This window comes from Liolophura sinensis, chromosome 9 (assembly GCF_032854445.1).
Source record: "Liolophura sinensis isolate JHLJ2023 chromosome 9, CUHK_Ljap_v2, whole genome shotgun sequence".
NCBI lineage: Eukaryota > Metazoa > Mollusca > Polyplacophora > Chitonida > Chitonidae > Liolophura > Liolophura sinensis.
Window position 1 is genome coordinate 8,561,909 of NC_088303.1, and position 144,179 is coordinate 8,706,087.

The 144,179-nt window shown below is 39.7% G+C and overlaps 8 protein-coding genes across 11 annotated transcripts in view; 4 read left to right on the top strand and 4 right to left on the bottom strand.

Annotated features, from left to right (window-relative positions):
- The window catches only part of LOC135475088 (uncharacterized), a 1,706-nt gene extending 1,379 nt beyond the window's left edge, over positions 1-327 (bottom strand). Inside the window, exon 1 of the mRNA XM_064754828.1 lies at positions 276-327. Coding sequence (XP_064610898.1) covers positions 276-327 — 52 coding nt within the window. The remainder of the gene's footprint in view (positions 1-275) is intronic.
- Positions 328-16,477: 16,150 nt separating this feature from the next.
- Positions 16,478-29,366, top strand: LOC135475093 (galactoside alpha-(1,2)-fucosyltransferase 2-like). Its single transcript, XM_064754834.1, has 3 exons — positions 16,478-16,589; positions 17,589-17,639; positions 28,312-29,366. The coding sequence occupies exons 1-3, from the start codon at positions 16,478-16,480 to the stop codon at positions 29,262-29,264; spliced, it is 1,116 nt and encodes a 371-aa protein (XP_064610904.1). The 3' UTR covers positions 29,265-29,366.
- Positions 29,367-30,711: 1,345 nt separating this feature from the next.
- On the top strand, positions 30,712-40,340 carry LOC135475231 (sulfotransferase 1C2A-like). Of its 3 annotated transcripts, none has more exons than XM_064755045.1 (6): positions 30,712-30,916; positions 33,973-34,151; positions 34,444-34,764; positions 35,957-36,060; positions 37,835-38,012; positions 38,873-40,340. In XM_064755045.1, coding segments are annotated over exons 1-6 (897 nt in total). In that variant the 5' UTR covers positions 30,712-30,914; the 3' UTR covers positions 38,986-40,340. The 3 variants fall into 3 exon arrangements, with proteins under 3 accessions (XP_064611115.1, XP_064611116.1, XP_064611114.1); XM_064755046.1 differs by having other exon boundaries at positions 30,714-30,912; positions 38,873-40,339; XM_064755044.1 differs by lacking the exon at positions 30,712-30,916 and adding an exon at positions 31,742-32,197.
- Positions 40,341-41,610: 1,270 nt separating this feature from the next.
- On the bottom strand, positions 41,611-42,837 carry LOC135475230 (galactoside alpha-(1,2)-fucosyltransferase 2-like). Its single transcript, XM_064755043.1, has one exon. The coding sequence runs from the start codon at positions 42,725-42,727 to the stop codon at positions 41,762-41,764; it is 966 nt and encodes a 321-aa protein (XP_064611113.1). The 5' UTR covers positions 42,728-42,837; the 3' UTR covers positions 41,611-41,761.
- An 11,405-nt stretch (positions 42,838-54,242) lies between these two features.
- LOC135475233 (sulfotransferase 1C4-like) lies at positions 54,243-59,787 on the top strand. 2 transcript variants are annotated; one of them, XM_064755047.1, is made up of 6 exons: positions 54,243-54,300; positions 56,557-56,731; positions 57,572-57,892; positions 58,319-58,422; positions 58,618-58,795; positions 59,445-59,787. In XM_064755047.1, the coding sequence occupies exons 2-6, from the start codon at positions 56,566-56,568 to the stop codon at positions 59,555-59,557; spliced, it is 882 nt and encodes a 293-aa protein (XP_064611117.1). In that variant the 5' UTR covers positions 54,243-54,300; positions 56,557-56,565; the 3' UTR covers positions 59,558-59,787. The 2 variants fall into 2 exon arrangements, with proteins under 2 accessions (XP_064611117.1, XP_064611118.1); XM_064755048.1 differs by lacking the exon at positions 54,243-54,300 and having other exon boundaries at positions 56,498-56,731.
- A 972-nt stretch (positions 59,788-60,759) lies between these two features.
- Positions 60,760-79,444, bottom strand: LOC135475094 (uncharacterized). The gene is made up of 19 exons (XM_064754835.1): positions 79,198-79,444; positions 77,970-78,118; positions 77,339-77,446; positions 76,339-76,495; positions 75,004-75,055; positions 74,430-74,613; positions 73,591-73,652; positions 73,254-73,387; positions 72,694-72,831; positions 72,216-72,387; positions 71,870-71,980; positions 70,823-71,038; positions 70,239-70,464; positions 69,043-69,239; positions 67,729-67,819; positions 66,638-66,766; positions 63,870-63,959; positions 62,765-62,944; positions 60,760-61,010 (listed from the first exon to the last, which is right to left on the bottom strand). Exons 1-19 carry the CDS (start codon positions 79,395-79,397, stop codon positions 60,904-60,906), a joined length of 2,703 nt encoding a protein of 900 aa, XP_064610905.1. The 5' UTR covers positions 79,398-79,444; the 3' UTR covers positions 60,760-60,903.
- A 5,415-nt stretch (positions 79,445-84,859) lies between these two features.
- Positions 84,860-119,921, top strand: LOC135474787 (breast cancer anti-estrogen resistance protein 1-like). The gene is made up of 3 exons (XM_064754384.1): positions 84,860-85,279; positions 109,176-109,463; positions 115,799-119,921. The coding sequence occupies exons 1-3, from the start codon at positions 85,265-85,267 to the stop codon at positions 118,100-118,102; spliced, it is 2,607 nt and encodes an 868-aa protein (XP_064610454.1). The 5' UTR covers positions 84,860-85,264; the 3' UTR covers positions 118,103-119,921.
- An 18,428-nt stretch (positions 119,922-138,349) lies between these two features.
- The window catches only part of LOC135475528 (craniofacial development protein 1-like), a 6,953-nt gene continuing 1,123 nt past the window's right edge, over positions 138,350-144,179 (bottom strand). Inside the window, exons 2-8 of the mRNA XM_064755453.1 lie at positions 142,777-142,915; positions 142,097-142,349; positions 141,549-141,664; positions 140,642-140,785; positions 140,074-140,146; positions 139,316-139,401; positions 138,350-138,768 (exon numbers count right to left, since the gene is read on the bottom strand). Coding sequence (XP_064611523.1) covers positions 138,678-138,768; positions 139,316-139,401; positions 140,074-140,146; positions 140,642-140,785; positions 141,549-141,664; positions 142,097-142,349; positions 142,777-142,915 — 902 coding nt within the window. The 3' untranslated portion in view covers positions 138,350-138,677. The remainder of the gene's footprint in view (positions 138,769-139,315; positions 139,402-140,073; positions 140,147-140,641; positions 140,786-141,548; positions 141,665-142,096; positions 142,350-142,776; positions 142,916-144,179) is intronic.

Sequence of the window (144,179 nt, forward strand, 5' to 3'; positions counted from 1 at the left end):
CAGCCAACATTATGATGGGAGGAAACCGGGCAGAGCTAAGGGGAAACCCAAAACCATCCACATGTTGCTGTCAGACTGCCGTCATTTCAGTGGAACGTCCTTGACTACGGCTTGAAAAATCAATCAGATAAATTAATAAACTTGCAGAGTAAAATGTGTTGCTTTCTGTCAGGGACAATACTATCAAATCCCACAGTGCACTGAGCGCATTTTGCAGTATGGCCTTTACACACACTCGTATTTTGCGTGATGATGTAAACACGGATGAAACTTACCCACTGACGAAATGCAAACTGTGAGCAAAAGCATCCATCCTTTCATGTTCATGTCGAATTGACCTCTGTAAATATAAATATTTCAAAACATTAAATCAGATAATCCAGTTAAGAACCTATCTTGTCTAAAACTGCATAATCTATTGCTCACCTCTGCCTTAGTGATGACGATTTACTGGCCAACTGGCAAGAGAGCAGGGGTCAATACGACTTGGTTCCGAATCGCCAGTGCTCGGAAAAAGATACCCCATCTTTTCAACCTCATAAAGCGAAATGGCTAAGCTTGGAGAGAACCGGAATGGCCAAACATTTCATAAAAGCTATGCATTTAAAAAATAAACACAAAATGTTGTACAGCCTAGTCATATTTTTACTTTGAAGCTTAGGAATCTGTAAAAACGATGCAAACATCAGTAGAAAGACCTTTAAAAACCGTATGTGAAATTAATACCTTTATAAATTTTTGTTGGACTTTTTACCAACAAGTTCAGTGGAGTTAAATCTTTTGATTGTATCGTGGGCTTTATGGACCACACTGATGAAGTATCTCGTCAGTGACTTTACATGCAGTTACTGTTTCGGGCACTAAATAGGTATTTAATGTCAGATTTTCCATTTCAGGCACAGACACACAATACACGAGTTCTATTCACGAGTTTATTTAGAACTGAACATGTGTACAAAACTTGTGTGACGTCACTGTCGACATATATTATCAACATCGTCCATTAGGCTCACCATACAACCGAGACTGCTTTCAACTGAATGAAAGAAAGCTAAGATAGTAAAGGTACAGATTAAAACGGTCTTTACGTACGGTGTCTGTCCCTTAAAACATAAAATTTAAACACAAATGTAGTGTAATATTAGTAGCTTTTTGACAACAGACTTTCTGGAAAGGTTAAAGCACCGATATCTACTATCAACACTTCTGGTAATATTGTTAATTATCTGCTAGTTCATGTCCATATTGACACTAAAAATTAGTACAGCATAATGTTTGCTTAGATGGGGGAAAATGGCATTTGGCTTAAAAGTAATACTGTACAATGTATTATAAGACTGGTCATTTATTTGATTGATTTGATTGATGTTTTACGCCGTGCTCAAGAATATTTCACTTACAGCATTAGTACATAGGGGCCTATATTGTGTAGCTAAATCTAATGCTTTCCCTAAATGGTTGTTATTAACACGGGGAAGCATACCTCAGCCTGCTTTGAACACTTTTCTTTAGAATTGTTTCTGTGTATTTGAAACCTCAGATGACGTTTAACTGGAGATCTTTGAAAATTTAGTGAGAGGGAGATAGGTCTCGCTTACCTTAAGGGGAACTATTCTTGGCTTTCCCGTCCTCCTTCTTCCAAAATATAACTGATTCACTTTAGTGAAATGCTGTTTTGTCATTAAATTAATCAGAAAAATAAATTTGTCACTGAAGAACACAAAATCTCTCATCTGTAAATTTTCTGAAAAATACGCACAAATGGGCTAACTGTTTTGTTTTTATTTTTTATTGTTTGACCACAAATCTCTTCATAGTATTTTTTTGTTTTGGCAGGTTTATACATGTGATACATCATATCACGTACCACGTTACACCGTTACATATGTCAGCAGAATCAACCAGGCGTGAAGGCCCTTTTATACAACTTATAGACATGTGCGAAGATTCAGGCTGCTATAATCGAGGGCAACTGCACGGAGTAATGAAACTTGCGAGGGAACTAATTAATGCGAAAAGGGGGCGATCGTGTTTTTCCTGCAGCATTTCCTTGTCGATGGCACCGGTTGATGAGTTACCATGACAACATTGAACAGATTTGATGGATTGATTACTGTGAAGATCACACCTCGATATGAACTCAAAACTCCTGATCTGAAAACCAACACAAAACCAACTGGGGTCTCTTTCACAAAACTTTATATTTGATATATACTTACGTAAAAGACGTTGTCTAGGTTATAGCACCATAAGAAGGCGTCATTTACGCAAAAATATACTAAAAATTGATTTAAGAAGTTTCGTGAAAGCGGTCCCTGAGATATAGTTTATGCACTAAAAAAACTGCTTCCGTTGCTTACACGTGGTCACGTTGTCACGTGGTATTTATCTTTATATGTAAACTGTGCAGAACAAAGATAATCGAGCTATTGCAAATCCTGCTCCAAGGATTATGTGACCTGACCTAGTGTTTTACCTTATATAACTCTCACAGGTTGCCTCTTACATTTTTCCAGCTATAACACTGATACACAATGTATAAATGCACAACTAAAAGCTAAGTCATTGACCATTATGTCTTTCGTGTACAAGCGCACATGTCATAGGTTTGGTATCTTTCGTTGGGCTTCAGTATATCTAGCCTGCATGGTATATATTGTCTTCTATCATTGTTGGATGTAGTTAGTAAATAAAATGCCCATCAGATTAAAGTAGAGTGATAGACGCAAGTAACAGAATATGCTATATCAAAAAGTATATGGAAAAGTTATCAGCCATTTTTACTTGTATATACTCACGGTGTCACCTCTCTGTTACAGCTGACGAGGAAATTCAAGAGTCGACTGACAGATTTCGTCAGTACATGTGAGACACATGTGAGCGACGGGAGAGGCTATTCAGCTAATATATGGACAGATACATAAAAAATCCTTTAAAAATGCCACGATGCGTAACGCCCTTACTATGTATACTCATGGGGCTTTTACATTACAACTCTCACTATCACGACAATTTTAATACCAGGGAATTTACAGATATGTGTAAGAAGGCGTGGGCTGATGGAGAGAGTCTTGGCCGAGTGATTAAGATGCTTGTCTCCCATTCGCTAGGAAATTACGATTTACATGTTCATTCCCGGCTGTGGGCAGACAATTTCTATCTATTTCCCTCTGGCTGACTCCGTGATCACGAAGCGATCTTAGATTATTTAAAAAATCAAAATTTGAATAATGAAATTTGCTATGTTACTTCCGTTGTTTTAGCTGAAAATTGTTGTACAATACCTTACCCAGAATTTACGTTATCAAGCAATATTTTGACCATGTTAGATCAGAAATAAGAGTTTTAAACTGATTTGAAAATTTGACTCAGATTTGCTTCGTGATCCCGAAGCCTGATCTCCGTGTTTGCAGGTTCTTTAAAGCCCACGCACAAACCATCATGATAAAGGAAACCAATGGTCACAATATTATAGAACTTCATTATGACGATGTTTATTTCCCAAAATGGTGAGCAAATCATTAAATTTATGCTTTATTTATTTTTATTTTTTTGTACATAGTAATGGCTTCAACGGATATATAGGATCTTTAATTTAATTCCTTCAATTAGTTGGAGCATTCTGATTTCCATTCCGCCTCAACATTAAGCCACACAGCCAATGATTTTCCCACCCGCTTATGCATTTCAAGTAACCACGTCTTTCTGCCTTGTTTACTTCCTCTGTATCATTACAATATAAACGTGTCTTTCTCCAACTCATGTATGCAACTTTGTATGAAACGGGTTATATAAGTTGTAAAACTTGTTAACCATTCACATTGGCTAGTTGTCAGTGAAATAAGTTTAAACTAATTTTGAGGTACAGTGAATTTCCACACTAAACGGTGTACCACCCATGTTTTCCCTTTCTTTCCCCACCCACTTATGCATTTCCGGTAGCCTCCACTTCCCACCTTATATATTTCCTCTGTATCATTACAATACAAAGACCAACTCCTGTATACCGCTTTGTATGGAAAGGTCTATATAATTGGCTGTTTGTCAGTGAAATAAGTTTAAACTAAACCACCACTGAAATTTAACCTGGTCGCCGTTGTATTGGCCTTTAAGATATACTGGAGCACAACCTGAAACGCCGATCAGATATGAAACGCAGGTAAATATCGATCATGTCTCATTCATCACCTAAGATGAACAAATTTTTATACTTTATCGCCAAGTCATGGGCAACACCCCTGTCATATCGGACATGTGGGGAAGTTCTTCAGTAACTTTCCAAAGGGCGATGGTTTATGCCGGGCACTCCTGTTACCTGCACCCATGGAGCCAGCCGCTATCGCATTTGTAAAATCTCTTTTAAGAAGTAAGAATTCTCGGCAGTAAACAATAATCAAGTAATGAAATAAAGGAATGAACGATGTTATTGTAAAAGAGTTGGGGTTACATTAAAAACCGTGGGTACCATTTCCATTTTTCCCTTTGAATTGGTGTAGTTAATGTAAAATTATGGCGTAACATGATGGCGTTTTTGTAAAATTGATGTATTTAGTGCTATTTTATGTCAATCAAAAGCCGAGGGATTTATTTCTGTCATTGTTTTTCTTTACGCTGTGCCGAAGAATAGTTCATTTATTCGACGGCGACAATCATATTTATTGCGGGAAGACCGGGCAGAGTTTGTTGGAAACCCACAACCATCCGCACGTTGCTGGAGAGAAAGACAGCGTGATCTGGGCTAGAAATTACATCGAGAGGTTCCTGAGTCGACGGTTTTGATGACACCTGTCGGAAGGTCTTGGAGACTCCAGCTGTCTTTTATTTTCCTGAAAAACTTTAACAGAAAAAACGTAAGTAAAGACGTTTGTCAGGTACTACCGAGGTGCGGTGGTATCCTACTGGCTCTGTCCGGATTTCCTCACCCACAAACGTGACTAGAGTGATGACACTATATAATCTTTTTGAACACTGCTTATACATACAAAGGAAATAACATAAAATTGGTTTCATTTAAGGATTATAATAAGTTGTTCAATCCGAAAAATAAGGGGTTTTGTGGCATTGAACTCGTGAACTGTATATACTTAATAACTGAATCTATTTTGTTACATTACTTGCCTATTTTGGTATGTCAGTGTCAATTTCAGGATCCAGGATAGTACAATAAAGCATGCAGATCCATCTACGCATGTTGCTCAGCATTAAATCATAATTGCAAATGTTGGAATAAGTATTTTTTTTCATTCTTTAATAAGTGTATAGTGGATGAATGCTGTAGTGTATATACACGGCGACAGCGCTGAATAATAAATACAGTTATTGGTACACGCCAACTATTTAACAGTCATCTTTTTCCGCCCTAGTGTCCTCCGTTCTCTTTATAGTCATCTTCCTGATCAATCACCCAGGTAGCAGTTAAGGATGAGGCTGTTGATCTACGTAAGTGAATGCTAATATTTTATGGTTTTGGCTATAATAATTTGGTGTAGAATTTTGCCATCAACATTTTGTGAAGTTACAATAGTTTCGGAGATCATGGTGCAACAATCAACTGGTACAACGATCTACTTTTGGCAAAGAAATTGTGTTACTGATTAAAACCTTAGCCAAGGAGAAATCGCATTATACGGTTGTTTTCATTATAATTTATTATCAGTGCTATGTTTATTTGATCTATTTATTTGTTTGGTACTTTACACCCTATTCAATAATGTTTTAATTATATAAATGACCGCGGTATATAGCCATATGACTTTTATGGGTTCTTCAATCAACTTTTATGCTTGTAATTCGGAAATTTACAAAAAGGTTGCTGATATTTCGAAATGACCCGGTACAGTAGGGCAGGGAATCGGCCAGAGTAAGATGCGATAAGAAATTGCAAAATTCAAAACCAAAGCACAATTCTACACATTTGTCAGTGAGAATACAAAACCCTAAATGTTTCAAGGTCATAGCAGAGATGACAGTAATGAACCATCAAATCTGCTCTCCCAGAATAGCCAGGAATTTTCTTATTTTCTAAGATAACGTTGTACCAACGAGAACTATTTTCAGATCCATGTTGAAAACGGTGTGAATCAGGCAGCTGTTACTGAGGTGCAACATCATATCATTTCAACAAACACGTACTTTCGCAAAAAACCCTAGGTCAGACTTGACAACTCGGGTTCAGTTATTATGTCGCTGTCGTATACATCAGTTTTTATGTAACATAATTCTAGTGATTTGTGCACGACAGTCTCAACCACGGTTGATAGTTTTTACTTTTAATAAGGCTGTACCTGCTGTTTGATATTGAATATGTTCTTCGGCGACTTCGGAGAAGAGCACGTACTTTGAGAAAGAGTTCCCAATGAATCCCAATGATTCGTTGAAAACATACTATTGTGCGAGTTAAGATACAGGCCTACTTGTATTAAATAAGTGCTGCCATGTGTAGAATCTACGGTTGTTAATGTATGATGGGACGTAACATGCTGCAAATTATATGTGAATCTCTATAAACTTATGATGCTGGAAGTGCACAATATAGTGGAAGAACTAGGCTGAACGCTAAATTTGATATTTATTTACTTATTTATTTATATAGCGCCTTGCTCGAGATTTTTTGGGACAGCTTTGCGGCGTAATGAATTTCTTCGGTAAACAATGTAGAAACAAATGTATTAGATGGTAATCTTAGTAGGCTAGACAGTTTCGATTTTATGACTTATACAGCGCCAGTGTAGATTCCTTTCAGTGCATGTTAAGAGCTTTAAATCGCACTCATGTTTTGTAACAGGAAAAGGGAACCAAAAACAGAGCTTTCTCGGTCTTATATACACGAGGAGGTCTGGCAGTAAGAAATGGATGGTCGTGGGTTTGCCCCTGGCGCTGCCCGGTTTCCCCCCACCATAATGCTGGCTGCCACCCTATAGGTGTAACATTCTTGAGTGTTGAGTAAAACACGAATCAAATAAATAAATGGAACAAAGATGAGAAAAGAAGAGGCCTTATACAAAAATATCAACAGCTGTCTGTAACAGTTCCGTACATAGTCAGTTTCGTTTTTTGAGGTGCACAGTTTCTGCACTGCATCCTTATCATACCAGGTCCTTTGTACTTCCTTGTCGTACCTCTCTAGGGTTGATTCTCCGCTTTACTCTACCAGGTCCGTTTATTACAGTACTCCTTGTTACATAACACAGTGTAACAGAACTCACTTTACGGACAAATGCGTACTTCTCTCAGCAATGCGGTCGCTGTGAGTTCAAGTTCAGCTCATGCTGGCTTCTTCTCTGGCCGTTCGTGGGAAGGTCTATCAGCAACCTGCGGATGTTCGTGGTTTTCCTCCGAACTCTGCCCTTTTTCTTCCCACCATAATGCTGGCCGCTATGGTATAAGTGAAATGTTCTTGGGTACGGCGTAAAACACCAACCAAATAAATAAATAAATAAATAAATAAATAAATAAATAATTGCCAAAGGTCGGTGATTTACTCTTCTTTTAGTTTTGTCTTATTGAATTAGATTTATAACCGGTCCTTTATATCTCTGCATTTACAGGAAATCGGAAACAGTCCAACAATCCAAGTCGTACTGCTGACGGGGGAGGCTTTATCGCAAATGGCGCTTGCAGTGTTTGCCTTGTGGCTGCCAATCCGTCACTATGCATCCGGATGTTTTGTCGGAATTAGTATATTTGCACAGTCAATGACAACATGGATATGAAAAAACAAACAGATCACCAAAATTTGTTGGATATGTTAAAAAAAGAGCTGAGTTTATAGATCTGTAAAATGTTTATTGAACGATGTTGATAGGAGGAACTCACGTATATAATAAATCGACAGGGAAAGACAAGATTTTTATCAAAACACACTGCATAGAATGGCTTTGGTTGTTGTTATAAATTCTTGCAATTTCGAGATACAGACTTCTGTGTTTATTACCTTAAATATAAGAGTGTTCAAGTTTTTCTTAGTCCACGGCTGGCGCCGCAATGACCCAGGTACCTCTCATCAATGTGGTCGCAATGGGTTCAAGTCCAGCTATGTTCGTAAGTGAGTTTGCAGCAATCTGCGGATGGTCGTGAGTTTCCTCCCACCATAATGCTGGCTACAGTCGTATAAGTGAAATATTCTGGAGTACGGCCTAAAAGACCAAATAAATAAATAAATAAATAAATAGATAAATAAATACATGGTCCAGGGCGGTATGTTTATTTGCAAAGAGTGGCTTTTGTTAATGCAGAGGTTTGCCAAGTTTATGCATTCCGAAGGACTGTGGTTTTCTAACCGATCAACATAAGCCATTCGCATCAAGTTCAAATAATAAATTTATACATACATCGGTTTGGGCGTGTTTATGAATACATCAACATATACACACGAAGTATTTTATATTGTTTTTTCTCAGTATTTAATAACATGTAAACAATTAGGGTAAGTAGTCATTATCAATTGCGGCTTCAATTTCCACCAGTTTTTCACATTTTATGCCAATGATCCAGGACCTGTGGCAGTTGGTAATCACAGTTCACAGCACTCAGTACACAGTGTATCATATTTTATGCCAATGATCCAGGACCTGTGGCAGTTGGTAATCACAGTTCACAGCACTCAGTACCCAGTGTATCACATTTTATGCCAATGATCCAGGACCTGTGGCAGTTGGTAATCACAGTTCACAGCACTCAGTACCCAGTGTATCACATTTTATGCCAATGATCCAGGACCCGTGGCAGTTGGTAATCACAGTTCACAGCACTCAGTACACAGTGTATCAACCTTCAGCAACACGAAGAGCTTAAACTGTGATTACCAACCAGGCATGAGTATAAACGCATCTGTATAACCCAATGAATCCGAACACATTTTCTCTTTTCGTTTTAAATGAGAAACAATTACTAATAGTTTGTTATTGCTGGTCACGCATTGTTCTCATTTATGACACGATTATATTTTCTGGCTAATACGACCGAAGTATAAAATGCAGCAAATGTAAAGATTGTTGCATCCTTTTGCTGGGTCGCTTTAGCTCATGCTGACCACCTTTTTGCCAGAACTGCTAGTTTCCACTTGCGCGGCTACGGCTTTAAAGTCAGGATCTTTATGTCAGGTATACCTGACAAATTGGGCTGAGTCACGTCCAAACCTCTCATGTATGCCGAACTCCCTAAGACCAGTTGACTTGAGTCGCGTCTTAAACTCTCGTGTATGCCGAGCTCTATACAACCAGTTGAATTGAGTTTAGTTGTGTCCTAACTCTCGTGTATGCCGAGCTCTCTACGACTAGTGGAGTTGAGTTGAGTCACGTCCTAAGGCATCAGGTATGTCCAGCTCCCTAAGACTAGTTGGGTTTAGTCGTGTGCTATCCTCTCGTGTACACCGAGCTCCATACGACCAGTAGAGTCGAGTTTAGTCGTGTCTGAGGCTCTCATGTATGCCGAGCTCTTTCAGACTAGTTGAATGTAGTCGTGTCCTAAGCTCTCATGTATGCCGAGCTCCCTACGACCAGTTGGGTTGAGTCGCGTCCTAAGCTACCATGTATGCCCAGCTCCCTACGACCAGCTGAATTGAGTGGCATCCTATCCTCTCGTGTACACCGAGCTCCATACGACCAGTAGAGTTGAGTTTAGTCGTGTCTGAGGCTCTCATGTATGCCGAGCTCTTTCAGACTAGTTGAATGTAGTCGTGTCCTATGCTCTCATGTATGCCGAGCTCCCTACGACCCGTTGGGTTGAGTCGCGTCCTAAGCTACCATGTATGCCCAGCACCCTACGACCAGCTGAATTGAGTGGCATCCTATCCTCTCGTGTACACCGAGCTCCATACGACCAGTAGAGTCGAGTTTAGTCGTGTCTGAGGCTCTCATGTATGCCGAGCTCTTTCAGACTAGTTGAATGTAGTCGTGTCCTAAGCTCTCATGTATGCCGAGCTCCCTACGACCCGTTGGGTTGAGTCGCGTCCTAAGCTACCATGTATGCCCAGCTCCCTACGACCAGCTGAATTGAGTGGCATCCTATCCTCTCGTGTACACCGAGCTCCATACGACCAGTAGAGTTGAGTTTAGTCGTGTCTGAGGCTCTCATGTATGCCGAGCTCTTTCAGACTAGTTGAATGTAGTCGTGTCCTATGCTCTCATGTATGCCGAGCTCCCTACGACCCGTTGGGTTGAGTCGCGTCCTAAGCTACCATGTATGCCCAGCACCCTACGACCAGCTGAATTGAGTGGCATCCTATCCTCTCGTGTACACCGAGCTCCATACGACCAGTAGAGTCGAGTTTAGTCGTGTCTGAGGCTCTCATGTATGCCGAGCTCTTTCAGACTAGTTGAATGTAGTCGTGTCCTAAGCTCTCATGTATGCCGAGCTCCCTACGACCCGTTGGGTTGAGTCGCGTCCTAAACTACCATGTATGCCCAGCTCCCTACGACCAGCTGAATTGAGTGGCATCCTATCCTCTCGTGTATGCCCAGCACCCTACGACCAGCTAAGTTAACATGAGTCGCATACTAAGCTCTCATGTATGCCGAGCTCCCTACGACCATTTGAGTTCAGTTTAGTCGTGTCCTAAGCTCTCATGTATGCCGAGCACTCTACGACCAGTTGAGGTGAGTAACGTCCTAGGCTACCATTTATGCCCAGCTCCCTACGACCAGTTGACTTGAGTGGCGTCCTATCCTCTCGTGTATGCCGAGCTCCCTACGACCAGTTGAGGTGAGTAGCGTCCTAAGCTACCATGTATGCCCAGCTCCCTACGACCAGTTGACTTGAGTGGCGTCCTATCCTCTCGTGTATGCCGAGCTCCCTACGACCAGTTGAGGTGAGTAGCGTCCTAAGCTACCATGTATGCCCAGCTCCCTACGACCAGTTGACTTGAGTGGCGTCCTATCCTCTCGTGTATGCCCAGCTCCCTACGACCAGTTGACTTGAGTGGCGTCCTATCCTCTCGTGTATGCCCCTACGACCATTTGACTTGAGTGGCGTCTTAAGCTCTCGTGTATGCCGAGCTTCGTAACACTAGGTGAGTTTAACCGTGTCCTATCTTCTCGTGTATGCCGAGCTCCGTACGACCAGCTGAGTTGACACGGGTCGCGATCTGCCTAAGACTAGTTGAGTTTATACGTGTCCTAAGCTCTCATGTATGCCGAGCTCCCTGGGACCAGTTGAGTTGAGTCGCGTCTTAAGCTCTCATGTATGCCGAGCTTCCTAAGACTAGTTGAGTTTAGTCTTGTCCTATCCTCTCGTGTATGCCGAGCTCTTTACGACCAGTTGAGTTGAGTCGCGTCCTAAGCTCTCATGTATGCCGAGCTTCCTAAGACTAGTTGAGTTTAGTCGTGTCCTATCCTCTCGTGTATGCCGAGCTCCTTACGACCAGTTGAGTTGAGTCGCGTCCTAAGCTCTCATGTATGCCGAGCTTCCTAAGACTAGTTGAGTTTAGTCGTGTCCTATCCTCTTGTGTATGCCGAGCTCCTTACGACCAGTTGAGTTGAGTCGCGTCCTAAGCTCTTATGTATGCTGAGCTTAACAGATTTTCGTCACATGACCCTTACGAGACTGTCCTAATTTGACAAGAAAAATCGAAGACTAGTAGTGATTGTACGATTACAATGAGGTTAAAATTGGAGGAATAAATGAATAAAGGACACATTTTCTACCTGATTCCTCTGGTATGTCTCTGGAATGTGCGCGGTTGATTCGTGTTCCTGTTGCCGTACATGCAGATTGACGCCAAATGATCTCATATCAAAGGAATTGGTATGAACCCGGCTACCTATGCATGTATAATACATATAGGTGTGTTTATTGATACACTGATAGTCACATTTTATTGCAGTAATTCAAGAATAATTCTTATTTCTTTTTAAATTAGAAACGCCTGGAATATAATTAATGACGTGCAGCATAGAGAGTAAAACCAAAACAGCGACGACAGTGTGATAGCTGGCAAATCGTCACACCGGTGAAATACGACCTATTGTCAATTCATCTCAGTCAGGGTTTTTATCCTAATTACTCAGGAAATGCATGAATAGCAGCAATTTACACACCCCCTAACACCATGGCTTAAGAAGACATACCGGATGTCGTGTTACCAGTTTAATATGCATATATATTCGTGAACAAAAACGGTAAATCATCCTATTATGGCATTTACTGAGGCACCTGGTAATGAAACATCAATAAAACTAATTGTTGCTAGAGAACTGATGTTGGTTGGTTGATGTTGGTTAACCTGCCGTGCGTGTCAAACATATATGTTCCCATATATTTTAAGCAAGAGGGGATGATAGTTTAGCTGAATACATATCCCAGGAAATAGATAAGACAAGGCGTGTTATGTAAAATTGTAAAGTCAGATCTTTCTAACTCTAGCCATTCACGAACCATCCAGAATGGTTTGTGAATTAACAATTTAGCTGTTACTATAAAGAACAGTCTGAACATAAAATGGACATGTATTCCAAGCGCTTCCCTTAAATCAAAGCCACGTCTGAATTGTAAATTATTTATTTATTTGATTGGGTTTTCATTTATACCACGGCGACCAGCATTATGGTGGGAGGAAACCGTGCCTAGCCCGGGGGGGAGGGGGGAGGGAACCATCCGCAGGTTGCCGAAAGACCTCCCCACGTATTGCCGAAGGCAAAGCCAGCATCAGCTGGTACTTGAACTCACAGCGACCGTATTGGTAGGAGGCTCCTAAGTCATTGCTCCTGAGTCTTTTATAGTGTTTTTGTCAAAACTGAGATTTGCCGCAAAACTAGTTTGAACTCCATAATTTCCGTAACCACGGCCTTAATGATGTCGCAAGTAGACATTTGAGTTCGTTAGCTATATAGTCAGCTGTGGAAGCCAGCAACGTACAGTTTTAGAATGACAGGCATGAGTTAAGCAACGATAGCCCCATACATAACACCACATATGCCAATGGCCGTAGAAACTATTTTATAAACATATAATTCTCACTAAGTAATTTTATCTCGTTTGGAAGATAAATGTACGCTGACGAAATCTAAGCGTTGACCGCTAGTTTCCTTTCTCAACTGACGATTGCGCATTTATAAAACTTTACTGCATTCTATAAAAATAAAATACCAGTATATAAAATAAACCCTTGGCGTAGAGAAAAAAAGAATTGAATTAAATTAAATTTTCTTTATATCATATTTTTATTTATATTTTAAAAGCTCAGCTCTGTGTCATCAGCTCACCTGCCATGCATTACAGCGAAGTGATTCGAAAATCTCCCTTAAACATATACTGTGAGGACAAAACACTTCAAAAAGATCAAATTAACTAAATACAGTGCCAACTTGAATAACGCGCATATGCAGCGGCGGTATTAGCTGTCGTTTTGATCTGAAGCCTGAGGACAGATTGAGATATGACTTCTGGGTGCCCTGTTTATAGAAATACTGAAGAAATAAAGTATGAGACGAAGTGAACGTTACGATGAAGTTTTTTTCTTCTGCTTATAGATGGTAGATTGTATATACCTTAGAAAGTATTTTGAATGAATGGATGCTTGAGTTTTTTCGTCGTACTGAACATTTTTTCAGTCATATGACGACATATATAAAGTATTGAAAGCCTTTATTTGAGCCATAGTGTAGGTGACACTGCCATCTGTCTGTGGGTGGAGTTTTCGTCAGGGCACTTTTTCTCAAATGGTCTCACAGGTGAGAACAGCTGTAGAGCCTGATTAGCTGTCTGCTTGTGACGTCACGCGATCCACATCATGCTCTGCGTGAGTTCGGCACAAGTATTGAACTCCCTCAAACATGCCTAATATACGTCACCAGACCAGCTCATATTCGTATTATTTTTACACTCTATATGGCATGGTATGAATGTATGTAGTTACGTCCGTTATCAGTGAATTGTCATAACAGCATTTGCACTAGGGTAGCACTTTAACGTATCGGTCATGGTTTTACCTAGACTGTACAAGGCAAAACTTGAACAGCAAATTCGGTTGATTTACTTCCTACGGGAAATATCTGAGGAGCTACTAAATGAGTCCGCATGCATCAAAATCTTGAATCACTCATGCCGTCATTTCACGGAAACCAACGATTAATCGTCCTCTCCAAAATCGTTAAATATGCAGAACTTAGGTGCGAAGCCGATTGGCTTTCAAATCTTTTTATGAAATAACACAAAATGAACCTGTACACCAAATGTTATCAAAATCTGATAATACATGTGTATATGAGCACGCAGGTAATAAATGGAGACAAACGAAAATCAATGGACGCAAACTAACTCATGCATGTAATCATGTGTTAATGTCCAAACACATGAGATTTACGACTTCCTACGAGCTTTACGATTCGTCCAATCTTTTTATCGTGTTTAATCGGGGTCAAATTAGCTGGTACGACAAAGTCCGACCGATTAAAATTAGTCGGAATTATATAGATCGTCGGTGATCGCATTTGTGCGCATGCACAAAACTCACCTGCGACTACTCCGACCTTGATCGCTGGCAAAATTTTAAGATTCATAAAGGTTCGGTCAGATTCCCACGACTTATCGTACGGTACCAGCATTCTAAGATTTACGACGATTATCAGGTTGCCCCAGCTGGTCGCAAGTGTAGGTGTAATTGGACCGTCACGAGGTGTTTAGTGTGCTGTCGATCAGGAAGTGCACTTTCTGCGTGGTAGATGTTACAATTAATACAACATGATATGGTGAGTTAAAGCTAAGCAGCGTAGTCAGTGTGATAAGTGGTCTCTGTGTCCCACATAATCGGTGAAGGCCGGCTCCCGCCTCAGCTTTACAGTCCACGTTTACATCTTCGCTTTCTTTAGGCTAGGGAATGTCTCATAAATTCAAAACTTCAGGGGATTACAGCCAGCATGATCGAACAATTTCTCAGCAAAACAGCATAGCGCACAACTTTATGCTGGATGATTTACCAAGTTCTAACATGGTTTAAGTAAAGCAGAAAAAAAAATTCCATGGAGTAAATTCGAAAATATGTCTTACATAATTTCAGATTTGCAAAGGAAAAGGACCTGGCACAGTAACGCGGATAATCGGTCTTAGAGAGGCAATATAAGCAAGTGCAAATTTCAAAATCCCAGCACCATTCGGTTAATTTCTGAAAGAGAAGTACAAAATCTGACCGAAACGCCCATAAGAGTTAGCCACAGAAGGGATAGCTGTTTAGTTTATTTGAGTACAGTTTTACGCCTTACTCAAGAATGTTTCACTTACACTATGGCGGCCAGCATTATGGTGGAGGCAGCCGGGCAGAGTCCGGGGGAAACCCACGACCATCCGCAGTTTACTGAAAGACCTTCGCACGTATGACCTGAGAGGAAGGCAACATGAGTTGGACTTGAACTCACAACGACAGCATTGGTGCGAGGCTCATGCTAACCCTGCCAAAAATGCCTTCTCGATCAAAATGGTCTATTTTGGGGTCAAACGAGGCTCCGTGTTTGAGTTTACTGGATGAAAATCAACGTTAACCAGAAAAATATTTTCACTGAAACAGTTTTGTTACATTTTGGCAACTTAAAATCAGTGTTTCCTAAGTCTTTGAGGGATCCGTCATAGGAGTTAGCCAATGAAGCCACTGCTGACAACAGTTAGGAAGCGTTAGAATCTTATTGGTACTATATTTCTTTGTTTAGAAACATACTTTTGTGTGATAAAGATGTAGACCAACTTGTATTAAATAAGTGTTATCAAAAATTAGAATCGATAATAGTTAAATTATGCTAATACGCAACATGTAGTATCGGTGCATTCTTACAGCTGAATGAGTCCCATCCATTTGTCAGAGGAGTAAAACAGAACTGAAAAAAGAAGTGCGCTTCAGGAAGGTGTCAGCAGCTGTGAGTGACATGTATATCCTGTTTCGCTTCTTGAGGTGCACATTTTCTCGCACTTGGGCCGATTCCCCGTCTGACCACAACAGGTCCTTGTGAACAACGCATCACAAAGACCAAAAAAAAAAAAAAAAAAAAAAAAAAAAAAAAAACGACTCATGTCAGTGCGACTGATCCAAATCACGTTGTCACTGAGAGGCCTCTTGGCATCATTGCTTGATCTTACTAGTCCATGTAAACGAAGGCCTAATGGTTAAAACGAAGGTGTTTATTTCGTTAAATATTGCAAGCTGTTCTCAAATCTGACGAATCATTGTTGTTGTTGTGGCACTAAACTGGTGAACTATGCCTCGTTGCTTAATTTGTCTTGTTAGATTATCTGATTTTTTTTAAAAAAATGTCAATTTCATGATCTGCAGCTAAAGAAAGAGCGGACCCACTCATGTATGCCGCTCAGCATTGAATCATGATTGCGAAAGATCCACTGACTATAAATAACTACAGAACTGACTGCCTGTTTAGGAGATGAATGCCGTATTGTTTATGGCGACATGACTTAACATCTATGTACAGTTATATGGGCACGCCGGCTATTTAAGAGAGGTGATATCTGCTGCTAACCTAGATTTCACCTCCTTTTCGCGATGGCAGCCGATGACAAAATGTCGCTGGTCTCCCTCGCTCTCATTATTTGCGCATTCATCTTCCTGGCTATTCCCACCGAGGTAACAGCAGAGGATGAGGCTGTTGATCTACGTAAGTTAATACACGTGTTTTGTGATTGTGGCTACGATAATTTGGTGTAGAACTCCAAACATTTTATGAACAAATCTGGGTTAGGGAGATCACCTAACCGACAATCTAGTACAACGATTCTCATTTTCGAGATAAATTAAGTACGTCATTAATCACAAATTAATTAGAATGAAATCCCTTTCTACTTTTATATTTTTTATGTATTTAAATGTATACACATGTATACATGTATGTATATATTTATTATGCATTTATGTATATAAATTAAGTGCGTCATTAATCACAAATTAATTAGAATGATATCCCTTTCTACTTTCATATTTATTATGTACTTTCTTCGTCTTTTCGTTTGATTGTTCCTTAATGCCGTTGTCAAGAACCTTTAGAATCTAGTGATAGCCCATGGAGCGAAGACCTGTTAAATATATATATACAGTAATATTGTCAAAATGCCACAAATATGTTGTTAAACTAAAAGAAAAGGCCACATTTGGGAAATCTATGTCTCTGAAAGTAAAGCCATATAAACTCTAAAAATACTTTTTCAAAAAAAATTGTACGTATCGTAATTCTGTAAGAGAGATAAAAAGTTTAAAACCTCCTCTTCGTGGATTTCATGGTTTGTGAAAAAGACGAAACATGTGTTGTCAGAGATAACAGTGAGCTTGTCATTTATCAGGGATAAATACTTCTCTATCTGTAGTAAACACGGCAATAGGACTTCGTGTAAACGTACCACAGACTGTTTGTCCTGCAATATCTTGGTTTGGTTGTTGATCGTGGGAATAAGAGCATCCGTTCCCCAGACAACCAATATGCTTTGCTTTAGCATTCATGACACGGAGCGATGTGAATTACGAAAGGTAAAGACGTCATAAAGGCGGCTGTAAAAAGGCAAAGACGTGTGTGCAGCCATATAAGTAATCTGTGCGAAGTGATACAAACTCAGCTTTATAATTACACTATTCTATCAAATCATGTTTATGTTTATTATTACAGCGGATCGGAAAGTCTCGATTCAGATTCCAGCTGGTGACGATGACAGGATAGGTGATTCGCTAAATGGGGGATGTATTATGTGCAAAAATGGATATATCAGCCAAACATTATGCGATGAGATTTGTCCGGGCTAATTTAAGTAGCTTGTCCATCAGCATACGGACATTAAGAATCAGAAAAAGGCTAAGATTTGTGCTATTCAGCCTGAATGAAACATAATTACATTTGGAAAATGTTTCTTGGACTGTCTTGGGATATGAAACCCAAATGTGAACTGGTTGTGCTGGGCTTGGATTCTTATTAAAGGACACTGTGCACACTACGATTGCTTGATGCAATAAACCTTTGAACTTTGGACATAAAAAGTTGTGTGTTCTTAGCTGTAAATATCACCCCGTTCTTAATTGTAGTGATGCACTTGTATTTCCCAGTCCAAGGCTATGGCAGGGCATTGGCGGCACGTCCAAGGCCCGCTTGCACAAAGATCACGACGGTAGTCTTAAGTTACGATCCGTACACACTTACACTAAGCGATTGCAAGCTACGATAGTTCAGCTTTGAATCAGAAATTGCAATCGGGTCGACCCTGTTGTAAATATTTACAATCTCCCCAAATGCTGGCCTTATGTGGGCTAATTTTCGACTCGGTTTGCAGCGATATACAATTTAATTTTCTCAAAAATTTGTTACTAGATTTTTTTCCGTCTTGTTGTTGTTAGCTACTGAATCATTATGATGTAGAACTGTTTTGAAAATGAAGCCAAGAAGAGTTAGTGAGTGGTGTTTTTTCTGTGCTGACAACACAGCATTTTGAGTATGTATAGGCGCGTGACGTCTAATAAGTTGTATAATTAACATCACTGTATATTTTTTTACGTGATTCTGCTTCAGGTATGGTGCTACTATTTAAGCATCGCCTTGAACAGTTAGAATAAAACTGTAACTGAGGTAAAATGACCAAGAGGCCATATTTCACCGGTTACGTGTGAGCATTTGCCAGCTATCACACTGTCTATGATTTATTTGTACGCCGGCTCAGACGTGTGAGTCCGGCAATCCAGGTACAATTTCTATTTCCGGAACTTCATGGATATCATGTTATGAGTAACAGTTTAATATGCATTTATAGTCCTGTGCAAAACCGGTACATTCATTTTTACACAAAGCATCAATTACAACAGCTGTTTTTGTCGTGCTTGCTGAAAATATCTAAAATGCATGAAATATCTAAAAACTAAACAGCAAAGTTATTCCCAGGTGTTTTAAGAACACAAGGGTTAACAATTTAGAAGAAAATGTATCGCAGGAAACAGATGAGACAAAGCGTAGTAAGTAAAGCTTAAACGTCAGATCCCCCTAATTAGCCATGCTTGAGCCATCAAGACGGGTTTGTAAATTAACCATGCAGCTTAGCTATGCTTGAGCCATCCAGACTGGTTTGTCAATTAACCACGCGGCTCTGGTGACAAGATAGTCTGACATAAAATGGATATACATCTATGCATCTTGTCCGGGCGAGCTATTTTGGGGGGCATGTTGTGCATTAAGCATTTACCACCGCAGCACTCGCTTCACTGTGACTGTTTATATCAAAACCACCATGTAGTAATAAGTAGGCTATATACTGGTTTCACTCTGACTGTTCATATCAAAACCACCATATAGTAATAAGTAGGCTATATACTGGTTTCGCTCTGACTGTTCATATCAAAACCACCATATAGTAATAAGTAGGCTATATACTGGTTTCACTGTGACTGTTCATATCAAAACCACCGTATAGTAATTAGTAGGCTATGTACTGGTTTCGCTCAGACTGTTCATATCAAAACTTGAAAAGCTAATTTAGAGCAATTACATCCCACGCTAAATATGCAAAACTTCGCGAGGATAACTTGGATTTTTAACTTAACACAAAATGTTATCAAACCTTTAGCAATATTTCATTGCACAAAAACCAAGAATAACTCAGCATCAAGAAAATTGTTAAATATAAAAAACCCACTTTTGCCATAAATTAATTTATCATAATGTTAACTATTTTAAATGTTACATTCATCATTTAAATACAAAAGCCGTGTATGCATCTCGTTCATTATATTGTACACTGTCAAAATTCCACACAGCGACTGCTGATTTTATTAAAATAGGCCACACGTAAATTTATTTTCACCTTCCATTGAAGAACTATCACCCTTAAATATGTGCCAGCATGTTTAAGTTTTGTGGTTTACAACGAGGTTAAAGTGAATTCCGTGTACTTATTTATTACAAACTTCTTATTGTAATTGTGGATATTACAGTTTGTGCCGATAATAACTGGATCACAAAAATGCGCAAAAGCATTACTGAACAAAGTTCACTTCTATGACACTCCCAACAAAACCTGTGTTGTGATTTTAGCTTCCGTCAACAGAGAATGTTTTAGATTTGTTAAGCTTTTCGTAACACAAACCTTCAGCAACATAAACCTTCCGCAACACAAACCTTCCGTAACACAGATGAAAGGTTCGGAACCTTATATTTTTCATTAAGCTTTGCACTTTGCAATGTTTAACATTTGTTCCATGAGAAGCCACCAGAACTTCCCATGAATATTTTCCGTGACGTCATCAAGCTATTATGACATAGTATTGTGGTTTACAGCCTGTTTTACTTGCATTCCATGCTCGATAAAAATTATTACCTGAATTGTAGTTTTTAAGGATTACGACAGGCAGCCAGCATTAAGCTATAGAGCTGGCTCAGAGAAAATACCCAAAACTCGTTGCAGAACTATGTACTGCACGTGTTGGTCATGGAAGCTAGAGCAGTCGTTCTCTGTAGACAGCCAAAAAATAGAAATGAACAGCGATCACATCTGTATATAAGTTTCCCAAATCCGCATGTCTGGGTTTCCATGCCCGGACTCTTCTTCGCTACTGTCAGTCATCTAATAGCTGACACTGTCGTCCTCAGCTCTCAAGCTTCCAGTCACCTGATAGCTGACATTGTCGTTCCCAGCTCTCCAGCATACGACGGCTGCGTACATAATTATTTCCAATTTTTTACCTATTTTATGCGACATCAAATATAGCTCTGAAATTATATATACAGTTTACGAAATGTGGTCTTTTCTTCCAAGTCAACAGTGAAAATCTCATACGACAAAATAAACACAATTGATAAGAAAACTGTTCTCTGTACTGTCCAAAGCCATATATGCATGACAACAGGTATTCACCTACAATTACGGTCCCCTGTCAAATTATGTGTATCTTTTCAATTACAGCGATCCTTAAAGACCACACTAACCATAGCGCGAGAGGCTTGGGAGCAAATGGGGGCTGCAGCGCGTGCCGTTTTGCTGCCAACCCATCACTATGCCTTAGAATCTGTCTTGGCTAGAGTGAGCTATTTAGCTTGTCAGTCACAGCATGGACATCAAGGATCAGAAAGGGAATCAAATTTGTGTCGTTCAACATGGATGAAACAAAATTATGTATACAAAATGTTTTTGGCCGATCTTCAGATATGAAAGCTACCTGGAAAATGGACGTAGATATTCCGGATTCTTATTAAAGCTAATGTCTGCTCTGTGTGTTCTTGTCACAATAAACCCTTGCACTTTGGACGTTTGTCTTTAGTATGGCACCAATAAATACAACAGTGTTTTTAGCTATAGAGAATCACTTATATTTATCGATTCTCGGCTTTAATCAACATTTATCAATGTTCATTCGCCCAGCATGAATTTTGCTCAATAATCTAAGAACTAATCTATTAATTTTATCAGAAAGTCTGATGTCAGAGTGAGGCTATAACGTATGCTATAATTATACCATAATACTGGATCATATTGAACAAAATATCCTGGCGGACTAATACATTTTTTAAATTCAATTAATAGAATATGTGTGCTATACTTAACAGAACAATCTGTTGCACTAACAAAATCCATTGTAACATCACTTGTACAACAGACCTTGTGTTAAATTTAAACTATTTTTGGAGAGAACCATCGATAAGCTTTTGACCGATGAAGAAGTAATGGTTAGGCAGGTACACCTGTTGAAAGGATATTCGATTCTCAGCAACTAACCCAGTCGAATAAGCAATTCAAATCTATCTCTTAGCTATAGTAACATGCCATGAAAGGAAATGCCTACATGGTTTAAATATTTTTTTTATTTATTTGATTGGTGTTTTACGCCGTACTCAAGAATATTTTATTTATACCATAGCGGCCAGCATTATATTGGTAGGAAACCAGGCAAAGACATGAGGAAACCCACGACCATCCGCAGGTGGCTAGAAGACCTTCCCACGTATGACCGGAAAGGAAGCCAGCATGAGCTGGACAAACTAACAGCGTCCGCATTGGTGAGAGGCTCATGGCTCATTGTACCGCACTGACATGCTAATCATTCGCCACCGTGAGCCTTACTCTTCCCTTCCTAACGAATTTGCGGTAGTTCCAACCGTATATATGTTCGGCGCTAAGAATACAGTCCCCGGGTCTTGACACAAATAGCCTCCAGAGCAACGTCATCTCCAGTGGAATTTGTATGAAATTACCTGTTTTAAACACAAGAACAGTAGGCGATGAAACGCTCACTTGATTACATGATCGAAACAGAGCTTTCAAAATGACACCGTCAATTAGCATGAATACTCAATAGCTAACAAAATTCCTGTCTTTCCAAATGGACTTTTCCGACTTACGAAACTGATGTTATAGACTGCTCACTACAGACTGCCTTCGTCTCACGATTATGAACTGCAAACTCACCCTAGCGGGATGTCATAATTATACGCTCGAACCACATACTGGATTCGGTTCTTGATTCGATGGAAACGACATATATTTACTGTACAGAGCAAGCGTAAAAATTGACAATAAGCATCCTTACAGATCGCGCGGGACTCGAATGCAGGGCAGGACTCGAATACAGGGCGGGACTCGAATACAGAGCAGGACTGGAGCACAGGGCAGGACTGGAGTACAGGGCAGGACTAAAATACAGGGCAGGACTCGAATACAGGGCGGGACTCGAATACGGGAAAGGCTTTTACAGATAAACAACGCCAGATCTGGATCAAGCGCAGACTCGGTTAGCATCCGGCCGAATCCATGCATAAAGCGTTACAATGAAATGAACACAATGTATTACATACGGGGACACAGCACATTGTATTTTTAGATCAGCTTAACATACCGACGCTGGAAAACAGAAACAAAACTTTTATTTAGGGTGTCTCGAGCCCCCATGTGTCAAGAGCCGTCTCTCACGAACCGTGTGTCACGAGTCCTATGTCACGAACCATGTGTCACGAGCCATGTGTCACGAGTCGTGTGTCACTAGGCCGGTTTTGTTACACGACGTTGGTATAAACAGATCCCTGTACTATGCTCGCAATCTGATTTATTTCATAATGCTTGTACAGTAGCGGTAACACATTTCCTCTCGGAGCACGATCCTCTCACAGAGTACCGTAATTGTTGTTTAATCCCCTGCGTTCACGCATATCATGACTTCCACGTATATCATGACTTCTGCAGACGGACTCGTCAAGCCGCATTTAAGATGTCTGCTGTATGTGTATATAAAGACATGGGGATAACCTTATGCCTCTCCTTCCATAGTAACTCCGTGCCCGAGAAAACTCGATTTGCTTTCAGTTCGCACCTCTCAAACAAAGGAGATATCATAATTTCAACATAAGATATCACTTTCACGCGGTCCAATTCTGACACAATTTAACAGGGTGATAGTCACAATTTTAATTTCTAGAGCCTGGTTGAGTTGGGAGGGAACCTTGTTGAGTAGAGAGAAATCTTGATATGTGGAGAGAAAGCTTGTTTTAAAACATAGAAAATCTGCTTAAACAGAAAGAAAACCTGGTTGAACAGGGAGAAAATCTGGTTGAACAAGGAAAAAATCTGGTTGAACAGGGAGAAATCTGGTTGAACAGGGGAAAAGCTTGCATGGTTGAGTAGGGAGAAAACCTGGTTGAGTAGGAAGGAAGCCTAGATAACATCAGAAAATTTGGTTAAGTAGGGCTACAAATGTGTTTAAGTAGGGAGTAAACAAGGAAACCTGCTGAATAAGAAGGAAACCTATATAGCTGATGCAGAGAAAATCTGATTGAATAAAGAAAAAACCTAGTTGAGCGGGAAGGAAACGAACATGTGTAGGGGGAAAACCTGGTTGAGCTGGAAGAAAACCCACATGTGTAGAGGGGGCAGGGGGACCCTGGTTGAGCGGGAAGAAAATCCACATGTGTGTGTGTGGTGGTGGGGGGGGGGGGGGGGGATCTGGTTGAGCGGGAAGAAAACCCACATGTGTAGAGGGGGCAGGGGGACCCTGGTTGAGCGGGAAGAAAATCCACATGTGTGTGTGTGGTGGGGGGGGGGGGATCTGGTTGAGCGGGAAGAAAACCCACATGTGTAGAGGGGGCAGGGGGACCCTGGTTGAGCGGGAAGAAAATCCACATGTGTGTGTGGGGGGGAATCTGGTTGAGCGGGAAGAAAACCTACATATCTAGGAGAGGGACCCTGGTTGAGGGAGAAGAAAACCCACATGTGTAGGGGGGGGGGGGAAGGGGGACCCTGGTTGAGCGGGAAGAAAATCCACATGTGTGTAGGGGGAAAACCTGGTTGAGCGGGAAGAAAACCCACATGTTTAGGGGTAAAAACCTTGGTTGAGCGAGAAGAAAATCCAAATGTGTAGGTGGGGGGAATCTGGTTAAGCGGGATAAAAACCCACATGTGTTGGTGGTAAACCTGGTTGAGCGGGAAGAAAACCCACATGTGTAGGGGGAATAACCTTCGTTGAGCGGGAAGAAAACCCACATGTGTTGGAGGAAAAACCCTCGTTGAGCGGGAAGAAAACGCAAATGTGTAGGGGAAAACACCTGGTTGATCAGGAAGGAACGCATAGCCCCTCGCCAGATACCTTACAGGTAGTAGGTTATGAGTAGTTCCCCAGCCGGAGTGTGGGAGCTGTGTTCGATAGTGTGAACTCACCTTTTAAGGTCTTGTATAGCCTTCAGAGATCGTGCATTTTCATTTTATCAAGTGAGACACTTTGCATATAGCTATGCTTACTGCCTTGATCCACCAAGCAGAAATAAGCGACACAACAGCTGATGAATATTGATATAAATCCAGTATCCAATCGATTAACAGTTTCTGTAATGAAGGGCGGTAACAAAGACGAAGGAACAACAACAGCGACACGCCCTCGACGAGTGGGGACAAAACGCTAGAAAATAACTTTCATCTGCTTTGCTGTCATATTAAAACGTGATGTATAAATATTTCTTGGAGCGTTAGATCGCCTATGCAAGTTTCAGTAGGCCTAAACAGTACATTTAACTGACACGTCTGAGAGCTTGTATTTGCAAAAATTTATTACCTAAATTAAGGTAAGTATGTGATTGGTTAAGGATGCTGGGGTGTTAAGTTCCGGTAAGAACATAGCCGTCAGTCTCCTGTAAACGGAATTATGTGAAATCCTATAGCGATATACGTGCTATCTGGCTTGATTTAATGAAGGTGCGATTACAAGCACAAGTGATCTAAACTAGCCTTGGTATAAGCTGCACGGACCTGCAGTTGTATTCACAAAAGTTTTGTATTATCACCAGTTAGCCATTCATAGCTTGGGGGCTTGCCGAGCGACAGCGACACATACCCTAAAATATGACGCTCTGTAGCAACGCGACAATGCTCTCAAAAAACGTGCCCATAGTACAATATGTCGAAGACATTGAATATAGCAGTGAATGGTAATGGCCTATACTTGTCGTTTCTCTCTGGTGTGTGCTCGACACACATACTAGGATAAACGGATGTTGAACTCAGTATGGGATATGTGGAAAATGCCAAACAATTTGCATTTTGTTTGGCCTCACGCGGGGGAAATTTGTAATTGGTAGTTGTACAAATGTTGGTATCGTTTTGGAAGCAATATTATGGCTGTAGTTTCAACACATATTTTGTCCTGTCCATCATATGACTTGTCAGCTTTTATCGACACACAAAAGGCAAGCGGAACCCAGGATCAGAAATGATGTGATCGACAATCAAACTAAGAGTGAAACTGTGGTGACCAACAGAGGAACAAGATGGCAAGCGGAATGTCGTAATCAAGAGGAATCTATATGATGGCTACCAAACCATACGGTAAGAGAGATATCCAGAAAGGAAGCTGTATATATTTGTAAAGACCAGAATGATATAAACAAAACATGGATGTAGGTTATCAGATAAAATATTGTAATTGTTTCCGACTAATTTTGTTGTTAGCATGAAACGCATTCATTTTATAAATGCATTTATGATTCTTTTAATAGTAGTCTTTCAGCGAACATAAACACAAAGCAGGTGCTGTCTTATACTTTAATATGCAGTTATTGTCACAGATTTCCAAATAATTGTTCACTTGCTGTTGTTAGCTGCTGAATCATTATGATGTAGAACTCTTCTGAAAATGAAGGCCAGAAAAAAGATACTGGCTGATACACCTTTCATCCATGCGAGACACAGGAAACACCAATTTTCTTTACTATCAAATGTTTGAAGATGCGACGCAGAAAGCTAACGAATAATTCGAATTTTGGATTATAATAAGCAATGATAAATAGCTGCCATTTGTATTTAATTATTTGCCAACTACACGTATGGCACTGCCCTCGCTGTTGTGTTACCCTCTATGCTGCAGTGGGCCTCCTTGGCGGAGAAGGTTGCCGAGAGTGCCAGCACGGCGCAATGACCTAGTCTTTCATCAACACCCGACCGTGTAAGCTGAAGCCCAGCTCGTGCTGGCTTCCTCTCCGATCGTACGTGAAATACAACAGCAGCCTGCTGATAGTCGTGGGTTTCACCGGTTTCCTCCCACGAAAATGATGGCCACCGTCGCATAAGTGAAATATTCTTGAGTACGGCGTAAAACACCAGTCAAAATAAATAAATAAATCCTTGCCGGAGTCTTCTTGTAGGCTATTAAGATTGCATCATGTCGGCATGTCCTTTTTGTAAATCCAAGCGAGTGTATTTATTTTAGCACTTAAAAAACAGCACCCGCTTGCACAAAGAGATCTTAACTACAATCGATTGTAGACGCTACAATTGACTTTACAACTGATTGTAAAAATAAGTTGCGCAGCTTGAACAAAAGAAATGTAAGATGATTGTTAATTTTGGAAATTACAATTGCGAAGGTGGTCCAACTTTGACTCGTACATAAAGGTGACCTGTATATAATGGACAACGTACGGATCAATGACTTTTCCTGCCTTCATTTTTAAAAGAACTCTACATCCTAATGTTTCAGTGGCTAACAACATAGGTGGCAAAATCGTCCGAACGCTATTTATACCTAATATATATAACAAGGTACTTAATTACAATGCCTGAGACAGAAGACTCAGCTGCACATAACTGGACATAAAACACGGAAAAATGGACCAATCTCAACCAAACAACGTTCGCTCGAAAGCTGTCACATTAGGCTTTACATTGGTGTGTAAATCGGCAAATAAGGATGCCTTCACTTGGCTACACGAAGCCGGAAACCCAAAAGTTTGAAGGTCGAATCCCTTTAACCGGATTTGTCCGACTAAACAAAAAACCTACAAACATAGGGATTTTCCGGCTTGGTGTAGGCAAGTGAAAGCACGTTTGTGGGTTGATTTAAACAGCAGTATAAAGATTAATGTCTCATTTTTGAACGAACGTCGTTTGGTTGAGATTAGACTATTTTTTCCTGTTTTGTGTCCAGTTACGTAAAGTTGGGTCTTCTGTCTTAGGCACTGGAGTTATGCACATTAAGTATAAATAGCGATCGGACGATTTTGCCACCTATGGCTAACAACATATGGAAAAATGCTCGTCATATCTTTTTGAGACAACTGCATTACAAATCTTAGCAAACCGAATCGAAAAGTACTAACTAACAGGTTATCTATGGCAAGTATTTGTATTTTGGGGCGATTGTAAATATTTACAACAGGCTCGACCCGATTGTAAACCCTGATTGTAAGTTACAAATATCGTAGCTTACAATTCCTTCTTACAAGAGGGTATCGATCGTAAGCTAAGGCTACCATCGAAATGTTAGTGATTTACAATTAACAACCTTAACATACACTGTGTAAATATGGTTTTCATCATTTCACGTCATTTTATTCCATGTAAAAATGCAACAGAATGATGAAAATCATTCAAAGAATGAGGTTCTACGGTGGACTTTAGGGACCATACGGAACAAGGTGAAGCACAGTGACGTCACCGATTCTTTTTAGCTGCCGAATGCTATATTTCTACGTATAATATCAATATATATCTAGTACTACAGATATACCTTTTATAGTGTGTAAATATAACAGTTGGAGCCTTTTAAGGTATTACATATAATTCGCTAACGTCTGTTACTTTAATAGGACTCGAAAAGTCCCCCGTCAATGATATCAGCATTTATACACAATGATAAAATTTAGAAAAAAATAGTAAAAAAAGGTATTTCGAATCTCCATGAAATGGCCTTTCAGATGATACGTACTTTATTTAAATGTGGTCTCATGTTTTAATTGTGCTGAATGAACTCTGAGTTTAGTCTAAGCCTGGCCAGAAAAATGTCATCCCCGTTTTTTTGCTTTAAAAAATACCGATTTGTGCGATGTACATTTTTTTTTATCAGTTAACAAAGAAGTAGTTATTGTCCTAAATTGTCTACAGGTGCAATCCTACTACTCCTGTTTGGGCTCGTTGTGGGATCCTGGCTGACATATTGGTTTACCGGAGATTCGACGAAGGTCCCACATACCTTCTTCTCCAAACGAGCCATCCACAGGAACCAAAGCCCTACCCGGTTAAAAGAGAGATATCTTTGCTTTAGGGCTGGTGGTCGGTTAGGAAACCAAATGTTCGGTTATGCGTCGGCGTTCAGCATAGCGAAGAACAAAGGAATGCAGCTTGTGTCCAGTACCATACTACGGCAATATTTCATTTTGTCTTCGTCTTTCGAAACGGATTTGGATCTCTGGGGCAATGAGTGTGCTCAGATGGCAATTTTGCGCGAAAATGCGAGCACCTGCAACGCAGTCGACAGCAAAATGCAGAAAATAAGTGGAAAAAAGTCCCTACATATCTCAGGCTGCTTGAGATCGTGGATATACCTGACTGGACACGAAACGGAAATTCGCAGGGAGTTCACATTCAGGGATTTTATCCAAAAGAGGGCAAGGAAAGCTTTGGATGGTGCCCTGCAAGACCACTCTATTGCTGGACGTGTGCTCGTGGGTGTCCATGTTCGCCGGGGAGACCGTCTTCACATTCATGCGTTGCCTGTACCGGAGAAGAGCTATTTCAGGAAAGCCATGAACTTTATGCGAGCGAAATTTAAAGGTGCCATCTTTGTTGTGTGCTCTGAAGATATTGGTTGGGCCAAGGAAGCCCTCTTCACGTCTGACACTGTGTTTGTAGATACCGGTGAAGCCGCTGTAGATTTCGCGGTGTTGACGATGTGTAATCACACAATCATGTCCGTCGGGACGTTCGGCTGGTGGGCTGCTTGGCTGGCCAATGGGACAACAATATACTACACGCACGCGTTTCGACCTGACACAGGCTCTGCGCGCCACACAGTGATGAAAGAGTACATGCCACCACATTGGATAGCCATGGATTAGGGGTGACAACTCTCCAGAGTTGGGAGATTCCGGAGAGAGAAAGAAACCCTTGGAAAGCTATTAACAATAAATATGTACAAAAAAAGAAAGATAACAATAAAAATGCGAATAACCACGGAACATTGGACAACGACTGTATTAAACAGTTTCGAAAATTAATATCACAGGGACACCAGGAAATCAATATTGAAGAATTCTGCTGAAGGAATAACTGTGGGACAAACCTGTAGTATTGGACTGTGGCTGGAAAGCAATAACGGTGTGACATGAGTCTAGTATTAGGTTCTGCTAACAATGCGTTGTCGTAGGACAGACCACATGTTTTAAATTTTTTCAGGGTAATTAACTATATAAGGTGTCAGGAAGAACATTCTGATAAAGTTATATCCATATGGATTACCGATTACCGGGTTAAAACACCAATCAAACAAATAAAATAAGTGCACCGCATTAAAATCTGTTGCGCATAAAACGTCAGGTTTGAGGCAGATTAATTTATATTCTTATGATATCAACACAGTCATACTTCAGACTTGCCTTCTTTACATTTCTTGATACGTACTAGTATATCAAAGTTTTCCCGCAATACCTTCTCTCTTCTCCACATATCTGCCATGTTGTAGATAGGGAGGTAAACGTTCTGTAGAGATAACATACACATCCAAACTATGGGTCAAACGAGATGAGGGTGCAATCCTGTCCTTAGACAGAGCCTTGTTATAGATTCCTCCTCTCCCGTTTTCCCAGGGTCAGTATAGTGATTGTAACGCTCGTGAGATTTGTCTCCCGCCATTATGTCTGTACGTCACACGTGAGGATCATTATCAGTATTTTGTGACTAGATTGAACATGTGTGGGACATCCAATTGACCTATTTGCAACAATGCTGCTTATGATTGGTCAGCTGCATGTTCCTGGTTGACCGTTGGGAAAGGTCAGTTAGATTGCAGCAACATAATTTATAACTCTGCATTCCATCAGAATACACTGTAATTACATTATGTTATTTTTCAACAGATTACGCTTTTGAGTTTGATTATTTGTACATAAGATTTAAACGATAAAGTTCTTAAACTAACGTATGCTGCTGTATTTGATATGAGTTTACTGGACCCCCCCCCCCCCCCCCCTCCCTCTCCAGTAGACAGACCATCCAGCCCTCCTCGGTTTTAAAGCGCAGGTCTGTCCAGTTACATGCACCTCCCTCTAGATCCCCCTGCCTCTAACGCCACCTCTCTCAAAAAAGCCGTCACGACATACCACAGTGCAGTTTGAAGGACCCAGTTTTTGACCTAGGTTGTAGAGTTTATATTGTGACTGGCCGGCACTGCTATATACCCATTTCATCTAAAGTAGATTGAACATATCCGTCAGCGTGTACATTGTCACGCGTCTAAAATTGACCGGCTTACCACACTTGTAGATCACATAAACAATATCCGGGTACTATCTTAGCACGACCTATTTGGTGACTGCACTGTCTGAGCAATTTGACCGGGATATTTCGTCAGACAGCACTCAGATGTCGCTCTGTCTCACTTCGTTGGAGTAGTCATAACATACTAGATTTTACTAGATTTACCTAGAGATACTAGGTAAGAAGTGGTGTACGCAACACAAAAAAACCCAACGCATCTTTCCATCCCAGGTATGTGAGTATTTAATCTGACATCATATCATATAGTTCGACCGAGCACTTCGATATTGCACTATAGCCACGGTAACAAGATGTCATAAAATTGAGTTTGGTTTGTCCTTGATGAGTCACACAGGCACTTGGAACCGATTTATTTATTTATTTGATTGGTGTTTTACGTCGTACTTAAGAATATTTCACTTATACGATGGCGGACAGCATCATGGTATGAAGACATTAGGCAGAGCCCGGAGAAACCTACAGTCATCCCCATGTTGCTGCCAGACCTTCCCACCAACAGCCGGTGAGGAAACTCCAATCAGCTGAGCTTGAACTCACAGCAACAACATCGATGGGAGTCATTGCATCATGCTGGTGGGCTAACTCCCCTCGGCCATGGAGGCCCCTGCCCTAGGTGTATAAGCCGTGCTTCTGTAACAAGACCTTGTGTGGTACGGCAAAGTCCGCATGACTGGCGTACCTGCCCTGTGTCTGTAACAGGACCTTGTCTAGTAGGGCAAAGTCCCCATGGCTGGCGTACCTGCCCTATGTCTGTAACAAGACCTTGTCTAGTACAGCAAAGCCCCCATCGGCAGAGAACTAAGCTCATGTTACACCTTCAGAGGCATTTAGGAATTGGGATGGTATAGATTGACAGAGGCATTACTTATGGATAACAACTCCTGGGTTTATTGTGTTGGTGACGTCTCGATGTAGGTTCTTACATATGGTTTGATAACGATGTAAGAGCCTACATCGAAACGTCACCAACACAATAAATCCAGGAGTTGTTATCCATAAGTAAAGCCTCTGTCAATCATGTTACACCTCTTCTAGTTTATAGGTGTAAAACATCCGGGTACACCACCAGCTTTTGGCAGGAAGCGGGCAAGCTTTCTGACTTAAAGTCGTATATGCAAACCAGCGAGAGCTGGATTCGAGCCGGCGACTTTGCTGGTCATGGCTGATTAACAGAACAAAACAGAACACCACAATATCTGGTCCTCTAGAATAGAATAATCTCTCTCACTCGCCATCTTGAAAGTCACAAAAGCGCCATGCCCGCCTCTTGTTCATTGATGATATTACACCGATTTTTTCAAATCGAACACCAGTATACATCTGGACACCTTGAGAAGTGTTTATTCTTACACGCCTGGGATAAACGAGTGTTGCCGAGTTTGGCCGGAGAATGTTATTAAGTAAGGTTTGACGGCCTGGTATGACCAGTGCCCAGTTCGTTCAGGACTGATTAACGCTTATCCTAGGCGTGTTTGTTACCAAGGATGATCACCAGGTAAGAATAAAACATTCTTCAACAATAATATACATCTTTAACGAACGTAATGTTTTCAGTAACAAAATGATATAAAAGGTGTATGGGAACCCAGGGAATTGGTTATTACATCCTATGTATTAATACTATTAATAGTAGAAACTATATTACGTAGGTGAAATCCATACATTGCTGCGCAGAAGACGGGAAAATGAAGCACGTTGTAGTGTAATCTATACAGGCGTGGCTCCTAATAATCAATTATTTGCAATTATTCAAAATGAGGTTTTCTAAATGTGATTTCCAACAGGAGGCATTGTATTCGTAGAATTTGTTCCATTCTATGTAGTGATAAGTTGGTTCAGTGAAAATGATGTTGCAGATTAAACTGTCTGCTCTTATAAAATAGCAGTGGTATGGAGATTATGTTGTGAGATGACATGAGAAACGAGGGTATGAATTCTGAACAGTAGTAGTTATAAGATACATACACTGTATATGTCTCAGACAGAGACAACATTCCTGAGTTATAAGATACATACACTGTATACGTCTCAGACACAGACAACATTCCTGAGTTATAAGATACATACACTGTATATGTCTCAGACACAGACAACGTTCCTGAGTTATAAGATACATACACTGTATATGTCTCAGACACAGACAACGTTCCTGAGTTATAAGATACATACACTGCATATGTCTCAGACACAGACAACGTTCCTGAGTTATAAGATACATATACTGTATATGTCTCAGACACAGACAACGTTCCTGAGTTATAAGATACATACACTGTATATGTCTCAGACAGAGACAACATTCCTGATCTATAAGATACATACACTGTATATGTCTCAGACACAGACAACATTCCTGAGTTATAAGATACATACACTGTATATGTCTCAGACACAGACAACGTTCCTGAGTTATAAGATACATACACTGTATATGTCTCAGACACAGACAACGTTCCTGAGTTATAAGATACATACACTGTATATGTCTCAGACACAGACAACGTTCCTGAGTTATAAGATACATACACTGCATATGTCTCAGACACAGACAACATTCCTGAGTTATAAGATACATACACTGTATATGTCTCAGACACAGACAACGTTCCTGAGTTATAAGATACATACACTGTATATGTCTCAGACACAGACAACATTCCTGAGTTATAAGATACATACACTGCATATGCCTCAGACACAGGCAACATTCCTGAGTTATAAGATACATACACTGTATATGTCTCAGACACAGACAACATTCCTGAGTTATAAGATACATATACTGTATATGTCTCAGACACAGACAACGTTCCTGAGTTATAAGATACATACACTGTATATGTCTCAGACAGAGACATCATTCCTGAGTTATAAGATACATACACTGTATATGTCTCAGACACAGACAACGTTCCTGAGTTATAAGATACATACACTGTATATGTCTCAGACACAGACAACGTTCGCGATTTAACGATTAGAGGGTCTGTGTGCTCTGGCTAAGTATAGATAGCATTATGATGCGGATGAAGTGTTTTTGTTTCTTGTTATGTTGATCATTTTTGTAAAATAAAAATCTTTGAAAGTATGGACATATTAAAAATACTTTAATCTGGATTACTGCATTTAAGTCGTATAACTTTGTGGTCGTCTTGTTCTATATATACTAAAACTGTATAGATCATCGATCTAGAATAATGGTTCAGTTTTGCAGAATAAAATCCGGAAGGGAATAGATATATGAAGAATCTTGTTCACTTCATTTTGCAGGCAACGTTTCAATATGCCAACGACTGAGGTGAGAAATTCGGCCGGAGACTCTATACAGCTCCATGAATACAACGGAAAATATTATCCTTTACTACCGCACATTGAGGGGACATTACCTCAATTACCCGACCTCCCCTGCAGAGATGATGACGTCATGATTTTGACGTATCCAAAAGCCGGTTAGTTTTAACCCACTTACAGCCAATCCATGTCCTTCAACTTATAGGAATCTACATGTACGTGCTTCGGCCAAGTATAAAACTAATCCTCCTTCGTTTTAATTATAAACGTGCAAGGAAAATTATAGTTAATTAGAGGAACGTGACAGTTAATTGGCAGCGCGAGATTTTCAGAGAAAATATTTGAAAATATACTATTGAAAAGATACAATTTAATTTCACCAATTCATCATTCAAAGATATAAAAAAATAATGAGCATTTGATTTACTATGTAACTGACTGTGTCATTAGGTACCCACTGGACCTGGGAGATTGTCAACATGCTGTACGCGGGAGACGGTCAAATCTCTTCACGTCGTAAAGGAGAAAGTATGATGGAAGCGGTGACTGTGGAATCGCTGGCCGCCCTACCGTCTGTCCGTCTGCTTAACACACATCTCCCGCCAGAGTTTTACCCCAAAGATCTCATCAAGAGGAAATGTAAAGTGATTTTCGTCCAGAGAAACCCCAAAGATGTCTACGTTTCATTCTTTCATCACACCAAAAAATTCAAGCCGTACGACTTTAAAGGAGACTGGAATAGTTACTTTTTGATGGCAGTGGAAGGGAAAGGTGCGTTAAAGCAGGAGGGTTAATGTACAGTAAATTTACTGATTCACATGAGCGTGGAGGCCGGGTAAGGACATCGTCGGACCATCATTCAATGGTAATATCGTCTGACGATGGCACGAAATAATAGTAAGTAGGATGTCACGAAGCTATGGAGCGAAGCAATATCAAGAGCTTACGAAGCTATGGCACGAAACGATGGGACGACAGCGCGAAGCGACGAGACGATGGCACAAATCGACGTAACGAGGCACGATGTGAGGAAAGATTGTGTAATTTGACGGAACGATGGCCTGTTGTGACAGGAGGATGGTACGATTTGACAAGGCGATGACACAACGTGACGGAACGATGGCACGAAACGACGGAACGATGGCACGAAGCCATGATAGGATGGTACTAAATGATATTACGATAAGACGAAACAATGTTACGATCGTACGAAGCGATGGCTATTGTGACATCACTTCACGCGTAATCTCATCGTTTCGTATCTAGGCACCATCGCTTCGTATGTAAATACCATCGCTTCGTATCTATGTAACATCGCTTCGTGTCTACGAACCATCACTTTTTATCTAAGTCTCACCCTTATATCCCCGTTTAATGTCACTGTGCCATCGCTTCTTATCATCGCCTCATCGTTTCGCAACATCTGATCATCGCTTCGCACCATTGTCCAGCGATGGAACGAAGGTCCCATGCTAGCCTTATCCGGCTTCCATATGTGTATGTATTCACCGTACACACCAATCTAGGGTAATGCTCTTTTAAGTTATACATGCCCCTGGAGCGTGACATTGATTTTCTTTATCCTGTATCCTGGTGAAAAGACTACACGATCCTGGCGAAAATTCATATTATTGGAAAAAATTTGAATAATTATGAAGTCACCAGAGGCAACGAGTTCTTGGCGAATTAGAAAAAGTATTCTAACTGCATTTTCTTTGTAATGATATGGACGTCCACCATATCAAAATGTACAGCTTGTGGTGTTACATGTCACGAAAGGCATTTTGGCTGATTTTGGAGAGAGCTGAACATAGGTGGCGGGTTGAAAGAAACAGACTATAGTATGGTTTTAGACGCTATTTGTCTGACATTCACCGTTACCGTGCTATGATGACACATATATATATATATATCTATTCGGTATTGCCAGTACAGCATGTTTAATCTATTCCTGTACTTTCAGTTGATTACGGGACGTGGTTTGACTTCACAAAACAATACGAGCAGTTCTTCTCCGGGCATCCTGATATACCTGTTTTGAGGCTGTATTTTGAGGACATGAAACAGGTGATGTAGCTTCATGCTCATTCTACCTTGTAGATATATAATTATCTGTCCCTTATATGGCACATGGACTTTTAGACGACGTCCCCCAGTATAAAACTTCAATGTCGATGCACTGACTCCTCATTGGCATATCTCATATGTAAAAATATGAACACGTGGTACAGATTCGAACCTCACAGTACAGGATGTGAAAGATCCAAATAACCTCTCGCAATTTTATTTATTTATTTATTTTTGATTGTTTATCACTGTACATATTTACGAATTTGAAAACTGTTTAACGCTGCGCACACTTACACCTTTTTTCAATTATACGATGATGGTCAATTTTAAGGTTGTATAGGAAACCAAACTACCCGGTATAAAGCACCAACCTTTGGCAAGTTACCGACGAACATCCCTTTGTGTCACGTACAGATATTGGACCCCTTTTGGTTGATGACGAGTGGTCTTGCAATATAATAGTGTGCTCAGAAGTTTTCCGAAAGTTACATTTGTAGTGCAGTGATTTTCCCCACCCTACCGGGTGTAATGCAAAAAAGTGATATGTCATTGTGACTGGAGCAGGCTACCATTTTTCGATTTTCTGACAGATACATCGCTTCGATGTGTGTTTGGAGCTTTATAAGTCGCATGATTGTCATATAACAGGAAAAGAAGAGTAAAACAGACCTGAAAAATAGTAGCCTTACGAATGTGTCAGCAGCTGTCGCTCACAGCTATAGTCAGTTTCGCTTCTTGAGGTGCACATCAGTTTCTTGCACAGTTGCGGATTCCACACCTTACCATACCAGGTCCTTTAGAATGTCGGTGTTCATAAAATAAACAGCAGAAGTGGCTTCATGGATGACAACAGAGAAGTCTGAAGGCTAAGCTTAGACAGCTAACGCGGATGACCGCCTAGCAATTTTAGTCTAGCCCGTTTCGCAAAGAAAATATTTGGCTACCGACTGAAGCTTTTTATCTTAGAGTTTGAAAGGCAGCGCAGATCAAGGCCTATTCTGAAGCCCACAAAACACCAAAACGCATCAGTTGTTGTTGTTTCGACTGTTTTTCTTTTTAGTGACAGTTATCGCCCTTCCTTTGCAGGCTGTCGAAAACGAAAATAAAGAGGAAATTGTCATCTTTTCGTATTATTTCGTAATAAATTACATAGTAATGTAATTTATTTATAGTTTAAAGCCAATTTTAACAGTTATCAACATGTATTCTACCAATCAGATTAGTGCAAAGCGGCCACATAGGGGGCCTAGTCGGCTATGGGAAGCTGACTTAGTTTTACTTTTGTGAAAATCACGTTTTCACAAACTTTATCAAGTTTGCTCGTAGTCCGCTTTTGGTAGCTGGATAAATGATCCTTAGCCGAATATTAGACGGCTACGGAACGTTTGTGAAAGAGCCCAAATGTAGATAAGGTGGATGTTGATCTCAGTGTCTGGTGTCACCATGCAGGTCAGGTGGATGTTGATCTCAGTGTCTGGTGTCACCATGCAGGTCAGGTGGATGTTGATCTCAGTGTCTGGTGTCACCATGCAGGTCAGGTGGATGTTGATCGCAGTGTCTGGTGTCACCACGCAGGTCAGGTGAATGTTGATCTCAGTGTCTGGTGTCACCATGCACTGTGTGCCACCTATTTTTCTTCCTTGGAAGTGTATACAAGTGTTATATGAATTCAAATAAATGCAGTTCAATCATTTTATTAAATATTTGTGTGATATTCAGTGGATCGTTGTGGGCACGTTATGTTCGTTATTCTTTGATTTGATTTATGCAGGATCTTCCGACGGAAGTAGAAAAAATCTGCAACTTTTTGGGTTTGTCATGTGAACCGAGCTACAGAGATAAAGTGGTGGAGAAATGTGGATTTCAATTTATGAAGAATGAAAAAAAAATACCAGAAAGCTTCATGAATACTATGGTGAACGGGAAAGAAGACCCTATCTTCAGGAAGGGTAAGCCATTTACACAATATTTGAACTAAGAGTTTAGCGTAGACTGCGGCTGGATAACCACAATAATGATGTACGGAGCATTATTCAACAGTATGAATAATTACTAGGATAATATTTTTTCCTCATACTTTCTTCTAAATTGTTTCATATATTTTTTTTATTTGATCGATGTTTAACGCAGTATTCAAGAATTTGCCAATATCAAGGCGACCAGGAGAATAAATTAACCACTTCATCTTTCCAACAGCTGAAGTACATATACATGTCCCTGTTATATGGATAGAAGGCAAGTCATCTCAAATTTCATGTTTGACCATCAAAGCCTTGAAGCTTATATCTCCTTCAAAGGTTCCAAGCACAGTGGCTGCTGGGGGGTCTGAGTTCTTTGTGTGCAGGGAGTATTTTATTTATGTATTTTCAAGAATATTTCACTTATACTACGGCGGACAGCATTATGGTGGGAAGAAATCGAGCAGAGTCCGGTGGAAACCCACGACCATCCGCACGTTGCTGGCAGACCCTCCCAGTTTTTATTTAATGATTTGTTTATTTTACTGAACATCGTTTAATGCAGTAAGGCAAGAACTTTTCACTTATACGATGAAGCGCCTAGTGTAAGTTATCGGCCTTTGGTAAATTAGTGATGACCTTTCCTACATGTGACACACACAGACGTGCATGCCGTATTGGCAGAAGACAAGCCATCTTCAGGGAATATTGTACGGGGCACTCAGACCCGCCAGCAGTGATAGAAGAGCGAGAGGAGAGAGAGTTTCAAGCTCACAAATTCCAATACATGTATGTATGGTTAGTTCTTGTTGATCTTGGATCATATTTGAGCTTGAATTTGATCATTTCAGGGATTATTGGCGACTGGAAGTCCCACTTTACTGTGGCTCAAAACGAGAGGTTTGATCAAGAGTACAAACAACAGATGAAGGGGTTTTCTTTTCCGTTTGAACAGTATATGTGATATTTCATTATGAAAATCATTGCTATTCACGGATAAATGAACAATAAATAATGTTTCTTACAAGAAAAAACTTTCTTATCCATGTAACCTCCATGTCTTTGGACTGTTCACCTTTTATGTACATATGCTTATGTGTATATGGATTTTTCGGCGTGCCAGTAGGTTATAAGCCAAACTATTGCTGACTTAAGTTTGGTTAAAGATATTAAGCACAGTGTAGTCTGCTTTATTTGACACATCAGCCGAAACTCTATGGATTAAGTATGATTTCAACGAGGAAGGTATCATCTATACGGTTCACAAGACTATATAACGATTAAGTATGATTTAAACGAGGACAATATTAACTACGGCTCACAGACTAAGGATTAAGCATGATTTCGGTGAGGTACGTTAGATCTAGACTGTAGTTCTGTGAATTAAGTACGGTTGCGTGGAGGCATAGCAGTCCTAGTTTTAGAGATTAAGTAGGATTTTGATATTGGCATATTTATATCAGCCACAGGTCTTAGGCTAAGGATTAAGTATGATTTCAGCTTCGCACATGTACGGGTTAAGTACCACGAGGCATATCAGCTGTGCAATCAAGCAAGCTACAGTAATCGGTGTCTTAATCTGTCGTAACAGCTATGGGTTGTCTAGCAAAGCCAAGGCCTTCGCTGGAATGTCGATTACAGATTAAGTATAAATGGACTATTTATAAATTACTTTAGTTTGTCTCTCATTAAATTGAATGTGGCCTTTGCAAATGTGTTTTCAATGAGACCCGACATTGGCGGGATACAACCCAAGTAGTGTTAAACCTCAAACAAAAAGCATCGCTTTTATTAGGTTTTTATTACACCTTTAGGAAAGTACGTTAGTTGTATGCCAAAAGTCTGTGCTTTTAAGTATTAAAATGACAAAAAAAGGAAAGTGAAAAAAGAAGGCCATGCAATTAATTTGATTTTGATCTACATGGAATGTCATGCAGCAGAAATCTAGATAAAAGAAAAGACAAGACAAGGCCAAATGTACATATGCTTCGATAAAGAATCCCACAGGAAGGTTACAAAGCATAACTTTCTCTTTTTGCAATGTTGCACATCTGAGATATCGCAGTTCAACCCAAACAAAATCGCGCAGATCTAGACAATAGAAAGCGCTGCCATGTTATCAATTTTAACCAATCAGGTGCGAGTTCTTTTTACAACCCGATGACGTATCTTATGTCTACCGATCCCTGAGTGCCTTTAAACCAAGTGTGCGTATTGTACGAATGACAAGACATCGTATTTCTGATCACAAATAAATGATTTGTGGAGTTGCCAACCACGGCTGTTTAGGTCTGCTTCCATCCTTCTTCCTAAATAAATCAGTGGTATTTTTTGTTGTCATGTCTTTTAATGCAATATTTTATTATCAGGCATTTTGTATGTTTGTATGTATGTATGTATGTATGTATGTATGTGTGTATGTATGTATGTATGTATGTATGTATGTATGTATGTATGTATGTATGTATGTATGTATTTATGTACGTACGTACGGACGGACGGACGGGCGGACGGACGGACGGACGGACGGATGGATGGATTTTTCAGTCATACGACGACAAGTCGTCATTAGGTTTTGTGTATACATATAAACTGGACACCTACCCTGTCACATTATACTGGCACTGGGCCAACCAGTCATGTTTCCTTGCTCTAAGCTCTCAATGCTAAGCGCCAAACGAGGCAACAGCAAGTACCATTTTTTTAAAGTCTCTGGTATGACCGGACCCAGGTTTGATCCCGGAACTTACCGACTTCGAGGCGGAGCTTCGTGCAAAAAAAAGTATGCTCAAACTTTTGAATAAGACATTATGCAGCTAGCCTTACGGGAGACGGTGTGGTCTTCACACGTCGTGGAGGAGAGAGTTGTACTGGAAGCAGTGACTGTAAAATCGCTGTCCGCCATACCGTCCGTCCGTCTGCTTAACACACATATCTCACCAAAGTTCTACCCCATAGACCTCGTCAAAAGGAAAGTGTAAAGTGATTTCCTCCCAGAGAAACCCCAAAGATGTCTAGTTTCCTTCTGTCATTGTCCCAAACGATTTAAGTCGTACGACTTTAAAGGAGACTGGAATAGTTACTTTTGGATGGCAATGGAAGGGAAAGGTAAGTAAACATAGGAGGGATAATTAAATGGAGTCGAGAATTTACCATAAGTACTTTAGAGTGAAATAACAGTATTCATACAGAAAAGGGTGCTGTATGGAAGCAACTAAGGTCCCGAGAATAATAGAGACGAAGGATTGTGAATTCATTGTGTTTAGCGAGTGTATTTAAAGCGTAGGCCTATCATATAAATTTTATAAGTTATTTCATATTTGAGCTTGGATCTTGAAACATAAAGCAGCAGTCTTTCTTTGTAATCGTTTCAGAGACTGCTGACGACTGGAAACCTCACTTTGGGCATATAGTAACAAACCGCTAATCCAAGTACAATTCCTCCTTTCGTTGTAATTCGCTGCTATCATATATAATATGCGTATACATGTATATTCATATAATAAATACTGCACATATGAACTTCGTTACATGTAGGTAAATTTGCTGAGAAATATTTATTTATTTATTTATTTATTTGATTGGTGTTTTACGCCGTATATCAATGTATATTTAACATAGACTTCTAGACTTCATTGTGGTTCACCGAAGTTTCTTCATCTGGCTTTGGTTCGACCAGAATGGCATATATATGTAATCTATTACTAGAGGTCTCTCCAATTCTGGACAGAGTTGTACCCCTATTCTATGGCAATCCAGTGTGGTGGCATAAACTCTTGCATTACGGTGTGATGCGCAGCGCGTGTGTCAGGTCGAAACGCATGCTTGTAGTAAATTGTTGTCCCATTTGCCAGCCAAGCAGCCCACCAGCCGAACGTCCCGACGGACATGATCGTGTGATTACACATCGTCAACACCGCGAAATCTACTGCGGCTTCACCGGTTTCTACAAAGACTGTGTCAGAGGAGAAGAGGGCTTCCTTGGCCCAACCAATATCTTCAGAGCACACCACAAAGATGGCACCTTTAAATTTAGCTCGCATAAAGTTCATGGCTTTCCTAAAATAACTCTTCCCTGGAACGGGCATTGAATCAATGTGAAGACGGTCTCCCCGGCGAACATGGACACCCACGAGCACACGTCCAGCAATAGAGTGGTCTTGCAGGGCACCATCCAAAGCTTTCCTTGCCCTCTTTTGGATAAAATCCCTGAATGTGAACTCCCTGCGAATTTCCGTTTCGTGTCCAATTAGATATTTCCACGATCTCAAGCAGCCTATGATACGCAGCGTCCTTTGGCCACTTATCCGCCATAGATGGGGATCGAATGCATTGCAGGTGCTCGCATTCTCGCGCAATATTGGCAACTCAGTGCAAGTGTTGCTCCACAACTCAGAATTGTTTTTGAGAGATGAAGGCAGAAGGAAGTAACGTCGTAATATGGTGTCAATCAAAGGTTTCATTCCATTTCTCTTCGCTATGCTGAACGCCGACGCATAACCGAACATTTGATTTCCTAACCTATTACTAGTCTGAAAGCAAAGATATCTCTCTTTTAACTCTAGCATACTTTGCTTCCTGTGGATGACTCGTTTGGAGAAGAAGGTATGTGGGACCTTCGTCGAATCTCCGGTAAACCAATATGTCAGCCAGGATCCCACAACAAGGGCACACAGGGAAAGTAGGAATGTCACTGTTGAGAACATATGAACAAGTTTAAAAAATAAGATAAGAAATAAGAAAAAATAATAACATTGTGAATAAAATTGCAGCTGATATTGAAAATGCTATTTTCCGCCAATTTTCAACATTTTGAAAGTTTATTGTTCAACCGCCTACCTTATTATTTAAACTGCGGTCGCGGTGAGCTCATGCTGGCTTCCTCTCCGGCCGTACATATGAAGGTCTGTCAGCCACCTGCGGATGGTCGTGGGTTTCCCCCCGGGCTCTGTCCCATTTCCTCCCACCATAATACCGGCCGCCATCGTATAAGTGAAATATTTTTGAGTACGGCGTAAAACACCAATCAAATAAATAAATAAATAAATAAATAAATAAATAAATAAATAAATAAATAAATAAATAAATAAATTAATATCATTAAACTATTAACTGTCGTACAGAGGTATAATATTCATTTGGAAAATTAATATTTTTTACTACCTGTTGTTTGGAGGTTTTTTAGTTTAAGTATTCAGCTATATGTGTTCAAAATTTCAAAGCATTGTGTTGGAAAATAATCGAGAAAGAGACGTATTTCACCACACCATAGTCTCAAAAACAGCTCTTTTATCTAGTGCTGCTTCACTGAGACACAAGTTACAACTTCCTCTTTTATGGTCTTAGGTGAATGAATCGATCCAAGATTGACCCTGGATCTACCGCTCCGGAAGCGGAAGTTCTACCAGCTGAGCTACTGGGGCCGGTCAAATCCTGGATGATATATCATAATGACGACTACATAACAAATAACTTTCCTCATGAGAGAAATGTCGTATGCAATCTGCGGCGTGAAGTTAAAACACGGAGCCGAAAAGTTACGCATAATTAGGTTGAATTTTCATCTTAAAAACCCGCTCTGTTCAAAGGTGGATAATTAAGTAACTTAATTTCCAGCCAAAATATAGTACACACTGAAAAATTCAGATTTCCAATAATCATGAAATCAGCAGCTAAACCTCCCTCATTCATGACACCAGGCCCCCTGGGGACGTTATGCTGGTGAAATCTGATGTATAGCTGTGCGTCTTATTGGTTGAGTGTATACACTTCAACCCATACGCCGCTAAGTATGCTCTCTCTATAGAGATAAGAATAATAACGCAAATAGTTTGGACTGTACATGAACGTATTACATTAAGACCTACTTGTTACAATAAATGGCTTAGCTGTTTCAAAGCCTTAGTTTGTTTTTGTTCATCATCGATTTCACTGAGTGAAGTTACCAGCATACGTAATTACTATAGTTTGTGCAAGTATTACATTAGCGTGGTAGTTTCTGAACAAAAACTTAATAAGACACAACTGCATTATTTTATCTTACAGACTTTGTTTACATCACTAAACGTTTCTATCTTATAGACTACTTAATGCTTTCTTCCTTCGTAGCTTTCTTACCGTATGTTTTAGTGGTCATCTTGTGCCTCCGTTAATTCTGTAAATCCTTTATACGGTCACGTTGTTCTTTTGATGATCAAAATAACACTGGTCATGTCGTTCTGTTGGTCATTCTGTTTTTGCTTCTGTCTGTGCATGAACGTGAACGTCGAGCGGCCATAGTAGGCGCACGACGGAAGTGTATTGAAGCCTTTTAGTCTGTGCCTAGGCCTTTCAACATGTTATCAACAAAGGCGTTTAACAGCTGTGAATAAATATCATCATGCCTCTTCCCATAAGGAGTGGGAATATCAACTATATGTATAGTAAACCTCCAAAAACTAATCGAACGACAGGACAATAAGTTCGATAAGCATTGTAATCGTTTCAGCTAACGGGAGGTGAACTGGGAGACTTTCACATGAAATGACTGTGACGGACATACTGCCGAAAGATACCCAGGTTAACTGAATTGATTAAGGAAAACCCGCCAATGGTCTAAAACGTGCGCCCGACAAGACTGAAATGAGGCAGCACAGATTTTAACACTATGTAAAGTTCGCCCCTGGATCACACATGTGAAACATGTGACGGATCGAAAGAGTGTTATGTGTCTAGTTTTGCCAAATACGATCATCTTTTCTATCGACCATATATTATAAAGTTATCGTAATCCCCAACGATCTATACGACAGAACAAATGTCAGACAATAAACAAACTTGCACCAGGTGTGTGAAGATTGTTGGCGGTTGGCTATTCACGGGGGAGCAGTCCTTAATTTTCTTTATAAAAATTCTATATTTCTATAAACAGCTGAGAAACCTACAGCCAGGCACCAGTATATTTAAAATTGACCATTAGGGGACACTAATTGCAATACCCCAAAAATAGCTTACCAAGCCGCTAAAGAAACACTTTTTGCGCCAGAACATTCCTACTTTAATAGTACTTAAAGTAAGTGGCCAGACGACTACCTGACAGGACCTTTGTTTCTGACCTCGGCCACTATGGGTGAAACTGAGTAGCTAACTAAACCGTCCGAGACACACTTTTCTCGCCAGAACATTCCTACATGTATTTAGTACATGAAGTAAGAGGCGTGGGCTATCTGACAGAACAATTATTTCAGGCTGACCTGGCCAACATGGGGGCACTGTTAGTAATGATCCGCGAATAGATAACTGAATAGGTAACTGAGCCGCCAGAGGCAAGCTTAATTTCGATACCCCGCGCATTGCTCACTGATTCGCCGGAGCCACAACTTTTGTGGCAGAACAGCCCTACTTAGTAAGTACTGGAGGGCTACCTGACATGCAGGACCTTTATTTTGCAGAGGCCTGTTAGCAATACCCCAAGGATAACTAACTGAACAGCTAACTAAGCCGCCAGAGGCAAGCTTAATTTCGATACCCCGCGCATTGCTAACTGATTCGCCAGAGCCACAACTTTTGTGGCAGAACAGCCCTACTTAGTAAGTACATGGCTGGAGGGCTACCTGACACACAGGACCTTTATTTTGCAGAGACCTGTTAGCAATACCCCGTGCATTGCTAACTGAACAGCTAACTAAGCCGCCAGAGCCGCACTTTCCGCGAACATTCTGACAGTACATAACGGAAGTGACCAGAGGACTACTTGACAGGACTGTATCTCTGACATCGGCCACGAGGGGAGCTGTCAGCAATACCCCAAGGATAGCTAACTGAACAGCTAACTAAGCCGCCAGAGCCGCACTTTCCGCGAACATTCTGACAGTACATAACGGAAGTGACAAGAGGACTACTTGACAGGACTGTATCTCTGACATCGGCCACGAGGGGAGCTGTCAGCAATACCCCAAGGATAACTAACTGAACAGCTAACTAAGCCGCCAGAGCCGCACTTTCCGCGAACATTCTGACAGTACATAACGGAAGTGACAAGAGGACTACTTGACAAGACTGTATCTCTGACATCGGCCACGAGGGGAGCTGTCAGCAATACCCCAAGAATAACTAACTGAACAGCTAACTAAGCCTCCAGAGCCGCACTTTTCGCGAACATTCTGACAGTATATAACGGAAGTGACCAGAGGACTACTTGACAAGACTGTATCTCTGACATCGGCCACGAGGGGAGCTGTCAGCAATACCCCAAGGATAGCTAACTGAACAGCTAACTAAGCCTCCAGAGCCGCACTTTCCGCGAACATTCTGACAGTACATAACGGAAGTGACAAGAGGACTACTTGACAGGATTGTATCTCTGACCTCCGCCACGAGGGGAGCTGTCAGCAATACCCCAAGGATAGCTAACTGAACAGCTAACTAAGCCGCCAGAGCCGCACTTTCCGCGAACATTCTGACAGTACATAACGGAAGTGACAAGAGGACTACTTGACAAGACTGTATCTCTGACATCGGCCACGAGGGGAGCTGTCAGCAATACCCCAAGAATAACTAACTGAACAGCTAACTAAGCCTCCAGAGCCGCACTTTTCGCGAACATTCTGACAGTACATAACGGAAGTGACAAGAGGACTACTTGACAAGACTGTATCTCTGACATCGGCCACGAGGGGAGCTGTCAGCAATACCCCAAGGATAACTAACTGAACAGCTAACTAAGCCTCCAGAGCCGCACTTTCTGCGAACATTCTGACAGTACATAACGGAAGTGACCAGAGGACTACTTGACAGGACTGTATCTCTGACATCGGCCACGAGGGGAGCTGTCAGCAATACCCCAAGGATAGCTAACTGAACAGCTAACTAAGCCTCCAGAGCCGCACTTTCCTCGAACATTCTGACGGTACTTAACGGAAGTGACCAGAGGACTACTTGACAGGATTGTATCTCTGACCTCCGCCACGAGGGGAGCTGTCAGCAATACCCCAAGGATAATTAACTGAACAGCTAACTAAGCCTCCAGAGCCGCACTTTTCGCGAACATTCTGACAGTACATAACGGAAGTGACCAGAGGACTACTTGACAAGACTGTATCTCTGACATCGGCCACGAGGGGAGCTGTCAGCAATACCCCAAGGATAGCTAACTGAACAGCTAACTAAGCCTCCAGAGCCGCACTTTCTGCGAACATTCTGACAGTACATAACGGAAGTGACCAGAGGACTACTTGACAGGATTGTATCTCTGACATCGGCCACGAGGGGAGCTGTCAGCAATACCCCAAGGATAACTAACTGAACAGCTAACTAAGCCGCCAGAGCCGCACTTTCCGCGAACATTCTGACAGTACATAACGGAAGTGACAAGAGGACTACTTGACAAGACTGTATCTCTGACATCGGCCACGAGGGGAGCTGTCAGCAATACCCCAAGGATAACTAACTGAACAGCTAACTAAGCCTCCAGAGCCGCACTTTTCGCGAATATTCTGACAGTACATAACGGAAGTGACAAGAGGACTACTTGAAAGTGCCGTATCTCTGACCTCCGCCACAAGAATAGCTAAGTGAACAGCTAACTGAGCCGCCATAGCCACAACTGTCACGACAGAACATTCCTACCAGAATAGAAACCTTGCATTTCTATATGTTACCAATCGGTGTTTTTGTTCTATTTAATTCAGACTTTAAAGACAGTGTATTTTTTTCTTACGTGAGAAGGTCTTACAGTAAACTGCGGATGGCTATTTCTTTGCCCCTGGCTCTGCCCGGTTTCCTTCCATCATAATACTGGTCGCCGTCGTATACGTGAGATATTCTTGAGTACGTCGGAAAATACCAATCAAATAAATAGATAAATAAATAATCAAACAGAGTATGTTTAACACCAAACGTTCGCTCAGTGACTAGATTCAACCGACTGCCCCATTTGGTGATCTTGGTTATTATGACGTGTGTTATGCGTTAGTCAGTAGAGGAGTATTTAGAGCCGCACAAACTTTAATACTTTATGGGGAGCATCGCTGACACCTGGCATAAGCAAAATATCAATTACCTCGAAACCACTGAAACTGCTCACAAATTTGAGCGGGTGAAATGCGTATTGTTCTCTCACTCAGTCATACCTCGAAACGATATTTAAGCGCCGACAAATCTGAGCAGGTGAAATGACCGTTGTTGTTGCACTCCGTCACAGATGAAGGTATAGAAATCTACAAGTCGTTTCAATTTGATGACCCAGAGGATAAACATAAACTCAACCCTTTTTTACAGAAATTCGAGGAGTACTGTAGGCCATGAAAAGGTGTTATTTTTGAACGATTTCACTTCTTCAAAAGGACTCAACATCCTGATGAAAACATATACGCTTTTGTGGGAGACTTCCAAAACGAGTAAGGCAGGTGAGCCTGAAGGCTTGTGTGTTAGCGTTGTTAGATTCTGTGTGGTGTATGACGATTTCAGTCAACGTCACAAGTTCTTACTGCAAAAACTAGTGTGTCAAAGTTACTCCATCAAACGCTTTCACTCCAAGTTTCTGAAGTTTTACAATGAGTATAATTCTCTTGGAAGTAAATGTGGCCAGAGCGTCCAGAATCTCTGGGAGTCTGCTTCACGACTGTGTCTAATTCCCCTGAGCTCGGGGCTAGGGGCGGTAAATTCATCGTGTTGAATTAGACCGCCAATGTGGTTATATGAACGGTTGCAATCAAAGGGTAATTGACATACATAATTTGTTATCGACAACTGATATTCTAGCATGGCACGGAACACGATTTGAATGCTGATTTCACTCAGTGTCCCAGAACATACGTATTTTCAACATCGTTGAAAACTGTTAACTGTTTCTCTTTGCATGATTCCGTCTTATTTTCATACTTTCTTAGTTCTTTTGTGGTTTGTGTTGCGCGTAGTTTGTGACATGGCCTTGCGATTACTGACCTGGAACGCCATTACTGGTTGAATGTCTGTTTTGACGCATAGTGCTGTGTAAAAAAATGTCAGGAGTAACGTGGATAGAAGCTGTCATCAAAATAGATAAAGAAAATTCGACACCCACTTTTACATATAGATACAAGAGCACAAGCAAATGTTTTATGTGTGGGTGATTTTAAGAAGTTGAACATACGAATAAAACCTTCAAAAGATTGAATTACGTCATACTCTTGCAACAGTATCCTCGTGTTAGGTTGTGTTGGATGGACAGCAAATAAGGTAAACTTCATTGTGGCAGATGTAAAGTAGAAACATGTACTGGACCTAAAATCAAGTGAGGAATTCCATGCGATAAAACGCCCATGTTGATTAAAAAGTGAATATGAGGGCAACCACTACGCACAAAAAAGGGTGTTTAAGAGGGAATGAGTGTTTAAAACAGGACTGTCACATACAAACACTTACTGTAAGACCAGTAATATATCCCCCAAACTAGCTGTGTCACTCCGCGGGAAGTTAAAGAAAGAACTAGATGGGATGGAGGATATGGGGGTAATCAAGACATTTGAAAAAAAAAAACCAACTTCTTGAGTAAACTGTATAGTGGTTGTGAAGAAGCCTGATGTCTCTGTAAGAATGTGTCTTGATCCTAGACCACAACAAGGCTGTTATGTGAGAACATCATTAACTACTCACTGAAGAACTTACTGCAAATTAGCAGGAGAGCGTTACTTTGGCCTAGTTGACGCGACTAGTGGGTTTTGGCAAATACCGCTTGACTCTGAAAACTCTGAGTTAAGAACTTTGAACACACTGTTTGAACTGCTACCAACGACTTCCATTCGCGTTTTCATCAAGCCCAGAATTTTTCCACAAGATTGTGAGCAGAATATGTGAAGATCCTGATGGTGTCGTTTGATAACATCCTCGTCAGGGATTCTACAAAAGAACATCATGGTCAGAGCTTGAAAAAGTGACCAGCAAATAGTAGGGCGTGAAAATTTGAAGTTCAAACAGAAGAAAAATCTAATCGATGTGGGAAAAGTCCAACTCCTAGGATATATTCTGTCAGCTAACGGGATTTCCCCTGATCCCAGCCAAGTGGGGGCCATCACCCACATGCCTCGTCCCGAAGACAGCACAGCTGTGCAACGGTTTCTTTTCATGATGACATCCCCTGCAAAATTCATTCTCAGTAGATCCAGAATCAATGCTCCCATGTGTGAACTTCTTATAAAGGAAGTTAAGTGGCACTGGGATGAAAAGCATGAAACTGCACTCGTGAAACTGAAGCAGCTGTTGATAGGATGTCCGGTGCCTGTGTAGTTTGGCCCCCAGAAACAAAGCTTTGTGTGTGGATGTATCTCAGCGTGGCCTTAAAGCTATGATCACACAGGATGTTAAGCATGTGGCTTATGCCTCGTGTGCACTAACCTGGCCAGAAGTCAACTACGCTCAAATAGAGAAAGAAACGTCAGCTGTGGTTTAGGATCCAGAGCGCTTTTCTCAGTATCTGTATGGGTATAAGGTAATATAGAAATTGACCACAATCCTCTTAGTCAAACTTTAATTCATTCCCGCAAAGCTCTTCCCAGGTTACAGAGATTTCATCTTAGGCTTCAGAAGAATAGTCTAGATGTGCCCTACTAGAAAGGTACTGAGATGTACGTGGCAAGTACTGAGATGTATGAGACAGGTACTGAGATATGTGTGGCAGATACTAAGATGTATGTGACAGATACTGAGATGTATGTGACAGGTACTAAGAAGTATGTGGCAGATACTGAGATGTATATGGCAGGTACTGAGATGTATGTGGCAGGTACTGAGATGTGTGTGGCAGATATTAAGATGTATGTGACAGGTACTGATATGTATGTGGCAGGTACTGAGATGTATGTGGCAGATACTGAGATGTATGTGGCAGGTACTGAGATGTATGTGGCAGGTACTGAGATGTATATGGCAGGTACTGAGATGTGTGTGGCAGATACTAAGATGTATGTGACAGGTACTGATATGTATGTGGCAGGTACTGAGATGTATGTGGCAGATACTGAGATGTATGTGGCAGGTACTGAGATGTATGTGGCAGGTACTGAGAAGTATGTGGCAGATACTGAGATGTATGTGGCAGGTACTGAGATGTATGTGGCAGATACTGAGATGTATGTGGCAGATACTGAGATGTATGTGGCAGGTACTGAGATATGTGGGGCATGTACTGAGATGTATGTGGCAGGTACTGAGATATGTGTGGCATGTACTGAGATGTATGTGGCAGATACTGAGATGTATGTAGCAGGTATCTTTAAGAAGGGTGAGGCAAATCAGGAAGATTCACGTTTGGGACGGTTAGGTTTGGGACGGTTAGGTTTGGGACTCTTAAGTGTGGGATTGTTAAGTTTGGGGGGGGGGGGGCGATAGGTTTGGGACTGTTAAGTTTGGGACTGTTAGGTTTGGGGCTGTTAGGTTTGGGACTGTTAGGTTTGGGACTGTTAAGTTTGGGACTGTTAGGTTTGGGACTGTTAGGTTACACAAACACTCACAACATCGTTGGTAACGAGTCACGTCTAGGTAACAGGTGTTAGGTGTACTTGATGAACTGTTAATTCCTAAAACTTTCATCCAAACAGTTCTGCAGAAAAACGGGAGAGTAAAACAGAAGTAGAAAAAATGCTTAAATGGCGGTACTTGTGTGATACGTACAATTGTGACAATGTTAGGAATGTATCAAACCAGCGTAATGCGCAAAACTGTTCAAGTTAAGTTGATGATACCATACCAATCACGTCACTGGAAATGAATCCAAAACTTTGTAATGTTCAAATAGCTTGAGTATTGAACTTCAATTTCCGTGAAAGAAAAGATGTGGTGATCTTGCTTACTAGAGCTATCTAGAGTTATCGCCCTTGACTGAAGTCAAAATAAGTCCTGGATTGTCTTGCCTAACATTATGGACATAAGATTTCTCTGTCTTCTATAATCGAAACCGAACATAAAACCCTCGTCACTGACTCTCACACGCAAGATCGTGTCTTCGCTTTGTTTCGTCCTTCTACCGAATGTAGCTATCGTTTCATTGTTCCGTTCCATCGTCGGATGGAACTATTGCACGATTACGATGGTGGCCTTAAGCAGCTTCCCTTTGTTATTCTTACAGGACGTTTGTGTTCATTTTCCAAAAGTTAAGGTCATCGTAGTACCATCTTACTATCAATGGAACGATGATTCGCAGTATCGTTCCATCGCATCGCAATATAGTGATATTGTTTCGTAGTAATATTTCATCGGCCTCAAAAGATTCCTCTACTTTCTCTTTCCAGTGCTGATACTTGTCTGTAGTCGAAAATTTTGTCCAATATACCCCTGAAGTCAGTCTCTCTCGTTTAAATGGTGCGTTTTTAGGAGAGCCCAGGGCATCAGTAAATGATGTAATGGTAAGTTTCGGAGTTAAAGTGGCATATGCTGGTTAAAGATTTATCTTTAAGGCGCATTTTATTTTTGTAACCTTGTTTGGAAATAGACAGATTTGAACACACTCAACATCTTTCGACATTACTGGTGTACAGGTGTATCATGGTGTATCAAAGCCCTAGAAAATGGCTGCAAAATTTTCCGAGTCTTACCTCAGGTGACGTCAAAATGAATTGTTAAGCGTAATGTTCATTGGTGTTTACCCGTTAATCAGTGAACGTATATATGAAATAGCGCGTACCGTGACTAGGCCTATTCAGCTCTAAGGACACATTAAACGTTTTCATGTTTATTTCTTAATTTGCAGTTTTAGGATAAGTATGGACATATAATAGTATAACAGCTTAGGGGCATTAAACATAGCTTTTTAAAGTACAGTTTTCCTCCGCAGCAGTCAGTTTAAAATCCACAGGTGTATGATGCAACTGTTTACCAGGTGTATAACAACGATGAAAGTCCTTAAACGGAAGGCGATAATATATGTTAACGTTCCTTGAGGATGTTATGACGTTTGTGGCCAACGTGAGACAGATGTGACACGATATCTAAAAGGCAGGCAGCCCCAAGTATTGTTTGTTTTCAGTTGAGTGAATACCGCTCACAATAGGCAGGGTGCTTAAAGACTCCGTGATTTAGTTTATAATCGATATACACGTTTGTGTAGATGTTTTGTGCTCGGTCTATGTTCAATGCTTGTACGCAAAACATTATATGGTTCTGTTTAATCGGCTCATGGTAAATTTAGCCACACAAGGGACACTCCGAGATTCCTGACATACTAGCATCGGCTCTATATCAGCCCATGATTCACTGCTTACTTAGGTGGGTGGACAGTTCCAAAATGACAAGTCCACGGTTGTGATTGTGTCCATATCTGCAAAACTAACAAACTGTAACGTTTAAAAGGCTTGAACTAGAATAACGTGCTAGCACAAAATTTTTTTGAAGAACCGAATAGCGAGAAACGTTATGGCACATAATTCCGGTAAACCTTCATATCTAAATAACGTGATAGCACCATATTCGAGACAGCGTCTTACTGAAGCTAAGAGTTCAAATGGTGAACACGGTGCTAAATTCTGTACGTATATCGGGTCATTTGAGATCTGAATGTCGGCGCTAGCGCGATATTCGTTATCATAGAGAAAGAAAATATGGTGCTTACTTTTATATTGCCTGCATGTTGTTCGAGTTTGGAATAACGAATGTTTTGCTAGCACCTTATTCGAAAAACGAATAACGAAAAACGAATCTGGTGTTAACTTCTGTAGGCTTTCGACCGCTTTCGTTACTGTGATCTTAATTTGATCAAGCTAGCAATGACCCACATCATCTACCTTGATTTAATGAGCCATATTAACTCTTCAAAGACCTGAATTTCCTTTCATAAATATGTATGATACAGGGCCCAATCAGGTTCCACTTTACAAAGGTCGACAGGCAATTAAGATGTTGACACTGACAAAAGTTCAAAACAACAGCATGAGATGTGGCTGTGGTGAGAAGTATGCGGCGTATAGAACAAATTTATTTCACACTAGACGTAGAACTGCTTATTGCTGTTGTAAGGCCATTGTTGACAGCTATTTTGGCTGCAGGCTACATAATTTCCGGAATGACCGGTGGAGCCTTATAGAATCTGTAGTTTTACGACTCAAGAAGGAAGCTCATAAGCCTTGTTGTATTTTTATACGTTTACTCACAATTTAAACTGCACATTAAGAAAGAAAAGCCAAGTGTTTCACATATCCTTTAACACCGGTAACACTAGAACTCTCCTACGTGAAGGTAAAAAGGTTCAAGCAACCACACTCTTCCGTCGTGGAGAAGAAATCCGCCCTTACCGTGAAACGAAGTCCATGTGATCAACGGTAGAGTGCAACAAGTAAGTCGAATAAATGGAGACAAATGAGGATCAGTAAGTAATTCGCACTGCAGACACCGATGGCCTCCATGTTAATATGGGTCAAACAGGCCTATTGTTTAGCCGTTCGAGGGAAATGCTCGACGTCAGTTAACGATCAGTGTGAAAACGTGGGCTACGCATCTCTATGGATTCAAGGACCGCCTCTTTTTGTACGACTACAGTTGATTGGCTTGGCCTGGGACCGCTTAACTTTACTCTTTCCTGTAGGCCTACACGCACATTTACAATCAAAGCACCACAGCCAATATGGGTTTGGGAAATTACCTGTAGGGCCTACATAGGTAATTTGAAGCGTAGGCTCCTCCTTACTCGGCCGGTAATGCTCACCATCGCCGTATGCATGGGCATAAGTCTACATGGGGGTGTTTAGTAATGTACTGATCAGTGGTATAACATGGGACTGAGTCGAGTCGCACACGGGAATTACCCGTTGTTGTCGGTAAAGATTATCGGTACAGGCCAAAGGTGTGTTAAATGTAGACTGGACAATGACCTGTACTCTCCTCAGACGGAGGACGTGGCATTCGTTCGTGTTCTGTTGTCAGAGATCTACTTACGTAAAACATCTCCGTATATAGAATGCCAGAGTCACTCGGCCTGTTTGTCATAGTGGTTGTAGGGTTCAGTCTTAGATCTTAAAATTAGTAATCTTAGTATTTGGTGCAATTAGTATTATTCAACAAGAATAGGTTGGGGTAAATCAAAGAGATGAGACATAACTTCGGCATGAAATGAGTAATTCTAATATCACAGATACTGATGCCGGTGTCGAAGTGAATATGATGCCGCTACATGTAAATATATATCATTGATTGACCCAAACACCGACAGGTACGTACATTTAAAGAGACATATATCCGTGCGTAGTTCGTCACATTAATGAACCGTATCACTGACAGGTATGTACATTGAAGGAGACATATATCCGTGCGTAGTTCATCACCTTAATGAACCGTATCACTGACAGGTATGTACATTTAAGGAGACAAATCTTCGTACGTAGTTCATCACCTTAATGAACCCTATCACCAACAGGTATGTACACATTTAAGGAGACAAATCTCCGTACGTAGTTCATCACCTTAATGAACCCTAACACCGACAGGTATGTACACGTTTAAGGAGGCAAATCTCCGTACGTAGTTCATCACCTTAATGAACCCTATCACCGACAGGTAAGTACAAGGAGACGGAGATGAAATCAGGTCAAGTGCACCAGTCTTCAGGGGCCGACCTCGGGTGGAGTCCTCAACATCCATATCCACAACCACAATAAAAATAAAAAATATTCTAATATCACAGATGCTGATGCCGGTGTCGAAGTGAATATGATGCCGCTACATGTAAATATATATCATTGATTGACCCAAACACCGACAGGTACGTACATTTAAAGAGACATATATCCGTGCGTAGTTCGTCACATTAATGAACCGTATCACTGACAGGTATGTACATTGAAGGAGACATATATCCGTGCGTAGTTCATCACCTTAATGAACCGTATCACTGACAGGTATGTACATTTAAGGAGACAAATCTTCGTACGTAGTTCATCACCTTAATGAACCCTATCACCAACAGGTATGTACACATTTAAGGAGACAAATCTCCGTACGTAGTTCATCACCTTAATGAACCCTAACACCGACAGGTATGTACACGTTTAAGGAGGCAAATCTCCGTACGTAGTTCATCACCTTAATGAACCCTATCACCGACAGGTAAGTACAAGGAGACGGAGATGAAATCAGGTCAAGTGCACCAGTCGTCAGGGGCCGACCTCGGGTGGAGTCCTCAACATCCATATCCACAACCACAATAAAAATAAAGAATTTCCACCCGCTTAATACCGTCGTATTAGGGTAATCCAGTCCCCACAGTCGTCCGAAGAAATGTAGACTGTAGTCACACGTGCCGTGGAAATGTCAGTACGCTCAAAAACTCTGGTCAAAACTTTCGTTTAATAAATTTCATACTACAGGGTCACTCGTTGGAGATCGTCTATGTACACAGGCATAGGGTACTTTTAACATTACAGGAGATGATGACGTCAATTGTAATTATTATAATTTATTTAATTTTGTTTAAGACGTACCTGTGTACATGACTTTCCTGATTGTTGTGAACTCCAGTAAGTTGGATTGGTCGCGAGGAGCGTTCGTATGTTCGTATGTGAAAGTCATGTGATTCGTTCTGTAATTTCTATGGCAGGAGTGCGTCATGCCACCAGTACAGTTGGCTGACCAGTCCGGACATTTGATTCATCTTTACGAGTTCAACGGCAAATATTACCCAGCATTCCCGGGCATTGGACAGATCCTGAAAGAGTTACCAAACCTTCCAGCTAGAAATGATGACGTGATGATTCTCACCTATCCTAAGGCCGGTAAGAAATAGGTCATCAATCTTAGTCCATGAAAAATGCTTTCGTAAAAGTGAATGAAATACCTGTAAATTATAAAAATCCATATAAGGAAATGCTAAGGGAATCCAACTCATAGATAAGGTTCCCAGTGCAAATATGGCGGATGCTTGTCTGTGAGTTGTTTTGAAATTGACGTGGTAGCTTATGACTTTGGGTGGCAATAGGCGCTGCGGGTTTGTGTCTGGCTACCTCATCTCATAAATCTGTTTTCAGTTAATATGTGTTAGTGAAATATTCTTGATATGGAGAATAACACCTCAGTATCAGAAAAATAACTGAATATGCTGTCAGGTGTATAAGGTATAACACTTCAGTGTCACAACAATAACTGAATATGTTATCAGGTGTATGAGGTATAACACCTCAGTATCACGACAATAACTCAATATGTTATCAGGTGTATAAAGTATAACACCTCAGTATCACAACAATAACTCAATATGTTATCAGGTGTATAAGGGTATAACACCTCAGTATCACAACTTTTTGACGAAAAATGCATAATGTGTACTGGAAAATGCGACCCTGCAAAAATTTAAAAAGCTTATTTTTGTCAAAATTGTAGTATTCTTTTGTTACAAATTCAACATAACCGCTATTGTAGTTAAGTCACCTTTAGCAGCGGACACAAACTGCACCGCAATAATGTACCCCGTTGTACCTAAATCACAAAATACCTACCGCATGTACCCGTGTATTGGGGATTTGAGCACAGATTTTATGTTTAGAAACTTTACCCGACGTCAGAAACATGCGTCCTCAATCAATCAAGTCAATAAATCTGCTTGACTGTTCCTTAAGGTACTCACTGGACCTGGGAGATCAGCAATATGCTATACACAGGAGACGGTCAAATCTCCACACGTTATAAAGATCAGAGTATGCTGGAAGCGGTGACCGGTGACTCGCTGGCCGCCCTACCGTCCGTCCGTCTGCTTAACACACATCTCCCGCCAGAGTTTTACCCCAAAGATCTCATCAAGAGGAAATGTAAAGTGATTTTCGTACAGAGAAACCCTAAGGATATTTTCGTGTCATTTTTCCATCACACGACCAAGATAAAGCTGTATAGCTACCAGGGTGATTGGAATGGATACTTCGAGCTGCTAATGAACGGGAAAAGTAAGTAAATCCTAACACATTTTCCCTCCGGGAGATTACGCTGAAAAATAAATAATAAATAACAAGGGCCTCCAATAGTCTTCAATTTTATGACCAGGTATTTCAAATACAGCTCCTTAATGAATGCAAAATCAAATCTCTGCACATGGTCTGCTGTTAGCATATTTATCAAAGTTAAACTCCGGTAAAGTTCCCCTGTCCGCGACAAAGTGTTCCCAAGAAGTCAAGCTTGTGACTTCCTCTTTTCATTGTGTAGATGTCTGCAAAAATACCGTACCAAAAGCTAAAGTAATTAACGTCAAAGAGACAAAACTGAAATTTTCAGACTTGGACCGTTGATGTAACTCACAATTGAGTATATAGCACATTTTTTAGTCTTGTAGCATTACCTCAACATTCTGATGCTGCATGGTTTTTCAATCACAGATGATTATGGAACGTGGTTTCAGTGGACAAAACAATACGAAAGGTTCTTCGCAGAGAATCCTCAAATCCCTGTCCTAAGACTGTATTTTGAAGAAATGAAGCAGGTATAAATTATCCATATTCACATTTCCTCATAAATCATTCAAACTAATTATTTTGTCATCAGTATCTTAAACATAATAGAGAGACAAAAACGGTGAAGTCTATTCCCTGCCGGAAGTTGCTCCTTTTGTTATAAAACGTAATGTACATGAAACTATAAGTGTATACTATCATCAGTTTCCCATATACTTTCATAGGATCTGCCCAGAGAAGTGGAGAAAATGGCAAAGTTCTTAGATGTATCCTGTGAACCGAGTTATAGAGACAAGGTAGCAGAAAAGTGCAGGTTTCACATAATGAAAAAAGAAAGAATGCAGCCTCAAAAGAACCTAAATGTACCGCTAGACGGGAACGATCATCCTATATTCAGAAAAGGTAATCACACAAATCAAGGAAGTACGATTCACTTGTAAGTACAGACGGCACGACCCCTGGCAAGTTACTGATGAAGGTTCCCACTTGAAGCATACAGGCAGATATACACAATTCAGCGAATGCCGCAGTCAAGAATACTTCACTAGTACGACGGCGGTCAGCGTTATAATGGGGGGGGGGGGGGGGCGGGGGGACAGGGCAGAGCAGGTTACTGGCAGACCTTCCCACCTACGGCTAGTGAGGAAGCCAGCATGAGCTGGACTTGAACTCACAGCGATCGCATTGGTGAGAGGCTCCTGGGTCTGTGCGGCGCGTTGACGCGTTAACCACCTCGGCCATGGAGACCCAATCAAGAAAAGGTATACTCGATACTAATGCACTGTGTTTGATTGAGGCGTCCTTTCTGTCGTCATCGACATGACGTGTCAAACAGACATTGCTATAAATGATTCAGTTTTGGGATCAGCCGATATGGGACTGATATGTACAGTAGCCACAACCGTTTTGTGACAATAATAATAAAACAAGCCCAGTTGCAAGGAATCCGGTCATACTATACACTTATACTAGAACTCCCTGATCATGGTAGAAATAATTAATGTACAAACCCTTTAGCCGCAAAAGGCTTATTCTTGGTTTCTGTTTCTAGGAATGGTTGGCGACTGGAAGTCTCACTTCACTGTGGCTCAAAATGAGAGGTTTGATGAGGAGTACAATAAAGAGATGAAGGATTACAGTTTTAAATTTGAAGGGTATATGTGACATTTGTGTTATACATGTAACTAAAACGTGTAATATGTCATGCGCTTGAACTGTATAAGCTGAAGAACAGTGTACCTACATGTACATACGATAATCACGAATAATGAACACAGTTCAACATGTGAACATCTGTGATATAACGGAAATATGATATGATTGTCATGTGTTGGGTGTTCCATACATGATAACCATGAACCATCCTTTTTTGTTTCAGATGTGAACATCTGTGATATAACGGAAATATGATATGATTGTCATGCGATTTAACTTTTTGTAAGCTGACGAACAGTGAACGTGCATACGATAATCACGAATCATAAACAGTTATACTTTCAAATTTGAATTTGTGACAACAACAAAAAATGATGCGATTGTCATGCAATTGAACATTTTTTAAGTTGAGGAACGATATAAGCATGCACGTTAATCATGAACCATGAACAGTTACAGTTTAAGTACTACTCAGTTCAAATTTAGATCGTGTTCACACTTCTGGGTTAAAATCGTGCTCACGCTACTCAGTTGAGACTGCGTTCACGCAACTCGGTTGAAATCATGTTCACGCTACTCGGTGGTAATCATGTTTCACGCTACTCGGCTGAGATTATGTTCACGCTATTCGGTTTAGATCGTGTTCACGCTGCTCTGTTGAGATCGTGTTCACGGTATTCGGCATGTACACGCTACTCCGTTGAGATCATTGTTCACGCTACTGAGTTGAGATTGTTCACGCTACTCGGTTGAGATCATTGTCTACGCTACTTGGCTGAGATTATGGTCCTACGCTACTCGTTTGAGATTATGTTCACGCTGCTCGGTTGGGATCGTGATCACATAAATAAATAAACACAAGGTAATAGAGGCTCATGCCCACCCACATTAAAAACTTAGGTGGTCAGTGGAGAACAAGATGGTTCTTCTGCCTGACTCGGTGCTGCTGAGTTATCTGGTTTTAACCAAGACAAAGGAATCCACGGGATATAAATTCGCCATGAAAACCTAGTTTTATTACAAGTAGTGAAAGAACATTAATATTAAAGTGGTGTACAATGTTGCAGACATTTGGAAACGTGGAATAATTGGTTCAGTTCATTCGAAATGCGTGTCATGCTTAAGTGTGATTCTCTCCAAACAGGCGCCGAAAACTCGTAGTAGTGACACGAAGAAAGCATGTATACATGTGTATCTATTTATTGGGGACCACTTTCTGTTACACCATCCACTCACTGTCACATCACATGGGTTATTACCAAACCTAAGCCCCGTAAAATCTAGTTTATTTTGTAAATTATTCTAATATTTTAAATCTTGGTCTGAAATTTTCCAAATTAACAGTTATGTATTGTTTATTTTCTCTGGCGACAACAAGTGGCAACAGCTCGTACCCCACGGGACTTCACCCCTTTGAAACTTCCGTTAATGGCGATGCATCTTTGGTGGCTATTTGGCTGATCTGTAAAGGAAATCGCTACTGATTTATTTTTTTATTTCATTGGTAAAGAACATTTCAAGAATATTTCACTTACAGGACGACGACCAGCATTATGGTCGGAGGAAACCGGACAGGGCCCGGGGGAAACCCACGACCACTCACAGGTTGCTGCATACCTTCCCATGTACAGCTGGAGAAGAATCCAGTATGCATGAGCTAGACTTGAACATGGCATAATATTTGCCCTACTTAAATCGTAATAAGGTTTGATTTCTGTGCGCAAGTTAGGATTCCCATTTTTCAATACATACTCATTTTCTCGCTAGTTGTATCATAGGCTGATGCAAATTTGGCTATGTGTAACTTTGTGCACTGAATCCAAATACGGTTACAGTTTTTACCGTAAGTTTCAACATTTAAAGGGAGGCAATAAACAAAAATAGAAAATTACAGAACTCTTAGACACAAGTTTTATGTATGGTACATATCCCAACACTGTAAAATGCATCGCGTTCAGTTTACTTCCGGATATCCGCCATTTTGAATAGATCACATCTCGCCTTTCTTTGGTGGATGATTTTTGAATTCTGGAAACTGGGACTGGAAAAGTCTGGACCTGCAAGCCCCTTCCCATTTCCTTAACATAGGATCATAGGTTCAGAGTAGCATACTGTCATGAAAGAAATTTGTAACAATGCCTCCTTTTTGTCGGCTTCTGGGCTATCAGCAGTAAATCAAAAGGTACAATAATTTGAAAACAATGTGTTCTTCTTTTCACCGGTTTCAGTACTAGGTCCATTATACGTTGCCTAACAGCTAGCGGTCTTAGGTTCAAGTCTAGTTCATCTCTATTCATTCTTACTTTTTGTTTTTCTCCTAATCTCATTCTCATGAACAAAATATATGCGCCAGGCTGATAGAAACGGCAACACTAACAGTGTGGACCTCGACAACGCTTTTGGATGACAGATTTAATTGAAATCTCTCCTGGATAAAGGCGATACAGTGTTCGAAATCAATCGTGAGAGAATGATTTTTAATGCAGGTCAACGTCTCCTCAGCCTGCTGACAGAGACGGAGAATGTTATTTCGATCTGAGATTAAGATAGTCTCTTAATCCCAGTTTCGATGAAATGTATTTCTGAGCATGATCACTACAGAATTTTAAACTCGAAGCGTATAGTACATGTGTTAGCTTACTTATCGATATGCTAGTAAAATACAACGCTTTTAATGTGGTAAGACGGGACTCAAATCAAGCTCCAGTGACCTAAGTCAAACAGAAACTGTATTTATTCCGGACTTCCACCAAGCTCAACTAACTTTAAAGAAGTTCTTTCTTGGATATTCTTAGTATATGTTTGGTATTGTGTTTCTGTCAGTGTTTAGCGTCGTTTGAGCATTATTCCCGTTAGATGTCGATGGCACTACCTTCGTAATTGAACGGATATGTTACAAAGTGCATGGAAATATACCTGTATAGTGTTGCTTCACTGGTATCACATGCTGAAGACACCAAAAACTGGTGCATGGGTCTAGCGGGTCTTGAACTCCATTGATAGGCAATTTTACACACGACCCGAATCGGAATGGAACCAGGGTTTCTCATTCCAAAGGCCGTGTGTATGGTCATTTTGTATTTTTTGTGGACTGTTTTGTTAGAAAACATATTTTGCTTTTAAAGTACATGATAGTAAATATTTCACACTACAATGTTCCTCCACCACACGAAATATAAAAATTGATTGCAAATGTATTAAGAAGGTTAAACATACGTGTGATGTAGCTGCCACCAGTTTCGCCAAACTCTGAGTACACGCTACAACCCATCATCATAAAACCGGAAGGACACTCGGTCGAGACATGCGCACTTTGATACACCTCGCTCCTGACTGAATATTTCACCATGCATTCCAGTTTCGGTGCGGTGCAGCACGCCGCAGAAGCTTGAACACCTGTGCCAATTAAACCGTACTTGGGGACAAGATGGAAGCATGTTTAAAATAAAATATCAAGTGTTAAAAAAGAAAACTTAACACAAGAAATAAGTTCCATTTACTGACAAGGGATTCTGACAAAACACTCTATTAAGCACATTCACGTCCAGCTCATTAAATCTGATATAGCGAGTTCGCATATGGCACTCTTGTTGGCAAACACGTAGGAAACGCCTTTTGTTTCGTTTCATAAAGTAACAAATCATTTAGGTCAAATGATTAAGTAACACACATATTGTGTGCCTTTGTGGAAAGGTTTTCCAGCAACCTGCGAATGGTCGTGGGTTTCCCCTAGGTTCTGCCCGCTTTCCTCTCACCATAGTGCTTGCCGTCAAATAAGAATATTCTTTAGTACAACACCAATCAAATAAATAAATGAATAAATAAATAATACTGTGTCTCACTATCAGGGCTTGCTCGATAAACAGGTCATGCCGTCAGTGAATAAAATTCCCTTATTTTCTGATGAATGAAAATAGCCACAGTATGTATGCTTGATGTTAATGTACTTAAGAATTTTTCATTCAGATGACTACAAGGAGTCATTAGGTGTATATACACTGTGTCTTCTTGTGGCATGCCGAGTCCATTCCGCCAAATTGCTGCCGTTACTGAAGTATCATGAAGAAGACACCGTGCATGTCATCATACATGACACCCCATTCTGCGACATTATACTGACGCCGGGTCAACCTTTCATTTTTCCTTTCTCTAACTTCTCAGCGCTAAGCGCCAAGCGAGACCATTTCTAGGGTCTTTGGTATTGCCCGACTTCGAGGCGCACGCTCTAACGATTAAGACACCAAAGCGGCCCAAAATAACCATAGTCTCTTTGTGCTTATGATCTTATCCCACTCTAAAATACACCTTAAATACAGCTTACCGCCTAGAGTGCCGTCGTTCTGAGCCACACAGCCTGTGGGGGAGGGAAATGAACCATCCATATCTCTGTAGTATGTGTACGACGTACATCCTGATGAAAACCAATACATATCTCTGTAGTGTGTGTGTGTTGGACGTGCATTCTAATGACAACCAAAGCATATCTCTGTAGTATGTATAGGACGTGCACCCTAATTAAAAACAATCCATATCTCGTTAGTACATGTCGGACGTGCAACCTAAAGGAAAAACAATCTATATCTCTGTAATAAACTGACGGCCAAAAGAAACTTTACAAAGAGTTCAAATCAATTTATTTTGCCAAAGCAAAACACAGGATGACTGAAGTTTAATATGTTGAAAAGACCAATGACTTAAGATATTGAAAGTCTTGAATAAGAACGGACAGAGCAGGCCTCAAATCATTTTACAAATTAACAAACAGAGTAGGGGTAGAAAAATAGCCATTCCATCTTGGTTAACAATGGGCAGAGTATACAAAAAGTTGATTTTTATCAATACAAAAACTCTCCGACGCATAGAAAAAGTCAGTCGTTTGACGAGGTGACGTGGGATTCGTTGCCATTCATCTTGGAGACCGAACGCCAGTTCTCGTCGGTTGGCTGCAAAGTGTGGCCGTTGTCTTATTCGACGACCCATGATATCCCAAAGATGTTCTATGGGGGACATATCTGGGGAACGTGCAGGCCACGGCAAGACGTTGACGTCTTTGGCGTCCAGGAAGTTCTGCACAACTCGAGCTGTATGGGGTCTGGCGTTGTCATGCTGGTACAGGACACCACTTGCCTGCTGTTGAAGGAATGGCAGGACATATCGTTCTATCGGGGACATATCTGGGGAACGTGCAGGCCACGGCAAGACGTTGACGTCTTTGGCGTCCAGGAAGTTCTGCACAACTCGAGCTGTATGGGGTCTGGCGTTGTCATGCTGGTACAGGATACCACGTGCCTGCTGTTGAAGGAATGGCAGGACAACAGGGCGTAGAATTTTATCCACGTAACGTTGAGCTGTTCCCGTAGATGATGACCAGTGGTGTCCGTTCCTCTCCACAAATCCCACTACACACCATCACGCTGCCGCCACCAAACGGTACCACCTCCTGGACGCATCTTCGACCTTAAACTGGCTGTCTGCCATCGGCTCGAAAAAGGCAGAAGCGGCTTTCATCCGTGAAAACAACACGTTGGCAATGACGTCGCTGCCAACGGCGTACAATTCGAGCCCATCGCATCCTCTGGCGACGATGTTCGGCTGTCAACAACTGCCCTCTGAATGGTCGAATAGGCCCTAATTCCGTGAGCCATGTGTCGCCTGGACACGGTCTGCCGACTGACCCCGTGACCTAAGGCATTGATTGACAATGATGTCACTGTCACGCGGTTCCTCAGGTATAAGGTGCGCAGGTACCGGTCTTCTCTGGGCGTAGTTACCCTAGGACTGTCTGTTCTTGGCCTGTCGAATGTCTGCCCTGGGTGTCTGTAACGTTGCATCAAGTTTGACACAGTTACATGAGAGCAGGCGAAGGTCCTAGCAATGTGCGGATGGGTGGTTCCCATGGATACCATACCCAGGGACCTCTCGCGTTGTTCTGGAGTCAAGCGAGGCATTACTGTGATGGTTTTTAGTCAGTGTGCAAATCCAGCACACTGTGTGTAACGGTTTTAACGTATCCATGGGTCACGTGATTTTTCAACTTTCTTCTTTGTATTAATTTGGTATTAATTTGCTGAAAAGGTTGGTTAAATTTAACCCACGGAGTCGTAAAGTTTCTTTTGGCCGTCAGTTTATGTGTAGGGCGTGCATACTAATGAAAAAAATCCATATCTCTTTAGGACATTTAGGACGTGCAACCTAATGAAAAAACAATCCATACCTCTGTAGTATGTGTAGGACGTGCACCCTAATGGGAAAAAATAATCCATATCTCTGTAGTATATGTAAGACATGCAACCCAATGAAAAAACAATCCATATCTCTGTGGGAAATGTGTAGGACGTGCAACCTAATGGGAAAAAACAATCCATATCTCTGTGGGAGATGTGTAGGACGTGCATCCTAATAAGAAAAAACAATCCATATCTCTGTAGGAGATGTGTAGGGCGTGCAACCTAATGAGAAAAAACAATCCATATCTCTGTGGGAGATGTGTAGGACCAGCAACCTAATGAGAAAAACAATCCATATCTCTGTGGGAGATGTGTAGGACGTGCATCCTAATAAGAAAAAACAATCCATATCTCTGTAGGGGATGTGTAAAACGTTCATCCTAATGAAGAAAAACCAGCCCATTAAGTCTGTAAAAATGGTGTGCATACATTCATCAGTTCGCTTTAAAAGACTGGTGTTCTAAAACTTACTTTCAGTTTTGAAGGACTTCTTGATCTCTTCACAAGAGAACACCTATTCTCAAAATTGTAAGGATTAAACGGGCATGACGAAAGTACGAGAGTACTACATGAAAATTGTGTACGCTGTTTTACATTAACACGAGTTTCACGAATGGCTGTATAACACTGACCGGGACTTCTAATAAGTCAAAATTTTAAGCCTAACTAAAACAATAGTTTAAGCTGCAGTCAAGTTACTTCTCATATGCTGTTGGGTGGAGAAAAGGTACGGTAAGGCATTTTTGACCCCACACAGTTCACAGCAAGAATGGTCCATAGCTATTATTAATAGCAAATAATAGCTATGGACCATTCTTGTATTGTTTTAAGATTATTTTGTATTAAGATTATGTGTATTTACCTAGCACATGGTTACCAAGTGGACATCTGGCCTCAATCTGATCATCAAAACCCGCACCGGAAAAGCCACTTCGAAGATACGTGCAATGCATGCCGGATAATCTGCAGCACCTGGCTGCTGCATACACAGCTACAATGTAAGAAAACACATAGACAAACTGCACAATTGCGTTATTATCCACGCGCGATGCATTTTGGTTCAGCAGGGAAGAGTTAATTGTCACGTTGGCGTGCTTGTTAATATATCTCAGAATTAAATTCCAAGGTGTGCCACTATACAAAGATATCTTGAACAAAGCCGTCGGTATCTATACCATGGAAACAAATGCTGAAAAACATGGAAAACACCATTGTCAAAACTTTACGACAAACAACCTGTATTATGGCCTTAAGGAACTGGGTCAAGGGCAACATTAACTTCATCTAATCCATGTTCCATGGGAAGCTCGTGGTATTCGGTTGTTTGTATTATGTTCAGCAGCCTCGGAACAGCATATATGATTCCACGTTCAAAATCATGTCATCTTTTGAAGAAAACTTATCGTAACTGTAGAAAATGTAAAAAAAAAGCTCCAAAACCTGTTTTACAAACGGACAAATCATATTTTGGGGTTAGTAATTATATTTTTTATGATGTTGCATGTCTCAAGAAATGTTTCCTGTGTGTAGAAAAAAACGCCTGTTGCATGTTTTCCCCAAAATTAAACAGTGATTTTTGGAAAGAGAATCATGCTACTCGTTGTTTAAAAAAATGGGGATTATTTATTCTGTGTGCTGGAGTTTTATTTGCAATAGTTTGTAAATTGATACTGATATAAAGTCGCCGTTTACATGTTGCTGTAAAACTGGCAAGTTCAAGTGAAATGTTAGTACCTATGTAACAGCTTTGCTTATTTCCGTGAAAATAGACACTTCAACTGCTAGCACAGCATTTATTGTTTTACCACGAAGCTGATATGTACGAGATTCTAATCCTCTTCTGTTGATACCTGAAAATCCTGCACTTGTTACGACACCAAAGTTACAAATTCTCTGGAATAAAATTGTGTAAGATGTTCACTGAAGTTATTTCAGACTGGAAATTATACTTACGGCTTTTGGAACCGGCGCCATTTTGACCAACGCAGGCCACGTGACCATGCACCCATTGGAGATACTCTCCGTCTCTGTTCTTGCTGTATTCCTACAATTCAAGAGTATTCATTGGAGTAAGAATACGAGTACATACAAAATTAGGCTTCATCGAGATGAAATTCTTGTAAATAATTCCATTCTGTTACATCGTTGCTTGTTGGATACATTGCGAACGTCACCTTATAGTACTGGTATTCTAGTCTGTCAGATAGACATATATCCATATATCACTTCAATAAGATCCGAAAGTTGCTTTTTTAATATTGGTTTTTATATTGCAGGTAGTGTCGTGATTTAATGTAAAGCTGATCATATACGCTCCAGCAAGAAGAGCAAAAGTCCAAGTCCAAGTCTCATCCGACTGCATTATTTGTTTGCTTATTTATTTACTTATTCCATTCTTGATCGCATTATGGACTATGTTTAGATTTTTACAACGAATTTACAGCTTTAAAATCTCGTGTGCCCTTTGATTCCAAAATGGGTCATGGATGACCTGAAGTAGAATTTTACAAACTTTCGAATTCCTTGTAAGACTCCAGCTCCATGTACTAATTCACTAGCAGCTTTAGACGGGATTTCAAGGAACACTTTTTGCTAACCGGCCAACACACACTCAATATTTTCATCAATATTTCATCAATATTCAATATTGACAGTAATGTTGAGCGTCTATATGAAACACTGAGGCCCAAAATACTGATGTCAGTATTATATAAGAAATCAAATCTCAGTTGATTTTCACTGATGAGTGATCAGTATAATTGAACGTGTATAGATGTCGTCAATATTATTGCGCAATATTTCATTTTCCACGTGGACGTCGATGTAAAAGCATCATGCTTGACCCACAGAAGAAATCCCTTTCTTTCTCGGGGTGTTTGAACCAACCTTGCCCATATGAATGAGCAGATCGGAGACAGCAGTAATAGAAACAAAATTTTTATAATCACGTGGCTCCTTTCATCGAAGTTCTCGAAATAGACTGATGTGGGTACACATGCTTAAAAGAGGGTCATAACAGATCACAGCCTTCACACCAGCGGCTTGGTATACATGGGATCCAAAGAGGTTGTGGATTTCCTTCGGGGTCTGTCCGGTTTCTCATACCATACTACTGATAGTCGCCGTGTAGGTGAAATATTTTTGATTACCGCGTAAAACACCAATCAAATAAATATATACAAATACACACACCTCATTACATCTAATTTTTACTTTGAGTGAGGCTTGTGTACTCATATTTTAGTGATCATGAATGAATGAACTTACAGCTATAATACTCCCGCAATCCGTGATAATCTCGTCCGCGTGACACGTGACTGATGTGGATTTATCGTTGCCGACCTCTGACGGCTCGGACCAGCGAGTGATACAACTCAGCTCCCCCACCTTCCCCATCGACTCTACCGGTAGGGCAAACGGTTCGGTATGGACGGACTGGAGAGGGGGAGGCGTGGCCAGAGCGACTGTATGAACAAAACATAACAGACGGAGTAGGACGATGCTTCACAATGGACTGACACACGGATGAAAACTACTCTCCCCATATATACTGAGACACATCAAAGTAAGCACTGGGCGTGAGCGAGTAATTGGGACACTCCATTTTGAGTGTGGACAGGAGGTATGGGAATGGTTCTTTATGTGATGGTAATTTCAGTGTTTCATTCTGTCAGCCATCACCGGCTTAATGCCAGGTTAAGAAATTACAACTTTCCCTCACTGCCAAAACATTGATTCCTGGAAACCAAAACCAGTTTTGAGGTTTTCAAACAAAAATACTGGGATCTCGCTTTCCCTGAAACATTTTTGATTCTAAGACATGCTCTGTAGAAATGAAAAATATTACATACTTAGAAATTCTCCGCAGGCATGCAATTAAATTTATGATTTTCCCTGATGACCTTGAAAAACGTGATCTTATAAATTATCGTGAGTAAGTAAGTGTGCTTGTACATAACGGTTCCCGAGCTCTGAGGCTAAAAACCTGGTTTGGGCATCAAATTTTTTAAATTTTTTTATTTTATTTATTTATATTTTTTTTTTACATTTTCAATGTTTTGGGCTTTGACGCCTTAAAGGAATACTCGGTTTTAAATTTTTAACTGGTTAAATATGTTATATGTATTTCCGAAGTCATCTGAAGTATGCAATGCCGTGAGGTAATGGCTCAGCCATGATGTGCACGTAACCCGATGTATGGACAACAAGCCATGTTATTGTATCACATGTAGATCAAAGTGTCTTATATCATATATTATAAGTTTCATAATGGAAAATAGCATATGTATATATGACATCAGAAGTCCATTATTTCTGATGTCATTTAACACTTCTGCAAACGCGATTATTAAACGACGCCCCAGTTGTGTAAGCCTTCAAGAAAAAGTGAAAAGTCAGTGAATAGCTCCATTTCGTGACTTTCTGTTTATTATACAAATCTGGATCACATCCCAAATACTCACTCTGCGCTGCTGTATTATCAGCTTTAACCACCACAGTCATGGCGCCCTTGTTCAAACTGAAAGACTGTAGTTTGATTGGATGGCCATGTTTCTTCACTATTACGTCATACTCTCCATGGAAACCACGGAAGTGGAATGTGTTTTCGGACGGGGATAACAGTTTATAGTTGAGGTGAGTCGTCCAGTTGGCCATCAACTGTTTGTACCTCCGTCCTGCTTCCGTTAGCTACAGCATGATTCATGTTCAAGTGTTCATATTTTATCAGTTTAGCAAATATTTTTAAAAGAATAGTTTTGTTTATCTCTAAGGTTAAGCAAAGTATAATTTTCATCAAAACTTGTGAACATTTTCTTCCTTTAATCTACTATTATCAGTTTTGGCTAAAATCCACAAAACGACCATAGGATATCGAAATTTGATTGATTGATCTGATTTCTCGTGCATTCAACCAAAGTAGACTAACTGCTAGTTAAGGTGAAAAGTACATAAAGTATACAGTTAGTATATCTGCCATTACACATCGGTATAAGCTTATTAAACCATCATTAAATAATTATAAAAAAGAAAACATGGTCACATTTACAGTAAAGCCATCGCCCTCAACAAAAGCAGCGTCTGGTCGCCAGTGGTCTTCATTCCAAAATCCCCAGATGAGAATGCCCTCTACAGCCGGGTGGCTGAAGTATAACCGATACGCCGTTTCATACCAATCGGCCATCTTGAATCGATCCTTCGTTACAAAATCCATCTCGGTGATCCAAATCGGGAGTCCAACATCCATCAATCGGTCAAGGCGCCGCTGTTAACAGTGCACATTTTACCGAAGCCTTGTTACATGTAACTTAGGCCAGCACGTGTAGCCAGCGACAAGGAGGTTGTGGTATTCATCCATAAGCATACGTACAAAATAATTACAAATTTAACCTGTCTGCATTGTATATAATTAGAGATAAAGTAGCGAAGCAGCTTGCCACGCATACCTGTGTTGTTTACACATGTGCCTATTCATACTGTATAAGTGAAATCAAATAAATAAATAAATATTCATACTGTATGAACTGCATAGGTTACCATTGTAAATGGTTCTGAACACAAATCACACTAGGTACTCGAATTCTGATATTGGAAGACTTTAACCCGGAAGTACATGTACGTGTACGTCTCTTTCGTGGTTCAAAGATTTCTCCTGTATAGGTTCACGATGTCTGTATTCATAAGCCTGACTCTGCGTGAAATGGTCTTAAAGTGTCGTGAAAAACAACAGAGAAACAACTGAGGACTCTCTGCTGTAAAGACATCAAACCTTTACAGTTCCATACTTTTACTTCTTCAAAAAAGTCATTTAAAACTAACTTATAACGTGACAACGTTGTTTAAAAGATTCTCCCGGTTAATGTAAAAGGACAAATTTTCCAGCAACAGGGAAATGTAGAATATAAGCAAATTTCCCAGTATGTCAAAATGTCGAATGTCAAACTACACTGTACTTTTTAACTTACATCGTGGTATGGATGGTAAGCCTCTAAAATGCAAGATTCCCAGAAGAAATCTTTCCTAAACTTGGTAGAAACTTTTCCATAAACATTTATATTCTTAGCTGTGAGAGAATATGAAGCCGACGTCACCGTACCTTCATCATTGTAGGATCTGGCGGCATCTCATAATTAAAGTGGCTCTGGACGCCAAGTCGATGGAGAGGAACATTAGCGGCCAACATTTTCTTGGCCCACAGCCTGTAAGCCTGGAATGGAAAAGGAGGATACAGCATTAACTTTACAAATCGTTTCACAAAATTGTCATATGGATTGACAGATTTATTAATTTGGCCTTTATATCGCTGAATTATTTCGGTATCTCGTTATTGTCCTGTAAGCCCAATGCCCTTTTCATTAAATCACTAAAGTGTTACACAAAAATAAAATGGTCTTGTGTATTTTCTTTAGTAACATCGTTCCCCACTGAGCGCGTGGACTCACTTCGGTGATCATGCCTGTGCTGACGGCCCACTGTTCGTTGAGGAAAAGCTTGACCCCCGGGTCGTACTTGTGAGTTTCCTCATACATCTGGTAAGAGATGTGTATGTCTCCAGTAATTTCCTCATAGAAATGTGACTGGAAGATCTCGTTGTACACATCCCAGTGAACAACTCTGTCAACAAAACATGAAGTATACTAGTGGTGAGCTATTAAATGATGTGTTAGGACGGGCGTGAGCTAGTGACGTGTCACACACATTTAGGAGTTATTTTAGCTTTACATAAAACAGGCGATGTGAAAAGAGCTTATTGTGTTCAAAGGGAAGATTGCTGTTTTTTTATCGCAATTGAACTTATAATGTGTTTTGAATTCGGTCATAGCTAACACAACATCGCCTTACAACATTTTCAAGACGCAGGAGCAATTATGGTGTGTGAAAGAAGAGCTGTAATACATGGAAATAAACAACATAACTCACTTCCCCTTCATTGCTTCAACGGTTTCTTTCAGATGACGTTGAGCCGTTGGCCAAATCTGCGACTTGGGAAGTTCCAGCAACCATTTGGGAGTTCGTTTTGATTTTGACCACAAAATGTTATGTCCTCTTACTGGAACACTGAAGATGCACGCTCAGATATAAATTGCATGTGATCACAAACACTTCTACACACCGGGGAGCTATTATACTTGAAGAATAGGAGTGTAAACCTGTCATCTCGGCTTTTCGACTTAAACCATTTGAGACATTTCCCACAACAAAGTGGAAAATTCTGATCCAATATTAACTGATTATACACAGTAACATAAAAAAATTCCAGTCTCTCCAAAATAATTTTCGCTTTATAATAGCCTAAAATTATAACTGTGTCAAACTTCAGAATCATTTTAACTTTTGGTATTTACTGAAATGAAATAAATCGAACTGTTCTTAGTAAATAAGGACAATTTGATTCAAACAGCGAATTTGGAAATTTTTCCAAAAATCTCCGGTATAGCCTCTTTAATATGTATATATTAGACTTAGTCAGAAAATCTTACCCTCTCTCATGAAGCATCTCGATCGCGCGTTGGGCCAATGTGAAATCTGAATGATTCTGTATGGATTTAAAGACAATAATCGTATCGTAACAATAACACTGATCGTAAAGAGAAACAAAAAGTATTCCGATATGCTACATCGAGCTTGGTGTTCTTGTTTTCACACTTTTATTGTAATTACTGGACTTTCATTTGAATGAATTCAGCGCAGGGTAATAGGGTAGATTGTGCTGGCTATTCAAAAGGGTGGGAGAGATGGGAGGGGGGTGTCCTTGGTAGTTCAAAAGACCGTTGATTTGAAAATCGAAAGGGTAACTCTATCCCATATGCTCCTTACATTAGTCCGTGTGTATGTAGCAATGCACAACTTCCATTTAAACACATTATGAGGGTCTAATCCTAAAGAGCAATCGGAGGCTACGTTCATTGTAACCACTATGATGACAACATGTGTCTTGAAATGGTGATGTCATGGTATATAGGTACAATCAACTTGGTTTACCCTTACTTTGAGAAATACGTCCCAGCTTCGTTGGGATTTTATCTTTCATGTGTGTCTCTTGAGACCAAAGCTCTTCACTGAAGAATGGTCGTGGGCTTCCCCGGAGGCTGTGTGGTTTCTTCCCACCATAATGCTGGTGAAATATTCTTGAATACGGCGTAAAACAGCAATCAAGCAAATAAATGTTCACTTGAAACTGTTAACCCGTTGTCTATGATTTTTTCTTTGCTTGTATTTCACTGTTCTTTAATATCACACTTACGGAGTATGTTTACATATATACGATGGTGGCCAGTTTCCTGGGTGGAGGAAACCGAAATGCCGAAGCATCTAATCCACGTTTGACATTCGTCAAACTGGTGGAGGGCAAGCAGTCTGCACCGAATTTCATGCTAGGCCACATAATAGAGCGCTGTTGGTCACTTCTTGCCATCAAGGTGCCATGAACAATGGGAAAAAGAGAGAAAAGTTCTTGGAAAAGTTCTCTCCTTGAATGGATTTGAACCCTCACCTCGGGTCTTGACTAATACGACTGTGTGCGAATTTCCGAATAGCTCCCCCGTGAATCGGAAGAAGGCTTTCAAAAATTTATCAAGAAACTGGCGAGGTGGCTAGGGTTCATAAGAGTTCCGATGGAATATTATTAAGTATATGTGCAAAGTAAATAAAATCACTTCTTTTCAAAAGAAATATACATCCCTGGAATTTTTCCACGGCCGGCCATTTTAACTGTAAGCCTAGCACTGCCCATTCAAACAATTCAAAAAACGTCTCTGCATATTTCGTGTATGTGGGATCAATGAAGTATCGGGCTGTTAAGGCTGATCCAAACCCAAACTTGTGTCTTTTTTGCACCACCTAAAATAGAGACAGTAACGGTTACCACTTCACTAAACAAAGGTATATAATAAACTCATTTTAACATCACTGCGATTTTGTTTTACCTAATTGCGTCGCAGCCATGGTGCAAGTTACAGGGGGGGGGGGGGAGGGGGGTGTACATATGTTATTGAAGCAGGAGCTAATAGAATAATATTATAAAATATGTAATCACTTGCCAACATGTAGTAGTACATGTGGTAGTAAAATATTGTCGTATCACGTGATGTGTATTTTCAAATAGTAAATGGCAGTGTATAACAGCCTTAAAATTTTCATATAAAACAAATATGTACACTTGTGGCCTCTGTAAAATGTACATATCATTTGAATGTTTGGAATGGATTAGCGGAATATAATTCTCCAAACCTCTACTTCCAGGTTTTTGGCGTCATCTGCGGAAGCGTGCTCTATTTGCACCCTGAAACACCAAAATATAATTAATATTATAGACATAAAATTTCACTGATATAGGCCTAAGCCAAAACGACACACAGCTCATTTTGACGGGCCTTCTACATTAAAATTATTTAACGTTCCTAATTTAGGAATTGCGTTCCTATATAGGGTTTGTTTACCTTACGACTGAGATGTAAAATATTTATTCATTTGAGGTATAAAATACACTCAATATAATATATAGCATTCCCCTATAATACAAAAGAATAGACCAAACACAAAACACTCCATCAAGCATGTCACATAAATATCTCACTTGACGGAAGTACAAAATTGATGGCTTCCTGTAATATCAATTCATATAACGGAATAGGCCTATAAACCACTTTAGCCAACAACAATTTCGAATTTAAGAAATTTACTCTCGTATGTTTCAGGGTCCAATTTGATAAAGATGTACCACTTGCACCCACTGAAAAAAAAATTAATTTGTTAATTTTAACAGAGAGTCTGTTGTCTGACTGACGCTAGAATGTATTCTGTCATTGTAACATAATACTGTGTCATATTCAACATAATATCCTGTTAGTCTAATAGAATCGTTAGGTAAATGATAAAATTTCCATGCATCATGCTCAATAATCTCCGGAAAATAGGGTTTTCATAGTATAAAATTAGGGCACGAAGTCGTTAAACCGAGATATCATTTCAGAAACACCAATAAATTGGAATTCAAATTCCCTAATACGAATGAGTCTTGCGATTCATATTTTATGAATCTGAGCGGTTGTTTATGGATTGTTTTTGATTCGGCGAGACTCAGAACAAGTTATTTGGTTATAAGGATCACTTGGTTGAAATAAATTTACGCAATAGGAAAGTTTTAATGTGCGTGTGAAGATGCGGTAAACGTTCCTTGCCGTCGATCCGACACTTTGGGGGCTGTTTCCCACCGTAACTGTCGCTGTACTCTCGTGTTGCTTGATCTGAGAGTTAACCGACTCGGCAACTACACGTAAGTGCCAGGGTAGGCCTATTACATATCTGAATACGTGGGTTTTGCAAGAAAACCCAGAGGCTCCGTCCATGGGATGTCATGTAAGTGTATTTTACCACCCACGGGAAAAGGTACTGTTGCATAGTTTTATTTTATATTTTATTTTATTTTATATTTTATGTACAGGGGTGTGTGTTGTACCATTAAGTAGCTAGATATAGGGGTCCGAAAACAGGAACGTCATACCTGGAATAAGTATACATCACATAACACTGTGATGTGGTATCATTTTGTTAAGTTATACTAACTTCAGAGTTACGGGACTTTTGCGGAATAGTTCAATCCTGTAATCAGCCTGCGTCCTCCAATTCGAGTCCTCTTGTACCAGTGTCAGACTTGTGTCGTCCACCAGGTAACCCACCTTAGCATCCGGACCATCGATTCGTATCCAAGCGCTCTTCACAGCTAGACGTAAAAACGCAAATTAAAATGATCTTTATATATTTATTTAAATTGGAAAACGCCAGTCTAAATGGCTACTCTGATACAAGTAGGCTTGGTGGTGATTTGACTGGTATTTTACGCCGTATAATCAAGAACATTTCACTTAGCCGGAGACCTCGGCGGCTTATAAGGGTGGCTTGTATACATTGATACAGGCGGACCGCTGAAAGATCACAGCCGAGATCCTTGGCTAATACAACGGCGGTAAACATTATGGTGGGAGGAAACCGGGCAAAACCCGACTGCTAGCAATCCTTCCCACTCACGACCGAAGAGGAAGTCACCATGACCTGGGCCTGAACTCGCAGCGATCGCTTTGGTGAGAGGCTACTGCATGCGTCATTGCGCTACGCTGGTACGTTAACCACTTCGGCTACGGAGGTCTCGCTAAGCGATGAGGCCCTGTCTCATAACTGCTATACTTCAATCTCTCAAACCGTAAATTATAACGCGTTCAAATTGTATTCAATCACGTCTTATATGTAATAAAAGTTTAATGGGTTAAGGTATAGTTGCGGTTGTAAATCTAACAAAATCATTATGATATTCACAACAATTAAGAACGTTGATCTAAAGGAAACTGATTTCAACTGAGTTGACTAGACCTTATTATTCATAATACTGTATATGTACATTGAATTCAACAAAGATTTCTTTCCACACCTGTTGGGGCTTATCATCCATAAATCAAACTGTCAGGACTTTACATGGATTTCGTGTTGTAGATAAGGGTAGTTTGAACAGCTTCGTGCAATGACTTGATTTTCACTTTTCCTGTCAAAAATATTTTATGGATGCGCTTACCTCCCCTGTTCTTGTCCAGCGGTATGTGGACGTCTCCAGCCAATCGCTGCCAACCAACTTTCACGCGCAGAAAATGAGTTGCTGCTATTTTCAGGTTCTCATGGTGACCTGAAAAATAGGATAATTCCTCTTAAAACCTCATTTCTTTGACTCGGAGCAAATGGGAAAATGTGTGACGTATATATAACGTAACGTATATATGTATACGCCATGTAAGCTGATTCCTTTGAACCATCCTGAGGTATATAAATGTGCAAAAAAATGTATCAGTCTGTCTACAAAATGACTTAGGGCCTACACGTGTGATTTAAACTTTAAATATTACCTTGCTCTCTACAACGTAGACCTGTTTATCTATTACTTGTAAATTTTTTTTAGAATAACATCGGATTGACTACATCATATTGGCCTACATGTAAGTGTATCTATACGCGTTACAATTACATATATTGATCATTTCAACTAATGCTTGGCTCTGGATATAGTCCTTGGCCAATACATTCAACATATAATTATACTTTGCAGCTTTTCCTCGAGCTCATTTCATTTTTGATAAATACTCATATATTAAGGCCTTGGTATAACTAAAAATGCAAATCATCACGAAAATTGAAAATTATATTATGTATACCGTTTTGCCACGTGACTCCAATAGTGACCAACATAATTTGGTACACTTGACCCGGAACATCATTGAGTAGCTTGACATGCGCATTGAACTGATACCTCTGACCGGCAGTGATGTGAATATCCTGCTGCAGGCCTCGGTATTCATGGGATCTACGACAGATGATATTAAATCATGTCAGAACCCTTCTATATTAACAGAATTACAATTTTCGTAGATGTTTTGACGTGGAAGAAAACATCACAATATATCTGGCGATTTATAGACATAAAGCGTCTCGAAAAGGTTCTCAATCATAGATTTCCGATACAAGTGAACGTATAACTTTCAAATGAACAGGTATCGGCTGCAATCATGAGGGTAGCCATGGGCAGACTTTATAATTCATATATGCACCATTCAGAAATCCATTTGTCAGCCTCTAAAAACCATATTTTTACAAATTGGAAAAAGGTACTTGATAGAGAAACTGTTTCTTGATTTTCCTGTTTGTGTGTATTATTTGAGGTATTCATTGACATTTTAGATACTTGTATTAATCAGTTGTCAACAACTAAACAATTATCTCCAATATATCGTATAATGAATTCACAAAATACAAAATCTATACTACATGCAGGACTTTAAATATTTAGTTTCGGAAACATTCCTGAAACAGGAGCTGGCATTTTCAATTAATTATTTAGCCATCCTTCTTCGACCTTATTTGACCGGCCCGGATAGCACAGTTGGTAAAAGAGCGGTGGAAATCCGTTCTGGTACAAGGAGGCACATTACACGTACATGCACCCTAAGGATTCCTTCGTCGTTATATGACTGAAAAATTGTTGAGTACGACGTTAAACCCCAAGCACTCACTAACTCACTCACTCGACCTTATTTTATCAAACATTTATCTTACGTATATATACAGCATGTATTGTAATTTGCAATTGACTCGTTGAGCAGTTGTTTACATTTACACGTAGTACTTCGTTATCTTTTTTTTACGTGCTGCCGATGTGAAAAACCTGTACAAATTAATGATTTATTCAAATCTAACATACATTAAACCTCTGAGAAAATCCATCATTAAATGAAATCCCCAGGATTGCCTAAAGACATTGATTAAAGGCGTGAATAGAGGGGATCGCATGATTTGCTCCATACCTATTTGTCTGAAAATATGTGGTAAGAGAAATCAAGGTTCACCAACAAACAAAACAAACGTGCAAAATCGAACACTATATACCTGTTGGTAACACCAACACTGGCATGTCCCCCAAAACTCTCTGATCGGCTCTCCATATGGCATTCCCAACAGTTCCAGTTGTTGTGGAAATCCGCACTCTCAAACCCGGGATTTTTCAACAATTCCTGGGCTTGAACCGTGATTAACAGTGTCAGGACATACCCTAGAATTAAAGGCTGACAGGCCGCCATCGATCCCATTGTCCTATTATAGCAACAGTTTCTTCTCTCATATACACTATGGGTTGAACACTTTCTTCAAATTTACTGTTATGTGTTTTTTTTTTGGGTGGGGGGGGGGGGGTATGGAAGAGTCAGGCATATGTTTTAATACACACAGTTTGCGTCCCTGACACAGATAACGGCAGAGGTTTCTGACCTCTACGCCATATGGCACAGTGACGTTCCAATACTGTACTCTAAACAACACCATGGTTTGTGTGGGAGGTTCGCAGATAGGTCTGCATGTATGGTGGCATGAACAGATACAAATGAACAAATGGACCGTCGCTTTCCCACTCAAAGATTCCAGTGTACGCGTGCGCATGTGTGTGTGGGTTCTGGTGGTGGCACACGTGTTTGTGTGTTTCAAGAGAATATACCGACCGGGAGATTTCACATCAGATCAGATCCATGGATCAGCCTAAATTCAATCAAATGTTTGCTATATTATTAGAATAGCCCAAATATTTATATACGTTTCACAAGGTACATGTTGCCGTTCAACATCTGCAGTAAAGTTGAATCATACTGCGGGTTATTTAGTAACTTCTGGAATACGTTTCGGGATTATTTTAACAAAATAAATAGTACAGCTATGGGTTGGGCCTATGTGTCTGGTCTTTTTAAGGCGTACTTTTGATGAATAGTAAAAAATTGGTCTTTTGAATATCAATTTTTCCAAAAATCTTCGTTAAAGCCTCTTTAGTTCACTATATAATTATTTTCTACTTTACTTTGAGCGACAATTTTCAAAACAAAGGTGTGATAAGATGTCTGTGCATGTATGAATCACAAAAAAAGGTATATAAAAGAAAAATGTAATTCTGTGACAGATCAGTGCTTTTAAATGATATAGAAAGACAATTATTTATCATCAGCTACAACTAATGTCTGATAATACCGCAGAGCGTGTTTTATGCAGAGAAGAAACGCCAAGCAAATGACGATTCTTGAAAAATAATGGGCTTGGCGTTGAGCGCCGAGCCGATTATTTTTCAAGAATCGTCATTTACAAGGCGTTTCTCTTACTTAAAGATCAGTCCAGTGTTATGCAGCTGCCGATTATTTTCCAAGAATTGCGCAGTGCCATTTCAAGCAAATAATAAAAACACGTTACATCGCGATTAGCGTCGTTGAATGCTTTTTGTGCCGGCTGAGCCGCATTATTTGCATAGTTGAAAATAATACGTAGCATGGCTGATCATTTGTAACGGCGTTACATGAAGTTTTAGCGCAACAGCGTTAGCGCTTTTAGCCAATGGGAGCTCAGTACTTAGTACTCTATGTAGGTTACTACTTAAGCATACACTGGGTGTGTAAGATTATGGACGGTGACTCGGTCTGTCATTGGTTATGCGGGAAAGTAAATCTGAACTGACCGAAGCTTGCATATAATCTGGTGAAGTCAGATAGCAGATTACACAATTTCTGTCGCATTGACATATCAAGGCCTCGAGATATTCAAAATGTTCGTAATCAGAATGCCACAAATTAAACCCACTAGCTCGCTTTGGTACAAACTCTCTTTTGCTGTTCATATTTGGACCTACGAGAACTGATGACGCCACTCTGCCTTTTCTCAGACGGGCAACATTTGGTATATTTGAAACGAAGGTGAACAACAGGTGTCAGAAAATAAATTTCACATCGATAAGAAACAAATGTACCCTTCATATATAACATTCTGATGATCGGTTAGACAAAGGATTGACGTCACAACAAAACCCTCAGAAAATAAATTTCACATTGATCAGAAACAAATGTACCCTTCATATATAACATTCTGATGATCGGTTAGACAAAGGATTGACGTCACAACAAAACCGTCAGAAAATTAATTTCACATTGATCAGAAACAAATGTACCCTTCATATATAACTTCCTGATGATCGGTTAGACAAAGGATTGACGTCACAACAAAACCGTCAGAAAATAAATTTCACATTGATCAGAAACAAATGTACCCTTCATATATAACATTCTTATGATCGGTTAGACAAAGGATTGACGTCACAACAAAACCGTCAGAAAATAAATTTCACATTGATCAGAAACAAATGTACCCTTCATATATAACATTCTTATGATCGGTTAGACAAAGGATTGACGTCACAACAAAACCGTCAGAAAATAAATTTCACATTGATCAGAAACAAATGTACCCTTCATATATAACATTCTTATGATCGGTTAGACAAAGGATTGACGTCACAACAAAACCGTCAGAAAATAAATTTCACATTGATAAGAAACAAATGTACCCTTCATATATAACATTCTGATGATCGGTTAGACAAAGGATTGACGTCACAACAAAACCGTCAGAAAATAAATTTCACATTGATAAGAAACAAATGTACCCTTCATATATAACATTCTGATGATCGGTTAGACAAAGGATTGACGTCACAACAAAACCGTCAGAAAATTAATTTCACATTGATAAGAAACAAATGTACCCTTCATATATAACATCCTGATGATCGGTTAGACAAAGGATTGACGTCACAACAAAACCCTCAGAAAATAAATTTCACATTGATCAGAAACAAATGTACCCTTCATATATAACATTCTGATGATCGGTTAGACAAAGGATTGACGTCACAACAAAACCGTCAGAAAATAAATTTCACATTGATAAGAAACAAATGTACCCTTCATATATAACATTCTTATGTTCGGTTAGACAAAGGATTGACGTCACAACAAAACCGTCATAAAATAAATTTCACATTGATCAGAAACAAATGTACCCTTCATATATAACATTCTTATGATCGGTTAGACAAAGGATTGACGTCACATCAAAACCCTCAGAAAATAAATTTCACATTGATCAGAAACAAATGTACCCTTCATATATAACATTCTTATGATCGGTTAGACAAAGGATTGACGTCACAACAAAACCGTCAGAAAATAAATTTCACATTGATAAGAAACAAATGTACCCTTCATATATAACATTCTTATGATCAGTTAGACAAAGGATTGACGTCACAACAAACGTTTAAAGTCGTCTCAAAGAAGAATATTGTACGATTTTCCTGGATAGCTCAGTGGGATACTGGAATGTTTTTAAGGCCGCGTTCGTGGGTTCGAATCCTGCTCTACTGTACACCAATCAAAGGCGCATTCAAGTGGTACAAGTTATCACTCATCACCACTCAAACCACAAACTCGCCTGTGTGGATTCTTCAAAAATAATCAACTGCACAGACAATAGCGTGATGTCAGAGCAAACGTTTAACTGCCCATATTCTTTGAACTTAAATGGAGGCCAGGGTTAAATCAGATGTTGGTGGTTAGACTTAAACTCAGGCCTTTCACTGCATTCTACAGATTTTCCAATCCATTGAACAGATAGCACGTGACCTATGCATGCTCTGGGAATTTAAATTTAGCGACTCCGGTTTTCATTTTGCTCACTTTTGAAGTGTTTCGAAGTGTACGTGCCCCAATTTAGTCATGGATAAATTTGTTTGTGATTAAGAAATTACTCTTTGTCTTTTTTGTTTGTTGGGTTACAAGAAATAGTGCAAATAATATATGTATTTTGCACATTGGGATATACTTTATATATTTTACATATTTTGACATACCTTTAAATAACGTATGCATCTATGCATATTTAACACTTAAAACATCTCAATAGTGGGGGAATAACTCGCTACTCTGTTGCGGGACAGAGTATGATACCATTATCTCCCTTTACAGGAGTGTGTCTCAGGGCTGTATCATTCACGCCAACATTCTTATGACATCCACGCTGACAGCTGCGACGTTTGACAACATCAGACTATGTATAGGCCTATGTAGAAGTAACATTGCTTAATGTACCTACATTCCGAAGGGTTCACAATTAATTCAGCAGCAGCAAGAACCCTATAGAGCATTGAAGAGCACGCATGGTCTACAGGAATCAACTGGATTGGAGACTTTTGGCATTTTCATCCTAATATCGCAAAACAGTCGTAGTTTTCACTTTAATATCGTCATGTGACAACACAAATTCCAAGCAATTATGAAAATACATGTAGATGTTTTGCAAATATTCAGTAATCTCTTGGATTTGTGCAGCATGTCAGTAAAAGTACTTTTTTTATTGGGATACTTGAGGTGAGAATGTCGTAATTCTACAATCCGTCCGTCATGAATACACGCCTAGCAGGGGACCAGGCATGGATCACACACTGTATAGCCTACACCTCTCATTTAGGCTGCTCTCAGCTGGGACCCTCGGGCTAATCACTATACCTCCGTCTCGCCCGTTATACATACATGCAGCTCTGGTGAAGTACGATGTCTCAGGCTATAGATACTGGCCTATTGCCGAGATGTTATTTTTGTATTAGACCATATTTAAGAAAAGGTATATCCACGAAATGTATAACGCAATGCCTATAATAGGCCCTGCTTATGAGTGCCGGTTATTCTTTTTTCTTTTGATCCCAGCTCTGCCTTAATGATTATTTTTTTCACCTTACAGTGAAATATAGTTCCTCATATATGGCCGGCGTATAATGTGAGGATATTTGGATTATCCCGTGGTAGGTTGCTAATCGCGGGTCTAATCCTGATAAAGTAGTTGACTTGGTTAATCGCCGTTGATCCTGCTTGAACGAGACCGTGTATTGACACGTGCACGTTGGTGGTTAGGCGCATGTACATGTATCCCTGCCATACGGACTTTCTATGAAAGCACCTCAAGACGGATCTACAGCACAATAGTTATAGGGTCTATATACCCGGTACTTTATGAAGCTTTCTAGAAAAGAGATTGTAACATATGGCGCCGCAGGATAATTTTGGCCAACAGACATAATTATTGATACATATTCATGATGTTATACATATTCATGATGTAGCGTTATTTTGTTTTTGGGAAGAAACGAACAAGAAAGGATTTAGCTGTCACTACGTTCATATTAAAAGACCGTATACCGATAATTAGATACTCTCATATAGAAATATATACACCGGCCTACCTTGGGACAATATATATGTATGCATGTCTAAACTATAGGCTTCCCATGTATTTTATGAATAATCTTTTCACATCCTGTTTATTGATTGTTAGAACTATGATTTGTGTTTATGTTACGCTTTAATAGGAGTATGAAGGTTTACATACGTATGTATGTATTCACTGGTCATAATTTATCCATTTTTGTGCGTCCTGCGTGTTATCAGGTACAGAGGATTAAGCCATATCTGTCAACACATCCCAGTCACTTCGCTGGGATTTGGGGTGTAGCCATCCTGGCATGCCAGGAATGCAACCGTATTAGCAGTAAAAGTATGGGTAGCTTTGGCTGAACGGAATGACGTCAGAACAGCGGGGGTGATTCTGTTGACATCCGGGCTACTGAATGTTCCCATTTCACACCAGAACGAGGCTAATCGATCGGCCGAGTTGCAGACGGCCTGTGGCAGGTTAGAGTTTGGCACAGTTTAGCAACAACCGAGTAAAAAGGCTTTCCAAAGTCAGTTTTAAGCATAAGCTTTTCGACTAATTGATATAAGGCTCTGGTTTATTTACTTGGCTATTCATCATGACAACTGTGGGCTGTCTTGTAGACTGCAAGATAGGATGTTACAAGTGAAGTTTGTGGAGGGTTTTTGCGGTGCCGTGCGCAGTGTCTGTACACTTTGATAGAAGTGGGATCGGTCGGCAAGGATTATTAAGTGTGTCGACTCGGAAACACTGGATTCAGAATACTTCGTTAAACTTTTGACAATGTGACTTGTTAATGATGGAACTTACCTGTGTTTCTAATGCCAAAGTCAAGTTCTTTCAGGCTACAATCTGACAGTAGAGACTTTCCAACTGTACAAGCAAAATGAGTTCTAAACAGGTAAGTCAGGTGTGAATTTGGGTCATGAATTATGAAATCACAAAGGTGTATGTTTAAATCGTGTTTCACTCAACAGTGCAAATAACAAAGTTTTAATGTATTCTAATCAACATCTGCTGTACATGTTGGGTTATGTTATGAAACCTACATGAATGCATCTTGTTCCCTTCCATTTAACCCAGATTATTCCAAACCAGTGCATTTACCATTGAACAATTCATAATGGTTGATATGGTTTAGTCACCTGAAAATTGCTTAATATGTAATTTAATATGTAATATTGGTCATTACCTGTACTTATGAACCTTATTTGACTTTGAACTTTAGATTGTATGAGCCATTGTGTACACACGGTTGGTGAAAGGTGAACTTCGGAACTGTATGAACATCACATGGTTTGAGACACATGCCCTTGTGACATTAATATAAGCCCATATGTGCGAAAGATTTCATTAGGCACGCTGTTAAAAGGTGTTCATGGTTTCTTTACATAAAGTTTTCACAATAACAGTTTGTAAAAGAGTTTAATACCTAACAAATGGCTTTTTAAAACATCAAATCCACTCCAAGAGTTAAGTTGCAATAAATATTTTATGCCAGCTGAACAGAATAAATTTCATTTGTTTTCTTCGTACATTTGGAACCACTGTACACATTCTTTAGAATTATACTTCAGAGCCATCTTGATCGTCACAAACAATTCCCTGCTCTGCACTTTGACGTACATTTAATGATCTGTTCAATGAAGAAATTCTGTTATGTACATGTATGTGCCTTTGGTACATATGATTTTATATGTGGTTGAAACCTTCTCGTTAGAATCAATAATGGCATTGGGTAAACCTGAAGGAGTTACACATCATTTTATCAGTTTATATTCTCTTGATTATTTGATTGGTGTTATACACCATACTAAATAATAATTCACTTACACAGTGTGGGAGGAAACCGGGCAGATCCCAGGGAAGCCCACGACTATCTGCAGGCTGCCATCAGACCTTACAACCTACAACCTGTACCGAAGAGGAAGAGCATGCATGAGCTGCATTACATATGAACGCAGAAATGTCATTTAGTCATTTATGTGCATGCATAATTTTATCAAATATTATGCTCTTATTAATTTTCTTGTATATGGCATTCTGTAAAGCCGACACTGGATGTTATGATTAGGACCAGATGAGTTTTTTAGATATGGTGCACCTATTATATTATGTTTACTTTAAGTTGATAAAATGTCCACCTGAGAAACAGAGATTTGAATCCTGTATTTGATTTTTGTTCTACTGTGGTATTTATATCTTATCCCTCCAAAGAGAAAGTGCTGTTTAATAGTGTAACAGTATACTTAACAGTCAGATGTCTATATGGCAGACTGATGATGAGATGTGTACTCCAGCAGTCTGCCATGTGTCCACCTCAAGGGTCAGTATTTAAATTTATCAGCTAAAGATCTGGGGTGCGAGATAACAGTGGCTATTTCTGTACAATCTGTAAAATATCAATAAAAGTATAAAAAAAAATCTGTGGTGGGCCTACGCCTACAGAATTTTGACGTAAGCTGTACTGTATAAACACAGCCAGGGTTACAGATTTCAGTTGTTCAGATCATGTATTGACATTGCACATTTGTCAGTTATGGATTTTTGTCATTTGTTTTAACAGAAGCCATGAAATTCCCTGGTAATTTAGGAATTCAGAGCCTCTTTAAGATCAAAAAATGAGTTTGTGCAAGCCTTTGCAGGCATTAATATTGCTGATATCTGTAAAGAGGTTGAAAATGAGAAGGAAATTAAATTGAAAGAAATCAAGATAAGGCTTTTTTTTTTTGAGAGTTGAGAGCACCATTCTATTTTACTCTTATGTAAAACTATTGCTGATTTTCTTTTATCTAAACATTATTTTCTAAACATTTCTGAAACAAATGCAGTTTTAAATGTTATCAGATATTTATGTACAGTTTCATCATATTTAGCTGTTTCAATCAGAATACAATTTAAATGATAATGGTTGTAATATGTGGTCCATTTTAATGGATCTAATCACACACACATTTCTCTACAGTCTGCTTTTTGAAGTGATTTTATACACGAGTCCTTATTTTATGTGTTAGATTATATGCATTAAAGTGTGAGTAAATTTAAGGACAGTACAGCTGCTAGTTGCTGTATATAGTTCACCATGTTCCTGCAAGGTATAAATATCCTATGACTAACTGTAGACATGGTCATCTTGAGATTTGTACAACTAGGTCAGAGCGGCGAGATACATGTACAGCCTATGTGTATGTCAGTCACCTACAGACAGCCTCTGTGCATCTACGTCAGTTTGAAGTATCAATGTCTAACATAACATGTGTAAACTTCAAAGACTATAGGCACACACAGATAGCTGTCGATAGTGTCTTGTTTATTTATATTCTGTAATTTGATTTATCTGGATGGATATGTGACTTATTGTTAGGTGAGTTGTTAGGGGACTTGTATCCAAAGGTTTTACTGCTAGAAAAATTACACCATGGCATACATCCACTTGCACTGTAACTGTCTCCTCGAAAGTATGTGAACTGTTGCTTCAATTTCTTCAGTGAAATTGCACTTCAAGGCTTTGAATTACAAAGCTGTGATTGTTATCTTTGTTGTTTAAGTGCAGATCTATCAGTTTGCAGTGAGATGTAAAATCTCAAACGGACTGGCACTTCAAAGGAGGCTCTCTCAGTGGACATGATTACAGATTAGCATATTTTTATCTGCCAGCCCAGTGTGGAGTGTCCAGCTACCCAACCCATCAAATACAATACAAGTAGGGGTAAGGTGTTGATAAAACCAGGGAATAGAAAGAGCTGGGTTGGGTACACATCACAAGTGGGTGACAAACTGCACTCCCCCCATAACATCTTAGGCCTGTCACTACAACTTTACCCTGTGGTCTTTCACTTCATACACAGAACACCCCAATTTTACAATCAAGGGGCAGTTGGCCATCCCTGTGTCAACTCTTTTCATTATTATCTCTTCCAGAGCAGACTAATTCTTTGCAGCAGAAGCTCCATTGTTGACAGAAAATTCTCTAGATTTAATTAAACATTCTCATTTGACCAACACAATCTCTCTGAAGACTTCTAGTTTTCCGTATTAATGATTGCTACCATTTGTCACCACTGATTGTCTCTGGATCTTTAATTCACCACAAACCTCATGCACTGAGCCAATTACCATGGTGTCTTTGACAGATTACAGAAAACATCGGGACATTCAATAAAAATGCCTGATGGAAAGCATGTTTCATCTGGTGATCATCAGTTCAGCTCATTGAATGACATATGAAGGGTGTGATGTTCACCAGTTAACAGGAATGTGAAGATATATATACTGAATTGTGACCATACAATGTCAAGGTGTTCAGGTTATGTAGTCAAAATTCACTGACTTACAGTCTGTGCAAAGTATTAAAGCAAAAAGTTTGTGGACAGCCCAGGTGGGTCTCTTAATTAAACAGCCCTCGACATAAGAGGAGATCGAACCGACCGATCACGTGTCGATCACCTCATTCGAAAAAAGGGGGACCGAAACGTCGGTTACCATAAAAGCCACAGGGGACCGATAAATAATTTCGGCAGATTAGGAGTGAACGTGTACGTAGTGTCTGCCGCTGCCGAAAATTCAACCGCTCAGTCAAAGGGGAGCTTGTCGCAGTGCGGCGCAAAGGGAAATGCATGCATGCGCTATGAGCCGTGGGTCAGGACGCAAAAGACATTTGGTCATCACAAAAATAAAACAGTTAATTGGGTCACTGTCCAAGCGCGGCGCACAGTAGTCATAAGTCTGCTTTAGACAGATCGCATAACAAGTTAGGAATACGAAACTTTCAATTTTGAGTGGTTAAATTTCACCGTGGCAGTCCCCGCCTGTAACTGATTGACTGGAAGTGTGGGCGAGTCCAAAAGCATGCTAGCGTAGGGGGTTTTCGACTCGAACTAATGTCATTATTATTTAATGCTTGGTTCCGCTGATTTTCTGTGGTAGCAGCAATCGGGACACGTCATGTTTTGTAGAAATAGTGAATTGAGAATATTCAAGCAACATTTACAAGTTGTATCATTACTTTTCGAAAGACATTTCTTTACGCAACTTCAAAACTTACCCACCCCGTGTGACCCTCTCGCAGCAGTCAGCTTTGCGCGGGAACGTGCTGGAGACATTATGCCTTCCAGAGCAGGATTTGTATTATTTCATTACCTGCTTGGAGTACTGGGTACGTTTATTTCTAATACAAATACAACAATAATGTGATCAGTAGTGACAATGATAAATTCTTCATTTTTTACACGATCAGTACGTCAAACACCATAGACATTGCTCCAATCAATTCGCCAGTTAAACCCACCACTCGGACTTCGCTGCGATTGCCAGTGGGTTTCATGGACGGCGTACCAGCGACTGCAGCGAGACTGGGACTAGTTACTTCTGAAAACAGACGGGAAGCCCTCTAACAAAATTAAATAATGCAGAGCATACATATATATCATTGTGTACATGAACTTCACGGCATACCTGTATATTACAAGGAACAATTTTGGTTCTCGAAACCTACGTAATCGATACAGGGGATCGATCGGTTACCAAAGAATTTGGGGGAGATCAAATGTCCGATCACCTGAACGTTAGGTCGGGGGATCGATTTCTCGATCACCATAATTATCCTTATGTCGAGGGCTGATTAAATTCATGCTTCCAGATAACTCCCCTATATTATCTGCTAATAATTGCCAGGCTCTTACTGTTTGACTGGACAACATGCTATGTGCCAGTTGACATGTGAAATCGCATTCAGATTCACTCTGGTCACAAGTGAGTGACCAGAGGCATGGGCGGACACGCCACTTTGCTGATTGAACAATGAGTTTGCACCTCCAGTGACCACCAGTCTGTCCACAAGGCTGGGCACAAGACTTCACCATTTAGATCTCAGTGTGCACAGTAGGGCCACTTCACAATTTGAAGCTGTAGATCACAATCTGTTGGGCAAATTGTTGAACACTAAATAAAACTTTTGCGCATGTATACATACATGTACGTATGCCGAGATGTATCCATACACTGCACATAACCTGACCACTATCATAGAAGTAAGTAAGTTTAAACATGACATTAAACACCAATCAGACAAAAAGATAAATATTAATGTACTTTAACTACATTGAATGTGAGTGGTAGGAATGCTATAATATATAATTTAAGTCATTGTACATTCAGGTGCCTTGAAAAAATGAATCTGTCATGGAATATTTCTATATATATGGTACTGATAGGCATATCCTTGTTATTTAGGGTTTGTTTTTGTTTTGGAGATTTTTTTCCTTCATTTAAAAAATGTTTTGCTAACAGCCAAATTTTTGATTTCAACAGTTGCTCAGCTTTATTATAGTCTATTTTGAAAACCATGAAGGGCCTTATACCATTTGGTTCATAAGAATAAAGACTCCAAGTCTTTTTAATAAACCAAGGACCAGTTGTTTATGTTTTGTATCTACTTCCAGTACCCTGTCCATGTGGGGTGCCACTATCCTTACAATAGTCATCAATCTTGTGCTTCTGGGCTGACATGCCCCAGTGATACACAAATCTGTTACAAACACTGAGTCTAATTGTTGGGAGAGGCTCAATGTTATTTTTAATCATCTGGCAAATACCCTTATTGTATACAGTTAAGATAAGGCTATGGTTAGGCTAGGATCAGCTAGCAGACCTATTTAGAGTATAGTCTATGAAGGCTATCAGGAGAAAGGCTATTACTGGGTCTAGGCTGAGGGGTCATCTGTGGGACTTGACCAAGTACTGCCCCTTAACTGTCCCTCTCCTCAGTTGTGTTTGTTCTCTATGTCAGATGACTGCCTTCTGGAGTGTATCTTCCTGAGCCAGCTTGACCCCTGATCAGTGAGATTCCCCATCAACAGAGTCCAGATTGCCTCCTTCCTGAGATTGGCAAACACCATTCAGATTCTCCCAGGAACCTGTCGGTGCATTCTGATCTCCCCTGTATCTCACCTCATCATCACTCTCGTATCCCCTTAATTGTACTGATCTACTGGCTCCCATGTCTCATCTCTGTGATCAGCATAATTTCAGTCAGAAACACGGAGATCACACTAGCAAACACTACATAGGTATATTAAAACAATACTATGCTAACAAGAAAGCATTTATTGATGACATCTAAAATCTACATACACCTGTACTTCGAAACTGGCCTTATTACATTTTTGATTACTGAAAGATGAACTTGATGATATACTTGTAATTTAATTTAGTGACCAATCATTTTCCACAGCAATTACTAGGTACTGAAATAGGCTGTTACACTGTACAGGTTCATACCAGTTACTGTTTAATATTTAATATGCATGCATGCAGAGTAAACAAGGCTGTCCTGTAAAAATAACCAAAGGGCATGTGTACTGCGGGTTTTTCTACAAACATTGCTCATGAAAACATTAAACAAGTTAATCGTGAAATGTGTTTATTAACTTGATTTTTTTTTTATCATATTGAAACAAATATCAGTTGTGTAAGGTGTAGTGTTGGCAGCTTGCCAACACATGCATCTATGTAACATTACAATTGTGTCTGCATTGACAAAGAGGTGATGGACAGTAACTGCTATGTGTATGTACATGTATGTGTAGCGTTAATGTTTGAAGACCATTTTCTTTTTTTTTTGTACCTAACAAACATGAATTAGTGCATGAGTTTTATATGTTATTTATGATAACTGTACCGCTGTGTCAGTTCTTATTCCATAGACTCAGAATTAACGAATTAGTTTGCACATTGAACACCAACTATATATTGATGATGGTTTTACCCTTGAAGAACATATATACACTTCGGGTACATTTATATGCACATTAGATTTACATGTACTTTCTGCATCTCTAGCTGTTATTTCCCTGGTGTAAAATACTACAGATGCACATGTATATTGTGTTCATATTAAACCCCAAAAGACGGGACCATGGTCCAGTTGCATTGTGTATGCCAAGTGAAGTGAAAAGAATACAGGTACTGCAATAGCGTGCACATAAATGTCTTCTGTTTTTTTTTTTTAAGGAAAACTATAAAAGCATACATGTAGAAATTGTGTTTTAAGCCACTGGGATATAGAACAAGCAATTCATGCATTTTATACCTGCATGTAGCAGTCAGTTGTACAGAGTTAGCAGCATGTAGATTGTGGGTTACTTCTGGCCTTAAGTATATAGGGTTAACACAGTAAGGCTGATAGCCTGGGTTATGACTCAGGCTGACAGGCATACCTGACAAATTAGTGAAGGCTGTCCAAACTCAAACCAGTCTACAAGATTACTAGCATGACTGGGATAGTGAGGGAAACTAGGGGCCACTAGGCCAGGAGAACATAACAGTGGAGGACCAATACATACAGTTCACTGTACATGCACATATTGAGCAGAGGGATTCCATTGGGGCTTGTGCCCATGGACCCTCCAATTAGATGAATGAAACATAAAGATGTAGGTACGGAATAGTGCTGACTCAGGGAATTGCAACAGGGTGCATTTACATCCCAACACCTTGGAGTGTATTAAAAATAGTTGAAACTTGCATCCAGTTTGGTTAGAAATGTTACAAGCAAGGTTTGGCCTGGGCATGCCCTGATCACTGTGTAAACAGAGAGCCTCTGCGGGCATTGAAGGCTTAGATGTGGTGTGTATCACTATCAGGAACACTCTTCTTAGTGAAGCTTCAGGGATCTGTTATTGTATCCCCTACACACCATGCACAGTACATTGACACCAGCGGGCTTACAAATTACCAATCAATAGACATGTGCTGATTTCAGTCTTCTACAGAAGACATGTACATATATACTGGTGGCAGATAGTAATTTTAACCCAACTGAGATTGTGTTAGGCATTTTTTCTTTAACAAGATCACATTCCATCAGCATATTATTTCTAGAGCAGAGCAAATATTCACTGCAGTCATGTAAAACATACATGTACTGTCGATTGTACATGAGCTTTGCACTGGTAAGTAAGAAAAAATGGCACAAGAAAAGGCTCAGTCACAACAGACAGAAATCTCCTTATACATGTAGACCTGTGCATGCATGCATATGTAACTCAATCATGTGATAGTTCTGTCTCTGGAGATGTGTGTTTCTGGATCATTTTCATAAGCCCATTTTTGCTGGAGTTAAGAGTTGCAGTAAACTACTGAGACAGACCACAAACATGGTGTCATCTAATTTTAGTCTAGTGCCTGCTTTGATAGGTTTAGTGGTGTTAGCCTGTGGCTAATTCTATCTGCCGGCAGAAAAATGATCTCTGTGCCCTGAAAATATGACCTGTCTTTTACATGTCTAGCTGTGCAGATTAGCTTCTTTTTTAACTCTTGTGCTCAGCTTGAGAGGAGCAGCGAATTTCTGGATCCATATTTGGCTTTCACTTGTAATGAGAACATAGGTGTATCGTTATGCCTTTGGAAGTCCCGTTAGCCTTTAGCTTAAATGGGACATAGGTTCCTTATTGTTTCATGGAAATCATGTGAATGCACACATTTTTTGTAGATTTTTCTTAGGCTCAAAGACACTAGTACTTAATTGCTTATAACCTATTACTCCCCAAAAATGAATGGAAGTCCATTGATAAAAACTAAAAAAAAAAAAAAAAATGAAAGATATCTGGCCAGGAAACCCATAGATTACAAAGGTGATTTTGTCATATTTCTTTATACATGTGTGTGGGTAAAATGGAAAAGAAAGTTCCTGAACACATTACATGGTAAATAAAGTAACATGGTGCTGCCAAAACACTACCTTTTTAGAGGCAAATAATGATCATAAATATATTATTTTTGGTCCTGAAATTTATATTTTCCCAGTAGGATATCAGTTTAGTCCTGCCCTCCAAACAAACCACAGAACAACTTTTTAAGATCAATATAACACTCAGATTGAGGCAAAATCTGCAACGTACGTGTAGTCATGAGAGAAACTTTAGGCCATATGACCTTAGTGGAGAGTATATATGTGTATGTAAGAGACTTGACAAATAACTTGCTATCTTTTCTACTGTTCGTGTCCGTCAGCAGTGTTACATGTGTTTGTGTCATGGTTGATATACTGCAGTTCTGGGCTATGTCTGTGAAGGGCAAGGATTACCAGGGAACCCCTGTGATAAGATACGCCTTCCTGCATGTATGCGACAAGGGGTGGCTGATTAACAATGTCAGCCATTTATACCCCACTTTAGGCCATATTCTTTTATGACTTGCAATGATTATGAAATGTGCACTTTCAAACTGTCTGCGGGATTGACACAGTTGGATGCATTTTTGTCAAAAATATCTCCACTCAAGTTGAATCTCAAAGCCGTGGGCAATTTCAGTGGTGTGAATTTTTTCAGGGAAAATTTAGGCTATTTTCAAGCCATTATCTTCACTCATTCAATTGTTGTCTGCCATGGCCTCTTTTCTGCCCTCAGGGCAAATTTGCCAGCAGAACCGTGTGAAGGTTTTAAACTTAGAAATGGAAATTTTGAGTTTAATGTTTAATGTTCCAGTTCATTGAAATAACAAGAAAATGTTCTGCCAGTTTGAATGTATGCATGAGAAGCAGTAGATATCCAGTAGAGCATGGGTGTTCAAGCTTGAGAGTATAACTCCAGATTATGGCGCCATTACTTGTGATTCCTGTATGCCACACGGTCCTCATACATATAATGATATAATTCCAGAATGTGATCATCAGGGATGAAACTTTACTAATGGTAATCATTTTAATCTGATTGATATGGTTGGTCAGTGAATTGCACTGCTGTCACCTCTATGATTATGGTGGAGATGGCCAAACTTCTAGCTGTGTGATAGGCAAGGGAAATGACCAGTGGCCAGCACATTCATTACTCATGCCAGATTGCATGTGGCTTGAGGATTAAATACTGACTGTTGTAAATCAGTTCACATGGACACAGCTCCCAATCTGACAGTGCTTTGTTTGCCTGTCTGAGTCAGGTCTGGATTGACCAGCCTCCCCCTTTCTCTCAATTCATTGTTCACAAGGGCTTTACAGCCCAGTTAAGGAAAATTTCTCTTGAGGCTAGAAACCATTTTCGGAGATAAGAGAAAGCCTTCTGCAATTCGAGCCTCTCCTACATGTCGTTTAGTTAAGATAAATGGGATCCTGCATGCCTTCTCTTTTGTCTAATTGCTATAAAGAATCAACACCAGCCAGCTTGAATGGTGATTTGGAAACCTGTCTTGGTGTTTCTATGTACACAATTTAGTCAAGGAAAAATGATCTTTGAAATGGATTGTAATATTTGAGTGTATGTAAATTATGTATTGGCTTGAAATATAATCAATAACTATTGACAGAAAAAATGAAAATGTATCATGAAAAAAAAGCTGAATATTATATACTTTGTCATAGATTATAAACCAACGAAGTGTTTGAAATGTAAGGCTAGGTTGTGAGGTACTTGTACATGTAGTTTGCATGAAGCACATTTATCAGTACCAAGATGTATAGAAATGTATGTCCCAAACATATACATCTACAAATAAAAATTGAACTTTTGAAAGAAAAGAGGAATGTTGCCACATCTATTTATAGCTCGAAAGTTGATGACCTACGTCCTTAATGATTAGTTTAGGAGATAAAATTCATGTTAATATCTCTTGGTAGAGGCTTAAGTTTCTAGCCTGAATAAGGGAAATGACTTGTTTGCTGACTTCACCCACTACATGTAAGTGACAGGAAGAAGGAACATAGGCTATAGTAAGCTGTTGTTAAGACTAGCTTAGCAGTGGGATGGTCACAGTCTGTGAAGAGTATTACACAGCTGACTGTTATATAGTGCATATCTTAGTAGAGCCCCCTGGCAAAGTCAGATAGGAGTTGGAATCTACAGAGTTCATGTCAGGATCAGTCCTCTCCTGGAGTTGCTTACATTGTCTGGATTGTGTCAGACCCATGTCTGGGGTTTTTACACTGTCAAAAGGCCTGTGGTGTAAGCTACCAGATTCTCTGAGCCATACAGTATAGGTGTTGTCCTGAACTACCACTGCTGTGATATAGACTGAAGCTTCCCCAGACTGGGGTGCATTCTGTTGAAGCCTTCTCAGGACACAGGCCATAAAACTGATGTAGTGTGCAACTTGATGCCGGCCTGTCTCCAGACATTAACCAGGAAAAGCTTTCACTCTGTTCATCTGAGTGCCTGAACCAGTGTCTGTGATAGAGGGTGGAGGGGCAAGAGATATCAAACTGGCCTAGTCTACATCTGATACTGGTTTAAATCAGCTTTTCTTGGACAGCTACTGTGCCCCAGCTTTTCACACAGGCAAATGCTTTACAGCTTCACCATCAGTGGAACACGCTAACCTACTTCACATCACTGTGACTGTGCCTTGAAAGTTTGTGAATGGAATTTGAGTTTACCTGATGTGATCCTACCTCTACCATTTATCAGAATGTGCCTTTCAACATTTAAGAATGGTGATTGCAGATTCTGTGCATAGTTTAAGGCTACTGCCCCTGGACACCTATTTGTTCTAGTGTGTGATATAATGGGTTGTACACTGGATCAATCTATGGACTGGTACATAAAGATGGATAGAAGATTTGACAATAAACAGGATGAGAAATCAAAAGAGCAGGTATGATGTTAAGGTAGATATGCGGCGTTGCCAGTTAATGCTTATCCAGAGATGTGGAGTGTCTTGGAGTACATGTACATTTGATCTGCAGTCATATGTGTGTTTGTGTACAACTGTAGCCAAATTGCATGTATGTACATGTTGTAGAGTTTGAATAAGATACTAGGTATTTGGAGAATAAATGACAACATTAATTAGGAACCAAGAATATTTCCTTAATAATTTCGGCACAACTTACAGACAGAAATTTAACATTTAGAGTGCATGGACGTTTCAGTTTGTGTAAAGGAAGCAATGAATCTCATTATGGGCTATAACATTGCTTATACTTACATGATAAAACATGTATGTACTGTATGTACAAGCTCAAGGGCCTCGTTAAGGACTTAGTGTGATGTAAAAATAGTTCTCAGCACTTCAGTATCCGTATGGAGAGGACTGTATGTACATTTGTGCGGTTAAGCATGTGCAGTGCCTTTCCCACAAAACCATTGAGCAGTTGGTAAGTTGTTTGTCTACTGTATATAGTACACAAGAAGCTGGTACAGGAAAACACATGAATCACACGAGGATATAAGGCTGGACTAGTAGTCTCTATTTCATTGACTATTATCATCATATGACTGAAAAATTGTTATTGTGAGCACTCACTCACTCCATTGACTATTGTGAAGAGTTCACAATTAAAGGCTGAAACTTTTACTCTATCACTTCCTTGAGGGAGAACCACAAGTACAGCTGGAGCCAGCAAAAGTCCTGTTTGTAGTAACTCTAAGTGTCATTAGCTGCCTGATAATTGTGAGAGAAAGAAGCTTACCGATATTGGGTTGTTTCATGATCTTTAGTGATTTTAAAAAGGTGATGGTAATCATTATTGAGCATGGTCTAAAAATTACATCTACATGCCTTGTAATCAGTTTTTTCATATCTCAGCATTCATATACGTTGATTTTAGACTCTGGGCATTTGGTGGTAAAATTTAGTTGAAAAGGGGTCAAAAAAAAGGGGGTCTTTGTTTTTTCTGGTAGAAATACTCAAATTTTTGGCTAAAAACTGAATCAAATTAGAAAATACATGTGTAGAGATGAGCTGTCGACTTCAATCGCCAAAGGCTGTATCTGTGACAAAAGTGGTGATGCAGGTATTGGCTGTAATTAAATTAAATTTAGGCTTTAAATATGTTCAGACTATGGTCATATGGTTTATGGGATATAAAACAAAGTGAGAATCCATTCCTATGTAGTCTGATGAAATCTTCAGTATGCCAGAAAAGTGTATACAACTTTTCCAATGAAAGTCGCTTTGATACCCGCTTTCCCATTGGCTGTGTGTCTCATGTGGACCTATGAGTGAGCTTCTAACAAATTCGAACTGTATATAACAACGCAATGTTCGTTTGACGACTATGTAATATTAGCGCCTGTTGACCAGCTACAGAAGACAATTAAAACAGAAAACATTTATACATTTTACGTTGAATTGTTCAAATGGTGACTGGTCACTTTGCCAGTGGATTAAAAGTAGGCCTACATGTACTCGCTCGCCAGCCAAAGGTCAGTGACACCTCTTAGAATACTTTGAATACTGCTCACAGTAGGTACGAATGTCATCTTCCTACATATTGATAATCCATCCCCTGTTGTTTTAATCTCTGATACACATTATGAGGATTAGCAACACCTGCAGGAAAAAAAAAAAGAGGATTATAGCCACTCTTGATGTACTTGAGTAATTTTGGCCATGTTTTAACTCAGAAAATGTAGTAAAAGTAAGAAAAGTAAAAATATATCTGAAATTACTGGTTGCTAAAATGCAATTTAACTCAATACCAGGTTGCAGTCAGTGTTTAAAATGTAAATAAACTCAATCTGGATCAGAAAAGGCTCAATTTTGAGTTTCCTGTTGTGAAAATTTGGACTTCAGTGAACTCCTGCACTGAAGATAATAAAGAAATTCACGAGATGTGAGGGGCCTCCGTGGCTCAGTTGGTTAGCGCACTAGCGCAGCGTAATGACCCAGGAGTCTCTTACCAATGCGGTCGCTGTGACTTCATGCTGGCTTTGCCCGGTTTCCTCCCACCATAATGAAATATTCTTGAGTACGACGTAAAACACCAATCAAATAAATAAATTCACAAGATGTACATAACAGCAACTTTATGTTACACAATGTGATTTATTTATTTATTTGATTGGTGTTTTACGTCGTACTCAAGAATATTTCACTTATACGACGGCGACCAGCATTATGGTGGGTGGAAACCGGGCAGAGCCCGGGGGAAACCCACGACCATCCGCAGGTTGCTGGCAGACCTTTTCACGTACGACCGGAGAGGAAGCCAGCATGAGCTGGACTTGAACTCACAGCGACCGCATTGGTGAGAGACTCCTGGGTCATTGCGCTGCACTAGCGCGCTAACCAACTGAGCCACGGAGGCCCCTACACAATGTGAGAATTGCCACAAGAAGCCATGTTAAACTGTTGTAAACCATTATAGTGTGTACTGTGTCTTGAATCATTCATTCGTTCTAATAGGGATGGGCCAATTTCAACATGTATTAACCGTAAGTGACCTACTTACATGTACATGTACATTGAACAGCTGCAGACAGGTCTATTCATTGACTTGTCACCAAACACAAGACAGCTGTTATTCAATATAGCACACTGCATGTGGCATAATGATTTTGTAACAATTGGGGGTTTACAATGAAGCAAACTGTTGCTGTTTTCAAATTCATACCACTGTATGCAAAGAATGCTTTTTAATGAAGCCTGTCGCAGTTGAAAAGTCCTGTTACACCTAGTTTCCATGATAATGACACTACTACAATCCAATATGTATGTATACATGTGTTTAGAATAGATTTAGACATGAACACATCTGAATGTGCCTCTCATACTTCACGTACGTACCTGTATTGTAAACCATGGTTGGAGACCAGTATAAATGTGGACATAAGCTCCAGAATGTGACAGTTTCCCTACCACATATGTCATGGAAGGCTTAAAAATATGCAGACTTGCATTCTGGGCTAAAATTCTAGTGCTGAGAAGAACCTGTTTGACAGTGGCCCAGAGCAGAATGAGGTGAATAATACAATGTAATCCACAGCTGGGGGATATCCTGAAATCTCCCTCCAGCACCACATGGTGACACTGTGGGGTGGAGCATGGTCAATACTAGGCTGAAAATGAGCCACTGTGTAATAAGGATAAACTAGGGATTGGTCACTATACACCCACATCTCCTATTTCACATCTGTGCACACCTATGTACAGATGTACTTGCACTGTAACATGTAGGTTCTGTATGTATGCTACATGTGTGTATACATGCAGCAAATGAACTGAAATTTCACCCCAAAAATGCATTATGGAAGTAAATAGAAGTCATAGATATTATTTTTGGTGCTAAAATATACTGAAAGTAGGACATTACGGTAGTTTCCAAACAAATCTCAGAATACCCGAGATGTGTAGCTTTGTCATGAGAAAAGGTTTGGGTCAATTACTGTATGAGAAATATATATAATAGTACATGTTTTTGTGTTGGTCTCTCTCAATAAGGTTCTCTGCTAAAAATCACTTTCAAATGTATAGAAATTTATGATAAAATCTTGCTTAGCATTTGTAAGTGGAACTCAAAAGGATGCATCATTAATGATGATATTTAGGAGGAAGTGCAGTACACATACACTGTATGTATTCATTTTTATGGAAATTATATACCGTTTAAAGGTTTTACTTTGTATGTATGAGTAGGATAGGACCCACATATATAAATGTATGTATATATTTCCTTGACTAAGCAATTTATTTGCATTTAACCTGATGTTGGTAAACTGAACTTTGAGACACCAGTGACAAAAGGAAATGCGGGCTGTTCATTTGATGGATTTACCCTTATCTGACCGAGGCTGTTGACCCTCAGTCTGTAAAGTGTGAGCTGAGTAGACTGGTGACATTTAACATCTGTGTGATTATCATGGTGCTACAGCTAGGTTATGGAGATGTCAGCTGGGCCTAGGGAAGGTTGTATGCTGTCAAGTATTACCCAATGGAATAGCACATATGTCTACATGTGCTGTATGCTTATGGTGTTTAATGTACTGCTATAGAAAGGAGAGAGAAAAAAATAGGCATATATGTAAATAACAACACAAAATGACTTTTAGGATGTTGTGGTAATGAGTTTATGATAGAAGAAGGTTGTGGACAAGGCACATGTTCTGAATGATGTAACAATTTAATTTAATTTTCACTTGCATTGAATCAGTTGAGGTGAGCTTGATCTGCTGTAGTAGATCAACTGTATTGCTTGTGCAATTAGAATGTCAGAGTGTAACGATCAGAGAAAAGCTGGTATCTCCAGTTTATTCACTGGCAAATGTGAAGTGAACTAACATTAAATGCCCTCATTTGTGATGTATTTCCATGAGCTTTGACACGTGTAAAGAGAAGCAGAACAGGCTTTTCTTGTCTGCCTTAATCTTTTTAATGCACATCTTGTAATCCAAGACATCCCCTTTTGCCTGGTGTTAGAGGACTGTGAACTCTTTTCACTGGGTTTACCTGGGGAGTAATTTTCTGGTGGTGTTACATCATAATCTAGAGCAACCACCTGTAGCTGTGTGGGCTGGCTTGTGTCAGGTGTTGTCCCAGTAGAGACACTGTTCACAGAGCCACATCACCCACCAGACCTCCTCCATACAGCCCAATGATGCAGCTGGTCAGGCTTACCTCTTCCACTAACCACCACAGGCTGAATATTTATTTGAGAACTGTATGTTTACTTTAAGAGGTTTATTTTTCCCTGGCTTGTTTATCAAAGAAACCTTTGTAAACAATTCATGGGGTAAAATGACCCATGTTCCCTGCTGATCTTGTCCTAAAACAGAATTAACCACACTGAGATTTTAATATCCACTTGAAATTGGTTGAGTTTATTTTTCAATTTCTTCACTCTGGGATACCAGATAAGGTAAAAGGTGGGTTGTGGTGAAGTAATTTTAGCTGTAGCCTCTTCCTTAGACCCAAAGACATTTGTGGAATTTCCTGAAGGTACATGTACAATGTACTGTATGCATCCCAAACAGAACAAACATTTAAATACACAAACATAAATAAATGTAAGGTACATGTACACACTGACTACTCCCCTGTATAATTAACACCTCTGTAAAGCATTTTAGAAATGCACTCGTTTGCCTTGAAATTTTCTTCTCATGACATATTTGTACTTACATACTACAGATAACATTAATCTGATGCAGTTCAAAAATACATACATGTGTATGAACAGGTTTACATGTATCTACATGTACTTAATTCAGCCTTCTCTTTAAACCTCTTAATGCTGCTATGTAATGATAAGAATGGTTCTTATTAGTGCAAAGCAGTGGATATAAATGTGAATTTATACATTGCATTGTAATATAAACACGTTGTACATGTGTCCAAAGAATGCTTTTAGATCTGAACTAGCCAATTTATAGTATGCGTGTATACCGTAGCCATATTATCAGGCCTGGAGGATCAAACCCTTTAAATAGGAATGTCATTCCATGATGGTGCATATATAGGGAGAAATCTTTGTCAGATATGTGCCAGTTGTGCATTGTCCTGCAAGCCCACTTTTGAAGGCTGTGTGTGCCAGGAATTTGTCAACAATTAACGTTTTTTGTCAAGGTTTCCTACTCAGTGGTCAATTCCAGGCCCTTGTGCATGTGTCTGTGGTCCGTGGAGGCATGCCTTTTAAGAGTTCTTTTAAGTAGCCCTATTAAGAGACTCACTGATAAAATCAGAAGTGCTAAATTTGACAGGGGCTAATTAACAGGGAAAGGTCAAGATACAGCATATCAACCTGATAAGGATGTTATTCTTCATTTTGGCTGTCGTGTACCTCCTTATTCCCTGGTGACAAGCTTTGGTTTATGACCATTGTGTAGAATGGGTCTTCTCTTATACAGTATACTACTGAGAAGACCTCTCAGCAAACAAATTGGTTTATTTTGCGCACAACAAGTTTATTTATTCGATTTACTCAGTAGTGAAGAATATTGCACAACATTTGGGCATGCAGTATTTTAGCACTAAGTTAAAAGCAACATTTCAACACATTTAGATTGAGTAACATATATTGTCAAGGGAAGATGGGCAGCATGCTGTACATTGTATTTTGTATATAGTTTTGTCTACACCGTCATTCTGTGTCTTATCCATCGGGGAAAAAAGTTTTCTTTTATAGATTTTACCCCACCTCTGTAAATAAGAGCATACACTTTCATTTTATTAGATTGTTGCCCTGGTGTCTATATACATGCACATGTAGATATAATATGTCTTCAAAACTTGGATGGACAATGCTTTCATACTCAACTGTATCATTTCACAGAAGCCAAAATACAGCTATGAAGCATACATTATGTAGCCCTAAAGTGTTAGACTATTAAAGGCCTTTTTCTTACCGTTCAGTGGTTCAGGCGATAGGCTATATTTACAGTCAGGCTGCAACTCTTCAATAAAAGCCCTGTTTGACATTGCAGACAGAAAGCTCAAAACTGTATTTTAAGTGGCCTGTAACTTTACAGCAGTATCACAAGCATTCATTAAACATGTGCATTTTAATGAGTAGAAGGTTTGCCTGTAGGGGCTTTCATGTTTAGAGAAATTGCATATCCTGATAGGACGTTCATGTACATACGCTTTGCTTGAAACATTAAAACAAGAAAATCGCATAACTACCTAGAAAGTTAAAATAAATGAATTTTAATGTATGACTGATGTTGATAAACATCTGGGGACTTCGAGTTAACATGCAGTTGAATTGTATATGTAACAGACTGCTCTGCTTTGCCTTGTGGACACATTTATGTACATACCCATGTAAATTCAGTCTCTTGGTTAAAGCATTTTCCGTTTTTAGGCAAAGGTCATGTCATAGTCAATGAGAGATGCTAGTCATAGAAAGTGCAGAGTGGTGATATTATAACCTGACATTTGCCTGCCCTCCTTGTGTGGGTTGTTTTCCCTTTGATCACCCCCCTTAGTGAACCATGTAATCTCTTGCCAATACACTAAGCTAAGGGAGGATCTACCAGGTGAATACAGTGCAATATTGTAGGAAGTTGACAACAATCGATTATTTTGAATGGATTAGTATCCTGGTGACCAACTATGTAGTGTCCCTTTTGTGCCCCTTGAACATTTAGACATTCGTATTAATTAACGCACCAACAGTATTCGTTTTTGAAGAAGCAGTTTTTCTATGAAAAGCTTTTACAACTAGATGTATACATGTATATGCGTGAGAGGTGACACTTCATTGATGCTAGATCTTTTGAAAAGTTTGGCTTATTTGGCAGTTATACATCTACATGGATGTAAAGAATATGAAACACGCTTAACCAAATTAGGGTTGATTTCCTCTGAGGCAGGATCGGGAGGGGAAGGATGTGCTGTGCATTTATAAAGTCCCTAGGCTGGAGGGTGCTCTGGGGTAAGTGTGGTAACCTCTAATCAAACCTGGCAGATGGAGTTAGATTGGTCAGATCAGATTTCTGCCCTAACACATCATAACTACACAATCAAATTCAGGCTGGCCCTGGAGCTTCTACCCTGGAGTCTTTCTGATGAGTGAGGGGATTCCCCTTTCCAACGCTGGTATGATTTTATGTGATTAGTTCAGCCTCTCCAAAGAATTAGGTACTTAAACGGTTTAGGATTTGGCAGGAAACATATTATTTGCCCATGTTGGTGGACATCAGCCAAGCAACATGTATCTTACTCATTTAATTGTGGTACATTGTAAATTTATTTCATTGTACTATATAGCTTGCAAGTTGGTTTAGGCTTCTCCAAGCCTTTATGCCGTTTCTTCTATCCATAAACATCAGTGAAAATTGTTTGAGTTTATGGCTAATGAATTCAGAAAGACTGATACGTGTAATGTTTAGTTAGATTTGCACCTACGTGTACATGTGTTTAGTTATTCTGAATGATACTGATCTTGCTGACCCAGCAGACAAGAGAAAGCTTTGATACATTAAGGTTAATGGTTGTGAGATGTTTATCTACATTGTACTCTTTGATGCTGGTTAATCTTCATTTATTATCAAGTCAGGGATTATGTATGTGTATGTGTAGAACACTGATAAGGTATAAAACATCTCCCTATGTAAGCTATTTGAAGCTTTGCAATCTGTTTGATGTACATGTATCTTTTTGCAGCTGCCTGTGTGTTCCTATTTCTGTGTAGCAGCTGAAGTGAACTTCTGCAAGCTGGAGGTTGCTACCTGTGCAGGTTGAGGTTAACTAATACATGTAATGTACTTAGATGAAGCTGGAGAGAGGTTAGAGAAGGCTCATGGTTATGGGCACATATGGCCTATTCGTCTCAAAGCTGTAGAAATACCTGAAAAACTGAAAACAGCCAATCCCAGCATATTTGCCTTCAATGCATTGTTACATGTATATATACATTATACATACACATATACACATACATCAAAACATGGAGGATGCACAATGTATTAACCATGTGAAGAATAGTCACATATGGTTTCTGCTGTTCTCCTAACTGATTCATTAGAGGTTTGTAACTCGTAAGTTGTAACTACTGCTTGGATTTGTTTGAAAGAAGTTGTTGTATAATATAGATTAATTTTAACTGCCTGTAGATTCACCAGCCAAGTAGTTGGGATGGTTTGTAAGTGGAATCAGAGTAATTAGGGGCTGAGGAATGTTGAGCATCAGAGATCCTCTGGACAAGTGTACCATGTGTCAGCTGAAGCAGACTGAGGAGGGGTGAAGAGGCAAGACTGGACACCCCTCATTACCCAAGCCCTCAGTTCCCCAGCAAACCCAACCCTCTACAACTCTATCCTCGCCACATGTGACAGTCACTTTATCATATTCACTACCCCCTCAGCTCCCTAATTAGTTTACTTGCCCCTCATCCTGGACAGATTTAGGTTCAGTAAACTTGACTAACACAGACCCATTTGCCTTTGCCCTGACCACCTGGACCCTGACACAGTTTGATCACCACATGGCCCATGATTTAGAAAGGAAATAACAAACTCAAAAGTGACATTGGTTGGAGCTGGACAATTTGCCTGAAAATACTTAATTTAGATATAAATAAACATGTCTCACTAGGTGCAAAAAAAATAAATAAAAAAGAAGGTGATGGCTGACATGGCTTTGTGATGCCTGACTGATGAGGGATAAGTTTTGGAGAACATCTGGTTTTTGGAGGCAGCCAGGTTTATTGGCTGATGACTAGGTGCAGATGCTGCAGAAGTGCAGGGAATAACCTTGGGTTACATTGCCATCTGCTGTTATCTCCTACTGCAGCATTTAATGTGCACGCATACAGATGGATCAGATTAAGGATTGATCATCTCATAATCACACCCTTTCGCCTGGTAAATCTTTAATGGCCGTTCCAATTATAGTAGGGAGAAGAGTTAGGATATAATCAATAATTGATAATACATGTTGTACTGGCACCCCATTGTTTACCAAATCCTGTTACCCATTATGTAAGATGCACCAACCTGGATTCATGTGGAGCAGACATGTAAATGAGTTTATGGCTTAAACTTCATGGTATGCCCGCAGGGGTCACAACAAACCATCTCCTGTGGGGGCAGGGGATAGATGCAGCACAAGTATCAGTCTTAACTTGGTAATGGCCATGTACATTTATGTGTAATATGCAAATGAGACCAGAAACATTCAAAGCCAGAACACCTGGACCATTACTCAGTAGATATGTTGCCATTCTGTTTTCATTTATGTCCACATATGGATGGATTGGATTCTTTCATTCCCACGTGCTGTGATCATAAAGCAGAATTCAATTGTATTTATCTAATGAGGACAAATTCTGTGTGTTTCTGCTGCATATGTAATATTTGAACTTATGGATGAATATGTCCTGTAACCAACAAAGCCTAGATTGATTAAGTCATAAACTGTATGACATTAGCAGGGTGAGGTAAAGAAGTAAAAATTACATGTACATGTAAATCCCCTGGTTAAAAAAAAAGTTTGCGAGAAATTTCCAAAGTTAGCTGCCTGATTCCAAACAAATCCAGTGACTTTGAAAAAGCATGGCGGAAGTAGTTCTGAATACCTACTTATTATTTATGCATATGCATTCTAAAAAAGATTTGACCTTGGCACATGATATACCATCATTAAGAACCTGTAGCCTTTGTACATGTTAGTGTAAACATCAAAGATGAAATGGTTCAGACTTGTCTTTTTGTCCATGTGCCAGCAGGATGTCCATTATAGTAAAAATGCAAAAAGTAAGGTGTAAATCATAAATCTCATAGCCTTGTTCACCTGCAAGTTACAAAAGGACTATGGTGAATGTTAATGCAGTATGTTGTATTGACCAGTGTGGGCGAAGTGTAGTTATTGAAGCCTAGGACTATGTAGAGAAAGGTGTGAGAGAACAATATCAATTTGATATTGTACAACTGCGACCTATTACATTCAGAAAATACAGAATTTTTTTGAAGCTTTCGAAGCTTTCCCTGTCAAGTACAAAATAGTGCTATTAGTTGATACAATGGAAACCAGCTTTGTACATATGCAGACTGTCAAATTCAATTCAGCTCTATTCATGTTCGCAATAACAAGCCCATTGTCTCTTTAGAGAAAGTGTTAATAGAATTAGTCGACTTCAAACAGGGGACAACAGAAGAATATGAGCTTTGTTTGGTGGACAGAATCGTGGTGGCCTATGATAGCTGTGCAGATTGGGCAGATAATTTCTCTGTTATTGTCTATAAATACCAGAGACACATAGAATTGTGGATGTCAGGAAATGAAGTCAGTCTAATTCATATGAGATCAATGGAGCAGTCAGAGGGGGTCTATTTTAGGCAAGTGCTTGGTACTTCAGATTGACCATGGTCTCCTATTGATTTTACCACTTGACAGGGACAGTTGTTCAGAATGGACAGTAACTCTTAACGCCCAGCGCTTCACTTCATCTGATTGATCAGATAGTTACTACTGTAAACTTCTGCAGGGAGATGTGGTTTACTGCCCACTGACCAGCTCTGAATTTAGTGTTAATTTCTTGTCAAGAAAGTCACTTGTACTGCAGTCACCAAGCTGAGGTTGATGTATTTCTGAACACTCTGGCAGCCATCCAGAGTCTGGGAGACAGGCCAACTTCATCAGAGTAAGGGTCTTCAGGAGAGATCATATATTTAAAACAGTTTGATACATGTACATGTATGTGGTCACAAGTTCATCATTGACCATTACTTCAAGCTTTGACCAGTGTCTTCGGTCTTCTGATTCCTGATTTGTAACACAGGAAATGAATGTTCTCAAACTGTGGCTGTGATACACAAACAGTGAGGCTTCTATGACAAGGGACAGTGGATTTCACACCTGAGGCTGTGTGCCCAAAGCTTTAGGGGGGCTTTCGGTCACAAAGTACTGCCCTCGACTTTGTCCACTTGTTTGTCCTGGCATTATCCAGGTGAGAACAACAACCCAGGTCAGTTAGTTTGGTCTTTGACACATTATACAGCTAATCCATGTCATATGTGAGGCAGAGTTGTGTAAACAGGAAAGGAAAAACACTTTAGCTGTTCTCTTCAGGTGGTAACAACAAGGTTGTGTGTGTATGTTCAGTACTTCATTTCCTCTCACCTGTTTGGTTCAGGTTTTGTATGCATGAGTATATGTCAGAGCTGGTGGGACAGGATGGTGTACATACATGAGCATGTTGTGCGATAACTTACAAATTTGTACGTAGTGACTGAAGATGGTGAAAGAGGTAAAGGTGGTTTAGTATCTGAGGCACCTTTGAAATATAGTACCATGTGGACACCCCTGGGCAGCACACTACACTTATGTCTTATATCTATAGATAAAGAGTTTGAATGCTCTTTGATGAATCCATGAAGGTGGCATAGCCCTTTAGTTTCTCATAACACCTTTGATTTCTCTATCTCTAGCTACCTGGGGTATTAAGCGAATGTCTTTGATGTTAGCTGGTCATTGTCTTTTGATCACCCAAGGTACATGGGGCTGGTGTATTTGTGCAGGGGCTGTACAGTATTTAATGGCTGTGGTCTCTTCCCCAAACATGCTGTCTTCCAGTTATTGGTCAGTGTACACTACACCCCAGTATGTAAACATTGTTTGATGACCAACCTCCTATTATTGTTTTACAGACTTTCCTGGCCAAGGCATTGTATGACAACATTGCGGAGTCCCCGGATGAGTTGGCATTCCGTCGTGGCGATATCCTCACTGTCGTTGAACAGGACACGGAGGGATTAGACGGCTGGTGGCTGTGTTCACTGCGTGGCAAGAGCGGCATTGCACCAGGCAACAGGTTAAAACTGTTAACAGGCATGTACAACGGGAGTAGCGAACCCAACCCCAGCTCGTACCAGACCCCTCCCACCATGTCCCAGGTCGACTGGAACCGGCGTAGCTGGGACCTTCAGCCCAACAAGGTCAGTAACATTGGTATCAAGGTGAACTTTGTTTCTCATGTTCACACACAAACAGATACAACCTTTGAGATAGAGGGAAGTTTTTCAGTTGTAAGAGCATATAGAATATAGGATACAATGACTGTCCTCATGACCAAGAGTACTTTCTCCTCATCGTGTTCTCACCTAATTTAGGCACGCTCTCTGTAACTTGTCTGTTAAACATGTTATTTGTGTATGGAAAGGTTTGATTTAGTCGCATACTCCTCGCTAAAAATGACAAGAAGGAGTGTAAAACTGCTTGCCAGCCATTTTCTCACGAAAAAGCCTGCATGTGTCAAGTAAATGGTATATTACATGTCCACATTTTGGACTGATCAATGTTGTTTGTAATGTGTTATATTTGCCTGTCCACCTGTACACTTGACGCCATTGCAGTTGTCAGTGAACACACAGGTAGAGATCTCACCTGTATTTGCCATCTCTGACTCACCTCTGGAGAATGTTAAAAAAAGCTCAGTGTTCTGTCTTATATTGATCAGAAGCTTGTGTGGCTCAGTCCTGTCATTATTGTCATTGTCTAAATTTGCTGCCTTGGCAGATGGACTTAATTGCAGGACGGATATTGAGTGATAAATACTAATGAGCATTTGTGTAATTTACTAACAAACTTTGATGTCACTTTTCAAGCAGATAATATGTATCATTAGTGGCTTTGCTAATATTTCACCAGTTGAGAAAGGTTTTCCCTTGGCTTTCAAAGAGTTACATGTATCAATCAAGCTGAGGCAACAACGCATTGAAAAATACAATACAGAGGCATCAATAGCCATAAACTGCATGGCATGATTTTGTGATTTTAAAGTGGTTGATTTCACATTGATTTCATAATACATTTATAACGTAGGGTCGTCAGAGTTATCAGTTTAGAGGGTCAAAGCATCAGCTCTTTATGTCCATGTAGTTTCACGTAATAATGTTGGTATTGTATAGATTATGAAGCATATACTTGATTGGCTACAGTTGACAAAAGATAAAGAAAACTACCCATAATGTCATGGAAGTTTCCTCCAGCTACATACAGTATGATTTCAATCCCCTTCTGTACTAATGTGTTGAAAAATCACATGAAATTACATGATTTATGGTAAGCTTATAATTTCAGGTGATTCTGTCAACATTGCATTAACCATCTGTCAGAGTTTGTACAGCAGGGTGATTAGTTGGTGAAAAATTCCCTGAAATTATAAGTGATTGAAAGTGTACAAGGCATACTGTGGTAGTATATATATATGTCTATGTAGTGCAGCTATGGTGCCTCTAATTCAGACATACACATGTATCTTTGTACTTCTGCACAAGAAGAGCAGTCATCTGTGTTTGATATTGAGCAAGACAAGAATAACCATACATGTAGTGTAGAATCCAGCAGACAGACAATATTTACACTGTTGGTTAACAGGGTCTCAAACTACTTGTCCTTCTCAGGGAAGTTTGCAGCTCAAGTTTGCGGTTTACAGACAAGAGCCACCAGCCAGCTAGGCTAAACAGGCCATCCATCAGCACACCCAGCATAATTTGTTTTCCTAAATCCCTGAAGAAAATGTAGACATTATATTATGTAAGCTGCTTAGACTTAAAATACATGTCCTTGCCAAAAGTGAAGAGACCTTTCATCATCCCCCGGTTGACTATAAACTTTGGAGTTGCCATTCCCAGAATAGCAGCAAGATGGAAGGATCAGTTATATTTTGTTACGCAATAGGCTTCGGCATCTTTAAAACTTTTTGAAGTTTTTATTTCTTATCTTCTAAATATTTCTCAAATACATTGGCCATGTAAAATTTACATAGAAATTTAATCTTTTACGAGACTTGAAAAAAACAATACTTGTACATCAGTAGTTAATAAGGACTGTGCTCAGGGTTGTAAAAAAATTGGAATTGTATGTGCAGGAGGACATCAGAGTACATGTACATGTTAAGCTGGCATCTGGTATCGGTACACATTTACACAGCCGTATTAATAGTAAACTATCACATGTGTAGTAGTGGGCCCCAACTGTAAGCAATCACGCCCCTTGTGTATAATTTCAACCCTAGGGGTGTAATTAATGAGGCATAAATAAAGGCTGTCAGCTGTTTCTTTAATACTATATGGCTGAAAAACACTGAGGGATTTTGTTATATTATTATTAAGAAGACTATGCTGGAGGTATTTGGCAAAAAATCTGTATTCGCTGATCAAATCAGATTTTTTGTATTTACCAAGAATAGCTGAAACAACTTGCCTCTCAGTAAATATCAGATGCATACCTCTACTATTTATAGTGCTAAGGTTATTGTTAAATTTGAAAAAGTTTTAATACTACAGGTACCTGCTTTGTAAATTTGAGGAACTTTATTACTGATTTTGAGCAGTAACACGTGCACAGATGAGGCTGATATTTTGTGATTGGGAATCATTTGGCCTTTCTAATACAATAGCAAAAATTTTGTGCAATTTCTTTTATTAAACTTATAGCATCACCAGTGGCGTGCCCAAAATGTGAGCATTTTTAGGGATTTTAGTGTACTTGTACAATTTTTGTAACCAGAAGAGAGGGCTAGATAGGGAGCAAGAAAATTTTGTCAGGCTGCTGTGGTGATGGTGATGGAGGAGGTCTCATCCTATGTACATCTCACTGTTACGATAGACCAGCTAGGTTTTCAGTGTTATGGTATGTGCTGACATGAAATGTATGCTTCTAATTATCACAGTTTCTGTTAATGTACATTTATATATTGTTGAGAAAAACAAATGTGTATCATTATCATCTGTGAAAAGATATGATCTAGAGTAAAGTGCAGTCGATTAAAACAGATGTGTATAATTTTCATTAGAAAAGGTACACTTTGTTTGGTGTTCATGATAACGTCAACGTAGACTTCCATCCTGTGGGCCTATTCGTTTACAGGATAATATTGGCAGGTAGCCACTGTGACCTTAGCATGTTGAATTCTCCCTAGCTATGTAGTGATAAATAACATTTTCATAAGACATTTCCGGATGGATACAGTTTCTGTATACATGTAATGTTAAACATTTTTAGAGAAACTTCACAAACATAACCGGGGAAGAAGTGTGAGCGGGTGCAGTCTGAACCCCACAGTCGCAGCTGTGTCTGCTTCATGAATACACAACAAACACGCTAACTGTTATGAAAGAAATTTTAAGCTTCATTAAACAGCACATTGTGGGGGTTCCTGAGATGTGAAGATTTTGAGTTCCCGTGTTAAGCCTGGTGCACAAAATGTCCTTTTCAGAGCTATTGAAGTGTTTCCTTACCCATGTCATTCCCAGCTGCCCATTCTTACCTCTTCATTTATCCCAGACCAAATCAGTATTTAGTATTCATATTCTGTAACGTTTGCATCAGAATCTCTCTTGATGTTTAATAATAGGTTTAGTGACATCAAGTCATGATCTTGCAGTATAATGTCTTTGTGTATTGTGTCCATGCAGTGTACAAATACTTGTTTTTGTTCTCCAGAGGAATCTTAAGGTTTGCCATTTTCCCAGGCCTTGTGTATAAGTATTTTGCCAAGCTTATCAACAATCAATGTACCAGTGTGTAAGCTGATACAATTTCCTGTTTTCTTCCACAAGTTAAGAGGCAGCATTGATTTATTTGGCAGAGTTTTCGTGTGTGTAAAGCATATTGAAAAGATTGTTTATGTATAGCTTGGTACATATTTTGTCATGGAAAGGGACAAGTTTGAATGGGTTTTGTTCACCTCTGTACTTTAGTATGAAAATAAAGCTATTTTGGCTAAGTTGATTTAACTTCAGGTCTCACAACACAGTGGTTTATCTGAGGAAAGGATCACAAAATACAAGGGACTGCTTTATGCCAAATTAATTTGTAAGGTCTGATATTTTTATTGAACAGCTATGATCATTGTTTGAAAAGTCTTGAACATGCACATATGTTTTACTGAATTGACTAATCTGTAAATACAATTAAAAGTCTATAGCTGTGGTAATATACTGTACATATGCATACATTAACATTACCTGTGTCTGTTAATAGGTTGATGGGTTTGCAGTACATTTATGTTTACATTAGACAGACCCACTAAATGGTTTATTACAGTCTGAACTTGACATGACCCCTCACCATGGGGTCTGCCCTAGCAAAATTAGCCAGTGGTCAGAATGCTCTAATACTGGAATGGTAGACAGCTAGAGTAGTTCGGACAGTCAGGTACAGAACAGGTTTGCTAAAGCTGAAGAATTTTGATTATTTCTGACTAAGGTGCTATGTGTGCCTGCCCTGTTGTGGTCGAATGCAGCTTCTGAATAGCCAGCCATAAAACTGATAAACATGCGGAGCTGAGCTATTGCTGTAATGTCAAACTGTTGAATGCAGTCCTTATTTATGGGCTATTATCACTACATATTCTCCTACCCACTGTGAACCCTTACAATACTATCCAAATGCACCAGAGTAATTATATGTTGTGCAGACAGTACATGGTAAATGCTCAGGTTCACAGTACATGTATGTTGTACATGTATATATGTGTATTTTCAAGTCAACCTGAACTACCTAACTATTTACCCCTAGTTTTGCTTATGTAACATGATGTGGTATAACAAAATATATTTTGGTATACCAATATAAAAATATTTAGACTTGTGTAGACCTTCGGAGGCCTGAAATGGACTGTTTTATGATTTGAACTGAATCAGTCTTATTTGTTTTTGTTTTGTTTTGTGACTGTTAACTACTAATGAGCCCCACATGGTATGCCCTGAAGCCTTTCATTTATGTGTAAGATTACTTGTACACAGAACTGAGACCTGCATGTACATGTATAAGAACACAAGCCCAGCTTTGTCTCTACATATGTAAAAATCTGTGTACTAGTTCCACCCTTCTTAATGAGGGACTGTTGAAACAAGTGCAAAGTAGTTCATTTAGATGCTTCTAATCATATAATGTAGTTCTAATGATTACTTTATAATAGATGTGACGATGACAAAAAGTTACTACTGTAAATCTTCAACATTTTTGACCTCTAAAGCACTTTTTTCAATGGAATTTATGCATACAATTATTATGACATGAAAAATGTTTTGCTTGTGTTGTGAAAGCTGCAAGCTTCATAAAACTGTACAGATTATTTCTCTACACCCCATAGTTGTCTTAGAATCTTTTGAGATATTGGTTGTTGTGTTGGTGGAAAAGGTTGCAGAATCAGGGTACTTATGACTGACAAGTTCGAACTGAAGCTTTCTTAAGCAGCAGTAGGCAGACAGATTCCTATGATGAGAGTAACCCTAAGACATAGTACCCCACTTGCACCTGTATAGGTGTTGTGGGATTCCCAGTCTCCAACTGTGAAGTGACCGGGTGAATCTTACATTAATAGTCTATTCTGTTGACCTCTTCTTCCTTTGAGGAACATAATTGTTCTGGCTCATTGTAACCATACCCTAATATATAAAAAATGTACTTTCCTGCTTTCTTGTTGTGTGTTATGAAGCCCATTGCAGACAGCCGACATGATCTGTGCATTGTATGAGTGTAACACGTGGGAGTGCCATTCATCTAAACATATCTGAGTGTAAATAGGACATGCAACTGAACTAGAAACAGCATCTGGATATCTTCTCAGTACTGTACCGAATTAGTATTGGTAATGGAAAGTTTTTCTTTCCTGATGTAAGGTTTTCATTGCATTGGTAATAAAAGTTTTACATGATTATATATTTTATGACTTACCCCAAAGTAAGATCTAACAGTATTTTGCACATTTACTGTATGTGAGATGGCATATAAAATTTTTCACTCTCCTAAAATGATTGTTAAATGTTCAACATGCATAACTGACATAGTTTTAACAGCTTTCAAAGGACATCAAGTCCTGAGCTTGTCTAATGGATTTTTAGGGTGAGCGTCCATTAAGTGCCGGAAGTTTGAGCTGAATGTCTTTACACGGTGGTGTGATGATCAGTCTTTACTCTCATCTTGCTGTCTGGTCACATATCCTGTCGTAAGTTTCTATTTGTCGAGAAAAGGAGTCTAGAAGCTGAAAAGTGCAGGTTAAGTGAATGCAATGAACACTACCTTTGTGTTATTGTCTATGTAATTTGACACATTTTCATTGTCTTAACCACATTGCACAGGCAATTTGTGTGCAGACATGTCTGCCATTGAAGATACATGATAAAACATTAACAGGCCCATGTTTCATATGTTCTTGAACATATTTTATCTCACTGGCTAAAACTCGCTGTATTATATGCATGTATATATGAGCTCTTTTATGGCACACATGTATGATGGATATCTTTTCTGTGTTTTGTAGGTGGTGACTCCCAGAAAGGTAGGAGATGTCTACATTTACAACCAGCCTAACAAAAGCATTAATGACTATGATGTCCCTCCCTCCAGATACTTCCCTAACGAGTCCATGTGTGAGGGCGACTCTCTAGACTCCCAGGGCAACTATAACCACTCATTGTTAAACAAGAGCAAGGTGGATAACTCTTCAACCACACTGTATGATACCCCTCCAGCCAGAGCACTAAGTGTTCGACACTCGCCTGATAATATCTACAGTGTCCCTTTGCCTCGTACAGACACTTACGACACTCCTCGATCCAATAGGTCCAGCATGATATCCACCATGTCTGCTGATTCCACCATGACCCTGTCCAGCAGTGCGTCCACCCCAAGCCTTGCTCGGTCTTCCAATCCCCCAAGTGTGTGTGACTCTGCCCGTTCCAGTCTGGATGTGTCTCCACAGGACCTGTATGATGTTCCCCCGTCCGGCACTAGGGCTGTTAAACAGACGTCCACGGACTCAGGACTCGACACCTGTATGTATGACTCGCCGGGCAAGCCTAAGGTTGTTCCTGGCTCTGAGGTCTACGACTCTCCCAGATCAAACATATATGCAGAACCAGCAAGTCATACATATGATACCATTACCAAACACAACAAAGAACATTCAGTAGATGATATATATGATGTACCCACCAATAATGCCCCTAGGATTGTCCTTGAAGCAGCGTCTTCGGAACGAGATGATGGCACTTTGAAGTTTACTGGTAGGAAAATTAACAGCGGAGTGTATGCTATTCCACCTCAAGTAACCAGAGACTCAGTGCTTTCTATCAAGTCAGATTCTTCTGATGAAGGCCAAAGACTTTCCACATGTAGTATGAGCTCAAGAGATTCAGATGTACCTTTCTTCTCGTATGATGAGCTTCCACTCGATCTAGACTCTGCCATGGACTTGTTAGTGAAACTACAACAGGATGTACAAAAGTCCACCACAAAAATGAACTCTTTTGTGAGTAGTACATGGCGGAAGCGTGAGAAACTGGAACCAAGATTATACGACATTAAACTAGCGTGTGGTGACGTAAAAGCTTCACTGGAAGCCTTTGTCAGTTTTGCTCAAGGTGCTCTGGCCAATTCAATGAGAGCAGCTGATAAGAATCTGATAAAGAAACTTCACAGGCAACTCTTACCACTCCAGCAAAGTCTCCAACAGATACAGAAGTGTTACAAGAATTTAGAAGATTACAAATGGGATGTGACCAAGCTGGCTTTAGAGTCTGCAGTTACCAGGGATGATGACCTGAGCACAGTTGCCTCCCAGTCAAAAGATTTGAATAGTGATGTGAGAAAACTTGCATCATTCATTCAAGGTAATTCAACGCTGTTGTTTAAACGGGCTCAAGACTTGAACCAGTCACGTTCTAGCAGCACGCCAGACCCCAAAAAGTCTTCCCCAAAGCCTGTTTTGAAACCAAAGCCTGATGTGGGCCCAAAACCTCAGATTCCTGTTAAAGGACAGAGTGGCAAAGTTCAACAACGACCTTTACCTGCCCCACCACCGAGAGACCGACCACTTCCTCCTACTCCTCCCCAGAAAACTAATAAGAAGTCAGACATTGTTGTCAAGAGAATATCCAGTGGCAGCAAAGAGAACCTTTTGGCCAATAACCATTATGAGAATGATGCCAAGGATTGGGTAGATGACTATGATTATGTCCATCTGGAAGCAAGGGAAGCTTTGGCCAGACAACGACTGCAATGTCCAACCAAGGATTCCCCCGGCAAGGCCAACGAGGATGATTTGTCCCCTAAACAGTTAGCTAAGATGGAGAAACTCGAGGAAGACTTAAAGACCCCAGTGAACACTGACATGAGTCAGTTCATTCTTCCAGAGCAAACCAGCTTGTCCAGTAAACTGGAACTTAACGACCAACAACTTCTCAGCTTTTACATCAAACAGTTAGATGTCCACGCACAACTGCTCACCAATGCCATTGACGCTTTCTTTGGTTGTATTGAGTATAATCAACCACCACGTGTCTTTATTGCTCACAGCAAGTTTGTTGTTTTGGCTGCTCATAAGATAGTGTACATTGGAGATACTTTGCATAGGAACCTTCTGAATAGTGACATCAGAAGCAAGGTCATGCACTGTGCTAATTTTCTGTGTGACTGCTTGAAGCTGACTGTGACAGCAACAAAAACAGCAGCGTTACAATATCCCTCAGTCCAGTCTGTCCAGGAGATGGTGGATCGTGTTGTTGATGTTTCACATGCTGGACACGAGTTAAAATTAGTTATTGTGCAAGCAGGCACATTGTAACAGCATACCCTTGGGTGCCCCCAGATACCTGTGAGGCAAGTGACTATTTGACACATGGCACACTTTGGTGCATCCCATGTGGTGTCCTTGTAACTTTCATTAACATGCTCGTTAATACCTGTACATTTGTACCAAAAAAAGAAAAAAAGAAAACAGAGATTTTGCTTGTGACAACATATACAGCCATGCATCATTGCCATGCACATTACCATTTTGTACACAAGCTTGTCATTGTGTTTTCATGTCACCATTGTGTAAATGCCATATGGTGACCAGACACATGTTTGCTTGTCATTTTTTGCCACATGGTCACAGTCAATGATGTACATTTAACTAGTGCTGCCCATTGGTCTTAACCCTAGTGATATAATTGGAGTAGGCGTACAGTTTTGCCAGAGTTTAATGTCAGTACTAATGGTCAGATAAATTGGTGTACTGTAAGTTCTCATTATAGAGACAATGAATTGCATTGTCCCCGCAAGCAGCTCTGGATAATGTACATGTGCCTTATACATGTAATGGCAGATTTTCATCAGCCACCTATATATGTGTACAGTTCTTGACAAGTGGTAGACTATACCACATCTTGTATGTTAAGTCCTTTAATGACTGGTTTGTTTCACCAATGTTAATGTTGTATGTCTTGTTCTGATAGGAGACAGTGCTGTGAGGTTGACATTTGCAATACCCAGAAAACAAGTTTGTTATAGTGTATAGACCTACCAATATTTTTGTCGACAATTATTAACCAGCCTTATCTAGATTAATACAGATTTACTGATAAAGTCATTTCTAGTCAGTTGTAATACACGTATTAATCTGAACATGTAATACATGTACTTATTACTTGTTTTCCTCTTGTGTTTTCATGCTGAAGCGTGGTTAGTGGCTTAAAACCATTTTCTTTCACTTTAATACTGTTTAGCATACCTGTTTTTAATAGTTTGATTTTTTCAGGTTTTGTTTTCTGCAGAGCTGCAGTACTGAAGTCTACTTCATCATATAAGCAAGTCTCTATGAGAAGTTGATTGTGAAGGCTATCCATGTATCCTACTTTTATGTAATGATGCATTGAGCATCGCATATGTTGGAAACATATGTTTTACCCTAATGAGTGTAAGACAGTCCTTGTCAATTAGGATAAGGTGCATTTGCATTTTACTTATTAATGTGAGTTAGCCTGTGATATATTATCCACAATAATAGACCATGTTATCCTTGTAATACCAGCCCCTCAAAGGTCCTGGGTGTGGTGTGTGTAATTTTGGATGTTTTCTTTCCAATTCACCACCCAGGGCCAACCTCTGCTTATCACAGCAAGACCTTGAAACAAGCTGTGATGTGATGTCCAGTACCTCCACAGCTTCTCTCTCCATACAGCTTTGGACTGTTGGGTGTTTACTTTGACAGCAGGAGTGGGATATTGTGGACATGACACACTACAGTGCCTATCACTCCTGGTTCATCATGACACACAATCATGTTGACTTGGCCCATAATGGGCATCATTCTTTAAACCACGTCTCAGTTGAAGTAGAGTAACAGTGAGAAATATCCTCAGCTTACACTGTGTTGCCTCCGCACAGCTAAACAAAAGCTGTAAAAGCAACTATTTTTTGTTGGAACGTGAGATAATTTGCGAACTCATCTGGAAAATTTTGTCATGGCAAGGTCATATATTTCACAACACAGTGCATCTTGTATGGGTGTCTGCTGCCTTCTCAAAATAGAGCTATGTTGACTGTAGCTTTAACCTTCACACGGCATCCTATAGTAGCCATATATTTTCATCTTAAGAGGTTTAACACAGTGCAAGCTACGTGAGATAATTTGCGAACTCATCTGGAAAATTTTGTCATGGCAAGGTCATATATTTCACAACACAGTGCATCTTGTATGGGTGTCTGCTGCCTTCTCAAAATAGAGCTATGTTGACTGTAGCTTTAACCTTCACACGGCATCCTATAGTAGCCATATATTTTCATCTTATTGTTGACTGTTTTGTTGATCCTCCCAACATGAAACCAGGATACTATACAAATAAGGAACTTCTTTTGAAAATTGTTAGGGCTGTCCCCATCAAGATTGTTAATAATGTTTGTTTTTGTATGGTTACATGTTTTACATTTTTTTATGTGTGTGTTAAGTTTTGTGCAGTGTCTTTGTGTTTGTTAATGAATAGGGTTTTGATCCTACATTTTGTTTCTTTTTCTGTTTTCCTGTTAATTTGATACATGTTTTTTTTTCTTTCTTTTTCCCAATATTGGCATTATCTCAAATAATAATAAGAATTGCTCATCTCAGATGATTTATAAAAGCATATGCATAAATAACTCCATTTGCTTTTTGGCCTTCACTGTTGGATATAGACATTGATTTCAGACTTCAATCAGCTTTGTCCAATTTTGTAAATTTTTTCACAAGTCATATTTTGCTAAAACATAAAATCACAGAAAATTGGCAAAAGGCATGCTTGAATTGGATCTACTTTGCTACAGTATCCTTTAATTGGTGCCTCTGAGAGGGTTTTGGTATGTCCAACACCATCCAAATATTTGCTAGCATGGGACCTAATCTAGCGGCTGACCATTTGCTGAGATAGATTTGCACTACAGCAAATTACTGTAATACACTTAGTGCTCAAGTTGTCTTCTTGTACAAACACAAAGGTATTGACATTTAATTTATGGTTATATCCAGTGGCTCCAGCTAACCCAGTTGATGGGCTGATGAACACGTTTTCAGATAGGGCATTCTTCCGTGTTGTATAGGGCCTGTGTGAGGCACCAATTCCATGTAGTTTCAGTTATCACTAGCATTACTGAGGAATGGTACTCTACATTTTTCTCATTTCATCCACAGGTCAGTGTTTACATGTTGTACCATTTTGTGGCTGTCATATCACATTGTCTTAGAGGCACAATTCTCTCAGTATAGCTGTTAAAGGACTACTTTATGTAATAAATGCATTTGGAAATCATTTTACTGAGGGATCCGAAACAATTATTACCTCTGCAACTTGATGCATAACAGGCTCTTCACAGAGCCGTGTTATAACGGCTAACATCGAAGTCCCATTGTGGACCCCTCCGGCATCAACAGGGACCAGATACACAAAAACCTCACTGCCAGTTATAGCTTGACACCACAGAAACTTTTGAATTGAAACCCTTTCCGAGAACAAAAAAAAAACGATCATTTCTTCATGGAGAACATGAAAGAGTTTGGCTCAGATGACTTGATCTCATAGTGATATACACAAGAGGTTAGATGCAAGTGTAGACACGAGTATGGTTGGTTCTAAAGACAAGCCAAAATCACCGTGAACATTCAGGAGATTGTTTACTGACATAAATCTGGGAAGCTTGTTTTCGACTCCCTCACTAATTCACAATAGTGCATTGGACCACTCCTTCCGAAGTGCTATATCGCTCAGAATTTAATATCTGATGATCGATTTATTCATGGTCACTTTGGTACTGAAAGCCCCAAAGCTTTGAACAAAGTTATGCCATCCCCTTACCATTCATGTATTTCCCCGTGGGGACATCTTCGGAACCGTTTGTCCTCTTAATGAACCCTCAGCATTTATCTCATTTTGCAAGCCAGATGTTTGAAGCTGTCACGGTCATGTAATTGCTTTAATTCATCCTGGGAGGAGTATTATTGAGAACTTTTTTGTATATATTTTTGCTATAAAGAAACTAGTTAATGAGTGGAGTTGACATATAGAGCAGCTATACTTTTTTTTTCTTGCAAAAAAGCTGGTTGCAAACTGTTAACATTCGTGATTAAAATCTACTAGGTGGACGAAAGCTTCAGTTGCAACATGTGAGATGAACTTTCGTCTTCAGTGCTTAATGTGTTATGTATTGTTTTTGCTTTTCGTTTGCCCATTAAAGAAGATAAACAAATTGTGGGGCAACAAAAAAAACAATGCTCACATTGTATATCCATATTTATCGCGTGAAGAAGTACGCCGATATACTGAATAATCGATTGCCTTCCAATTTATGTTAAATGATTAACCCTTGCTTTTAGTTTTTGTATATTGTGATGAGATATATAACTTGACAGCGCCGTATGTGTCCAGGTGTAGGGCAGTACAAGTCCGTTAAGAGTAAAGACGCTACCCAAAGCTCTGAAAACACTTTCAGTATTTATTATTTATTCTTTAAGGATAATCCTGTTTACTGGCCTTATATAATATAGACCTAGTCTATGTTCACTGTGTTACACAAAAGATTTGTGGAATAAAAAATAACTAATAATTGTATTCGTTGAGTTATGTCTCTTTTCACACACCAGTCTACAAACAACAGTTTGTGTAAATCAACGCTGAGGTTTGTTGGGAACTACATTGCATATGAATGTGCTGCTTGTATGGAAAGTTCTTATAGAGGAATCCAGATTCTGTGTACGAGAGACAAAAGCAATTAATTTAGGAATGTATTTTTGATGTTCGGAAAATGAGTATTATGAGGGCATAAGATTTGCTAAGGTCGTCACTGCATGTATGGAAAGCTCTTATAGAGGAATCCAGATTCTATGTACGAGAGACAAAAGCAATTAATTTAGGAATGTATTTTTGATATTCGGAAAATGTGTATTATGATAAGATTTGCTAAGGTCGCCACTATCCCGGAGTTGATGAGAAATGTTATGGACGGTGAAGACTCCTACAGTACGTACACTCAGTTGTCGGGGTTGTTACAGAGATGCCTTGATTAGTGCCGTAGGTGAGGCTACCCAAACCTAAAGATGAATAATGCGGTCGCTTTGAGTTCAAATCCAGCACATGCTGGCTTCTTCTCCGGTCGTACTTGGGAAGGTCTGCCCGGATTTCTCTCAGCATGATATCTTCATTGGGTCATACCAAAGCTTTAAGAATGGGACTTGTTGCTGACTCGCTTGGCCTACAGCACTTTCAGGTTAGAGCAAGAAAACTGGAGCTGGTTGACACAGTTTCAGTTTAATGTAACTAGACAGGGTGTCATGTCTTGTGTCTTCGGCAGAATACATCCATGGCAGCAACACTTTGGTGGCATGGATTGGCCCTGCCACAAGAACACGGCATATATACACATGCACTCTTAATGACGACTCCTCGCCATGTGACTAAAAATTGTACGACGTGAAACCCCAAGTATATACACATAGGCCTACATACACACCATGATGCTGACCGCCGTAGAATAAGTGAACTTAATCTTTGATCACTTTGTGCAAAAGGCCCCAGTGGCTTTTCCATTGATGCGTACTTTATTTTTTATTTACTTCTTTTGCATCTTACTTAAAGATTCAAAACACTGAAGTCAGAGGTATTAATTGCAATTCCAATCACTGGTCTAGAATTACTCAAAATGCTGTGTTGTCATCATATTTAACATACAATCACATTAAAAAGGTTTTCACGTACACTGGGCAGTGCTGGCGCAAGGAGATTAATTTGCATGTTTCATTATACATCGAAAGTTAAAACCAAGGCCACACATCGAAACTGTCTGCTCGTATGTCTAGAGATTTTATTAAAAAGGAAAGGTGGAACCAATCAGGAATGCTGTACGAATGTCAATATGAGTTTATTTTGTGCAATCCTTACATGGAGTTATCAGTTTGATTGATTCCGGTGTCACATTACGTTAAGTGTGTTCGACTCAATTCTAATTCACAACAAAGCTTCACAGACAAAGATATGTATTTTTTCTGGTACAAATAAGGTCACCTATGACTAGTGATGTGGTTGAACCACATTTAGCTGTAACTGACTTACAGGAAAGTATTAACAGAAAAGTAGAGCAGGATACGTTTGGTCAAAATCCAATGTCGTAATACAAATGAAAACAATACTATAACGACTATCACACTGTCGCCGCTGCTCTGAATTTACTGTCGATGTTGTACGGCTGTTATAGTATCGAAACAGACACATTCGATTAGCAGCCGTCAACCAGTGAGGACGTTCCAGGTCAACAATCGCAAGGCCCGTCCCCAAAAATAACGTATAATACAAACGAAAGAACTAAGAAAGGATATAAAATTCGAAAATAGGACGGAAACGTGCAGTCAGAGAAGCAGTCAACAGTTAGTTTTCAACGATGTTGAAAAGACGTATGTTCTAGGCCACCGAGTGAAGTCAGCATTCAAATTGTGTTCCGTACCATGCTTGAATATCAGTTGTCGATAACAAAATATGTATCTCAGTTGCGCTTGGATTGCAACTGTTCATATAACCACCTTGGCGATCTAAATCAACAAGATGAATTCACCCCCCCCCCCCCCGTCCTAGCCCAGGATTAAGCGGAATTAGACACAATCATGAAGTAGAGTGCCAGAGATTCTGGACACCCTATTTACTTACAAGAAAATTATACCCATTGTAAAACTTAAGAAACTTGGAGTGAAGGCGTTTGATGGAATAACCTTGACACGCTAGTTTTTGCAGTAACAACTTGTAACGTTGATTGAAATTATCATACAACACACAGTATCTAACAAATGCTACAAGGCGAGATATGTAGGTTGAAAGTATCCCTCTTGTCGTACAGTCTGCGAAGGAGGAAACCGCTTTGGCCTTTGTACAAATATAGGTCCAGATAAAATGTACCCGCCGGAGTCTGTGGTGTCTTTTAAATCCAGCGAAAGTGGGTCAATATCTTTCTCAGCTTCGCTATATATGGATTGTTTAAAGCCAGCAGATCATAAATATACCGTTCAGTGAATGAGAAAGATGGGGCCTGGCGAGGATAATAGTCCTTAATAGTTTCTGCATGAATTACATGAATTGCCATTAAGCCAGCTTTATCCTCCAGCAAAGCCATCAATGGTATAACAGGATATACTCTGGTCCAAATACAAAATGTCATCATACAGTATATCCGGGCATCTCTGTATTAGCTAACTATACCAAAGGCATGCCATGAATCCGGCTTTATCAACCAGAATTTGTATAACAATTATAGTTTGAGGTTTCAACTGATCCCTTACGTGGGGTGTTTAAGTGCAAGAGTCCATACATTCCTTTTAATGGTGTAACCGGCGTATCCCGATCAAGTTACTCGCGTGTTTATATTCCCAATCCTTAGCGTGCATTGTCCTGCCACACCCGAGTAAATACCATTGTGTGGCAATTTTAGTGTCAACGGCCTGTTTTTCTTCTGCCAACTGATATTTATAATTATATAGTGGGTATGGCGCATTTATATACAAGTTTGATTCAGTATTTTGTGATGACTGATCAAAATCTAATCTGTTTCAACCAAGCGTTTTACTAATCCACGTCGAAGATGGCTGACACCCAAGCATGCCGGATAAAAACTGGCCAGTTTGGCACTGGAATGTATGGTCTGAACAGTTTTTCAGCTTACAAAAGGGAAAACTAATATCCCTGTACCTCATTCTGAGGTTTTGACATACGGCATAGAGATGGTTGCATTGTTTGTGATTAAACTGTAGTGCATGGCCTAAACCTTCGAGTTTGGCGGTGTGTAAAACAGCAGCAAATAAATGTCGGTTACAATCGGTTTCACTTTCCTTTTTTTTCTTGTTTTCTTTTTACCTTTTTTCTTGCTCGGAGGCGTATCGAAACAGCGAGGAATCGAAGCGAGGTCCTGGTAGTGAGGACATGCGACATCGCTATCGTACTACCTGGCCCAGTGGTACAAAGGTCACCGTATACAGCGAGGCAGCGAGGTAGAACATGGTAGCGAGGTAGCGTATTAGGCCCTCATCGGCTTCAGTATGGGCTGGCTGTGAGTTTTTTGTTCCATTGTCAGATGATTCTGAAGAAGCTTCTGGTGATCAAATGCACAGTTCTGATTCCACTTGCCCACGTGCACCCACTCAACTTTCCAATAAATAATCCGTTCAGCTGAACACAAATATGTTACAAACAGCAAACACATTGTACTAACTCAAGATTGCATTATAGACTATCAGCATATACAGTTTTATATGTTATAAAAAACATCCTAGAATCATTGAGACGACACGCTTTCTGTTAGGATTAACAGATTATATTTTGAGTGAAAGAAAAGTTTAAAAATGGCAGAGCACCTGATCACACACCTGAAACCAGAAGGGCGTGTGGGAGCAAAGCATACGCCGCGTGTTCATATATCCGTGTCCGGAACTGAATGGAGTCAGTATGGTGACGACTGCCTCCTATATACTCCATCCAGTAAAAAGATTCACTACAATCTGGAGAGTTGCTACGCGTTTTGAGATTTTCTCTAAGTGAACCCTTCCAGTGGGATCACATAAAACTCACAAATCCCACAATGAACAAAACGGTTCAAAGCTATATGTAGGCCTTGGCCTAGTCTTTTGTTCTTGGGAGCCTCCGTAGCCTGGTGGTTAGCGTGCTAGCCAAGCACAATGACACCGGGAGATTCTCACCAATGTGATCACTGTGAGTTCAAGTTCAGCTCATGCTGGTTTCGTGTGATGCGTGGGAGCCTGAGGATGGTCGTGGGCTTCCCATGGGCTCTACCCGGTTTCTTCCTAACATAATGATGGCCACAGTAGTATAAGTGAAATATTCTTGAGCACAGCGTAAAACAGCTATCAAATGAACAATTAAATCTTCTGTTTTTTTCCAGAAAGAAGCCTAAACGTCACTAATTTCCGTGTGCACCTACGTGTACGTATAAGCATGCAATTGTATTACGCCAAAATAGTGTGTTTCCACTGCGATTCGTGCCTTTTGCGTAGCTTGTCAGAATCTCCTATTGCTAACGAGTTTGATTACACGTTCTCGCTAGTCCCAGTATCTATATATATAGCGATATATGGGCCTGTTATTCACACTATTGCATGGATCCAACACGTGTTCGTCCGACTGCATATGCCGGCCAGCAGTGACATTATCATGGGGCTATATAAGCCTATACTTAACAATCGGAATTTAGACCACGACGATAAATTCTGTCACCCACGACCGTCCGTTTTCCTCCACCTAATAACTACACCGTCATTACATAAGAGAATAATTCTTGCCTAGTACTGCGTTGAATATCAATCAAATAACTAAGTTACACACATTCGAAAGATGGGTTTGAACTTGCATGGCATACATATGTTTTGCATGTACTGATTGTTTGGTTCTTATACATTACGCTCTACTCTAGCATATTCCACCAAAATGAGAGCGTGCAAGATTACGGGTGGAGAAAACCTTCGCCAAATATATTGTTGTTTATGAAACAAGTATAAATAATATACACGCTGATATCACAGGATGGGATGGCAGTGTAGTTATTTGTAACAAGCATATGGACAAACGATTATATCATTCCGGTTTTAAACAGATTGTCATCATAACAGCCTACACTATAAACGCACTAATAACTACATGTACAACGTGCGTGGGCCTGTTGGCCGGACTGGTTGTACAATAAGCATCAGTGTGATAATTACGTGGGTTTTGTGTAAGCCCATACTGTGCAAATATATATGCAGTCTACATTAATAAAATCGCGTGATTTTTTTCACTCGTAGCTCCAACATGCCGACTGGATACAGAAGACGACGAACAGATGCGTTTCTAGTTTTCAGATCGATGCCAAAGTTTCTGAAAGCAACATTACAATGTGTATTTTGTTGTGTTTGGGTCAAAATTATATTTCTTAGAGAAATCTTTCACTGTACGGATTTCAGGCAAATGTACCAGCACAAATGCACATGCGTGTGGGTGTGCGTGCTGCTGTAGAGCAGGAATTTCAGACGTCCGCTGGAATCGGGAATACATCCGGAACTATAATACTCCAAAATCCTTTGACAAAAGATTATTGGCTTAGTTTGAATTCCTTTTTAATCCTGACGTGGCTCCTCATTATAACGATATTTGCTGAACTATCTCAGCCGACAGATGTAGAGATTTGGCTCCTTACTGTTCTGAACAGAGACCAGATGTGCGCATGGTTACGGATCTCTGATTCATGCGAATCAAACAATGGCTACGATGTCATTCATTTAGTTTGGTCCGTAGATTTCAACACCGTGTCGCGATGTGTCATAAAAAACCGGTGCAAGCCTGTGTTGTTAACGTTGATAATAACCTCATGGCTATTTAATAAAATGATACGACCTGTCGTTCAAAGTGAACTGATGAGGCTCTAGTGGGACAGGGCCTGCATCCTTTTAAATTTCATCATGTGTACCTCTGGGCTTGCGCATTCGGAGATGTAAGTAGGCGATGGCGTTAACAGGCCTTTGTATCTCTAAATCTATTACGGGCTTGAGATAGCGCGACGTAGGTCCTACGAAGAAAGTAAAAATTATAATTCTGTTTTAGAATGCACATCATTATAGCTCTTTGTCACAAATTAATGAATGTAATATATGCTTTTTAAATTTTAGTGTTATCCCGAGCACACATGACTCATATAATAGAGTAGCGTGGCCGTCACACAGGAGGTACGACCTAACGACTGGATGCATGCAGCCCAACAGATCTCTACGCCACAGTCTACATGACATCACCGCTGATTGGTAACATTCCTCTTCCCATTATGTCATTTAACATACACAGTGACATATACATGTGTCATTTTTTAGTTTCATTGTTGCATTTATCGTCGGTGATAATTATTACATAATGATATTTTCAAAAGAAATAAATAAATAAAAAGAAGGCAATATCACCCTCACGTTAGCGTGAGATGGTTTATTCCAGGTATAACATTTCCATCTGACTGTCTTCCTATAAGGCGCTTTTAATTGTGAAATATTTTCCATGCTGAACAAAGCAAACCGTCAGTCAGACACGTAAACAAATAAACCTGCATGCAGGCCTGCACTTACAAGGTTTACGCTTTTTTTCTTTACAGACATTTTCTTCTTTGAATTGAGATTATTTAATAAATATAGATGATAGTGTTTTCCGTATATCAGAAACCACATTAAGCAAATAGAACACGACAGGCCACTGATTTTGACTGCATGGGTTTGCCACTAAGATTGAGGTAGGCCTGTATATGCAGGCCAGCTCCCTATATGCCCATACATAACGATGTATTCATTACTTTTCATACACTTGTCGTATATTTCTTTTACTCAGATGAAAGACAACTTGACAGTGACAAGTATTTCGTGTTTTCGATGTAGTATTTTGGTGTAGGAACTCCGTCAGCGCTAACGCCTGTAAAACGCTGTGGATGGTTTTGTGTTTCATGTGTACAAGTGAAGCCTACTACAGGCCTACATGTACGTTGTTCCAACTATAAGTTTTTTGCTCTGCATTCCAGGCTGGCCGAAAACAGCAAAGGATGCTAAAGATATTTTATCTTCATATTCAGCCTTCATTCAGCTAGACGGCGTCATATCTCATGCACCCCCCTGGTAGAGAGCCTCTCAATAGAAGAGGCGCGAAGCTTGACTCAACAGACGAATTCTACTCGCTCACATGACGTGGACAAAGCGATGTTGTGGGTCGAGAGAGCGTCAGAGATTCCAGGTTGGCGCCTTTGTGATTCATTGGTAGAGTCTCTGACACCTTAAACACAGTGCTCCACCATAGTAGCTCATGCACCCACGAAGTCCCTCCGGGCACGGACTTCCATTTATATGCCATTTTTCGTTTTGCACAGGACAGCTTTCGTTCAAAAACGTTCGCGACTGTTCAATACAATAAGACATTCAGGTCGATCTTGTTTGTTTTCACTGGTCGTATTGAAAAATCGAACTTGTAGATTTGTAAGACAAAGGATGGTGTTTTCAGTGAGAGGTCCGGATATGAAGTGGATAGTGAAGAACCGGTGGGCGACACGCGGCCACCGATGTCAGAAGAGCCACTTGTTAGTCTGTATGTCAGAAAATATGAAAATCAATACGTAACTCTAAAGAACCTTTCCTATACGTGTTTGGCTTGCGGGAAAACTCTGTGAATTGATCGATTAAAGTGTGCGAAATCAATAGATGCATTCTGATCACATTATTCAATGATTCATGCTCCACAAGAAGTCTCTAGAACAAAGAAACGACATAACGTATGATTTCTATCCAGGAAGATAGATGTAGGACAAATATTAACATTATGTATATTATAAATCTCTCTGACTCTAAGTTTTAAGCAAATACTGCTAAGACAACACTGCACATCTAAAAATTTACAGTGGGCAAGGTCCATAAATACATTATTTTCTGTATCCAATACACAACAATTCCTCTGAATGAGCTCTATCCTGTTGTCTCCACGCATGCGCCCTAAACACCCCAAACATACAGTGCAAGTCAAATATTCTTCAGTGTGGTCAAAAAAAGACATCCAAAGGTTATAAGAAATCCGTCGAATAGTTTTATGGCTATGGTCAGAAAATGATTCTTTTTGTATACAAAAAAGCCTAACCCACCGGTTTACATGTTGATGTGCAAATGCTGTGGTGTTGCCCTCAAAATATACATGTATGTCTTACTGTGAAAAAGTCAAACTGGGTTCAGATACCAACCCCGACATTGCCATTAAAATGCCTTCCTTCTCGTCGTAACATTGAGCTAACAATTACAGCAATAAACGCCTACAAGTTTTCTGCTGTGAGGAAAATTTGAAAAAGCCAAACTGGACCCATGCACCAACCCCGACATCGACATAAAATGTCTTCGTTTACGTCGTGACATCGAGCTAACAATCACAGCAATAAACACGTGTTTTCCGCTGTGAGGAAGATTCCGTGAATCACCTCGGACTTAAGTCATCAGAATGGTTGAACATGTCACATTTCCAAGTTTTGGGTTCAACAATCCTGTTTTAAAATCGTGTTTCAAAACTGGATTTGTCACGCAAGAATAATATGACCTTATAGTTCGGAGGCAATTTCACTGACTGAGTCTGGTGACGGAGTTTTGAAACACTTCATGTGAAAATCTTCGCCATATTGCTTATTCAGTTTCTTGTAGCAGGATGCTGTTTACACCCCAAGCTATTTAGAACAGAAAAAAATCACTGTCACTAATGACTGTAAAAATGTGAATTTCGTGATGAGAAAAAAATTCAGTGACACATATATGTATATATATCTGGTTATATACATGGTATATATATATATATATATATATATATATATATTACAGCAGAACTATTTTGTTTCCTATCACAACTTTATGTCGTGATAAAGATATAGGCCTGCCGCCCTGCATGAAATATTACCACATATAGAATGCATAATGTTTTTTGTGACAAAGTCTGCACCGGTTCCTCAAACAAAAGTACAGAAATTTAGTTATAATTTTGAGCGCCATAATGTATCATTTTGTGTCTGGGCACAGGAAGCAACATTACATGCATGTTTGTGGTGGAATTCTATTGCATGAGACAACCTTTCACGCCGTCGTGCCAAACCAGATCAGCACAGAGTACCTATTGTTATAAGATATCGTGTTGAAAACTTTGAGACTCTGCTGTGGGATTCCACTTTTCGGTGTTAACTTGGCATCTGTTCAGATAAAACCATTGCTGGTCCCACGAGAGTCCTTCAATCGACAATCTTCTCGCGTGCTAGCCAATTGTCATTCCTCTACGATTCCGCCTGGTGTTACTACGACAACAATGGCCCAATCATATGACACCGATGAAATCTCGTTAATTTCCCATCTGTGCGTCGATTTGCGAGAATCCATTGGCAAGCACGAGATGCTCTGACAACAACACAATACAACTGACGTCTAAGCGAACAATGGTCAACGGTTTCTGCGGCTAATTTTCTGTCTGTAACCATACAGATTGGTACAGGCTGCCAAAAAGACAATTTCATAACTCTAGTTATGAGTCAAATCAGGCATGATTTAAGTCGCATGTTATTATAAAGTTCGTGTCCTCGATATACATCAGGACGATGGAGTGGTGTCTGCAATTTTTATGCATATCGGTACTTTACCTGTAATGAATAATCAAGGAGAGATCGTCTGTATAGATCTTGTGCGAAAACAGACCTATATAGACACCCATCTAAATATAAACCATTCCACACTTGCACTTATATTTTTCGCAAAGTTTCAAAAACACCAAACTTGCCAAGTATAGATACAGTATCTTGTGCGAAAACAGACCTGTATAGACACCCATCTAAATATAAACCATTCCACACTTGCACTTATATTTTTCGCAAAGTTTCAAAAACACCAAACTTGCCAAGTATAGATACAGTATCTTGTGCGAAAACAGACCTGTATAGACACCCATCTAAATATAAACCATTCCACACTTGCACTTATATTTTTCGCAAAGTTTCAAAAACACCAAACTTGCCAAGTATAGATACAGTTTCACAGCAAACATTTTATGTCCAGTTTGTGTACATGCCCACAGTCGTATTACTCTATCGAGAAATCTTTTTATTTCTTTTAGCTAGTATTACAGGTAGATTTCGGGCGTGTCCCTTGTCAGCGTGAAAAGTACCTGATGTATAATATATGTACAAAATACCCATTAATTACGGATTCTTTTTATTTTAGACCGTGAAATGTTATCTCACCGTTGAAAATTAAAGGAAGTCTTCACACACGTTGATTGGTGTGTAATATCCAATGGATATAGGACTCGTTCCTTAATACATGGTCAATTAATTGTGACAATCCAGCCAAACACTCTCGCAATTGTCTCGGTTATGTAAATCAGCCATCATGCCAAGCATATGACGTCAAATCATCCCATATGAGAACATGAGAAGCAACTGTTCACCCAAATACATACAGAAAAGAAAATCTTTATCATAAAGCACGTGTATATATTATCACATCTGGGTTGGTATGTATGTATAGTTAATTAGACGACATACCACCAGAGATGTCTTCGTAGATTCGTTCAAATAACAAGTAACTGCCTTAATTGCATATAGAATGACTTGACCGATAAATGGCTGGCCGCGTTCTATGATGATGTTTATGTTGAATTATCGCCCCTCATTACCTGTTTGATATCTCATTACCTGGACAAGCATACATATTGACTACAGTCACGTTCTAAGTAAACGCTCCTCACAATGAACGCGATTATGTTACTTCTGTCATTAGTACTGCATACTTTGACCGAACAGGTCGTCAATTTGTCATGAAAGCTTCATTTCCGATATGTTCTCGGATGATTTTGTTTTCAAATGACATTTTAAAAAATAGGGCAGTGATATATATATTTACTTTTTACACTTACTTATATATTTACTCAGGTTAGACCATACAAAGAATACGTTTTTTTAACAATGTTTATATATGTATTACTTTAGGGCAACGTTCAAATTTTATTTGTGTGCTTAGTCTAACTAGATTTTATTGTTCATGTTTATTAGTGCGTTCGCCACTCCTTATATAACAAAGAATAAAAAAAATTGAAGAACAAAATCCAGCAACATTCGAATACCTGGACCAGGCTCAGTGGTGCTTAGATTTATTTCCCTTTGTTTCAGAACTGACCATGAGTCTAGTTGTATACCAATCCTATTGTAATACTGTAATATATTATATTTAATAGGGTCAAAATCACCAGCACAACCCTTCCGGAGGCTACGACCTGAACCAGGAATACCCGGCCACGCATTTGCAGCTATAGTAGGCCTACTGTATCAACAGTCCAAGCAGTGGAAAAATGTTCTTCCAGCATGTACAATTTCCGAGAAAACTGTATTTATCACTTGAGCCTTCATCGCCGAAGTCTACGACTTTTGTCTGCCATAGGCTACTGCTGAGACTATTATACGAAGAATACCTTCGACGTTAGAGTACTAGAGTGAACGTGACGTCACCTTGCTCTCGATAATGGAGACGTTTTTAAGCCGTGTCAAGACGAAGTTTTATTGGGTTGATAAAAATCTGGAAAAATATTTAATGCCGGTCTAAGATATTTTGAATGGTAATCTTTCAGTGGACATAAACATTAGTCAGGTGCTGACTCTCACTAAATTTAAGACAAATATGTCAAAATGTAAACCTCCACAACCAAAAACTATGCATTGCCACAAGGTTTTACATCTTGACCTCGATAGTTTTGTGGAATCAGCCCCCTGCTCGTCGTGTAGACCCCCTGTATGACCAGTCTACTGTAGAAGCCTTGGATCCAGTCCATGCTGATGGGGGCGATGTCAGGTTTGTCAGATACCTGCTGAAGGTCGATGGTTTTCTCCGGAAACTCCACTGTCTTCCATCCATAAATCTGACCGACGTCAAATAAGTGAAACTTTCTCGAGTACGACATTAAACATTATTCAAAGGCATAAATAAATCCCAAGGTAGAGCGTGCTATAATATACACTAACTATAGCCCAACTGGATTTCAACGTTCAGTAAAATCCTGGTTTTGCAAAATCATAGCGTTACAAATCTGTAGCCTGTATGCATCTCCAGTACTGACATGAATGGAAAATACAAATTACTGATGTAATGGGGATTTCAATTTCAGCTGCATCCTCGACATGCATGGAAATCTGTGATCACACGGATACAGTACTAGAGACCCGCGTGTGGGGAACGCAGATAAAAGTCTTCCGCGTCACTCAAGCACATTAGATGAAAATCGGTGACAAATATAGATATGACCACAAATGTCAGTATACGACAAACGATTGCTTCAAACGACACCGAAACAAGGAAATCTTTGAAGGAAATTTATCAACATAACAGTATTCTAACACAGTGTGTGGGTGGAAATGTCAGTCTACTATAGGATAGGACTGTGTCAGTTATTTACGGAAGTATATCGCTTTCACATAACCTGAGACTGACCAAGTCGTCGCACGCATAAAAAGGACAGGAAATCGATTTCTATAGTTTGCAATTCATGTGGCGTTTCGGTAACTTCCTTCTTCCATATTGGTTGTATAAGAATACTTTAGATCAGAGAAATGATGGATGAGACAGGTGCTCTATTACATGCTCAATAAATTGCGTATGGCAGACATATTAAAATTGAAAGCCTCTGGTGCTGGTAATAGAATACCATTTTTTCAGTCAACGTTATCATATAAAATATAAACCCGCCATCTATTGACATTAACTCCACAGAAGGTTAAGATTTTCCAAAAAATAATGCTTTTGCTGTACATTTCGTTCTGGATATTTGGCCATTTCCTTATTCACTTTTTCTGTAATGTGCGACAAAGCAGTTATGTAATATTTTATCACAGCCCACAAACAAGAGGCTATATATAATTGGCCCTTTATACACGGAAGTATCGCTATGAAAAATGCCAGCCGAACATTTACGAATCTAATCTTGTTCGGTGACTCAGGTGTGGCATTGATTGTCGTCGGTTGAGATATGATATCAAATGAACATTTACTTATACTCTTCCTGTAACTGACCTCAGTGTTGTAGGCATATATACTTCCTGCTATATACTTCCTGCTATATACTTCCGGCCTTTTTCTGAGTGATAGGATGTATAACTCTTAACGTCGTTTCAGGAAGAAAAGCGACCTTATTTGGCTTTCATTATCCAGATATACAGCCTGTTCCTTTCACAACAATACTTACGAGAAAACGGCTTTAAAATAACCAGATTATGCCGAATTCACGCATCACAGCAACACGAATCCACCGCCAACTGACGCAGATCACTGGAGGAAGGTCTAGTGGTTTAATTGTGGCTGAATTTTATCGATCTTATCTATGTATTTGTTTATTTAACTGATTGCCATACTAAGAAAATTTACCATTTATGCAATGGCGACTAGTTTTTTCTTATGGGAGAAGTGGACGGTGTCAACTTCCACGCGTTACTATAGCAGACTTTCCCACGTGGGGGAATGAAAAGAGTTCCCACAAGAAAGAGAGCCGTCGACTGCTTCTTGTCCCCACGACTCTGAGAACAACAAAAGTGGAATCTTGAAAATTCGTTGACCGAGAACGGGATTGAGCGGCATGTCCCCTATGATTATGTTTGACTGCGAAATGTGTTCCGCAAAACTACAGAAATTCCTGAACAATAGGTTCGTCCATGGATTCGCGTGAGTTTCCAGATGCCAGCTCCGTTTACTGACACTTTCTAGTTATCAAGAAAGTCTTGTTTGCGCGTTGTCTTTTTAATTTATTAATTTTGACAGTGACATATACTGATAACTACTTGGCACTATAAGCGGTCACACATGAGTTCAACTACTTCATATTGCCAATAATAGGTCAGGATTTTCTTCCCTTGTTTAAGAACCCCTAAATGGAAGACTTTCTTGCCCTAAGTAAATCAGGTCGGTGCAGTGTAGTTTGATTGATTTTATTCATTTTAATTCCTGCTTTTGTGTTGACGATTTGTGGTAAACTGGTAATTTAGTTAAGTACTGACGTACTTGTATCACCAGAAAACAATGGTCAATCTTGTTTGGATCCCGAGACGCCATGTTTGCGCCTGTCACTGACGCCATTGTGGATGTAAAGTGCTATCTCCGTGTAACATCATCTATAAAATCACCACAATCATATAACACTGCACCCATTCACAGTTTAAAGACAATGGGTGAACTAGTTCTTCCGCACACTTCAGAAACCTATAAGGTAAACCAGTATTAAGGTAATAATGAAGAAGCAAATGCCTCTTCACGTAATTTTTAATTGTTTGCTCAAGCTTTCCATCCTAACACCGGAATCTTTAAAATTTACACGAGATGCCTATATTTCTTCCTCATTACCACTAAACCCTCCTACGATTGTGACTATAACACAGTTCGTCAGTATTAAGGTGTCTAGTCTACAATTAGAGTTTACCACAAGACCTGGGCGGCATCTACATCGTTGTCCTCAAGTGCTGTTTACGTACATGTAATGTTATGTAAAATCCACACTCTTTCGCTAGTTTTAAAAAAACATCCCGTCACTAATAGTATCTAATTCTTAAAAGATTCTAGGTTGCGTTGTATTGGTCCTCTTGCAGACCACATATACATATTACCGGCCATGAATACAACGTCAAACTCAAAATCGCATTCAACCATCATCCATGTCACATTTTATTTCAAATTCATGATGAGCAATTGTTGTACATAGTTCGCAATACCGTTCACAATGAAAAGGTGGGGCAATTAGACACCAATATTAGCGCACGTAACAAATAGACTAAGGATACCTTATACTATACTGTAGTTATATCGATTCCTTGAACATTGTAAAGAATTAATCCTTGAGGTCTCAGTTCATGAAACACCCAAGTTAGTGTAAGTACATCATTTTCTGCTTACACATCGCACAGCAGATAATCCTGCAGTAGTTACCGTCAACCAATGCAGGGGGAGTAATCCCACATTTTATTTAACATTACTGAAACTTATCTCCCCTGAAACCATGACAGACTGTATTAACTTTAGTAGAAAAAAATTAACCCTAAAATCCACTAGACACGATTTAAAATTCTACGTAGTGACAATACACTAAAAAAAGTAGTTTTTTGAAGAATTTAATTAGGGTATTTAATTAAATCTCAAAAATGTATATACCATTCACATTCCATTCTTTCTTGGTCATGTAAACTTTGAACAGGAAACACGAAGAATTTCCCCATAAAGAAATTCAGGTGTGCAGCTTGTGCTTCATTGTTGTTTCCTGTCATTTACTTCATTATCTTCATTTGAAATGTTCAAAAATATTTCAGTTTGATGACAATTTCCAGGTATGTGGATGTAAGTAACTTGACAGTGTTTAACAACTTAGTACAGATTTACTGCATTTTGCATTACAAACAAACAAAAAAAACTAACCTGCACACCCTGAAGGAAAACATGTGGTTGACAATTTCAGCATTCAAATTACAGTATTGTTAATGTAGGCACCATACCTAAAGGATAGCTTTATACAGCACTTCAATTTATTTTTTTAAGACCTGATTCCTGCTTTATCATGAAATATTTAAGTTACTATTAACCAGTTATTTAATTACATGGAATTTATTAAATGCACAACTGCAGTATCATATTTTAATCAAAACAGCCGTGCAAACCTTGGGTTTGACCCTGCTGTTTCACCAAATTATTAGCTGAAGATCTTTTCCTCCTCTTCAGTAATGGTTACATATAATCACCAAATGGCATTAGAAAAACAAGAAATTCATCAGATAACAAACAAAATAATTTCATACAAAAATTTCACTAAATGATGAAATAATTCTTCATTATCATGGAAAATATATTGCTACATACTGCACAATGTCATTCAAGACAAGGTACAGTCTGTATTTAACTGAAGAGTAAATTAGATCTTGAGTTTTGTTCCAATTGCCGACTTGCCAACGGCAGCCATCTTGTAAGTACAATCAGGTGAAATGACTGTGCTGCTCACTTTCTTCTTGGATGTAGAACATATTATACTATGATCTTTATATTGACTAAACTCCATACACGAAGAGATTTGAATGAGCTTATGTCTATGATCTGAAAAACGCAGAATGTCTTAAGCAATCGGTTTTCCAGGTATCCCTGGCCAGAAGACCCGGGCTTCCAGCAATTCCTGTAGTGCATCGGAGTCACACTTTAGAAGATGACAAAACATTTCAGGCAGAACACTGTCACATACTTCTGGGATATGTGAGCTACCTGCATGCTATACCATCAACATTGGCTCTTGTCTCACATATAATCTGATCTAAATCTCTGATTTAGGAGAGTCACTTCACCTTTTGCTTGCTGACTGTCTCATGTTTTTCTCAATTTCAAACTGTCGCACATCTGCCCTCTGTAAAAATGCCATCCTCTCTATATAACTGAAATGTTAAAGGAATCAATTTTATCTCAATTACATTCATCTGGAAACATCGACAAATGAAACTGAATTTTCAAAATTAAAATATATTTTTGGTTTTCCCAGGAGATAATTCATTTTCTACAAGTAACATGAAATGCAGGCATTCCCATGCATCCTAAATAATATAATCCAATTTCAACCTATGTTCTTGTCTATGCACAGGTATTTATCATCCAAAACTTACATTTAAACTTATACACCAATATCTAACAGGTGTTGAAAATCAGCACACATCTCACTCTGTTAATTTTTTTCACGGCAAGTGGTTTAGCTATCGCAGTTGGTCACGGGCACATGGGATCTTTAAATAGTTGCCACTGGGGCACGTGGTCACAAAAGTTAATTTCAACCCCTGTCAATGGCCCCATTTCCCCATGTGTTAAATCCTTAAAGGTTAATTTATAGAGTAATGTATTTTTATATGAAACTAACTAACTTCCATATTTTCACTGTAACTTGTCATCGGTACAATAAAAAGTTGGTTGCAACTAAAATACATTACTTACCCATCTTTTCCACGATTGTGTATTTTAAGATCTTCTTCTATACCTTCTTGCTTTTTATACGAGTCCCAGTCGAGTTTGGACTTCGTCTAAAAATCATTAAAAGTCATGACTTAATCAGAAATTCACAAATATCACGGCCACCAGATTTAAAACATGTCACAATATCAAATACATAACAGCGTCTTTACATGTATTTTGTGAAAGATAAACATGGTGATTTTCAAAATATTAAGAAAAATAAGCTCTACTTCTCATACTAAACAGGTTTGAGAACATGCACACTCTAGGGGCTATGGAAGCAGTACCACAGTGGTTGGAGTTAAGTTGATGTTAGGCGAGGATCCTGTGGCTTGCAACACAAAACTGACCACTCTAAAGAAAGTGTGAGGCTGAAGTCAGCGCAGGCCTCCACCCCTGGCTCCACTTCCCCTGTACTTTCAGCAGGTAAAACTGCCAAATACACAATATTTATTCATTTGATTGGTGTTTTACATCATATTCAAGAATATTTCACTTACATGACAACAGCCAGCATTATGGTAGGAGGAAACCAGGCAGAGCCACAGAGGAACCCACAACCATCGGCATGTTACCGACAGGCCTTCCCATGCATGACCAAAGAGGAAGCCAGTATGAGGTGGACTTGAATTCACAGCGACTGCATTGGTCAGAGGCTTATGGGTCATTGTTCTCTGCTAGCATGCTAACCACAGGAGGCCCAAATACAGAATAAGACGAACGTGACACAGTGAGCTTACCAATGAACTCAACTTGTTTTTCTTCCCGATCTTACCCAGGACACTTCCCAACCCCCCGGCTGCTTTTGGTGAGCTGTTAAAAACAGATACAGTTAAAGCTCTATAATGTGTATATGAAATACATGAACATTGGCAGATTACAAGATGTCACTCTTTTTCAATTGTGATCAGTTATCTGGAAGAAAAGCTCAAATTTGCAATACATGCAACATCCCCCACAAATTCTGTTGTCTTGCACACAGCCCTCTTGTTAAGTGAATGAGCTTTTGGCCCATGTTAAACGGTACGTTGTCCAAAACCTGACCAACTGAGAGCCAGATTGACTTCTACAACTGTTCGCCACAGCCACAGATCAACTACTAATGGCAATGCCATCAAGAAACCATTTCATACTATGTACATGTATAATGCCCTGTCTAATGTCTAATTTTACCATAAGGGAAGAATAAACAGAATTTGTCAGAATACACAACAGCAAAGTGCCAATCTTTCACTCATAGGGCTTCGTGGCCTGCAGGCCAAACTGAATGGATCCAAAAACGTGTCCATTTATCATTTCTCCACCAACCTATCGGCAGCAGGTTTTTGTCCCAGAATTCGGCCAATGACAGGCTTGTCTGTTTTTTGTTTTTCACTCTCCGACTTTTCCTCCTCCAATCGTTTCAGCTCCTTTTGCCCTTCTTTTGATTGGATATCGACTTCTTCCTTCACCCTGTGATTTAATCACAATACACATGGCAACTGTCTTCAAAGTATACATAGGTAAGTTATACAGAAATACTGTACACCAAAAAAGTCAACTTTTTTATGCACTATGCGCGCACTTTTGCTGGTTCAACATTCTGTGTTTGAAGCCTAGAACGCGCACCGAGAGCCATAAACTCACTGCTGGTCTCCGCATTGTGCGCGCCTAGGCACACATTGTTTAGTTGACTTTTTTGGTGTTCTACATGCATAAAAATTGCCTTAAGCAAAAAACATTATTTTATTTACTGGGAAGTTTTGATATGGGGTACTAACTTTCATTTTACATTGACTTGACACATTTTTTCCTGCCAGGCTTGTCTCAAATTGCTTCAGCCAATCACTGGCTTGCACCTTCCACCCACTCTTTGCAGCAGAGTCGTGACCTTTAACTATAAAAATCCACTGCTCATCAGCGTAACATTGGAACTACATTATGCTGATCTTTTCCTGGTTTCCTCCCATTGTGTAAATGACCCCGAATGTCACACACGGGTAAACTGCACATGTTGCCCCATTCTGAGTTCTATGAAATGTGTTAAGGTTTGTTTAGAAGGTTGGATGATATCCTACTGGGAAAATGTTTCAGCACCAAAAGCAATATTTTATGACATTTATTTGCCTCTATAAATTCAATTTTTGGCAAAAAAGTTTAGGTCATTTACATCAAGAGTTCTCTTAAAAATGTTACACTTTATATCGTCCATAGTACTAATAAATTATGAACTTACTTTACTTCTTCACCTGCAAAATCAAACACTTTGGTGACTGTGATTTTCTGTTGTACAGATACTGGTGTCTTCCCTCCATCTCCATTGGATGTCATTTTTGTTGGGTCAGGTTTTGACTGTTTCAAATAACAAAGGTGAATGATTAAACTGAAGACTGCATTTGTATGAATGTGATAGGGTTTGTTTGTAGAGAAAACTAGGGCTGTAAAATCCCCAAGCAAATCATTCAGTCTCCATATGAAGTGTAGGACAAACTTTCTGGGCTGACATTATGCCGAGGATCAATCAGTATCAAGTCTGACAAATGTGAATTAAAACAAAATCTCCACCCATTTGGCTACTTGCCTATCTTTCAAAATAGAGTACTATCCTCTTTACTTTAATTTTTTAATTCTTACATGAGGAACCAGCATTATGGATGGAGGAAACCGGGCAGAGGTGATACCTGAGAGATTCCAGAGTTATTGTGCCGAGCTAGTATGATAACTACTTGGCCGCGGAACCCCCACCCTCACACCTGTTGTAGGTGTACTCACAGAGTTGCCTACCTTTGTCTGTTGACCTGTCAGAAATCCCAAAGTACTTGCAGATGGTGCTGGTGTTGGTTTTGATTTAGGTTTTTGACCTACATCAGACAGGAAACTGGCCCACAAATCATCAGCTTTTTTCTTTTCTTTCTCAACTTTTGAGATTTCCTTTTCCATTGCAATTTCTTCTTTCAGTTTTTGGTTGTCCTCATCTATCTGAGGAGTTGTCTCCCCTCGATCATCTCCATCAAGCTTAATGCCACCTCTTCTCTTTCTGTAACAGATAGTAATCTAGACAGACGAGGATGACTGGAGGTAGATTTATTTATTATAATTTTATTGGCGTTAATACTATACTCAAATTTTTTTCACCCAGAGTGCCAAAAGTAAAACAATGACTGTTCACAAAACACCCGACAACCCTCCTCACCCAATCTATAACAATAAAGTCACAAGGGCTGGATTCGACCACACAACATTATCTATAGCATGATAGATGTAGTCAGCCAGCGCTCTAATCATTTGAAGTCAAGGCATGTCCTTTTAAATTTCAAATGTTTCACAACCTTTTGATGCTTTAACTTTTATCTTTAACAATTGATATTACGCATTTAAGAGGACCTGCCTTCACGTCTTCATACCGGACCACTGATTCACAACAAAAGAATTTTCAGACATAAATAATCACAAAACGTATGTACCTGGGCATTAACTCATTACTCTTGTTTTTCCTTTTGCCTTTCCCTGTGGCTGTTCTATTCTCTGAGGACCCGCCATCATTAAGAACTGTCAGATCTTCCTCTTCTCCAGACTCATCTTCCTCACTTAAACATTCCTTGTCTATAAAAATACACAAGAGAAACACATGAGTTCTGACATTCAATCATGTCCAAATGATTGATTGAAGTGAACAAGCTCAGTGATACTAATAGGCTGCCAATAATACTCTAGTGTAGCACCGTAATGACTTTGCCTAGAGCCACTGTTCATTCTGGGATTTGATGTTGTCTAAAGTATGAGGCAGTCTTTAAAAAAATTGATCATAAATATACAGGTTAGTAATTTCCTCAGTTAGATATCACACACACAAAGGGCATTTCTGCAGTGTTCCACTTCCTGTCTAAAAAGCAGCTGAAGACATTTTACTGTTGTCAAAGACTGAATTTGATTTGTGTGATCTGTGCATAATTTATCAATTTGATGGGTGTTTTATGCCACACTCAAGAATATTTCACTTATGCCATGGCAATCTGCACATAAATGACCATAACAGAGACATCTATTAAGGTAACATGTTCCAAACGAGCATGTTTCGAGCTATGCCGAAAAATATGTCACGATTCAGGTTCATTTTGTGACCACAAACCCAATCAAAATTGATCTCAGTATTTCATGCAGATTTTTTTTTTTTTTTTTTTTGATTGGTGTTTTACGTCGTACTCAAGAATCTTTCACTTATACGACAGCGGCCAGCATTATAGTGGGTTGAAACCGGGCAGAGCCCGGGGGAAACCCACGACCATCCGCAGGTTGCTGACAGACCTTCCCATTTACGGCCAGAGAGGAAGCCAGCATGAGCTGGACTTGAACTCACAGCGACCGCATTGGTGAGAGGCTCCTGGTCATTAGCGCGCTAACCGACTGAGCCCCGGAGGCCCCTCATGCAGATTTAGACGTATAAAATCACGCCTTAAACTAAAATATAAAACACCTACGTTAATTTGTGAGAGGCCACACCTTGTGCCGCCTATATCCGTGTGAAATAAATTGTGAGACCTTGAAATTTTGATTGGGTTTATTTCTTGGACTAGACAAAAGAAAGATGTGGTCCTGATGTCTTGTTTTTACACTTTTACCTGCCGACAAGATACCACAGAGCAGTTCGAAATTGCTCTGAAGTTAGGTTTGGTAAAATTTTGTCCAGCCAATGATGGCCCCAGACCAACGTCACAGAGCGCTGCATTTTAAAACCTGATGCAGTTACCTGCCCTTGTCAAATATGTCAAGGTTGTCAGAAGAATCATTTGTTATGAGCATAACTCAGGAATCTCGGACCAGTGCGGCCAATGATATAACAGAGATGTGCTTATGATAAATCGACAGA

Excerpts from the sequence above, each read along its gene's own strand:
- LOC135475233 (XM_064755047.1), top strand. The coding sequence starts at position 56,566 with ATGCCACCAGTACAGTTGGCTGACCAGTCCGGACATTTGATTCATCTT. Across the intron at positions 58,423-58,617 it reads ATTTTGAAGAAATGAAGCAG|GATCTGCCCAGAGAAGTGGA; the intron begins GTATAAATTATC and ends ATACTTTCATAG. Across the intron at positions 58,796-59,444 it reads TCATCCTATATTCAGAAAAG|GAATGGTTGGCGACTGGAAG; the intron begins GTAATCACACAA and ends TTCTGTTTCTAG.
- LOC135475231 (XM_064755044.1), top strand. Across the intron at positions 34,765-35,956 it reads GATGGCAGTGGAAGGGAAAG|TTGATTACGGGACGTGGTTT; the intron begins GTGCGTTAAAGC and ends CTGTACTTTCAG. Across the intron at positions 38,013-38,872 it reads AGACCCTATCTTCAGGAAGG|GGATTATTGGCGACTGGAAG; the intron begins GTAAGCCATTTA and ends TGATCATTTCAG.
- LOC135474787 (XM_064754384.1), top strand. Across the intron at positions 109,464-115,798 it reads GGGACCTTCAGCCCAACAAG|GTGGTGACTCCCAGAAAGGT; the intron begins GTCAGTAACATT and ends TGTGTTTTGTAG.
- LOC135475094 (XM_064754835.1), bottom strand. The coding sequence starts at position 79,397 with ATGGGATCGATGGCGGCCTGTCAGCCTTTAATTCTAGGGTATGTCCTG. Across the intron at positions 66,767-67,728 it reads TGGCGCCGGTTCCAAAAGCC|CTGTGTATGCAGCAGCCAGG; the intron begins GTAAGTATAATT and ends CTTACATTGTAG. Across the intron at positions 61,011-62,764 it reads TGGTGGCAGCTACATCACAC|ATCAGCCAAATAGCCACCAA; the intron begins GTATGTTTAACC and ends TTTCCTTTACAG.
- LOC135475093 (XM_064754834.1), top strand. The coding sequence starts at position 16,478 with ATGGCAGCCGATGACAAAATGTCGCTGGTCTCCCTCGCTCTCATTATT. Across the intron at positions 16,590-17,588 it reads GGATGAGGCTGTTGATCTAC|CGGATCGGAAAGTCTCGATT; the intron begins GTAAGTTAATAC and ends TTATTATTACAG. Across the intron at positions 17,640-28,311 it reads TGGTGACGATGACAGGATAG|GTGCAATCCTACTACTCCTG; the intron begins GTGATTCGCTAA and ends AATTGTCTACAG.
- LOC135475230 (XM_064755043.1), bottom strand. The coding sequence starts at position 42,727 with ATGTTCTCAACAGTGACATTCCTACTTTCCCTGTGTGCCCTTGTTGTG.